This window comes from Cyprinus carpio, unplaced genomic scaffold (assembly GCF_018340385.1).
Source record: "Cyprinus carpio isolate SPL01 unplaced genomic scaffold, ASM1834038v1 S000006759, whole genome shotgun sequence".
Taxonomy (NCBI): Eukaryota; Metazoa; Chordata; class Actinopteri; order Cypriniformes; family Cyprinidae; genus Cyprinus; species Cyprinus carpio.
Window position 1 is genome coordinate 1,061,785 of NW_024879356.1, and position 125,010 is coordinate 1,186,794.

The window sequence follows — 125,010 nt, forward strand, 5'->3', positions numbered from 1 at the left end:
ACAAACTTAATTACTTATACCTGCACATCTCTCTCTCTCTCTTTCTCTCTCTCAGATATTTGTTTGGAAGTAAAGTTATGTCAGGATATATAAGTGTGCAAAATATTGACAGGCTAAATATGTACATAAAAGCACATAGACTTGCACCTAAATGTTCAAAAAAGGAGCAGTAAATATTGTTAAGTTTCTAATCTGCCATGTTTCTTTTTCTTTTTTTCATAAAGTTTTTTTTTTTTTTTTTTTTTAAGCATCTCGAATATTACCACCCGATCGGTACACTTTGAAAAGTAATCTTCAAATGTCCTCCTCTAGTGATGATTTGCTTCTGTGAAGTGAGTCCCAGCAGTCCTGATGAATAAATGAACAGATCCCAGAAATCTATGGAGATGCTTTGAAAACTGTCGCCTTTGTAATGTCACATCTGCATGGCAGCATAAAATGAGCAAAGATGATAGAAAATCAGTGTGGGGATGATGATGATGATGATTTCTGATGTGTTACAGTGTTGACTTCCATTCTCATAGATGTGATGATGTTTATGTAGAACAGTGGTTTTCAACCTTCATAAAATGTTGATAAAATAATTTAAAAATCTAGATTTTCATTGTAACACTTTATAATGTTTATTAAAAACATGAATGCTTATCGGTTCATTAGATAATGTTCATTCAAATAGAGACCAATTTCATGAAGGTTTAAGATCATTTTGTTTTATATGCTATGTATCTTCACAGAACCCTGGTTGAAAACCCTGGATGTGGGCCATTTACGTTTTTATGGGACCTTTTATGTTAATTTGGTCTCATTTATGAAGCACAAGCAGAAAGGCTTTCAGTGTAAAATCATTCACTAAACCATTGTCACAAATTGCAGCATTGAATTTAATGTGATTTACACAGAAAATCTGCTTCGGCTTGTGTTTTCTGAATGAGGTTCATTTAACTTTACGCTCTTCCCATGAGCAACTAAGATGTCTGTCTATTGAGGGAAATTATTTGTGTAAAGGCCCTATTGTTATAGATTTGATAGACATTATGCATTGCAACTGCTTCAAATGTGATTGATTTTATTTACCTATAAAAGAAGAACTAAAAGACGATACACTACTCTTCAAAAGTTTCAGAATTGCATAACAGTGTGAGTGAAATTTCAGAAGCAATAACATCAGACATTTACTTACTCGACTGGTGACAGAGAAGTAGTGCAGAATCTTAAAAACTAAAAATTCCCCACACACACATTTCAAAGTATCAAGTTTTAAATTAGATTTTGTATCCCAGATTTTCAGTACGGTCTCAGACTTTTGGACCCTGTAGAATTGTATGTAATAAAGTTTAGATCAAGTATTTCTTTCAAAAGATTTATTCAGAATTTCTCTTTTATTCTTGCAGTCAAAGTCTGGCTTTTCGTCTGAAACACAGAGGACCAGAGCTGCTACAAGGGATGTCTGTGGAACAAGAAAATGAAGAGCTGCAGTGGCCAAGCACCAGGGAAATTAGCATGGAAGCTGTGAGAGTAATAAATCATGAAATCCTGCAGTGGACCGATGAGATGAGGATATTCTGTATGAGTGGAGAACAGTAGAGTGACACATATCAGTTCTGGAGAAGCCAGAGGGACTGAGCTGCTAGAATGGTGAGGTGACACAGATTTTCCTCTCTAATGGTTTCTAATGATGTGATTCAAAGCAGCTGAGTGGAGTGGGGAGAGAGACACTCCACTGCACAGCTGTAATCTCAAAAGTGACTGTCTAAAGAGTGCATATAAGATATCCTCGTACTTTCAGATTATGTGATGTACTGTATTCAGTGAAGTTATTTAGGTGTGCAAGTGTGGATTATAAATACATTACCAGACAGCTACAGTATAGCTGATTGTGTTGCAGAGAAGTATGCATACTTGGACACAGAAATAGAGACACTTTAAATTAACAGTTCACCCAAAAATTTGATGAAAACTGACTCACCCTCAAGCCATCCAAGATGCAGATGAGTTAGTTTGTATTTGTTCACTGGAATAGATTTGTAGAAATTTTGCATTACATCATTTGCTGAACAATGGATCCCCTGCAGGTGAGTGGGTGCCGTCAGAATGAGAGTCCAAACAGCTCATAAAACATCACAATAATTCACAAGCAATGTAAAATGCTGTTGTTGGATAGAAACAAAGCGCATTCTCCAGTGAAAAACTAATTTTGTCTGAATCAGGAGAGAAATACGCACAGACCATGAAAGCACAGTTTACTACAAACAGCTAAAACAGCTAAAAATGTAGATTGATTTTGATGTGAGAGGACGACAGGGGATTGACTTTTTCACTGGATAAAGCATTATTATAAATGGACTCGTATTTTGCCAAATGTTAAAGTTAAAAGTTAAAATGATGTTTTTTACAAATACCGAGATTCGGTATTGCTTAATGTACTGAGATTGCTTCACAGTACATTAACTGATGGACTGTAATGGTGTGGATTACAAATGTATTATTGTGATGTTTTTATCAGCTGTTTGGGTTCTCATTCTCACGGCACCCATTCACTGCATTGGATCCATTGATGAGAAAGTGATGTAATACAAAATCTCTCCAAATCTGTTTTAACTCATCTACATATTAGATGGCCTGAGGATTAGTACATTTACAGCAAATTTACGTTTTTGTAGGTGCAGAATCCTTTTAATGTTGCCATTTTAATCTATGTAATTAAAAGCAGAGTGTATGCGTATGCATGTGTCAAATAACTCACTTGAGAAAATGCTTCTAAATAATTCAAAAATATTCAGTTTTATCTTCCAGAGCTGAACAGATTCTAGGACCACAAGACTATAAAATAATTGTATATACCATACTGAAGTCTCTTAAAAAAGGAGGCCTGAAGAATTTCAATTATTTAAAAAAAAAAAAGAAAGAAAAAAAAAGGAGTCATTAAACACTACGAATCTTACACAATCTCATTTTCCACTTCCAACATTACAGGAACCTGTGAGAAAATTATTTGACAAGGTTTTAATCTTCCATAACTCTCTCTTGACAGTGAGGAGTTGATGAATATATTAATTGAATATAGTGCTCCTTTTAAGCAAAAATGATTATGAGATTTGAACTAATTTGGCAGGATTTGTATTTGTATGTAATATTGAGCTGTGGGACTTATGTAGCCAGTCAGACAGGGAACTCATATTAAGGTATTAAATTGTACCCCACACTAAGATGCAGTTTGCTATAGGTGACAAAACAGCACACTTTATCAGCAAAAGCAGCCAGCACATTATGTGAAGTGACCTTCACACTACTGGTGAGCTATATCAGCTCAGCGATGAGTAATGGGGCTTGAGTGCATCCAATCACAACATTGCATTATTAATACAGAATCTCTCCACACTGGCAAAATAGCCTTGGATTCACATCCTCCCACTAACCATGCCAACATACACACACACACACTGATACACATGCTGTGCTTGTTCTATTTCAATCACCTTTTGACTCGCTCATATATACAGGTATTTGTTTAATAATTTGTTGACAAATATTTACTGGACATATATATACAAATATACACTGTGATTCACAGATTTGGGCTCAGAAAGATTTTCTAGTGTTTTTGCAAGAAGTCTGTTATGCTCACCATTTATTTGATGAAAAATACAGTAAAAGCAGTAATATTGTGAAATATTATTGCAATTTACAATAACTATTTAAATATACATTTTCTTTTTTTCTATTTTAATATATTGTTTTCTAAAAAAAAAAAAAAAAAAAAAAAAAAAAAATCCTGTGATGCAGGTTTAAAAGAATAGCATTAATCTGAAATAGAATCTTTTTTTGTAATATCATAACTGTGACATTTGATAAGTTTAAAGCATCCTTGCTAAATTAAAGTATCAATTTCATTTTAAAAATCTTGTAAAATCTTAGACAGAACTATTTATTATTGTCTCTAAAAATAATGCAATATTTTCAAACGACACATAAAGTAACAGATTTCAACCCTTTACATGTCATCTCCTCTGCAATAATATGCTAAAACTATTTTAAACTGCATTTTCTTTTTTATAATAATTATTATCCATGCTGATTTTATGACCCAATACTAATGAAAAAGCAGCATGGAATACTTGTGCTAAAAATTACACTATACCATTTAAAATGATTAGTGCAGGCAAAAACTTGATGATTTTTTGATAAAATCATTTTTTATTTTATTGAAGAGACACAGAGGTGACTGTTGACAAAGGAATTGTTGAATAAAGTCGTTGTTTTTGTTTTCTTCACTTATAAAAAGTTTTCCTGTCGCTTCATATAACCCAGATTGCACGTCTGATGGCAGATGGAGTATTCTGACGACGACTTTCATACCTTTTATGGACTTTGACACTGTTATTTACTTGGAAGTCTATGGGACAGTCACAGGCCTCCAGGTTTTCATCCAAAATATCTTAAATTGTGTTCCAAAGATGAACAAAGCTTTTACGGGTTTGGAATGACATGGGGGTAAGTGATTAATGACAACATTTTTATTTTGGGGTGGAGTATCCCTTTAAAATCTTAGATAGAAAATAGTCCATGTACCATAATAGACACTGAGTGATTACCATTTTCATATGGTACTTACATATTCCAGGGTATTTCAAGGAATACCATGGCACAGAAATATATGGCATTTCCATAGTACAATGTCCCCAAAAAGTTTTGGTGCTTTTTTGTGTAAGGAGAAGTTTTGCAGAAGTTCAATATTTTGAAGTCTCTATGATTGTATTCCTATCGGTATTCCAGGGAGCTGGGTGGACTAGCATTCTTTTTCATGGCTTATATGCAGGGTGAGAGTGATCCATCAGATTCCCTGTGAGGCAGAACCAGCGTCCTGCAACTGAGATTTACTGCTGCTGAGGGCCTGTGGTTGGAACTGAACCGAAACATGAAGGGAAATGGTTAGGAGGCTGAGCATGAGCTGTATTCTGGACATCAAACATGATTTAAGTATGCTTAGATATAATAGTCTTCCACAATGTGTAGATTTTGCCACGCTTTGTAAATATTACGATAAATTATATTAATATAAGTTTATCATATATCAATTGAAATGTACCACTTTACAAAAAGGTTTCATTTGTTAAAGGAATAGTTCACCACAAATTAAAAATGTTTAAAATATTAAAAATATTTATTCTCAGGCAATTAAACATAGGAAAATTTAACATTACGTCACTTGATCCCCAATGGATCCTTTGCAGTGAATGGGTGCCGTCAGAATGAGAGTCTAAACAGCTGATAAAAATATCCACATGACTCCAGTCCATCAATTAACATCTTGTGAAATGAAGAGCTGTGTATTTGTAATAAACAAATCTATTATCAAGACGTTTTTAACTTTGAGCAGTTGCTTCTGGTTAAAATCTGAGTATTCTATCCATAATATTGCTTTTCCCAGTGAAAAAGTCCTCTCGTTTGAATCAGGAGAGAAATATGCACAGATGAAGCACTGAAAATTATTCAAAACTATTCTAAACAAATATGTAACTGGATTTTGATGTGAGGAAGTTTGAAAATTGGATTATGGACTCATATTTTAGCCAGAAGAGATGGTCTAAAGTTAAAACGGCACCCATTCACTGCAGAGATCCATTCGTGAGTAAGTCAATATTTTTAATTTCTCCAAATCTTTTCAGGCAAAGAAAGAAAGTCATCTAGTGTACATCTTGAAAGGCCTGAGTGTGAGTGAATTTAAGTTCATTTTCAGTTGAACTATTCCTTTAACTACAATAGTTAACATGAACTAACAAACAGTGAACACCTCTACTGCATTTATTAATCTGAGTTCATGTTAATTTCAACATTTAGTTAATGCACTGTAAACTAACGTGAACTTTTTTAGTAAGTAGCATTAACAAATGTTAATAAATGCTGTAAAAATATATTGCTCATGTTAGTTAATGCATTAACTAATGTTAACAAATGAGACTGTTGTAAAGTGTTATCAATGTAAAGCATCATAGTAGAATAGTGGTGTATGAACTCTTTGTCCTCGCTCAGCAGTAGATAATGTAGGCAAAGAAAATGAGAAGTTCTAAACAATAACTGTAAGAAGCTATAATGTTGAGATTAGGGAAAATAGATGCCCACTTTCAATCCCAGGACTGTCTGAAGTCTTTTATATCCTGGTATTAACCTGTCTGGCTCAAGTTCCAGATAATTGTAACACGAAGAGCACAAAAAGCTCAATCAATCTCCCATTGATTGGTAAAGCAGCGAATAAATGGAGCAAAAGGCTAATCAGATGGTAAGCCTTTTAAAGAAGCCTCTGTCACTTTTTTGTGCTCTTCTTTTGCATATACTGGCAGAGCAGAGAATAAGACTGACATGACAAACATTTAGGATGGCATGTTGTGTAAGTGCTGCTTTGCACCAAAGACTGGAGAAAATTAGCTACCCAAACTTCATAGACAGCAGTTGGTTTGTGGTGATTGTGTGTCCCCCTGATGGTCACAGCTGGAACTGTTCACATAGTTCACCTAAAAATATAGATTTGCTGAAAATGTTCTCAACCTCAGGCCATCAGAATTGTAGATGAGTTTGTTTCTTCACTGAGACAGATTCAGAGAAATTTGGCATTATATCACTTGCTCAGCAATGGGTGCTCTGCAGTGAATGGGTTCCGTCAGAATGAGAGTTCAAACAAATCCTTCATTGAGGCATTTTAACTTTAAAGTCCATAATTCATAATAATGCTTCCTCCAGTGAAAATGTCTGATTCTTTCGTCCTCTCATATCATATTCAACTGTTATTTTTTTTTAAATGTTTTTACTTTATCTGTTCATTTGTTTTTGCTTGTTTAGTTGACACACTATATTCCTTAATTTTTTTAACGGTATTGGAACTGACACATTTTTGACCCTGTCCACTGACCTTAGACTCGATCGGCCCTGAGGTGATGTTGAATCAGCAGTTCTCCATTAACTGCTTTGTCATGAAATGCCTTTGTGGAGTAACTGCACTAGTGATATACCTCCTTCCAGTTCATGTTATAAATATATATATATATATATATATATATATATATATATATATATATATATATATATATATATATATATATATATATATATATATATATATATATATATATATATATATATAAAGCATGAAATATTTATACTTTACTCCTGGTACTTGAAGACTTTAAATTCAGAACTGGATTTATACCTTTAAATAAATGATGCATAGGCATACCATATTTTTTGAATGAGAATTTGGAGGAGAATTTGCTTAATCATGATACAGAATCATATGAACAAATAACACAGAGTTTTTTATTCTATTTTCTTTATTGTTATTATTTAATTTTTAAACTCCAAAAATAGCACCAAATAATTAAAATGTAATAAATTTTAATAAAATTTAGTAGCACCAAATATAAAAAATAAAAAACTAATGGAACTAAATAAACTAATGATACAAATGGATGTTTTGATTACAATAGCTGATTTCTCAGTATTTCTTACTGTACTGTCTCAGATGATGTAGCAAAACAAAACTGCACAGAAGCAAATGTATAACCATAATTGCTCTTCCTAATGCTTTGCAATGGATGATTTGCATTTGCAAATAAAAAGCAGAACGTCAATAAAACTAGCCCCAGGCATTTTTCTCACAAATCAGATGGGAACATTGCACTATACAAGCTTTGATGATTACTTAGAAATAATTTATTTGATCAAAGTTAGATCATTGTTGAAACCCTTGGGCAAGTCAAGTGTGAGGAACAGCATTGCAGTATATTGCTTATTACTTGCATTCATCTGCTTATTTAAACAAAAGTGGGCTATTTTCATGCAGACTTTGAATTCTTAAGCTCTTTGGTAACTACAATGTTAGGTACTCAATATAAAGTTATTTCATTAGGCATTCAGAATCATTTTAGTCTTAATTAGTGTTAATGACTAATTATTGAACACACAGCATGTACAGTAGTTGGACATCTCTTTTGTGCTACATCTTTATTTTGTATTTCACTGACAAGAAAATACAAAGTTATTTCACTAGATGGCAGCAAACTTCCACAAAATGGCAAGGCAACTTTTGGCATTATGAAATAATTCCAGTTTTGAAATTATCTTGGAGGAATACAGTCCAGATTGTTCCTGTGAATTTAAAATATTTATTTAATCATTTATCACAATATGATTGTGATTTATCTGTCAATCTAATTCATGCCCACAATGATAGAAATTGGTGCAGAAACAATTATGACTCAGAAATAACTAAACTTCACAATTAATGACAAAGAAACTGCAAGTATCATGCTGAATTAAACATGGAACTTTGAAGTATAAAGATTGATTAGTATTTATTTATTTATTTATTACTAATTATAGATTTAAAGATTTAAAGATCTAGGGAATAAAATTACATTTACTGAATGCATTACACATGCTTATCGAACATCTATAAATAATTTCCCATTTTGTGGTTGTTATATTGAATTATATATTACTTGTGTTTTGAAATCCAAAATATATATATATATATATATATATATATATATATATATATATATATATATATATATATATATATATATATATATATATATATATATATATAAATAGTATTTTCTTGTAAAATGGCTTTTATATGACTTTGGCTTTTATAAGTATGCTCTGGTTATTATTTTTACAGTCTCTGTTCTAGTATAGTTAAATAGTGAATTATTGTTTAGATTATCAGTGATTATTGCAGAACTCCAACCAGAAAACATGCAAACAGCTGCTGCAATGGTTGCATTGATTGCTTGGGAATTAAAATGGATTTACAGTCATGATTCGGGATTGTGGTAGAGCTGTCATCTACATGTCATCTGGTTAATCAGCTAACTTGAGAGTAATTTTCTGGGCAGGAGAGGGAGAGAAACCATGTAATATACCTACTCAGGCTTTAATCCAAAGCTCATCTTTGAATTAAGCGTCTTCTACTGTATGTCACATTAGCAGAACAGCTGCACAGATTGCTATAAATAGAGAACTATAGGTGCAATAGAGCCGTGGTTGTATTTGCATTTATATGCAGGATGTTTGTTGTAATTTGCCCTTGTGTTGCAGCCTTTTGAATGGGTTTGCCTGATAATATTTTATATGCAATAGCAGTTTATTCCTGGCTTTGTTCTCATGAAGGCTTTGTTCATTGTGTTGATCATTTGAAAGCTGTGAAAGCTTTTCAGGCACATTTGTTAAAATTCAGTGCTTGATTAGCTCAACTATAGAGAATCATTAATTATTTGTCCATTATAAAAAGAGAAATTGATGTTACTTTTGAATCATTAATATAGTTTGCTAAGGCGATAATTATTATTGTGGCTCAAGTGATTTGAACAAATCCCTAACCCTGAATATTAAAATTTGGTGTATAATTTGTTGTTTGACTTGATACACCAAATTGTACTATTAATTTTCTAAGTGATCAAACTTATAATATTCACCTGGAAGATGATATTATTAAGTTTATTATTATTTTGAAAGATTTTTATTTATTTATTTAGTTTTCATTTTCGCAATTTTGTTATGGGCTTTTTTAACACTTTACAATAAAGTTCTATTTGTTAATATTTTTCAACTACATTAGTCAAGGTGAACTAACAAAGACAAATATTTCTAAAGAATTTATTATTTTTTTATTATTAAACTGTAAATATATATATATTGTTATATAAATATTATTATTATTATTATTATTATTATTATTATTTTTATTATTATTTAAAAATAAATAATACATAATAAATACTGTATCAAACATATTATTAATTGTTAGATAAGGTTATGTAATGCAATTAATGCAACTAAGCATTTATTTTATTTTAGCTTATTGTAATGTATAGCTTTAATTTTGTTTGAGCTTTAGTAATTTTAGTACTACTGAAATAAGCTGTTCACCATATATCAGAATCAGAAAGAGTTTTATTGCCAAGTATGCTTGCGCATACAAGGAATTTGTTTTAGTGACATAAGCTTCCAGTACACAGAGACAACAACATACAGACAATTTTTTTTAAAAAATAAGATGAGAATAAAATAAAAAATAACAAAAAAGTACACATGTAAATATAAACAGACAAATATTGAAAAATATATCGAAAAATAAATTAATAAATTGTATGTACAGTTACAGTGCTATAGATTAAAGAATGGAATAGAATAGCATGTACTAGGTGTACTAGGATGTAGGTGGTAACAAATAAATATAAGGTTATTGCACATTTTTATTGCATAATGTGGGGAACATTTAACTGTTCATGAGGTAGATAGCCTGGGGGAAGAAACTGTTCTTGTACCTGACTGTTCTGGTATTTGTGTCTGTGATGCGCCAGCCAGATGGCAAAAGTTCAAAAAGGGGATAACTTGGATGAGAGGGATCCAGAGTGATTTTCTGAGCCCTTTTCCTCACTATGGATGTATACAGTTCTTGAAGGGTTGGCAGGGGAGCATCAGTAATCCTTTCAGCAGTCCGAACCGTTCTCTGTAGTCTTCTGATGTCTGATTTTGTAGCTGAACCAAACTAGACAGTTATTAAAGTGCACAGGACAGACTCAATGATGGCTGAGTAGAACTGTTTCAGCAGCTCCTGTGGCAGGTTAAACTTCCTCAGCTGGCGAAGAAAGTACAACCTTTGTTGGGTCTTTTTAACAATGGAGTCAATGTGATTGTCCCACTTCAGGTCCTGAGAGATGGTGGTTCCAAGGAATCTGAATGATTCCACTGCAGCCACAGTGCTGTTCATGATGGTGAGTGGGGGGAGTGCAGGGGGGTTTCTCCTGAAGTCCATTATCATCTCCACTGTTTTGAGTGTGTTCAGCTCCAGGTTGTTAAGACTGCACCAGAGCTTGACAGAGGGGTCTTTAGAGGTGCAGTCATTGGTGTACAGGGAGAAGATCAGTGGAGGGAGAACACATCCCTGAGGGGCACCGGTGTTGTTGGTGGAGCGGCTGTTTGACATGAATTTCCCCAGTCTCACTAGCTGTTGCCTATCTGTCAGAAAGCTGGTGATCTACTGACAGATAGAGATAGGGACAGAGAGCTGGGTTAGGTTGATCTGGAGGGCTGTTGGAATGATGGTGTTGAAGGCCGAACTAAAGTCCACAAACAGGATCCTGTTTTGTCCATATGTTGCAGGATGAAGTGCAGTCCCATGTTGACTGCATCATCCACTGATCTGTTTCCTCGGTAAGCAAACTGCAGTGGGTCCAGTAAGGGTCCAGCGATGTCCTTCAGATAAGCGAACGACTTCATGATGACAGACGTTAGAGCCACAGGTCTGTAGTCATTAAATCCTTTTATCTTGGGTTTCTTTGGAACAGTGATGATGGTGGAGCGTTTGAAGCAGGAAGGGACTTCACACAACTCCAGAGATCTGTTAAAGATCTGTGAAAAGATGGGGGCCAGCTGGTCAGCACAGGTTTTCAGACAGGCTGGTTTCACACCATCTGGGCCTGGTGCCTTTCTTCTTTTGTTCTTCCTGAAGACCTGGCGCACATCATCCTCACTGATCTGAAGTGCAGGAGGGGGGAGAGGGGGATTGCAGGAGGTGTTAACGGTTGTGTAGAGAGATGGTCATAACGGGTGTGGGGGATTTCGAATCTACAATAAAACTCATTCAGGTCTTCAGCAAAGTTGTTGATTCGCCTCAGTGCAGGGGGATGGTGTCTTGTAGTTTGTGATGGCTTTCAGACCCTTCCACACTGAAGCTGAGTCATTGGAAGTGAACTGATCTTCGGATTTTTTAGCGTAGCTCCTTTTAGCCACTCAAATCTCCTTATTCAGTGAGTCCCTGGCCTGATTGTACAAGACTCTGTCCCCATTTCTGTAGGCATCCTCTTTGGTCTGACGAAAATGTCTGAGTTTTGCTGTAAACCATGGCTTATCATTGTTGAATGTTAATTAAGTCCTGGTAGGAATGCATATATCCCTCACAGAAATAGAATGTTACAGTCTCTGTGAGTTCATCCAGATCGGTGGTAGCAGCTTCAAAAACACTTCAAATGGTGGAATCAAAGCAGGCTTCTAAATCCCGCTCTGTTTCGTTGGTCCATCTCTTTACAGACTTTACAACAGGTTTAGCAGTTGTAAGTTTTTGCCTGTACGTTGGTACAAGATGAACCAGGTAGTGATCAGAGAGCCCCAAAGCTGCCCATGGGACAGAGTGATATGCATCCTTTATTGCTGTCTAACAGTGATCCAGTATATTACTGTCTCTGGTGGGACATGTAACCTGCTGTCTGTAGTTTGGCAGTTCACAGGAAAGATTTGCTTCATTAATGTCCCAGAGAATGATTAAAACCGAGTCAGGGGGTTGTTGCTCTGTCTCTGTGATCTGATCAGCAAGTTTTTGCAAAGCCAGGCTCACGTGCTCTTGCTGAGGAATGTAAACACTCACGAGAATGAGTGAGTGAAACTCGATATATATATATAGTGGTTTAAGTGATTTTCCATGTGATTGTTAGGGTGTTACAGATGGTTGCTAAGTGTATATTTATTGTTAACTAAACTATTTAAAAAAAAATCCAATAACTGAAATATAGATTAAATTAAAAATACAACACACACACACATATAGATACATACATACAATGTTATATTTTTCATTTCAGCTATATTTTAGTTATTCAAAACAGTTTTTAACAGTTTTTAGTTAACAATAACTATACGTGTAGCAACTATCTGTAACACCCTAACAATCACATAGAAAAGAATTTAAACCAGACAGTACCTAAAGCACTTAAATAGGTTCCTTATTTTCCAGCCTTTACAAAGTGAGAGCGCCCTTAACAATCCACAGCTTGCTAAATTTGTCCTGTGCCTCTGATAAAACATTCCTCAAACCACATTAATCACTTCCTGGTCCCAGAATCCCAATTATGATCGGTCGGTGCCTCTCACTCTCCATTAACCTTTCTGTTATTACTCAGCACCTTACATCCAATAGAGCCCTGCTAAAGGCCACACGGTTCATCCTGCAAAGCATGCTGGGTAGAACAAGACCCAACTGATTTTTTCCTCCTGTGATGATTTTTCTGTGTATTCATGACTCCTTACTTGAGATGTTGTTTTATGTCAATAAGGAGTTTCTTTAATCATTTTCTTATTTCCTTTTAGAGACAGTGTTCATGGCCATCTTGAGGGCTGTTCAGTCTGAGTCTGTTAGGAAGGTGGCATTTTAACTGCTGGGCTTAGCAGAGTGCAGTTCACAAGGACCTTACACAGCACTTTATCACTGACACCGTTAACACCTGCTATAAACATGAGTTTGGGGTTATCTGGCCTTGGGTGATGAATTGTACATCACTAAATAGAAAAAAAGAAGCAAAATGTTGCATGCTCATGTCTAAGGTGGTGTAGTGTAAATACTAATCACTACTAATGTGTCCTGGACAACAGCAAATGACTTGCCTGTCTACCGATTATTATGCTAAAAAAGAGGATTTTAAAGTTTGCGCTTTGCATTATGTGCTGTAAAAATAAAATGATCATCACAGTTCTTAAGTAACTATGAACTTCCCACTCAGAATGTTATGCTTGTTTGTTATTTATTTATTTATTTATTTATTTATTTATTTTGTTCATTCATTCATTTATTTAATCTTTTTTTCACATCTACTGCAACTCAAAAGCGTTGAGATTTTTTTTAATGTTTTTGAAAGAAGCTTATTGTGCTGCTTCGGAAGGTATTTTACTGTATTTGATAAAAAAGCAGCAAAAACAGAAATATTGTGAAAATATTATTTAAATGTAAAATAACTGTTTTAACATATATTCAAATGTAATTTATTACTTCAAAGCTGAATTTTCAGCATCATTACTCCAGTCTTCAGTGTCACACGATCCTTCAGATATTATTCTAATAAATCAGTTTAAAAACACACACATTATCAAAACAGTTGTGCTGCTTTATTTTTTTTAGAAACCATAACACACAATTTTTTTCAAGATTGTTTGTTGAATAGAAAGTTCCAAAGAAGAGCATTTGGTTCAAATAATCGTAACATTGTAACATTATAACTGTCTTTACTGTCACTTGATCGATTTAATGCATCCTTGATAAATAAAAGTATCAATTTCTTGTATATAATCATAGATAAAAATACAGATATACAGATATATTTATAATATTGTGCACAAATAATGCACTATTTTGTTACATACAGCGCATAAAGAACCAAAAGTATTAATTCCTTAAAAAAAAACTTAATGATTTCTTAATGACTTCTCATCATTCCTCAATTGAAGTACACAGTCATGAAATCAAAGAACCTGCTTCTCAGATTGGATCACTGGTCATAAGAGATGCATGTTAATACTGAGCTTTGTCTTCAATATTTCAGCCCTCTTTTCTTTTACACTATAACTGGTGATTATTCATTCACTCTTCTACTGCAAATTTCCTACGGTGGTCCAGGATGAGCACGTGTCCAAATCATCCAAACGCTTTTGTACACAGTCCTGTCAACAAGTGCAGCACCTGAGGGGAGTTATTTTTCTAATCTTTTCAGGTCATGCTCAGCCAGTCATAGCCTTAAACCTTCAGAGGGAACACTTTAATGTTCCCGCTATTCCTAGACAGAAAGAGCCTATTTATGGTTTATTATTCAAGTCATTCGTTGTTTTCAAAATGTGAACTGCTTTGTACAAAAGGAATGACCAATACTGTAAATAGACATTTTTGAAAATGTAACTTTTTACTCAAAATATAAATATTATATAGATAATATCATTTACATTACTATATTGTATATATAAATGTAACTAATTAAACTCTATCCCAAAAGTTCACATTTGCATTTGTAAAGGCCTCCAATCAGCTGTAAAAACAGCAAAATTGAAGATGGAAGCTTCTGCCAGAGGGAGGTCATGTCTCTTTGAGGACAGGACTAATTGAATAGACTAATGTCAGCCCAATGTGAGATCTCAGCAGAGACTGAAATGAATAGTGCAATTTCTCCTGTGCCTCAGGGAGAGGTGCTCAATGAGGGTCATTTTCTAGCATTCAGCTGATGTGGGTTAAAATCATTGTTATTGCTCAGATGCCCAGATCAGCTTTTTGGATAATTTTACCATTTTTAACAAACTAGAGGAACATCCGGTGGATTAATTACAATGCAATGGACCCCTAGGTACATTTAGTAAAGAATGAATAACACTATATATATATATATATATATATATATATATATATATATATATATATATATATATATATATATATATATATATATATATATATATATATATATATATAGCTTATACCTTAATATATATATATATAGCTTATACCTTAATAACCTATATCCTCAAGTTATTTTTTATATTTTGATTCTGAGTGTAATATTTTATTCAATATATAAAGCTTAATATTAGATGTTTTATCCAACATATTAAGACATATGTCATTAAAACATGAGCATGTACTGTATTTCATGAGGAACATCTCATTATTCCATTCAGAAATGGTCAACATAAACAGATTTCTCTAACAGCACAACCTTCCTTTGAACTTCCTTTGAGTCAACTTAAGACTCTTGCAAAACACTTTCTTTGAAAATAAAGTTTGTAAATACATTGCCTTTAAACAGAAGAGAGCCTGTCACCCCACCAGCCCACTGTTTGATGCAGTGCCAAGAGAAATCACGTGTACAGAACACCAAGCACGACTGAAACATGAATATGTATGACTTAATCCAACCACTGCATGTCTGTGCATCTGTGTGAAGCGATTTAATGTTTTTAACCCTTGTAGCAGATTACTTTTTGCATACTTTATTATTAAATTTGCATATTATTGTGTAACTAAGTAAAAAATGGTAAATAAGCAGTTATTCATCTGTCTGATACATCCAAATTCTACAAGTATTTGCAGAATGGCAAGATTCCAGCTGAAATCGGACTTGATATTGGATTTCTTTTTCCACATTTGGCCTCATTAAGGTACGCTAAACCTCACAGAGATTGCAATACTCAAGTATAAAGAGCAATGCTGCGGCCCGCTGTGCACGGACAGCACTGACATCACACGGGATGTGTACTTTAAATCAGCATTATAAAGTATGCAGCTTAAGCCTCTCATGAGACTAACCCCTCTCTCTTCCCCTGCTGTTTCACTTTTATAAATCCTAAAGCTCAACAAAACATATCATGTGATTCAAAACATATTCAAATATCACTTTACAATGAACACTAATACTTCCAATTGCAAATAAACCCTATGCATGTGTAGTGGTGCAGAAATGTAATCCATGTGTTGAAAGAAATGGAAAAATAATCATTTCAAGTCATCGGGGAGTGTTTTTCAAGTAAGCAGAAGGTTAGCAAGTGAAAGCAATTTTACTGTGAAACTAATTATACTCAATCAAGTCAATAGTCAGTCAAGTTTTTTTATGGAAAAGTTTATCTAACCTTTAGACAAAATATTAAATATATACAGTATATATATATATATATATATATATATAGCATATGTGTTTTTGTTGAGTATCATATTTGATACATCATCAGGCTTTTATGGCTTATATGTTTTAATGATAATATAGAGCTCATATTCTTTCATTTTATTCAGAGGTCCAAACTGGGCAAAAATATGCAATTTGTTGCAGTTGCTGATATTTATATGGCCAAAAATAAGTTGAAATTCTGATACTTTATAATGTAAATCATCTTTATAACAGCATAGCAGATTACTTGCATAAAATGCATATAAATATCAGTTGTTACTCTATATCTCCTAATAATGCGTCTTGTAAGTTGTTATTTAAATGCTTTATGATTAAAAAACTCTAAAAACTCTAGTTTTTATTGTGGAGGGCAAAACATATAAAACAATGATGATTGAGAGATGAACAAATAAACATTCCTCAAAAGTCTGATGAATCATATTTGATACATTATAGTATGATTTTTCTCAAATTGATGTATGCATAAACAAATAAAGTTGCTTCAGTCCAGTAGGTGTTTATCTTAAAATATTACTAACAATATTAAAGTTATTCTTATGTTTGTATACTTGATAAAAATCTGTAAAGATGACCTGAAGTAAATGTTTTTAAAAATATACTAAAAGCACTTTTACTTGATACAATAATGATAATAAAAGTATAAACTATCAATTAGATGACAGAAGGCATTTAGTAGACTCTGTACAACAGGATGTTTAGAAAAGTAATGTTCATATTGATAAATAAAATGCCTTTTAGAAGATATTCATACAGTATGTGATACAGTAGACTTTAAATGGTTAAAGTAAACTTCTTAAAGGAACAGTACAGCACATTGACATTGGGTTTCATTCCTTATAGTCCATTTTCTGTAATCTATATCCTATAGTCTACTTCTTAACTTGGCTTAGTGAATTTAATAAGAAGGCCATAAAATTTTAAACAATGTTTTCATTATTAATACATTTCAGTCCTTCACTAAACCTTGATGAGCACTGGGCTGAGCTTGTGCCTGCATCTACAAGCAGAAATCCCCTTCACAGACCACCTGTGTGAGAAATACATGCCGCACTGAGTGGAAACTGAAGGGCAACCTGCCCTGACAGGACTCCAGGAATCCTGCTTATCTGCTACTTGAATGTATAATTTTCTTCTGGTGCAGCTTTGCAGATGACATGGAAATAGCCACTCTGCATGATGACAGGAGTGTGGAGCCTGATGAGCCTCGCGGTGCTCAGCATGAGAACATGAGTAGCATAGCAGCAGGTGGAGAAGATGACGGTAGATGAGGTTAATGCATCCAGAAGCTTCTCAGCCTTTCTAACTATGAAAAATAGAGCCTAATCAACTTTCTTAAAGGTACTGTAGTAGGAACACATAGAGCTGAAAGGTTACAGATAGGGCTGAAAAAGGTTGTGTAAATAATGTAAATCTATACATTTTTTGTTCAAGAACACTTAGAAGTGGACTTCAGGCAATGAAAATGATAAAACAGTTCCTTTAAGGGTTCAGAAGGTCACAGTGATGTCTATTCCAGAAACCTATTAAGAAAAGCGGCAAGAAAATTGTTATAGGCTACTCTTACTTATCTCTTGCTGCTTGCATTTCAACCTTTCATGGCCTAGCTAAGAGCTTTAGCAAACCATTGCCTAGCAACTCAGCTCAGCTGAATGCAATGTCCTCGCTACCAAGGACTGCACTTTAAAACTCATTTGAATTATAAAATAGACATTTTAAAAGGAAGAATCATGCCATTATATGTGAACAGACCAGGTATTTAGTCACATCATTACAAAATAAAATAAATAGGCTACTATATATTTTATTAAAGCCCTTGTTAAGAAGAAAAAGTCCATTACAATGTACTTGAAATAAACATTAACTGATATAACGTATTTAAAAAAGCTAAACTTATTTTATTTTTTTATTTTCAGGTAGTTTAACATTTTAGTTTAGTTTTAACTTTAACATTAAGTTTATTTTTAATTGTGCACAATTATTTGGTTTTACATAATAAAAATAAAAAAGTACTAAAATAATTAAACTGAAATAAAAAAAAATCCTAACATAAACCAATAAAAAAATCAAATAAAAGAAATCATATGATTTTTTTTTTAAATAATAATAATAAAAATTACTAAAAAAAAATGAGTAAAACTTTTGAAAAAAAAAAAATGTAATGGACAGAGAAAATATAAAAACAAATTAAAAATATAAATAAAAACAATAATAGCATCCAAGTGAACAAACATACAATACATATAGTGCAAAAATATCACAGTATTTTAATTGATGAAAGATAGACCCAGTTGCATTTTATATGAAGCATAAGACTCTTTTTCTGAGAGTCTTTGTTACCCTGAAAACCGTATTGCTACAGGTAATGGCAAATATAGGAAATACCGTATCAGACCACCGGTTGCCATGATTGCCCAATAAGAATAAACTATTTAGAGAGTTGTGATGTTTTATTGTGAACTGGTAGATTCTGAACATTTGATCATGTATCCATTGAAAATATTTTGGTTAGTTTTTAGGTTACCATTCCTATGGCACTATAATTTACGTCAATTCAGCATTTCTTTTGAAAGATATGAATGTTCATATGTTGATATAAACTGGCTAAACATGGCTAGTCTTACTGTGAATGATTCATTGTTGAATGGTATTCCAAAATAAATAAATAAAAATAGACTTTCTGTGTAAGCAATGTATTAGTGATTTATGTGAACCCTTCAATGATTATTTATTCATATTTGCATCCAACACTCTGCAGTCAAATAATCTTTGTGTTTCATGAACTGTAGCATTTTTTTTCTTTGTGTACTGTACTTGTTCTAATTTGCAGTGTATTATTTATTTTGCATTTCTCATTTTCTTTTAGATTATGCATTTCTCAGTGTGGTTCCTAACTCATTGTAAAAGAGGAACTAAAGTGTGGCAAGGCAATGTTTTTGCCAGCAATGTGCAGTCAGTCATATTTAATTGAGCCCTGGAGGAAGTTGGACTATAAGAGCATTTCCATTTGCTTTTTTTGACAAACATTTGCATAGATTAAGTTTAAAAAAAAAAAACTGAGTATCAAATTAAGTTTTTTTTTTTTTTTTTTTTTTTTGGTTTAAACCTTATTTCTAGAGAGGTTTTGCACATGAAAGTTGCCTATCTACAAATGCAACACTTTTGTTGTGCCTCTGAGGTGGGTTAATTTAGCATTTTAAATAATAATCTTGGCTCCTCTGAGATTAGCTAACTCCAATATGAGCATAATCATCACCAACAAAACAACCAAAGCAACTCAGGGGTATTATGTGTCTTGAAACGGAGTCCAGTCCATGGGCTGTACCATGCAGGGCTAGTTGGAGAATAACAATAGCAGGCCGTTTGTCACTTGTCTTTTGACAGTACCTGCCCTCCCAGGTGATTCATTCCTTGGACCATATTTTTCAGCCATCTCAGGCGAAAGTGGCAGAGAATGATGAAAATGGTTGTGAGGCCTTCATATTTCTACAAACTTAGCAGTTCCTGCACAATATTGGTTGCACAGAGTATCTAAAAATGTCTTAAAGGAATAGTTCATCCAAAAATGAAAATTTGCTGAAAATCTAATTGAAAACCCTCAGGCCAGTTTGTTTCTTCATTGGAACAGATTTGGAGAAATTCAGCATTAAATCACCACCAACATATTTGTTCAGAACTGTTTTGGCTTGTAAATGGTGCTTGATCTATGCATAGTTCTCTCCTGATTCAAACCAGACATTTTATTCCATCTTGATGTATTTATTTCAAAAACACATTTTGCTGTCATGTGGATTACTAGTGGAGCATTGTGATGCTTTTGGACTCTCATTCTGATGGCACCCATTCACTGATGAGCAAGTGATATAATGCTTAATTTCTCCAAATCTGTTCTGATGAAAAAACAAAGTCCTCTACATCTTAGATGGCCTGAGGGTGAGTTAATGTTCAGCAAATTTTCATTTTTGGGTGAACTATTCCTTTAAATAAAACAGCAGTCATGCCACTGTTTGCATGTTGAGAAATGCTTGTAATATTAGTTTCTGTGTGCGACAAAATATCCTTATAGAAAATCAAATTATTATGCACTACTACAGCATAGAGTGCTCATACACAGTTATTCTAGGCCCACATGTATTTTAATTTTCAAAGCGTGATCATTGGCTCATGAATTTCAGATGCCTCAAGGCCGCATACGGACTTTTTTAATATCCAGCACGTTATACTAGGAGAGATTTTTAATAGATGTTGTCCACATAGGATTGTAACGAAATACATGAGCAGACTGTAAACATGGCACACGTGCTAAGCTGTGAATCTCAACTATTATGAAAATAGCAAAGTGCTTTTTTCAGACAACCTTTGCTTATTTAATTTCTGTGGAGAGTCTGTTTTCTGTACATTATTATTATTATTATTAACAACCTTTATTTCTTAGTCGATTAATATTTATGTGGTTGAACTCAGTATTTTTTAATATAATTTCTTGTGGTGCTTAATTTTTTTTACTGTTTACATTTTGCTGAAAAGCTTATAAAGTTTCTCAAACTTTCCATATGCATTTGGGGCATGTTGTCACAAAAGGTGTGCTGTATTTTTATTTATTTGTTTGTTTATGTATTTATACTGTATATATAGCAAATATTGTCTGTAAATAAAATTACTTTTTTAAAAAACTATTTTTTATTTAATAGTACAAATACTAACAATTGTAATATATATATATATATATATATATTATATATATATATATATATATATATATATATATATATATATATATATTTTTTTTTTTATCCTCAGTACCCTTTACACCAACTACATACGCTTAAAGTAAAATACTTTCAAGCACGAACACAATCAGTGATAACTACAAAAATAGAATAATATCTTATTTTAGGTCCTGTCCACCCACCTACTGGGACATTTGCAAAACGACTCGCATTACATCACATTCAAAAGAAAAGAACAGAACGGAGAAGAGTCAGGAGGCGGAGATGAAAGCCACCGTGACCGACGGAACTGACGTCACTGACATAATGAAAACTGTTGAGATGATCCATGGTAACAGACTCAGTGCAGCAACAGCGCTCGCACAGACGCACGCACGGCATCCGACAGACATGCCTCGAACCTGGATCGCACCTGCACCGGCTCTCGCTTCTCACAAACGTGTTAGACGCGCGGTAGGCGTTTTCAACGCGACGCACCTGCCGGCAATCCAAAACGTTTGATGTATTCCTTTTTCAAATGTACTGTCAGTGACTCAGTTCACAAGAAGCAAGGAAAGCAGCGAAATGTGCGGCTGAACTGCTGCTCATCTCAGCGCTTTCGCTTACTATTTCTAACAGACTACAATACGAGCAGATGATTTGAATCCGGATGAAATAATGACTTTTGTGGATTAACGCCTTCATTGTCACTCTAGATTTCGATTTTTCGGGATCATCTGCCTTTACCATTTGCCATTACAGTCTGTATATAACAGCCATAGTAATATAATATCGTGAAGATGGCGACTGGAGCGGGCTGGCAGCATTACTACAACCCCGCTGGCAGCGCTTCGACGGGGAAATATAACAGCACCTCCACTTCTACATCCACCAGCACGTCCTTCCCGTCGGGGTTAACCCTCGAATACACGCAGGACCTCCATCTGAAGATGAGCAAGAAGATTGCACAGCTGACCAAGGTAATTTTGTGCGCGTTTTGGGGATGCGTAATGCCATGTGTGCCGTTTGAGTGATGCGCATTGGATGTGCCACCGGAGACCCCTATCCAAATGACAACAGGCTGGCCTGCTATCCGGATTAACCCTAGAATACATAATGGAGTCAAAATTAGCAGATGGGGTGGAAAATTTTTGTTAATAAAATCATTTAATTTCGTGATGTGCCATGTGTATTTCATAAAGGATTGCATTAAAGTCTCACCAAAATAGTCATATTTCTTGGTTATCAAAATGAATAAGAAACGATATAATTTTTTTTTATATATTTTTTTTTACTAAAATTCTTATTTGAATTAAAATGTAAACAGAAAATGTAAACATAAAAACTAATGCAAAATAATAATAAAAACTGTTCTAGTATCTCAGTGATACTAAAATAACACTTTTGGTTGTAGGTTCAGAAAAATATTGTCAAAAAATTTTCAGTATTATTTCATATAAATTAACTATCATAAAATAGTTTTGTTTGTACTGGCTTAATCTTCAAAAAAATATTGATAGGCCCCTTTAATACAGCACAGTACCAGTCATATCTGACTGATTGATATCCAAATTACATAAAAAAAAAGAAAAATGCTGACAAATATATATTGTTTGTATGGGCCGGGCCAGACCATGCAAAAAAGCACAAGTGTGCAGCAAGCAAGTGTACTCCTTAAATACTGTTTAAAAAGCATCCCTCTGTGCATCTCATGAGGTTGAGGGAAGCCCAGGGTTTGCAGAGTGACTTGAAAAGTTATTTTAATTTATTAACATTTTTGGACACTACATGATTCCCGAAATGAGAATTGAACGTAATAATAATGAATGAGTGGGTGTGTCCAAATTTCCGACTGGTGCTGTTCCCTCAAAAGGAAGCAGTGCAAAATACTGTCCTGTCTACAAGGATCATAGCTACATAATCTGGAAAGCCTGCTAGGCAAATTTGTATTTCTCACATAAACACATTAGTTAAGGCTGAATTTTATCTATGAACCCAGTGCGGGTTGTTTAGAACCCCTTTATGTGCTCCTGTGGTTTCTAGGACATGTGTTCTTTGGTTAAAACTTGCTTAAATTAAATTTGTATATGCTTAATGCTATCATAGCATTTTATTGTTATTATTATTTTTATTTATTTATTTATTTTTTGGTTATTTTTAATAATAATTTGTCTTCCTGAAAATATCTACATTGGTAATACTTCATCCTCAGGTTGGACATTCTCTTGCGTAAAATTCTGTATGTTATATTTGTGGTTTAATCTGTGAATATTATCGACACCTGCTGTTTAGTATGATCCTCTTAGCCTGACTGAGATATGGAAATGGCATGTTTCCAAAGCCTGCTTCAGCTATTCATTTTCAGGTATTAGAGCCAGGGTTCCCACAGTCATGGACAACCTGGAAATATCAGAGTTGAGTTTGCAGACCTGGACATTTCTATAGTGAATATAATTTTTTTTTTTTTTTTTTTATAAAATAGTTAATGAGCTAGATATGAATGGTGTGTAGAGCTAAACTTGTTTTAGAGCCATAGCGATGTTCAGTTTGTGAGACAATCATTGTTCTGAGTTGGATCTTTTGTAATGAATTGGTGAAACCGGTTTACAGAATGGTGCGATTCATTGGTTGATATAATGATTGAATCTCTATAGTGTCTGATTTGAAGATTACTATTATAGAGATAATACATACACATACACAAAGCCTCTATTGTGTGGAAGGTCATCAGTTTTTATTGTGCGCCAATTGCTTTTTTGAGTTGGTTCTTTTGTAATGAATTGGTCAAATTAGGTCTCAGAATGATTCATTAGCGAATCTGTCTTATTGTTTGTTAATATAATTACTGGATCTGTACAAGTGCCTGCATTTAAGGTTAGTATTATAGAAAAAAATCAAATATACCTTCTTCAAATACCCAAAACCTTACGTGGGAGAAAAAAGTTATGAGTTGCTTGCTTCTCTTGTAAAGAATTGATTAAACTGGTTCACAAAATTGTCAGAATGATTTATTAGCAAATTTGTCTTGAATCGTTTATTGATATAATAACTGGACTGGACCTCTATAAGTGTCTGCTTTTGAAGATTAGTATTAGGGCTGGACAATATATCGAACGATATGACCATGCGCATCTCGTCAGTAAAGCCGGTTCCATGATTAGCGGTAAATCCCCATCACCTGCTTTCAAATGGAGCTGCAGTTAATACACAGAGCCGTAGTTCACTGAGAAGCTACGCTATATCGAGTTCATTATTGAATATGAATCGCTTTCGATAATGAACTCGATATAGCGTAGCTTCTCAGTGAACTACGGGTCTGTGTATTAACTGCAGCTCCATTTGAAAGCAGGTGATGGGGATTTACCGCTAATCATGGAACCGGCTTTACTGACGAGATGCGCATGATCATATCGTTCGATATATTGTCCAGCCCTATGAGCCAACTGTTCTTATGAAATGTTTATTTCGTAAAGAATTGATCCAACTGGTTCATAAAATGGTCAGAATGATTCATTAGCAGATTCATCTTGAATTGTTTATCAATGTAATTATAGGACCTCTGTAAGTGTCTACTTTTAAAGAGATTAGTATTATAGCGAAATCAAATATAATATCTTCACCCAAAGCCTCTATTCTGTGTAAGATTTTTGATTTTTATTGTGAGCCAATTGTTCTTATGAACTGATTCTTTCATAATGAATTGACTAAACTGGTTCGCAAAATAGTCAAAATGATTTATTAGCAAATATGTCTTAAGTTATTTGTTGATATAATCACCATAAGTGGCTGCTTGGAAGATTAGTATTACAGAGATATCAAATATAATATCTTCACATACCCACAGCCTCTATCCTGTGGAAGGTTGACAGTTTTATTGTGTCTTCTGGCAAGCCTTGATCTGTGTTTGTTGTCTAACCATAAGTAAAGAAACTGGATCAGGAATACAAAGTGAACAACAAAATACATATTTTATTGAACCTGATTCTTAACATTCAGGTGTGTGACTTCATTTTCCTTGCATCATAAATTATCATACAATTATTTAGTTCATTCATGACCTCCAGAAGATCTGCTGGTTTATGACTGCTGTTCTTGCACATGCACAGTGACGCTGACTGAAGTTCATTTCGTCCTTAGGGAGCTCGGGCTGCGCCTCATAAATGATATTCCAATGCTTTGGCTGAGTATTGATGTACCTGTCAGACTCTCATTAAACATGGACACCTGGGTCATTGCTTTTAAAGGATAGAGTTGATGTGTCATCAAAACAGTGCACAGAGGATTTTAGGATTTATGATGTTTGCATCACATTACAATTCTTTGTGCTTTGTACTGGATATTTAGCCCATCCATAGGTGTCATCTGTTTGTTGGTTGAGAATTTTTTTACTCAAAAATCATTAACTCTCCCTCATGTCGTTCCAAACTTGTATGGCTTTTTCTTCCTTTTAATTCATTTATTTATTTATTTATTTTTCCCCATACAAAGAAAGTCAAAGTGGTCCTATAATACCGTATGTGTGGTCTACTTGGCTTTCAAAGTATACTTATGTTTTCAAAGTATATTTTTATGTGTTCAGAGGAAGAAATTAAATCAAATGATGACCATAAATAAAATAAATGTTAAATAAAAGTTAAATCAATCAGTCAGTTTGGATTTCAAACTTTGCATAGTTTTCATACTGTGCTATTGGATTAACCTTTTGCATTTTTGTGTGAAATGCACAAGGAAATTGAAATGACACTGAAAATAACAGCAGAATGTAAATTTAAAAGAATGCTTCACTCAGAAATGAAAATGGTCATCATTTACTCACCATGTCACCATGTTACTTTATTTTCTGGTTTGCCCATACATTGAAAGTCAAAGGGATCCAATATCATTTGGTTTTGCTATATAAGCTTTTTTTTTTCATTTTTGTGTGATATGCAGCAGACATAACAGCAAGTGTCTTGCTGAAGTTTTATGCAGCTGGTTTGAGTAAAAATGTAATGAGACACCAAGATCCTGACTGCTAAGTGTTTTAAGAGAAACTTTTTTTATATATATCATTTTTATGTTTTCAACGTTTTCTGCCTTTCACAGTTAAGTCCATTGTTAGTGCATTAGGACTTTGTCAGCCTCTTCCTCATGTGGTGCTCAACGTAATTCGATAGACTCATAAAGCTGAAACCAGTCTCCCTGACTGGCCTTTTTCTCTCTGGTTATGGGGTACCTTGGCATCCACACTTCCCAGTCTCCAGATGGGGCCAGTCTGGAGGATCTCACAGCCTCCTGATGGGTATTAATAAACTCCAGCAGCATCATATCGCAATTCAATTACCCCCAACAGATTGTTTGTGCGAAAACATTTTATGCTTCTCACACAAATGCTCTTTCAGTAGCTGGCCTTCTGAGCTTTTTATATCTAATTATCATCTTTACTGAGCCGTTGAAACCATCTCTGTCAGTCTTTACTGTCTTTCTTTATGGTTGTTTAGTCTTTTTGTATCAGTATGCTTTGGGAGATTGAAGTCTTTTTATGATGTTAACAAAAAATGGTTGGTTTTGTCATTCTATGAATTAGATTTTAATGGCCCATATATACAGTTGAGAGAATCTGCAAGATAAGACATAAAATTGCATTGCATTTTGCTTTTCCTTTTGCGCCCTGATTTAAGCTATTGCACAAAACAAAATAACTTTATTTTTTATATTATAAATTCTGCAAGGGGGTTTATAAACTTAGGGGTTAACAAACTCACTTAACTGTATAAATATTACATTTTAATGACCCATACTTTGCATATTGGCCATACATATAAAAATATAAGGCTACTCTGTACAATTGTCAAACCAGTATAATTTTCTTGAAAAATGTTGCCCTAAGTGAGGATTTTTAATCAAGCTGCTATGCAGACTCTTAGAGAATAGTTTGTGTAATTAGAGAATAATGTAGCCATTGAAAATCAATAAATCTAATAAGAAATAAATAACACCGTTATGATTCGCCAGTTGAGACAAAAGTAGTTTAAGCTTGGCTTTATCCCTTGGATATATATATATATTGCGTCAAACCATTACTGAGAAGTATTCTTGTATGTTATGTAACATAATTACATTATATTCACACTAAAGCTTATGCAAGATTGAAGGCCACGTTATAAAGTCTAAAGTATGACTGAGTTGCCATAGGAGCGCTTAAATGGGAAATATCTTTTATTAAATTCTCTTTTAATTTGCCATATTTTAATTAAGTTTTCTATCCTGTAATGTTGTCTTAAAAGAAAACGTTTCTCATAAAAGCCAGTTCCTTCAAATGACCAAATTAGCATGTGATTGTTGTGGGTTATAGCAGCAGGTGCTTCTGTTCCATGTGGCCTGGCATGTGAAGTCAGTTGTAACCTCTGTGTTTGAATCACGGCATGAGAGGAGGATGTGTGTGTGTCATAATCCAGGGGTTAATATGATTCTTGCGTTATCTAGGGAGGTGCAGGCCGCCTGCCGCGCGGCAGATGGTGGAAGCCCAGGGCACATGGGGCTTAGGTGCAATAGTGAATGTGAGGACATGACTATAACAATATTTCCTTTCGGGAACAGCTTGCTTACTCTGATAGCACAGAGAAATGGTGCTGCACGCTTATAGTAGCTTCTAAAAACACTAAGCAGCTTTGTTGGGAAATTGTAACTTTATTACTATGTTAATTTCTATGCCACCCAGGTAGAAAATCAAGACCAGAGAATTTCTTTAATGTATATTTTCTATAGTTAATAAGCATGCAGTATACACAATTACTACCTCCACTGCAAAAGATAGACATTCACTTCTTAATGTGGAAATTTTTTACATGGAATGACACACCAATAGGTTTATTCTGCCTGAGAATTTTTTTTTGTTGTTGTTGTTGTTTGCTCAGAATCCCATTTCCTGAATGTTTCACCTTTGGATGTAAAATATCTTTCTTGTTATATCCAATTTAAGGAGAAAATGGAGTAAAAAAGAGCCAACTGTCAAGACCAAACCTTAATTAGCAAATGTAACCAGTCATATTAACCTTCACAGAACAGTTTTTGGATTTGTGATTTTGCTGGTCTGACCTCATTAAGTTAAGCATGCACCTTATGTACAACATTAATTGAAAACATTTATATTTATATTATATTATAAATGTGAATTTTGTAAATTTAGGGGCTACTTGACAATATAATCAAGCATTCATCATAATCATGTGCAGATGGCTTATCTGTAATGTAATTTGTCTGTGTAATTATAATTTATGAAAATATTCAATTATATTTCTATTACATTATTTTTTTTTAGTTGTAATTGTATTTCTTTTGCTGACATTGTATTAAAATATTTGACTGTAGAATGCCATTACTGATCATAATCAATTATTTATGTTTTTAAACATGTAGAACTAACACAATTAGCCTCGATTTTTCTCATTCTAGTGACATGACAGATGTTTTAGTTGGATATGTTTACTAGTATTTATTTATATAAAGCATATTTTGTGCTGTTAGAATATCTAGATGATTTGTGACTATTAGGCACAGTTAAATGTGGAGGTACAGTTTGGAAATGGGTTTCACACTCCTTTGATGAGAACTCTGATCCATCATGGGTTCACAGTGCAGGTCAGAAAACACAGAGAACATTAAAGCGATGTTCATTCATGTGTGTTCAGACAATTCTCTCCCTCACACACTTCCATTCATGCCAGGCGATATAATCATTGGAGATAATCCACTGAAAGCATGTATCTTTAACCTGCATCTACATCATTGAGCAACCTTCAATATTAAAATGCTTGTGTTTTCATGCCAGCGGACGGTTGTTTCATGTGGTCATATAACAGCTGTGATCCACTTCAAAGGATATGAAATGGGTGTCTGATTCTGAAGTGTATCTCTGGTCCTGCCTTTGAGTCTCATGGTAATTTATACCCTTCTGAGCATCCAGAATACTCCGTGATCTGCTGTATATTTTAACCCTTATGTGTATTAGCTTGAAAACTATTTAACATTTTAACATGTAAGGAAATAATTCAACCGAATGCTGAAAATTTACTCACCCCTTGGCCATCCAAGATCTAGATTGGTTTATTCCTTCATCAGAACAGATTTGCAGAAATTTAGTATTGCATCACTTGCTCACCAGTGGATCCTCAGCAGTGAATGGGTGCTGTCAGAATGAGTCCAAACTGCTGATAAAAACATCACAATAAAGTAATCCACAGGACCATCAGTTAATGTCTTGTGAAACAAAACCTGTCTTTCTAAAAAAAAAAAAAAAAAAAAAAAAAAAAAAACCTGATCTTTAAGACGTTTTTACCTTTAAACCATTGCTTCCAACTAAAACATGAGTCCTCTATCCATAATATTGCTTTCTTTAGTAAAAAAAAGTGGTCTTATCTGAATCAGGAGAGAAATATGCACAGATCAAACACAGTTTACAAGCTGAAACTGTTCTAAATAAATATGTCGGTGGATTTTGATGTAAAAGGCCAAAAGGGGAGGAGCTTTTTCTCATGTTTTTATCAGCAGTTTGGACTCTTATTCTGACGGCACCCATTCACTGCAGAGGATTAAGTGGTGAGCAAGTGATGCTAAATTTCTCGAAATCTGTTTTGATTATTAGACTGGATTCTAATTACATTTCTAAATAACTATTATTATATTATACTTTTAGTGTCATAACATAACAGTAAATCCAAACTTTACAGAACTCTGCTTTTTTGGTGTTCAGTGATTTGACTTTTTTCCATATCCAGATAAAATAATTTGCATTCTCCATGGTTGCTTGTTAAATTCATTGTTTGTCAAATGCGTGCACACAGTGCATGCACATACACACAGATACACTGCTCACTTTTTATTCAAATAGGTATTCAGAGCACTTAGATGTGTACCACACCAACAACATTGTCCCACTTGTACAACACAATGAAAAAATGCATTAGTGTGGGCAGCAAGATAATATCAGAAAAATCTATATTTCTGCCAGAGCAATAGACACTTTAGGTTGTATTTCTGTGCTGGGAAAGGCCTGGGGGATAAAGACGCTGTGTATGCATTATTGTAGCAGGTCAGTGCTGACAAGAGAGGGAGGCTATGCTCCCTAAAGCCCTGCACTTCTGGGGCCCTGCTGTGTTCTCTGCCCAGCCCCTTCTGTCATCACCCTCATCGGGAAAAACAGTCACTGAAAACAGCCATGGAGGGTGGGGGAAAACTGAAGATAAAAGAATGTTTTCATCTTTTTTTCCACTCCTGGCAGCACAAATTTGTTTCAAGTTCTTTTTACAGTGGAAATAAAAAAAACTGTGTGTTGTTACGCAGAGTTTTGTTGAGGGTTCTCTCACCTCAGTCAGCCCTCCGACTGATTGGCAAGGCCCAGTGGACCGCAGACTTCATATTTCATTCATCTGAGCCATCTGACAGATTTCCTGCCTTTCTTTTTATATGCAGACTTTTCTTCCCCTGTGCTTGTAGAAAGTGTTGGCAGTGGTAGAAAATGTCCAGTTAGGATTGAGGGACCCAATGTGTCTTGTCCTTTCAAATCAGAAGGTGCTAAAAATTGTTGACTTTGAGACCTCACACTTTCAGATCATCAACCGCCTCCATCTTTCTCTCTTGTTCTGTCACTCCATTTTTTCCTGTTTTTTTTATTATCATCAATATCCACATACAGTACCTTACCTTTCATTTTTTTTGAAAGAAGTCTCTTATGCTCACCAAGGCTACATTTACTGTATTTATTCAAAATACTATAAAAATGGTACTATTGTAAAATATTAGTGCAATTACAAATGACTGTTTTCTATCTGAATATACTTTAAAATGTCATTTATTCCTGCTATGCAAAGCTGAATTTTCTTCAGCCATCACTCCAGTCTTCTGTGTCACATGACCCCTCAGAAATCATTCTAATTTGCTCATTTTACTCAAGAAGAACATTTATTTTTATCAATGTTGAAAACAGTTAAATAACTATTATTATATTATACTTCTAGTGTCATAACATAACAGTAAATCCAAACTTTACAGAACTCTGCTTTTTTGTTTTTCACTGATTTGACTTTTTTTCATATCCAGATAAAATAATTTGCATTCTCCATGGTTGCTTGTTAAATTCATTGTTTGTCAAATGCGTGCACACAGTGCATGCACATACACGCAGATACACTGCTCACTTTTTATTCAAATAGGTATTCAGAGCACTTAGATGTGTACCACACCAACAACATTGTCCCAACAACATTGTTGTGCTGCTTAATATTTTTGTGGAAATATAAATAGAAATATATATTTTTGTATAATTATAAATGTATTTACTGTCACTTTTGATCAATTTAAAGCATCAAAAGTATAAAGAATTTGTAAAAATATATTTAATATATATAATATATAGATAATTGCAACTTTTTATCACATGGTTCAGAATTTATTTCTTGCCGTTGCAAATCTCTCAATTGTGTGCTTATATTTTGCAATTCATATTTTATATCTCACAATCCTGCTTTTTTTTTTTTTAGAATTATGAAGAAAAAGTATGAAATATGAGATATGAACTCAGAATTGAAAAAAAAAAAAATCAGATTTTTGGGATGAATTTCTTTTTCATCCTGTGCGGCTTCCATAAACATTCCTTTGACTTGAAAGTATGTTTCAGTACTGTTTTAATACAGTACCAAAAGTATGCATTTTCCCATGACTGACAGTAAATCTTTTTAATGCATACAGTAGAAGTAATGCAAATTGCAATTCAGCCCACGATTTCCTGCAGAGTTCATATCCTGAACTCATTATTGTATGTGAGTTTCTGCCTAGGGCAGGTTGTTAAGTCTACCTCTGCACTGCCACTATAGAAGACACACAGTTGCAACCTTTCATACATACTGCGGGTCAGCCGAGTACATGTCTGACCTAGACCTTGACTGCCTTTACTTTCTCCTGTGGCCAGCTGACCAAAGGTCACACCTGTGTGAATAGAGGCAAAAAATCTTAGCAAACTCTGGCTCTGCTCTGTGTAGATAAAGCTCTCCCACTCGCTATTATTTCATTTGGCCTCTGAGATGACTTCTTTCCATTCACTCGAATCAGCTTCTAGCAGGCAATCAGCGTCCCAGTGCTATCGTGTTTCTGAATCGGCTATGCCTTCAAGGTAAACGCGCAATCAATGATAAGAAGCTCATTCAGCTTTCTCCAGTGAAGCCCCCTCACACATTTTAACTGATAAGCTCTGAGCGCTGATGAATTGAGGCTAGAATAAGAGCTATTTTTAACCTGACGTTAAGTTGATGTCTGTTAAATCACATTTTGTTGTCAATGGTAAGGAAATTGCAAAGAATTTTACAATTGCAGTTTTGCTACGTATTACCGTTTCTGTTTCCTTAATGGTTCCACTACTGATTCTTTCACTGTTGAGGAAGAGATATTTAAAAGAAAGAAATACAGTAACACTGTGACATGATGAGATTGATTCAGATAATAAATGCATAGTTTAAAAGAATGGTTTTCACTTACACACTTTTTCAATGACTTTTCACTGTTCTTTTTAAAGATGACATAAATGCAATCCAATAACAAACAAAAAAAATTGATGACATTTCATTCATTCATTATATTTTATAAAATATTTCTGAGATGTTGTTATATGAACAACCATTTTTTATATTTCATTAACCTTAAGAACATTGTAACTTAACAGTATTATGCAAGCCGGATGTGTTTGGATCAATAAAAGATACTGTTTAGAAAAGTAATTCGTAAGGTAATTGGTCACCAATCACGTAGGAAGAGATCCGAATCATAAGATTCATTTGCACGGGAATCAGACTAAACTGATTGCGCTGTAATGTTTTGGTGACAAAAAAGAACCGCCATGCTTTTGGGAATCGGACCAAGAATAACAGACTCATAAGAGTCAGACATTCGGGAATTTGAATCATGAATCAGTTTTAATTTACTAAAATGTACTGCCTCATAGGAGACATTTGCCTTATTTAGAACTGCGTACTAGCATACTACTCTTCCTATTTTTACTGTATCGGTATATAGCAGAAATAGTAATAGTATGTAGGTACGGTTCAGAATTTTGAGATTTGCTTGGCAATTGGACTAAACTGATCATGCTGTATGAATTTGAATCATTAAAAATAACATGTCATGCTTTTGGGAATACAACTGCACTAGTCATATTGTTAAGGTATGATTCACTAAAATGAACCGACTCATATGAGTCATTCTTTCAAGAATCAGACAAAAGAAAGAAACAACTAATTTAAATCATTAAGTAAGGAATCAGACAGCAGTGTTCGGTCTGTGCAGTTTTGATTTACTAAAATTAACCGACTCACAAGAGTCATTCATTTGGGAATCGGACTGCACTGGTTGTATTGTGTTTTGTTTTCATTCACTAAAATGAACTGGCTCATATAAGTAATTTGTTAGGGATTTGACTACACTGGTTAAGATGTATGTATTGATGGATTAAAAAGAACTGGCTCATACGTGTCTGACTGGATGTGCACATGAGCCAATCTGTATATTGAATAGCAGTGTTGTGGTGCCAGGTCACAGTTATTTCGCCAATCTGTTAGCACTGACAGAAAAATGCATGTGTTTGAACCATTAACTGATGGTAAATCTGTAATTTCTAAAAAAAATAAATAAATAAATAAAATGGAACCCGATCTGAATAAGAGAAGTTCTCCATTCCCAACCCAAGATCTCACTGAGAATACCTGTTGTTGTACTGGTTAGATGCGTCTAATAAGTGTACTTGCCATTTGCATGCACACCTACATTGCACTGAAGTTCTTAATTTGAGACCTTACCCTGTTTAACTGACCTTTGTCTTGAACTCATTTTGTCTGCTAATGTTTCAGCTGAAAAATGGTGGAAAACTCTAGAAGTAGCCTGTCGGAGTTACACAGAGACATGGTTATGAATACTAATGAAGTGATTAGTCCCTAATATGTGATTGGAAGAGGCGTCCAGCGGTTCCACACTGCAGGAGACCCCATTAATTTTAGGAGACAGTTGATTAGTCTGCATATTTTTTTTTTTTTTTTTTTTTTACGGACAAAACATCGCTGTTGATTTAATCCCAAGCTAATCGCTCAGTCTAATCATAAAACATCCTTTTTATACCAGGGAAATTTTAGCACATAATGAACAAGGGCATTGGCATAATCATCACTTGGTTTAGAAACTTTGGAAAATTACATTTATTGCTTATGACCATTTAATTTTAGCTGATGTCATTTTATAAGCAGAAGTCCACGGCGTAATGGCCTGCAAAGACATTGTGATCCTTTCTGCAAGACTAAGTCCCTTTTTTAAATAAATAGCATCTTATCAGTGGACCGTTAAAGCTTATTTCTGCTTTCCTCAGGTGTTTTGAGGCAGAGCGTAATGAGGGTGACCAGAGAAGAGCAGCAGGTGAATGTTTCAGTGCTCTGCTCAAATGAAGATCCATTGCTTCCACAAGTGAATATGAGGTTCCCTTTCAGTCGGTCACTCTCGACGCCACGTCGGTGACCGACGAAAATGGGATATCGCTTCGATAGACCAATCTACTTCGAGTGTAAACTAAACGAGCCAATGCACATTGGCATGCAATTATTGCATCCAGCTGCCGCTGATCACAGCGTGAGTATAAAAAGGCAGCAGGTGCAATGCATACCAGCTTTTCGCTTAGGAGCCGAGCGTTAGTATCGTTCTGCTCAACTGTGTCTGCTGTGAACTACGAGTTCAGCATGCTCTCGGAAGCTTCGTGTGTTGGTGAGACGGCGCTTCAGCAGTGGTCGTTCCAGCGTCGAGTGGATTGCACACTTCAGGCTGCACTACCCCCTGTGTTGTTGAAGGTGTCGGATTCTCCTGTGCGCCTCAGCACTAAAAGAGCATTTCCTAAAGAGCAAATTTCTCTAAAAGAGCTTCAAGGGTGCGTCTTTGTAAAGACGACGGATCGTCCTTATAAGGATGCCGTCTCACCCGTGCGTTTCTGGGTGCGGTCGTTAGCTGGCAACGGGTGATGGTCACGATTGCTGCCTCACGTGTCTGGGCAAACACGCTGAGGTAGCTTTCGTGGATGAGTCATCTTCTCTCTGCGGGAAGATGACCATCTCGGAGCTGCGAACCAGGCTCTGCTTCTTTCAAAAAAGGGGGCGGAGTCCCGTTGCCGCTGCCGCGATTTGGGGCTCGTTCTGGCGGCCGACAGACGAAAACCATTTCCAGCAGTAGCACGGGCGGTTTGAGGATTATAGTGGTGGCAAACCCCGCAGGGAACCAACCCTCTGGGGACCATCACTCCTCTTGCATCTCCGATCCAGAGGAGTAACCCACGGAACGCGCTGGGCCCTCTTCAAAGAGCGTACCAGTGGTATCCAGTGGGCCTCCCCCCTGACCAGATGTCGATCTCAGCATCGGAGGGAGAGCTGTCAGATGAAGATTCAGCTGTGCTGCTGCCCTCTGGGACGGTGGCGGAGCCTGAATTGGATCTGAAGATGACAGCTATGCTTTCCCGGGCCGCCGAGAGGGTAGGGCTCGAGTGGAAATCTCCACCGCGTCCCGAGCCCTCGGGGCAGGATGATTGGTTTCTCAAGGTGGCGTGCGCTGGTTTTCAGTGCCCCACCCTGGTGCCTTTCTTCCCGGAAGTGCATGACGAGCTCACCAGGTCGTGGATGGCACCTTTTACTTCCAGAAACTGGCTGGTGGGCTCCTCCTCCCTCACCACCCTCGATGGCAGTGCAGCGAAGGGGTATTCGGTGATTCCCCTCCAGTGGAGCGGGCGGTAGCGATGCAAGTGTGTCCTAAGTCTGCCTCCTGCTGGTGGGGAGACCCGGTGCTTCCTTCCCGGGCCTATAGGCATTCGTCTGGTCTAACCGGCGGTGCCTATATGGTTTTGCGGGGAAGCTGCTTCTGCCTTACATGCTGTGGCGTTACTGCAGGTGCACCAGGCCAAGGCACTGAAGGACCTGCACGAGGGTGGTTACGATCCAGAAGTTCTGAAAACTCAGAACCGCCACTGGCCTCGCGCTCCGAGCGACGAAGGTCACCGTGCATTCTCTCTGGGTCGTGCGATGTCCACGCTTGTGGTCCAGGAGCGCCATCTCTGGCTGAGTCTGGTTGAAATGAGGGACGCCGACAAAGATCAGTTCCTTAATGCCTGTGTCCCAGACCGGCCTCTTCGGTGACGTGGTCGAGAACCTGGCCCAGCAGTTCTTGGCTGCACGGGAGCAGACTGAGGCGGTCCAACTTTCTGCCTGGCGGGCAGCTGCTGCCTCCACCCGTCCGCCGGTTGCAACGCCCCAGCCTGCTCGTCACCGAGGGCGGCCCCCTGCGTCCACCCGCTCCCCGCTCCGCATCCGCAGCAGCATCCAGCAAGTGGTGCCGTAGAGCTGGGCATAGGCAGGCCGCCCCACCCGTCCTGGCCCCCGTCAAACCTGGCGGTGAGCAGAAGAGCAAGAGGCCCCGGGACGGGTGGCCCAGAGAGAGGTAGCCGCTTTCTGGGGGATGGTGAAAGCACCTCTCCCTCCCCTGGAGGAGGGCCAGGGGAGAATCTGGAAATCTCGACGAGAGAGCGGTTTTTCTCTGTCTCTGGGTCCCAGGAGGGCACGGAGAGTTGCGGACGGCCAGACACCGGACCTCACTCATCCTCCTCCTTCGCCAGATGGCAGCAGCGGGCGGTTCGAGAGCGTCAACAAAGGCCCTACTCACGCACCCTCTGCCAACCCGTGGAACCAGGTGAGCCCTGCACCCCACACACTTGCACCACACTCAGGCCTGCTCACAAGCCGCCCGAGATGGGTCCCTGTGTTCCACCTCGCTGCCCCACTGCGGGTACGGCTGTGGTTCCGCTGGTCCCGCTTGTACGGTTTCTAAGCGCCTGGTCAGCGCTACCCAGCCCGTCTCGCTGGCTCCTGCGGACCATCAGCCTCGGCTATGCGATTCAGTTCGCCCGGCATCCCCCCAAGTTCAGCGGTATCCGCTTCACTACAGTGAAAGCGTCCGATGCCCCTGTTCTGCGGGAAGAGATCGCAGTCTTACTGGCGAAAGACGCGATAGAGCCGGTCCCTCCAGCCGATATGAGGACGGGGTTTTACAGCCCCTACTTCATTGTACCCAAGAAAGGCGGTGGGTTACGACCGATCTTGGATCTGCGAGTTTTTGAACCGGGCCCTTCATCGGCTACCGTTCAAGATGTTGACGCAGAAACGCATCTTCGGGTGCGTCCGTCCCCGAGATTGGTTTGCAGCGATCGACCTGAAGGACGCGTACTTTCATGTGTCGATCCTTCCGCGCCACAGACCTTTTCTGCGGTTTGCGTTCGAAGGACGGGCATATCAGTACAAGGTCCTGCCCTTCGGGCTGTCCCTGTCTCCCCGTGTCTTCACGTAAGTCACGGAGGCGGCTCTTGTTCCCCTCAGAGAGCAGGGTGTTTGTATTCTCAACTATCTAGACGATTGGCTGATACTAGCACAATCTCGGGATCAGTTGTGCGAACACAGGGACCTGGTGCTCCGGCACCTCAGCCTGTTGGGCCTTCGGGTCAACTGGGAAAAGAGCAAACTCTTGCCAACGCAGAGGATCTCTTTTCTCTGTATGGAGTTGGATTCGGTCGAACAGACAGCACGCCTCACAGAGGAACGTGCGCGGTCGGTGCTAGCCTGCTTGAATACATTCAAGAGCAGGACAGCGGTCCCACTGAAACTCTTTCAGAGGCTCCTGGGGCATAGGGCGGCCGCAGCGGCACTTACACCGCTCGGCCTGTTACATATGAGACCGCTCCAGCACTGGCTTTATGGCCGAGTCCCGAGGTGGGCGTGGAAGCGCGGCACTCACCGGGTCCAAGTTACACCGGCCTGTCGCCAAACCCTCACCCCGTGGTCAGATCTTGTGTTTCTCAGGACAGGGGTGCCCCTAGAGCAGATCTCCAGGCATGCTGTGGTTTACACGGATGCCTCCACCACCTTGGCGGGGCCACGTACAACGGGCATGCAGTCTCAGGGGTTTGGACGGGCCCGCAGCTGCAGTGGCACGTCAATTGCCTAGAGTTGTTAGCAGTGCACCTTGCCTTGAACCGTCTCAAAGGTCACTTACGAGGCAAGCATGTGCTGGTCCGAACGGACAACACAGCGACCGTTGCGTACATCAACCAACAAGGTGGTCTGCGCTCCCGTCGGATGTCACAACTCACCCGCCACCTCCTCCTTTGGAGTCAGAAGGTTCTGAGGTCTCTTCGTGCCGTTCACATTCCAGGCCTGCTCAACCGTACAGCCGACGAGCTGTCTCGAGCAATGCTCCCAGGAGAATGGCAACTCCATCCCCTGACGGTCCAGCTGATTTATAGATGGTTCGGAGCCGCTCAGGTAGACCTGTTTGCCTCTCCAGAGACCTCTCACTGCCAGTTGTTCTACTCCCTGACTGAGGGAACACTCGGCAGGGATGCACTGGCACACAGCTGGCCGCGGGGCCTACGCAAGTATGCGTTTTTCCCCCAGTGAGCCTTCTTGCACAGACACTGTGCAAAGTCCGGGAGGATGAGGAGCAAGTCTTGCTAGTGGTGCCGTATTGGCCCACTCGGACCTGGTTCCCCAAACTAATGCTCCTTGCGACAGCCCCTCCCTGGCAGATTCCTCTGAGAAAGGATCTACTGACTCAGAGACGGGGCACCATTTGGCACCCGCGTCCAGACCTTTGGAAACTCCATGTCTGGTCCCTGGACGGGACGCGGAGGTTCTAGGTGACCTGCCCCAGGAGGTAGTGAACACCATCACTTCGGCAAGAGCACCGTCTACGAGACACGCTTACGCCTTGAAGTGGAACCTGTTCGTCGAGTGGTGTTCTTCTCGCCGAGAAGACCCCCGAAGATGCCTGATTGCGGTTGTGCTTTCCTTTCTGCAGCAAGGGCTGGAGCGAAGGCTGTCTCCCTCCACCCTCAAAGTCCAGGTTGCTATTGCTGCGTACCATGACCCCGTGAATGGGAAGTCTTTAGGTAAGCATGACCTCGTCATCAGGTTCCTTAGAGGGGCTGGGAGGTTAAATCCTTCCCGGCCCCCCTCCATACCCTCTTGGGACCTGACTCTGGTGCTGAAATCACTACAGCAGGGCCCATTCGAGCCTTTGCATTCAGTCGAGCCAAAGTTTCTTTCATTGAAAACTCTGCTCCTGCTTGCACTGGCACTCCATCAAGAGGGTAGGGGACCTGCATGCATTTTCGGTCGACGATTCGTGCCTAGAGTTTGGGCCGGCTGACTCCCAGGTAATCCTGAGGCCCCGGCCCGGCTACGTGCCCAAGGTTCCCACTACACCCTTCAAAGACCAAGTGGTGAACCTGCAAGCGCTGCCCCTGGAGGAGGCAGACCCAGCCCTAGCTTTGCTCTGTCCCGTCCGAGCATTGAGATGCTACGTAGACCGGACACAAAGCTTCAGGACCTCAGACCAGCTCTTTGTCTGTTACGGAGGCCGGCAGAAGGGGAATGCCGTCTCTAAGCTGAGGATGGCCCACTGGATTGTGGATGCCATAGCCCTGGCTTATCAGGCACAGGGTGTGCCCTGCCTGTTCAGGTTGTGAGCTCACTCAACAAGAAGTGTTGCATCCTCCTGGGCGCTGGCTCGTGGCACCTCGCTGACAGATATTTGTAGAGCTGCGGGCTGGGCGACCCCTAACACGTTCGCTAGGTTCTATAGCCTTCGTGTAGAGCCGGTATCCTCCTGTGTTCTCACCTCAAACGGGTAGTGGCACCGAGAGGCCCCGGTTAGTGTCGGCTTGCTAAAACTGCTCCAGAGTGTCCGTACTGTAGACCCTGTTGAGATCCTCCATCACCATATGCAGCTGGACGTGGCGGCACGTTCGGCGCCAGGCCTTCATGATGAATCCGTGAGAACCATGGAAGGCTGAGTTCCATATTGAGACTTAAGTGGTACTCGTATGCGTACAGTCCACGGTATAGCCTTAGAGCCCGTGTTTCCCCGGCAGACTTCTGCTTTTCCAGGAGGGTTTGAATCACCTCAAATTTCTCCATATACACCTAAACGGATGCTATATGTGTATTTGCTCCCGAGACCTCCTTCGGGAAGGATGGAGCCTCCGCAGCGTCCCTGTTCCAAGTGGAACGGGTACGTTTTCCCAGTGTTATCCAGTCTCACCCAGTGAGGTAGTGCTTTGACAATGGTGAGTGGAGCTACTTGTTCCGAGCCCCGGCCTACACCTAATAGGGGCGCAGGCGGCTCGCACAGGGCACTGGAAGGGGCAGCACCCATGGCGCTTTGGTAGGGATCCCATTTTCGTCGGTCACCGACGTGGCGTCGAGAGTGACCGACTGAAAGGGAACGTCTCGGTTACGTATGGTAACCCTCGTTCCCTGAAGGAGGGAACGGAGACGCCACGTCCCGTCGCCATGGTTGCTGTACCACCGCTGAGCCGCCGGGTCTCCGGCTCGGCTCCTCAGCGAAAACCTGGTATGCATTGCACCTGCTGCCTTATTATACTGACGCTGTGATCAGCGGTAGCTGGATGAAATAATTGCATGCCAATGTGCATTGGCTCGTTTAGTTTAAACTCGAAGTAGATTGGTCTATCGAAGCGATATCCCATTTTCGTCGGTCACCGACGTGGCGTCTCCGTTCCCTCCTTCAGGGAACGAGTGTTACCATACGTAACCGAGACGTTAATGATTTGTGGAACTGTTGTTTATTTTCGTTGCCGATGTGTTAATTCTATAATATAATGTGGATGATTGTTTGTTCGTCCCTCAGGGTTTTGAATCATGCTATTATTAACTCTTTTTTTCTATAATGAATTTTCACCTTTCCTCTCAGCATCCAGCTAGTCACAGTAGAGGAGCATCACCCCGTGTCTGAGTTGCCCAGGATTCCATTTGCAGGTGACACCCAATTCAGTTGTTGGCTGAAGGGTTTTGTATCAACTGGCATTGCAGTGAAAAGCAAGGTAATTTTGTTTTGTATCATCTGTGTGGAGGTGATTCTCTGTTTGAGAAGTGTATCTGGGAAGGGTTGTGGGTTACCAGGGCTTGTAACCAAAAGGTTGTTGGTTCAAACTACGTACTCTACTGTTTAACAGTTTGCGGACAGTATGATTTATTAAAAAAATTATATATATATATATATATATATATATATATATATATATATATATATATATATATATATATATATATAAATATGGCTGACATCCAGCTGTGCCCTTTAAGCCAAGCACACACTACAAGAGAGATGCTTGTTGTCGCTTCGTACACTTTTGTTGTTTTCATCTGTTGTGTTGTTGCGCAGAAGTAATCGCAGACTAGTTGCAACACTTACAAGATCATTCTCCTCCCCAATTGTAGTTACAGTCCTCACACAAATTGCAACGAGTGAGTTTAGTCTTGACAACATGTCAACACATATCATAGTGGCACTGGAAGGCTAAGGGCTGTTTTTACACTGATTTGAACAGAACAGGAAAATAAATAGTAGGGTTTCAAAGGGTTGGAAAATTTCCGGAAACTTTCCAAAAATTCCTAATATGTTTAAAAAATCCTGAAATGTTTCCAAAATTTCTGGAATTTTCCACCTTTTTGCAACTCTAATAAACAGTGAGTAGAGTCAGTACTCAATGGCTGGTACATTCTTAGACTCATGTTGGAGCTGTTAAGAGTGTATACTGAATACTGCTGCTGTCATTACCATCTAATGTTCAGGTTAGAGCTGAATCACAGCAAAGACAGCACATTTATAAAAGGCCTGCAGTTGGTCTCGCCGCTTTCCACAGGTGTCCTGTGGTGTGAACATGCCCCTGGTCATCTAGCTCATTTTGACCCATTCAAATAGTCAAGTGCCTGAGCTAGTCAGCTTTAATCGTGCATGGTGATTTTTATTATTATTATTATTATTTTTTTAATCATAGACCAGTTGCAGTATTGAGAAGAGCAGTAGTCTGCATACATGTAAAGACTTTCCCATTAAAAAAGCAAAATACAGTGCACGTATTACTCTTGTAGCAAGGTGGGATTTAGTTTCACAAAATTTACACAAAAGTTTCATGCAATTTAGTCAAATCAGAATTTGTGTCAAGAAGAACAGTGATATTGATCCAGGAATGTGTCCTGCTTGGTTAAATCTTAAAAAGGTTAACAGCAGTTTTGCTTGGTCATGGTCATTTAGCCAAGGAGTTTTTTTGTGCTATTTAGAAATAAACTGAGAATGGGTTTGAACAGAGGTACTTGAACTTGCCTTTGAACTTTATTGATTTTTAAAGTCCCCATGAAATTAAAATGGACGTTTTGTTAGCTTTTAGTATGAATATGTTAGCATCTATAAGCTAGTGTGCTCCAAAACAATGACAAAATTCACATTTAGAAGAAGCATTTAAAACTCACATTCTTTCCCTTCAGGCAATATGGATCAACGATTTTGATGACATCACACTGCACTTTAGCTTCTCATCAAATTTTCTGTCCAGTCGAATGCTCTCTAGAATCTGATGCCCCCTACAATATAAATACACGCTGAAGCTGCAGCTGAAATTGGTCACTTGTTCACAGAATTAGTGTTATCTGTATGGCTAGGCTAACTGAGACTTGTCATAACACTTGCATATTATTGCCCTTTTGTTGGTTTTGATTGCTTTTGGTTTTGTCCAGAGACACGATAGCACAGAGCAGGTCATATGCATGCACACACCATAAAATGTATCCCACCCATTTGCATTCTACACAGAATGATGAGTAGAAGAAATAACAACTGTGCCATTCACCAATATATTACATAATTTTGAAACTACACATCCTCAGCATGATTATCACGGTTTTGCTTTGCATAGATTCATATTGAATCTAAAGCAGTAATCTATTGGACTCATAATCTCGGCTTTACCAAGCTCAATGGCTCTGGCCCAAGCTGTAATGTAAACGAAGCACTATTGGCTATTAAGAAAGGAAGCGGAGCTGTAAGATATGTCCCGCCCTCTCATTTCAGATTTTTTTGCCCTAGTAAACATGTTCCTAGATCAACACCTTTCTGATCAGACAATCTGATGTTGTTGGTAACCAAAGGTAAAAATAGTATATTTGGAATAGTTTTTATTATTTAAAATAAAGCTGAGATAAAGTAAAATAAAAATATTAAATGATCACTTTAAGAATTTACGGTAATTACGAATGTTGCTTTGGCAGTTAACTAAAATGAAATGCAATGAAGATGACGTACTAAAATTACTAACAATTGAAATAAAAACAAAGCTATATATGTATGATAAAATTACAAAATTCATATAGCAAAATTACTAAAAATGCAATATACAATGTATAATGAAATATATGATAATTGATACTATAAAATTTGAAATATTCATAAATACTATCATAGTAAAAATAATATTAAAATTACACTGATCTTTTCCTGGAACAACATTCCTATCAAAGAAAGAAAGTTTCCTCTAAACCTATAAAAATCTTGTTAGCCGATATCCTTACTCGAAAATCTGATTACTGAAAAAAAAATCTTGCCCCAAGATCACCAAAAATATTGATCCAGGAACATTTCCTATGTACATAAATCATGTTAAACTGGTTTGAGTTTTGCTTAAAGCCACAATGGGGAAAAATTCTAGGACAGTTTGCTAGATTAAAACTACATCATCCTCAGCTCAGATTGTTAACCACTTTTAACTACTCCACGTCCTGTTGAATTACTCCTGGGCACTTCTCTCGACTTCTCATTGTCTGCCTGCAGGATTCTTTGTACTTTGTGCTGAATTAGGAACTAAAGTTAGAAACAGGATTCACTGGATGGAGGTTTTTGCATTTGATGGAGGATTCACTTTGAGATGCTGAATAATGCTTCTGTCTGACGGAGCCTAAAGCGAGAGGGTGTAGAGATGAGGAAATATTGAAAACACTCCACTGTGGCCTACATAAATCTCAGGAGATGATTTGATCAAGCGACTTCCCTCCTGTTCGTTCATTTCGCAGGCTGTATATTACTTGTTTGTGCTCTCTGTTTGATATGTCTTTGTTGGCATATGATCGTTGGATTTATGTGAATCCTTGGGACGAAATCCTCTCCACCATCTTTACGCATGCTTCTATCCTCTAGTGATTATTCGTACTAGATTATACAGTGCTGATTAATGCTATCCGAACAGCTGCCCCTCGTGCCTGGAGCAGGATCTCGTCTTGCGCACAATTTCACAAGCTGTCGGCCAGAGAGGAGTGATGAAAGGGGCCATCCATCACCTCGCCTCTCATTGAGACCAAAATATTGCGTGTTTGATTGTGTTGCGGACACAACCCTGAGCTTCAGCCAGTAGTATTATGCCTTGCTTTGTGATGAATGAATGACATCACAAACCTGCCAGACAGAAACGACAGTGTCATATCACATCAGATAATGATGTTTACACCTCAGAAGACACAAAAGATGGAGAGATGTGGCCATATTGCACCAGGTTATTAGAAAACAGTGTGTTTTGATGCATTTTAATGGAATGTTTTGGGTTCAAAACAAGTTGAGGTATATGTAATAATTACATGTATAAATACAAATAATTATGAATCAACCCTCAGTTTGTAAAAATGAACACAATCATTTTTATAGTAACATGCACTTTTAAAAACAAAGGTTTCAAAAGGGAGTTTTCACAGCAAAGCCATAGAAGAAACATTTATTGGCATCAATGGTTCCATGAAGAACCTCTAACATCCATGGAACCTTTCCATCAGATAAACCTTTCCATTCCAAGGTTCTATCATTGTTAAAGGTTCTTCATGGTAACATTTATTCTTAAGAGTTAGTTTCTTTTTGAACGTTAGTTAGTGTGTAATGTTGCTGTTGGAGCATAAACAATATCTGCAAAGTTATGAAGCTGAAAGTTCAATACTAACGGCGAACAGAGTTTAATGACTACAAAAACGGCTGGTAGGGACTACAAGAAGTTACTTCTTGGGTTTGTTATAAACCCAGATAAACCCCCTACCTCGGGAAAAGGCAGCAAAGGGGGCAAGGCCATGCTGTGCTGCTTTAGAGAAGAGGAAGAGAAAACTAGAGGTGCACGTAAAAATCTATTCATATATGAATCGCAATTCTGTCTTTTAATAATTCTAATGGATTCAAACATTTCAAAATCAATCGCAATTCTGTCTTCTAATAATTCTAATGGATTCACAAGTTTCAAAATCAATGTTCTAAAGCAGGGGTTGTTAATACTGTTCCTTGCATCCCCCTGCTCTGCATCTCCCTCTCTCTCTCTCTCTCTCTCTCTCTCTCTCTCTCATTCAGCTCAGCTCCAACAATGAACTGTTCCAATTTTCACATAGCTATGAGAAGCGTTAAACATGGACACGTGTGCAGTTGCCATACTGTATTAAAGCTTTAATCAGGATAAAACCATACATAAAAGTTAACATAAGCAGTAGCATTTACAAATAACAACGTTAAAGAATGCACATGTCTCGCGGAAATCCCAAATGATGCCCAAAGCGCAACAATGCCATATGTCGATGTGCTGCGCATGAGGCTATCGGTGACGACCGATTTCTCGATTTTAATAGATTCTCATTTTTATGAACCAATATCGATTCTTAAATGCCAAACGATTCTGTTTTTCATTTGATGAATGAACCGTACATATTGTGCTTCTCCTACCTAATAATTCGCAATAGGCTAAGTTTGTGTATTGTTACTTCAGATATGAAACAAATCCTCAGATTTCAAATTATGTCCATTTTATTAAGAAATTCTAACAATAAAATACTGTTTTGGTGCTTTTTTATTTTTACAGTAACACACTAAGAATTAAAGGTTCTAAAAAAAAATTTTGTGGAACCTGTGAAAGCCTTCTGAAGCAAAGCAATGCATTTGTGAATGAAAAATATCCATATTTAAAACTTTATCAACTGTAATCTCTAGCTCCTGCTAACTGTCGTACTCATGTTCACAAGAGAGTGGTGTTCCAGCGGATGATGTCGGATGTAAAGGTAGCGAAAGCTCCGGTGAGAATGTGCTAGTCCCACAAGAACCAAGTTTTGTTTACAGCAAAGGAAAACTAGTCTCTTTTTGGTTTATATTGAAATCCTTCAACATTTTTCTTTACAAATCCTCATTTTGTACTTTGTATTATTCATGACCGGTGTTTTGTTTTGCTCTCTCCTCTGCACTTCCGCGTTCATCACTTCTCACCTGAGCTCGCTCTACACCTACATCCTACGTCATCCACTGGAACGCCACTCTCTCGTGAATACACTTACGACAGTTAGTGGAAGCTAGAGATTACAGTTTATGAAATTTTAAATATGGATATTATTCCTACAAAAATGCATCGATTCACTTCAGGAGGCCTTTATTTACCCCCTGGAGCCATATGGGACACTTTTTATGATGGATCGATGCACTTTATTTTGCTTCAAAATCTTGACCACCATTCAATGCCATTATAAAGCTTGGAAGAGCCCAAACATTTTTAATATAACTCATCTGAAAGAAGAAAGTCATATAGACCTAGGATGGCTTGAGGGTGAGTTAATCTTGGGGTAATTTTCATTTTTGGATGAACCGTCCCTTAAATTTGAAGAATATTTTAATAATCTGAAGAACATTTTGTGCTGTGGAGAGGTCCATGGATGTGAAAGGTTCTTTGTGGAAAAATAAATTCGAATAAAACATTTCTTTTTAAATGTGTAGTTTATGGGGCGAGACTTGTAAAAGGGTTAAAAGCCCAAATATGAAGCTAATTTTTAAAGGGATAGAGTACTCCTTGTCATTCCAAACATGTATGACTTTTTATGCTGATATCTCGCATACAGTATTACTGAGAGGTCAGTCTATTCTTTGTCCCAAAACCCTGCTATGAGATGGTGAGTCATGCGATCTCATTCTCTACACACACACATATTCCCTCACTCTGTGATTTCTCTGCGATGGACACGTTCTTACACCACATACACTTCTGGTCTTTCATTTTTTTCTCTCTCACACATCCTGCCATTTATAAATTCAGCTCAACATTCTGTTTGAATATGGATTGAATGTTCTGTGTGCTCTCTATATTTACTGACTTCATAAGCAAGTTTTTAATGCAGTTTTCTACTTTTTTGCATGACAAGCCAGATTCGTGACAAGCATTTTGATTCAGTGATCCAAACTGAAAAATAAAAATAATATAGAAGAAATGTTCCGTGAACATAATTACATTGAAAAAGGGACTTTTGCATTTAATTCATTTCAGGCCATGTGTACTGTCTCACTGAACCACTCTACTTAAAAACAATATTGAAACTATTATGCGTCTCATTAATTTATGTAAAACCATTACACAATTCCAATACTGTTTTGCTATTTTTGGCTTTTTACCAAGAATTAGCTATTGATATTTCTTGTTGCATGCCAGAAAAATAGCCATAAAAAAGGAAAATGACCAAATAGTAATTTAGTAGTAGAGTACTAATTTAAATTACAGAAGGTGTTAGATTATAAAAATAATGCAAACATCAATTACCAACATATCTATGTCAGTTTGGATCTCTGCTCTTTTGGTTATGGCCAACAAAATAATTCAAATGATACAAATTTCAATTAAATCAATGAAATAGAATGGTGACAAAATATTTGAGATTTGTGTTGCATTGGCTCATTTTAATTAATCAAACTGAACCAACAGCAAAAAAAAAAAAAAAATTTCATGCATATTATTCACATAGATATACCATCTCTCGTTCCCTCTCTCATAAGTAGTTATAGATTAAAAGGTTGCATCTGTGAGTTATAAAATATAGGCCATGTTTGAATGTGACAGTGAATTATAAAGTTTTTGCTTTATTTTATAAAGCAGATAAAGGACCTCTGCTTAAACACGTGAGAACTCCATTTATGATCATTGCTATAACTATAATAACAGTTTTCCTGTTTTATGTTTTGCAGCGTAATGCAGGAGAGCTCTCAGGGATATATTTAATCATTGCATTAAGTAACATACACACTTCAGCTAATACACATCCAGTCAGTGGATTTTGCGTAAATGCGTAATTATCGACTGAAAATTACATTAATGTAATCAGAGCTCTATAGCCTATGTGTGAGGGAAAAGTAAGTGAGGTAAATTACAGTTTGGGAGCAAGACTAGTGGCTCTGTTTAATACACAACTTTTTCTATCGCAGAAGCAGCTGTCTAGTTTCCACGGTAACTCTTTTTTTATTTTCAAGTTAGCACTGCCAATCAGAAAGGAAACAAAGTGCGCAAATTTCCTGATTTCACATGCTGTGCCGTGCAATTACAGTCCACCCTGTGCTGCGCTAAATATAACAGGAATATTGAATATGACCTGAACTTTCACAGCAAATTTACTTGGTGTTTTTTTCCCCTCTTTACAGTTATTTATCCATCAGTGGAATGGAAATGGGTCGTGGAGTTCACTGAGATTTTACACTCAGCTCTGTTCTCTTCTTTTCTCTTCTCTTTGACAGGCGAAACGCATTTAACTGGGCACTGAGCATTGAATCAGCACATCAGAAACATCTATTCCTCTTCTTTTTTCACTAATGACACTCTTATTAGAAACCCCATGAAAAGACAAATAATTTGCTTGGCCTTTTTGTAATAGCAGTGGCTTTTAGCTGGCATCTGACTGATTTTTCTTGACATCAAAGCCTGGCAAAATTATGATGTACTACTTGCTATAGGATTTTTTGTTGATTGCAGGTGAAACCACCTCATTCTAGTGGACTCTTGTTTAGAGCGTTTTATTTGACACATTTGCATGCATTCCTGTTAATAAATTTTGAATTATTAATATTTTGGTCTCTATTCTCAGAGCATAAAGAATCTACTGGGGTTGGTGAGATTTTTTTATGTTTTTAAAGATTTTTTTATGTTCTTGTTACTCATCAAGGCTACATTTATTTTGCCCTGTTTGCTCTCCATATTTATTGAAATTATGAGGACACTTTTATACTGTTTTCTGACAAAACAGATTTGTGACAAACATTTTAATGCAGTGATCTACACTAAAAAAAACATAACATTTGGTCTGTACTCCCTGAACATAAAGAACCTACTGTATAAAAGTTTTGGGGATGGTAAGATTTTTTTATTTTATTTTTTGAAAGAAATCTCTTATGCTCAACAATATTAAGAATATTGTGTTATATTGTTTTTAATTTGAAAATGTAATTCATGTAATGGCAAAAGGTTCGGCATCATTACTCCAGTCTTCAGTGTCACATGATCCTTCAGAAATCATTCTAATATGCTGATTTGCAGCTCAAGAATCATTTAGTATTATTATGTTGAAATAATGTTGAAAACAGTAGTGCCATAATTTTTTTTACTATTTTTTAATGAATAGAAAGTTCAAATAAACCACATTTATTTAATATAATGTAACCATGAGTTTGTTTTTTGTTACAAAATAAGAATCTGTCTTTTATTTGAATTTTGAAAAAAAGAAAGATTTTCATATTGTGTCATAATATGCAATTCTAACGGGCTAATCTGTAAAGTTAAATTTAAAGGGAAGGTTCAACCAAGAATAAAAAAATTCTGTCATCATATATATATATATATATATATATATATATATATATATAGATAGATAGATATAGATAGATATTTTTTTATTATGTTTGGAACCATAAATATATTGTATTGTGACTGACAGGAGAAAGAAAGTCTTACAGTTTTGGAACAACATGAGTCTAAGTAACTATAACATAAATTATTTTTTTTATTTTATTATTTCCCTTTTATTTTTATGGTGAACCTTCCATTTATCTACAGGGCTGAACTCTTTACATTGCATGGCATAGATGAAAACATAGTTTTTTTGAATAAAGATAAAGAGATAAACGATTTATATAGACATTACTTTTATTAAATCATTGGAAGCATGACCCACAGAGGTTTTAACCCTCCTATCTGAGCAAAGAGGTTCACTTCAAAGACAGCCGCTGCTGCTCTGAAGCTGGATCATTAGCTCTGGGCCTCATAAATAACAGGCCCCAGCAAACCACCGGGAGATGATGTCTCTCAGTTCAGTCAAAAGATCCCCAGCAGTCTCGACGGCTGCTTTAGAACTGCTTTCTCAATTGCACCCTTTATAAGAAAGCAGATCTGCCCTGCTTGCAGCCCACTATATCGGGAATCTTTTGAAAGACTATGATCATGTACTGTAGTTGCCATGGTGATGAAGGACAGTCATACTGCTTCTACATGTGATGTTGCTGCTGAGTGACTCCTGAAGGGATAGATTCTGCTTGACTCATTGCACATGGTTGGGGAGAAGTTTGAGTTCGAGTAGGCTGGTTCTCTGCTCTGAGGGATAATTAGTGTTGGTCAGGGAACGGATCGGTTCATATATATGAATTTTCAGAGGATTTGGAAGTCTATTCCTAGTGTTAACATGGGAGTTAAACTCAGATCTGTAACTGCAAGGCGGTGCATTGCGAGATGAAAGTATGAACTAGTTACTAGTTAAATAAATTAATAAATAGGAGTTGTATTTTTAAAAAGCACATATAAGCTTGTTTTATTCCTGGTGTTCCAGTGTATGAATTATAAAGCATTAAGTATTTTAACAACTTTTTAAACAAAAAGTGTTTACAGATGTGATATCTAAATTGATGATAATGATCTGATGCTGACTGCAACAGAAAGTCCTTGAGCAGCAAACTGTTACTATGTTACCTTTTTAAAAAAAAGCATTATTTCTGAATTTCCAATTGACCTTTGGGGGGGGGGGGGGGGGAGGGGGGGGGGGGGTGCTAAGTTTTTTCTTTTCTTCAGTAAAATGTTTTGATAAAGTGGTAAAACTTTGATGCATATTATTTTATTTTATTTTTTATGTGGGCTTGAATTTATTTTGACATTGCAAAGCATTTTTATGTGCCATTTTTATTTTAAATTGTTTAAATTATGCAATAATGTGATAAAAAAAAGAATTATGTAAAACATAAAACATTAAGATAGTAATGTTAATGTAGCTAATATATGCACTTCTGTTTAAAGTTTAGGGTCAGTAAGTTTATTTATGTAATTTTTAATAACAGACACAACAAGGATGCACTTAAATTGATCAAAAGTGACAGTAAAGACATAAAGTTGCTTACAGCTATATCAAGATTTTTTTGTTGTTGAGTGGTTGTTAGTTGTTTATTCATCATGAGCTTCTCAAAACTTATGTTTAGATTTGGAAAAGGCTAGAATATTGCTTGCATTCTTTGCAGCAACTTTTTTTTCTTTTTTCTTTTTTCTTTTGCATCATCTCCATGGTTTAAAAACTCTCCAAACATAAAGATCCTCCATATATTTGTCTGAGAAAATGGTAGACAACAAAATTTGCTAAGGTAGGATTTGAATGTTTTTAAGATGAGGCTTTACAAAGTGTCAATTTGGCGTGAAAATATGAAAATATTGTGTCTGAGAAAACTTTTGTGGCTAAAGAAACACTGTCTGAAAATGCAGTAGATATTTGTTATATTATCTACAATTAAGACAGCTCTTTTAAAATCCATTGTGTTGTGCAAGCTTTAATTAGGAGAGTCAAATCTCCCCAAAATCCCTGTAACTTGATTTTGGTGAGTGAATGCAAATGTTAATGATGTCAGAAACACATTGCAACTCCATTTTTCCACTGAATGCGTAGCACATTTGATTCTCTTCAGAAACACTCAGAGACACAGTGACTATGAGACCATGTCCTCTAATGTAGCTCATAAATAATGAGAGATTGAATCTATTTTAAACATCACTGCTCCAATCAAAGGCCCAAATATGTTGTGAAATAACCATATAACTTTGTGACGCTTGTTCATGAAATTTATAGTCCAGTTTACTCACAAAAAGATGATTCTGTGTCTCTTCCATTCAGTGTTTGCAGGGTTTTTCTTCTAATGAGATTCATTTCGTTTGCGAGTCCTAGGGGTTTAGAGAGAGACATGGCAGGCAAGCAGATGCACAGGCCTAGAGATGCACCTGTTGCTGTACTTTGGGACCTGGCCTTCATACCTTCTGCATTTCAGATTGTTCTGGGCTTTGGAAGGCACCAGAGCAAATATGTATCATCATTTTCTGCTTGGTTTGTCAGGCTGTCATTGCCACATACATCTTTGGATACAAAGTTTTTTTCCTCTTAAAAGAAAAAGGAGCAAGGATCCCTACAATGACAAGACATATATCAAATGATCGGCTTGTTTTTGTAAAACTATAGGTGGGAATGGGTATTAATTCCCAATTCCCAATTAATTTGCTATTCACAAGTTCTCATTTCATTTGGTTGCCTGCATATTTTCTCTGATACATTGTATATAATCCTTTCATCTATTTATAAAATATCCCATCACTGTAAGTAATGATAACTTGATGTTATTGTGTAAACACTCATAGAATGGATGGATTCATAGAAGGATTATTCAGATGATAATTTGTGTAGATAGAGTTTGTGACTCTTTTTGATTCATTAAAAAAACAGATTGAAATAACTGAGCTACACCCGTTGCACTGTATGTTTTTGATTCACTAAAAAGAATGGTCAATATGAATAATTTACTTATGAATCAGACCACACTGGTTGTGTTGTATGCATTTGATTCCATGAAAAGAACCAGTTCATCAGAAGTATTTGTTCATGAACTGGACAACATTGGTTGTGATGTATGTTTCTGATTTACTAAAAAGAACTGTTTATAAGAATCATTTGTATAAGAATTGGACCACATTGTTCGCACTATGTGCATTGGATAGACTAAAAAAGAAGAGGTTCATAAGAATCCTTTGTTTATAAATTACACCACACTGGTTGCACTGTTTTTGATTCACTAAAAGCTTGTTCATAACAATAATATCTTTATGAATTGGACCATACTGGTTTAGCTGTATGTTTTTGATTTATTAAAAATAAATGTTTGTTCATCAGTCTGACTATACAGTTGTAGTCCTGTTCAAGAACAAATTACTCTGTCATTGCTTGAATCCCACAAGGACAACTTAATGGAGTTATTAAGTTGCCAATATTTTGCGGTGCATGACCTTTTTATCTCATTTTGTTCAATTCCAAATGCAAAATCAGGTAAAATATGATTGGATTCAGTGGTGCATGAAATACCAGCATAGAGCACAAGATCGATCTTGGGTTTTCAAGATCATTCAAATTAAGAATTGGAAAAATCTATATTTTTACCCAGCTCAAACTCTAGATTGGTAGACATACAGTACTTGTTCCTAAATTCTCACTATACCGTACATGCACACATCGCCCTCAGCCAATAAGTGCTTTGGAAAAAGTATGAAATCATTATTGGGTCAGTGAATGGAGGAAAGTAACCTTGTCCAATGTCATTCCTCCTCGCTGCCAGGGGGACTCTGCAGGTGGACAGATGGCACTATATAGCCTGTTGGCACCGGGCAAGAAGAATCCCCAGTTGTGCTTCTTAGAGCACCATGCTGGAATAAGCCCTGGCTAAAGGTCCTCTAAGATGCCACACTGTTCATTATGGACGCCAATTTGGCCACCATCCTGTTCCATGCTTTGTCTCCAGTGAGTTCAAAGTGAGTACGGTATCAGAGGTGGCCTTCCTGATTGGTTTGTTCGGGTCTTTGGAATCGTCTGAATTGCTTTTGTTCCCTTAGCAGATGACAGCATTGAAAAACAAGCCATTACGCTTGCACATCGCTAACAGCTTGCTCCACACAGTGAGAGAGCTGAGCCACGTCAGATAGTCTGCTCTGGCCTTTTTTTCACAGCACGGCTATGTTGTGAACAGTTCCCTGGTGTTCCTTAGGGCTGCTCAACGCCTTCTTCTGACACATAGTCTTGTACCTTAGTTAACTGCTATGTATGTAGCAGTCAGGTTAGCGGGATGGTTTGTAGTCACTGGAGAATTTAAAGAACATCTGATCCCTCAAGTCAGTCTTGTCCAGGTGGTACCGGTCTGCTTTGGGCCTAATTTAGATATAAAGAATTGGCTCCCATTCATGAGTGTCAGTGTGAATAAGAATTTTAACCAAACAGGAAGCTGAATTGTATTTTGAATTAGAATAACAGGAAAGGGAATTATATTCTATCTATCTATCTATCTATCTGGCTGGCTGTCTGTCTGTCTGGCTGTCTGTCGCTCTATCACTTTTTCGATCGCTGTATCTGTCTGATACAGCCTGTCTGATGCCTGCCTGCCTGCCTGCATGGCCAACATTCAAAACAATTCATTTTGCATAATTATCCAAAACATCCAAATTCAAATAGCAATTTCGCATTCTGTTTGCTAATAAAAAAAATAAAAAAAAGTGTTCAGTTCAATTCAAATTTAGCAACTGAATTGGAATTTTAAAAGTATTTTCAGTTCAAATCTGAATGACGCACAACCATGCTAGGCATTCATACATTTAAAGGTGCTGTATGTAGGATTGACACCGAGTGGTTGAACTAGGTATTGCAGTCCAAATTCAAAATAATGGAGAGGGTTTTTTCACCCGGCCCCTCCTTAGACTTGATGAACATGCAGGTTGCCAGATAGACAGCACCAACAGGAACGAGCGCACTTGACGATGAATGAAATGAAATGCGCTGTGTTTTCCGCCAATTGGCAACCCAGGGTGCCAAAATACAATTAGGTAAACTGGCAGTGACTGACATTTTCAAAGGAGAATAACTGACTGTAGCATTGTTTTTCAGATAAACAGAGTTTTTTTTGTTAACATAGCATGTTTTTTAAAGGGTTACTCCCACAGCAAAATGAAAATTTTGTCATTAATCACTTACCCCCCAGTGTTGTTTTTCAAACCTGTAACCTGTATGCAGGCTTCTAACGCTCTTCAGTATCAGCCGCGCCATAAAGGATACGTTTTTTTACGTATATTTATGCTTTGGTTTGAAAGCAAACAGTGCATCGGCGCAGCGCTGCTGGCACAGAAGAGCGTAAGCCACCTGCGCACTGCAAAGAATTGCAAAAATGGCGCTACGCTGATTTGGAGAGACACAGAGGAGAGGAATTGTTGAATAAAGCCGTTATGTTTTTTATTTATTTTTTTGGTTGTTATGTTTGTGTACAAAAAGGTATTCTCGTTGCTTCATAATGTTACGGTTGAACCACTGATGGCAGATGGAGTATTCTGATGATGCTTTTCATACTTTCCTGGACCTTGACACTGTTATTTATTTGGCAGTCTATGTGACAGACTCAAGCCTACCGGTTTTCATCCAAAATATCTTAAATTGTGTTCCGAAGACGAACAAAGCTTTTACGGGCTTGGAATTTTTGCGATGGAGTATCCTTTTAAATATCTGCAAACATTTTATGGTATTTTTATGCTTTAGTTGAGTCAAAATCTTACATACAGCACCTTTAACACTAAACACTTTTCTCAACTCCATTTGTTTTTCACAGTCATATGTGAATATCAAGTTAAATTCCACTGGGTGTAAATCTCACCCTGCAAATAGTTCTCCTCGCCTTGATTTTTCTGTCGTTACTGCCCATCAAACCTCTGACCCCACTCGTCAGCTGTCACAGTTGGTTTGCTCCAACTTCTCTTATGCCCTTATTTGGTACTTTTTCTTCCTTATAGAAGAAAACTTTCTATAGACCTTTTCCTCACACTGTGCTTGCTTTTTCCTTTTCTGTTTTCACCAGGTGGTGTTTTTTCTTCAGATTCTGGAACTTAGACTAATTAGTAGCTGTAATCTTTACTCTCTAGAGGAATAGTGCCAATTGTATTGCATAATACCCTCTGGTATCTGTAGTTTGATTGCTAGTGAAGAAGTGAAGAAGATATATAAGAAGGTTATGAGAAAACTGTGAAAAATTACAGCTCATGTAGGAGGCACGGTTTTCAAGCCTCATACTCTGCATGGTATTGAAGCCTGTTTCGCTTTAAAGTAAAAATAAAAATAAAAATCAGATACTTAGATACATTTTTAAATTAAAAAAGTTAAACAGCCACAAATCCAAGATACAAAGTCACATTGCAAGATGTAAAAATCACATTGTGATATATAAACAGGAAATTACAAGATATGAAGTCAAACTGGAAGATGTAATGCTTTTATGAAAAATAAAGTCGCATTTACTTTAAGGTGGAAATGCTTCCATAACCTGGCCACAGGGAAGCTGATTAATGAATCTAACACCTTTGTCTCACATATCCCTGACTTGCTTTCAAATAGCAGTGTCTTTATGATTTATGGCACTATTTTGCTCAAAAGTGCCATTGATATTTACAGTAGGCTCTGCCAATATCTGTAACTTTGGTGCCTGTGTTAGCTTAACCCAAAGCTGCTTGGTGCAGCAAACTTTCCAGGGCATTGAATAAGCACTGCCACCCTTTCTAAACACACTTAATGTCCTTCTGTCCTCAGGAGTAACATGAACCAAATTGGCTGTGCAGAAAGAATTTGTTTTTGCAGATAACAGCTTGAGAACTGAAGGAGCGATCTACCTATTTTCCTTACAAGTCAGAGAAATCCATATTTTGTTATTGCAAAGCTGCAGATTGAACTTTTTTCCCCCTCCTCCAAAGACAAAATGAACAGAAAAAGCAAGTTTTATCTTAAAAGTGGATTACTGGCTTTGTGTTTTGATGGTTTTTTAGTGTGCAGATCAGATTTAAACATAAGCTAATGAACCTCCTGTAGCTCTTGTTCCATTTATCTTCTTTTATGTCGTGGTAGAGGGCAACTTTTGAAGTTAGTTGGGCTTTTATTAGATTCAACAGCGCCTGACTTTGGCTCTCTGAGGAGACTTTAAAAGTTTTGAGGAGTTTTATTTTGGCTGTTAAGTTTATTGCCCTAGAAAGCAGCCATGAAGGGCAGTTAAACTGAAGTGTGAATATTCATGTCGAACTGAGATTCGGAGGAAGTCTAGGATAAAACAAACACTTGAAATGGAGAGCCATGCTTCACAGAATTGGCACTGATCCATCTAGCACATTCTGAAATCCTCTGTTCAAACACTTTCTGTCTGGGTTTAACACGCACCAGACGTGAGAAGAAACTTCTTGTTTAGTTAACAAGTAAATAGTTGATGATACCCGTAGGCATCAGGGATCATGCAATGTTTATTATATATTTGAATTAAATTTATTTGGGGTCGGTAAGTTTTTTTTTTATTTTTTATAAGAAATTAATACGTAATACGTATTTATTCAGCATGAATGCATTAAACCTGATTAAAGAGTATAAAGACATTTAAAATGTTACAAAAGATTTCTACTTCAAATAAATGCTGTTCTTTTGAACTTTATATAGGCTACATGAAATATTAAGCAGCAGAACTTTTTAATATTGACAAAAATATTGTTTTATAAGCAAATCAGCATATTATAATGATTTCTGAAGGATCATGTAACACTGAAGACTGGAGTAATGATGCTGAAAATCCAGCTTTCCCATCACAGGAATAAATGGCATATTAAAATACTAGATTTTTTGGGGGCCCTTTTGGATGTTTCAGGAACAGACCCTTTTCTGAAGACTTTCTTTAACCTTAGATTTCTTTCGAGGTTCCACAAATGTTGTAGAGACATGCTCACATCATTTCACACCCTGTAGATTTGATTTCGGACTGGCTTTGTAAACAGGCCTGACAGCTTTAGCTATTGACTGTAGCACCCGAGGCAAAGGCAGCACGTAGAATTTAAAGTAAGCTTATTTTTCAATGCCGTGGGCAAAGGAAGTGTAGCTTGAGACCCTGTTATACGACCCCTTCATTGAATAGTGTGTAAAAACAAAAAACACTTTAAATGTCAAAGATATTCTACGAGCCCTCATGCAGAATTTCAGAAGTATTTTCATGAACTGACCTCATCCATGCAGGAGTATTTCATCAAAGCCATACATATCTCCTGTTTCTGCAAGTCTTACAATTGTTGTAGTCATGCCTTCACTATTATTCAATAATTAATTTATTTTATTTCAATTGTCATACACTTGAGACTAGAAAAAAAGGAAGGACTGTACCCTGCTTTATCTTTTTTGTTTTTTAATCTTTTTAGTGGAGGTGCTCTCATGCATGACCGTGATGCACATATGCACCCCAATGTGTCAGAATTTCTCCATAATGCTCGTATGCAAATGGTAGAGAGATACTGAGATATGTTATTTACTTTATATTAGGATTATGAGAAGATATAGCCTAATGATTATTTTTGAGCTGTGATAGTCCAAATTTGTGTAATATACTGTAGTATTTCAAAGCATATATTTGTCCACAGTAAGATTTCTTTGCAAATTCTCTGAATTTATGTTGAGACGAATGCAATTTTTCACCATAATAGTTTTTCCTTGATACAAGACAATCCCACACAATCGCAAAGTTTCACGCCTTGTCATTGCAGCATGTAGTAGTGCATGTGACAGAATACCCTGTGTATTCTTGCATTCACAGTTTTTTTTTCTTTACTTTTTTACCGTTGTCTTTCCAAGAAGTTGCTGTGTGAGATATTTTCATTTATGTGTTGTGTTTATTTGCATGTATTCAGGTTTTCCCATATGAATCTACTGCAGTATGTTTGAAATTTAGGTGACATTACACATTGTTGTTTTTAGATAATTTAGCATACTAGATAGATCTTATGCGTATGATGTTTAGCTTTTAAATTAGCTGCAGTCTTAGTTTTTACAGCTTTTTCCAATACGTTTCCAATTACTTTTTTTTATAAGTAAAGCTAGGATTTTTCTGCTTATCAAGTTCAGTTAAAGCATATCCTAGAGTAGCACCTGCGATTATATTTCAGGGCTGCTAATATTGCTGACTCCATAAGATTTATCACTTGTGTTTGAATTTTTCAATTCAAACACGTCACCTCGAAAAGCGTCTGCTAAATGAATAAATGTAAATGTATTGGAAACATTCTGCATTTTTTTCTAGTCAAATGAAGATATATATTTTTCACACATTGCTGAGTGAAGAAGACAATTTATGCATAATGATTATTTTTTTTAGAATTGTGTTTACACTGCTATCTATATCATATCATAATATAGGTCTAGTCATTGGGCTGGTCATTTATCAAACATTTCTGTTCATGTTTTCAGTCTGTGTACAATACAAAGCACAATAAATGCAATGGATTATATCAGTAGCTGTGTGAAAAACACCTAAACAGTTTTTCTAGACAGTAACCAACCACAGTGTAATTAGAAACTCTGAGGAGCCGAAACTAGGTGTTTTTTCAACAATAGAACTTCTAAAAATTAAACTTCCCCACACCCTTTGTGTAATGAAAAGGAAATTAAAATTTGGAAAGTTGAAGAAACAGTCTGCTATAAAAACAAAGGGAACAAACATAACTATATTTCACACCCTCCAGGTTCACTGCAGCCATTGGCATCTTATGTAGCAGGAAATTAGAGCTACAGAGCCTTTTTAATCATGATTAATGTACTGGTATAGCAAAGTTTCCTTTCGTTTCCAAGTTTTCGTTCCATACTGAACAGTTCTTTTTCAGCTGCTTTAATTACCTCTTCGTTGGAGGTGTGCCTAGTGGATACCATGCATATAATTACACTAATTAGCACTATCTATCAACTTCATTATAACCCATTCTCCTCACTTAATGCATATTCATAAGCCTGCCAGTTAAGAACTGATCGCATGTGCTTGAGAATGCGATCCATGGATATTATATATTATATATATATTCTTATTACATATTATTATATATATATATTATATATAAACAGGTAAAGCTTGAAGCCAAGTCAATAGCTGTAAGGAAAACTCTTATTGCACATTACAAGACCCATTTTAATCTTCACCTGCGGCACAATCTTGTGAAACAGGCTGTGATTTTGAAGCTGCACAATAACCCCCTACGTCGCCCTAAAAGTGATCTGGACCAATTTACAGACAGCCTTTATACACTGAACAATGCTGTTCTACTCTGCACCATGCAAATGACTGTAATTATCATTATCATGGTCTTGGGTCTTATTGACTGATGTTTGGAACAGTTGTAATGCCTCTCAGATTCAAGTACAACGTGATTAAGACTTTGCAGAGTTGTGGGGAGTTAATGGGTTTTCCTCATATTCCAGTTTCGGAGTGGGCCGCCGAATTAAAAATCTCACAGACTGCCAAGATGTTGGACATATTGAGGACTAAAGATTGAGCCTTGTGTGGCACAATCAAAAAAGACCATGCAGTTTTGTGTGGTAACCCCGCCTTACAAAGTCCTCTGTTCTAAGCCCTCGAGAGCGGCCCTTGATGGATGGTTTTCTACATAGGCAAGGTGTTAATCAAATCATTGGCATATTTTATGTCAGTGCAAACAATTCATACATAACTCAAATATTTTTAAGTACGTTGTCCTTTAGGATTGTCTACTGAGCTTTAAAAGGTTGTACTATAAATCAAAAGATTATTTTGAGTGTTTTACAGGAAAAATGCCATTTTAGACCTTCAACTTAAATAGTTATGGGTTTTTTTATCTGGAAATTTGCTAGCAGTTTCTTTTAAAGTAAATCTTGCACCATTTTTTTCATGACAGAGAGCACATTTTGATCTTATAACATTAACTATTCATTATTCTATAGTAAAATTAGATGAATAACAATAAATCCTTTGTGTCAGTGTTATTGTTAGCATATTTTGTACAGTTATTTGTGTGTTTTGGGGTATTTATTTATTTATTTATTTATTTCACTGCATTGCTGCCATGTTATGTCATTTTAATGTTAAATGCTAATGTTTTTCCTAATAATGAGATACTGTGTGTTCAAGTGTGTATGTATTATAATGACATATTTTGTCAATAAAAATTTATCCCATTTTAAACATAGACATAACATAAAGGTATTATAGTTTTTATGTTGTATCCGATTTTTTTATATTTTTTATGTGTCATGTGACATTGTAGGGCTGTAAGACTTTATCACGTTCTAATTTTTATATTTTCAGTTTTTTAATTTAAATTAAGTTGAAGTTTTAGTCATTTTTGATATGTGCTTTTGTTGGTTCCTTTTATTATTTTAGTATAGCTTATAGATTTTTTATTTTCCTTTTAGTATTAGTAATTTTAGTATTTCATTTTACACGTATTTCAGTTAGTATTTTGTGTTTAAGTTTCAAGTTTTCATTTTATATTTTACTTCAGCTTTCAGTTACCGAAAACCCCTTTTTAATAATTTTAGTTTTATGTTAATATAATAACGCTGCTGTATATATCACACGTAAACTCCGTCACCCCACTCAAGGTTTATTTTCATTGCAGAAAACAGAAATTCAAAAAAAGTAAAGTTGACAGCCCTACTGGAACGTCCACTGGAAATTTTACTGTTATTTCATAAATGTTTGGGAACAATGATTGCAGTTGATGGGGGGGGGGGGGGGGGGGGGGGGGGGGGGGGAATACTGTAAGTCTTCGTAAGTACTTTGTCAATTGTAGTATGTACTCTGGCCCAAATATATGTTTAGTGGATGAATTCAGTGCACAGCTGATTCCATCAAGTGTATTACTAACAACAAAACAACAAACTCAGTGCACACACATTAAAATAGTCAAGTTTTAAAATGATAAACCCAGTCAAACATGTTTAAAAGAGACATCACACCAAAGTGTACTTTTGATGGCATAAAATCTTGTCTAAATGGTGAAGTTAAGATTTTTTGTTTATGTGCATAATGTATTGATTGTTTTATTTTGAGCGTGGGATTTTTTTTAGCAGCATTGCTGTTTTTTAGCACAGTACTGGAATGCACCAATTGAGAATATTCTTCTAAACATAATAGCTTAAAAAGTGTTTTAGTCAAATTGACTTTCTTTGCAAGTAAAATTGCTAGACCGTTCCAGGAGTATTTTTCTCAGCATCAGTCAGTGCATATCAGGGTGAGTGCGTAACTTCCAGGGTGTTCTGAAATTTAAATTAGACGTTGGATGTATGCTGTGCATTCTGAATGTTTATTTAGTTTTATTATGGTTGTATGCAGGTTTGATTTCACTTGTAATTTTATAGGGACTGTGTTTTGCCTCTTACTGTAGACTATTGCTCAGGTAGATGGCTAGTGGTATTCTCTGCACGTCCTTCCACGAAAGGGTCTTCAGGATTCACGATGCATACAGGGGCTAAAAGTATGCATTGTCCTTTCTAGTCATTCATTCCCATACATTAACCAACAATTAATAAAGTGAAAATATCATGCATTTAAAAAATATTGAATATTAATTGTCATTCATAGTTCATATCTAAGCATAATAATTTTAAAAAAAAAGTTTAGCTTATCATAAGTGAAATTAAAAGAACAAAAAGGGCAAAAGGGTTTTTTACGCTTATTGGAAAACAGCCCAAATTACCCGGTTTTGGTTCCCGAAAAGGGGTTAAAAACCCATGACGGATTTTTTTTAAACATTTGTGAGGATTTTCCCACTTTCAGGCAGTAAAGGAGAGATGCCCCAACAATATGGCTATTTTTTTTGCCCCCCGCTCTGGATCGGCTCCGGGGATCAAAACCAGTGACTGGGGAAGGGGAAAACTAGTCAAAAAACTAAAACCGCTGATTCTTCTGTATCCACTGATGCCCTTATCACCCTCATTTTGTCTGGTAGAATAAACTGTTTGAAAAAAACCCGGAGTATAATGGAATCCTCTGTGGCCCTCCTCGGGGAGAGAGAAAGCTATAGAGTGATGAGAGTAGCCCCCTACGTCTTCCCCGGGAAAAGCCCCTTTTTTCTCCCCAAGAGCGGATTTGTAAGGAGATAATCTTTGTGCAGCTCTCAGGGGGCCAAACAGCTTCAACCAACAATGTCTGAAAATTTAGGGAAAATTTTGGAAGGGGGAGCCGGCCCAAAAAGGGAAAAATTTGGCGTCGAGGAAATTTTTGTTTTCAAAAAATAAAGCGGGGGGAATAGTTTGGCTGGGGAAAAAAATAAGACTATTTATGTTTTTACGAAGAAGGGTTTTTTTATGTGTCATTTTTGGGTTTAAACACCGACATTTTTTGTGAACATGTTTTTTTGTGAATATTTGTGTTTTTTAAAAACTGGGGGGTTTAAATTTTTGATCTCTGTGTAAAACTTATCAAAAATTCAAAAAAATTTTGTTAATTATTTTCTAACCTTTTATTCTGAGCTCCTTTATGAGTCTGTAATTTATTTGGTTTTCAAAAATTTAACCCAAAAATTTCATGAGCAGACCAAAGCTTAATTTTTTGAAGGCAATTTTGTCCCCTTTTGGGACTTTCAAACTCTCCCCCCTAAAACTGAAAAGGGGGAAATTAAAAAAGAAAAAAAGGGGCTGAAAATGTCTCTCCGTTTTTTTGCAATTGTTTCATATACTTTTTTTTAAAAAAAATGTGCATTTGCCCAAATCATTTCATTCTATAAAAAAAATAAATAATGTATCCTTTAATAATTAAACACCCCGGACAAGGAATTTTTCCCGCTGGTGGGTTGCAACCTTAAAAAAGGGTTAAAATTTTGTAATAAAAAGGGGGACGAAACGGGGGAAAAGTTTAAAAAATTGCCCTAACCATGCCCAAATTTTCCCTGCTATTGCAAGGAAGCAAAAAGAATATTTTTATTGTTAAAGAAGAGAAACAATAATTATAATTATTATTTGTTTTTAATAATTATAAAATTTGTTGCTGAATGGGCAAAGGTTTAAAAAAAATCCAAATTTCGGAACTTTATAATTTAAAAAAAATTGGGAGAGGGGCTAAAAGGGAACAGTTTAACTGACATTTTTTCCCCATCTTCAAAAAGCATGAATAAAATAGCAAAGGGGAAAGAAAATTTTTTTCAAAGAAAACTGTTTTTTTTGTATTGTTTTGTTTTAAAACAGCTTTTTTTAATGTTAAAAAAAAATTTTCGGGGCCATTATTTTTTTTTGACGTGCATTTTTTGGGACTTTTTGGTCACTTGATGTCAAAAGTTTAAATTTACAACCAAATTTCAGAATAAGTAAGGGGCCACGAGAAAAAGAAGGGGGTTTTTGTAAAATAAGGTGTTTTCCCCAAAAATAATAATTAAAAAATTTTAAAAAAAAAGCTTTACCCCCTTTTTAAACTGGGCATAAATCTTCTGGATTTAAAGGGCAAATCAGTGAAAACTTCGGGAATGAAAGTGCATCAGTTTTGGGTTTTTTGGGTTTCATTTTTAATGCATTTAAACACCCCATTCAGCAAAAAAAGGGGTTCACTTAAAAACCCTTTAAAATTTTGTTCTGTTCTTTGGGATTTTTATCTTTTTATGGGCTGAGCGAACACCGGGTTTTTGTTTTCCGGGAAGGGTTTTAGAAAAGGGTGCAACTATTTTTTGATTTAAAATTATGGGGGCTCTTTGGGAAAGGGGGTTTTTTCATCCTTTTTCCTCTCCAGGGGAAACTACGCCCTCAACACCAAGAATGACGGGGCAGAAGCGGCCCAAACCCCCCTGAAGGGAAACCCCCCGGGGGAGGTGGGAGCAGATCCCCTCGGAAACGCGGGGGGAAAATCATGGGAGTACAAAAAGCAAAATCACGCCGAGATGGGCTGAAGCGGCGCCCTTTAGTCTCTGGAGGAATTCCTGGGGCGGCACGAAAAGGGATTAGCGGCAGGCCCTGCCGGAATTTTGAGGGCCTTTTCCCCCAGGGGTGGAGGGAAAGCGCTGTGACGGGGAAAGGGGCAACCCCCCCCAGCGCGTGGGCAAACCCGTTTCCCCCCGGGGGAGGAAAAGCGCCGCTCATTCAGGCGAACTCCCCTCCTTTGGACAGTTGCAGGGGCCCCGGGTTTGGCAGGGAAACACAGGGGCCCCTTTAGGCGCCCGGGCCCCCCCCGGGGAAAAGGGGGTCTACCAGTTTTTTTTAAGGGTTACAAAGTAAAAATTTTTGGGGCTATCCTAGGGCTGCCCCCAAATTTTGGGGAAAACCCCAATTTTTCCCTTTTTTTGGATTAAAAAAAAAAAATGATTTAAATGTGATTTAAAAAAAAAACCAGGTTGAGGGCTTTCCGATTTGGCCCCGACTTTTGGATTTTTTTTCCGATGACTACAAAATAGTACTAAAACAATTTATTTTGTTATTAAATGATTATTTTTAAAAATTTACTACTGGGAATATTTAATGTAAAAAAAAAAATAAAAATTTAAAAAGGGTAAGTAAAAAGTAGTAAAAAGAAATATGTTCAGAATTTTTTTAAAAAAAATATTTATTTATTTATTTATTTCCAAATTTAAATTTTTAAGATGGATTTATTTATATATGGGTAAATTAGCTTAATAATTACTCATTTGCTTATCTGTTTTTGTTGATTAACATTACAGTTTTTACATGGATAGTACCTCTGGAGCAACCTTGGGTTAAGTGCCATGGTCAAGGTCACAGAGCCAAAGTTCATATACTGACCCTTGTGTGGTTTGAACCTTTAGTTTGCTAGCTTAGATCTTAAATCAAAGGCTACTGTACATTAAACATCAAATAACTACCAACTGGCTGTAAATGTGTCATTCTCTGTAGCATTTTCATATTCAGTAACAGACGAATTGTTTGTGACTGGTTAGGAAGCAGCACTAGGAAGTGTTTTGCATCCATTTAAAAAAACTCAAATGAATCTTGTATTCACAGGTCCAAGAACTGCTTCGCTCACACCAAAGCCAGATGCAAACTACAGCAAAGACCAAGAGAAACTGGGACAGCTTCACAAGCGGAGGTGGATTCCATGACCGAAAGAGTTGAGGAACTGAAACAGGACAAGAAGCGTCTGGTGGAGGAGTACGAGGCCAAGCTAAATAAAGCCCAGGCTTTCTATGAACGGGAACTGGAGGCCATGAAGCGCACGCAGCAGATGACTGCAGAGAACCTGCTGGCCTGGAAGAAGACTGAAGCCGAGCTGAGGAAGGAGTTCCAGGTGCAGGAAGCAGCGCTGCAGAAGACTCGGGGGAAGCTGCGCAGTGAACTGCAGCGGGTGCAGGAGGGGCCAGGGAGGCAGGAGAAATCCCACAAACTGCAGGCTTCCCTCATTGCTGCAGAGAACAACATCAAGGTAAAGGCCACCAGATGCCTCACGTGTCCTTGTTTTTATTTATTTTTTTTATTTTTTATTATTTTATTTTTATTTTATTTTATTTTATTTTATTTTATTTTATTTTATTTTATTTTATTTTATTTATTTTATTTTATTTTATTTTATTTTTTTTATTTTGCAAATTAAATTTAAAATTATTCATTTAAATAAATAAATATTTAATTAAAAATTTACTTTAATTCAATGATATGTTCACCCAAAATGGAAATTCTGTCATCATTTACTCACCCTGGTATGACATTCTGGTCATACTTTAGTTTGGGGACCGATTTTCACTATAACTAGCTATTAACTATGACTTTTGCCTCAATAAACTCCTAATTTGCTAATTATTAATTGTTAAAAAATAATTCCTAATAATTCCTTACATTTATATAGTGCTTTGTGGGCACTCTAAGTGCTTTACATAGAAGGGGGGAATCTCCTCATCCACCACCGTCACCACTAGTCCACAAAGTACTTGTTACATTTAGGTATGGGGTAGGATTAAGCGTCTAAAATATGTTAATGCAGAATAAGCCATTAATTTATGCTTTATAAGTTAATAAACAGCCAATATGATAGTAATAAGTATGCAGATAAGCAACTCTTAATAGTGAGAACTGAATTGAATTCCATTCAATTGATTCAATTTAATTTATTTAATTTAATTTAATTTAATTTTTAATTTAATTAATTTAATTTAATTTAATTTAATTTAATTTTTAAGACAACACTTTACAAAAAAGTTCTATTGTTAAAGGTTAAAAATGCAAACAACATTAACTAACTGAGCATTACATTTGTTCAGTATTTATTTATCTTTTTTAATTTAGTTAAAAAAAATGTTTATTTTTTCCGGTTACTCAGGTTTATTAAACTTAAAGATCCCTTTTTCTTTTAATAATTTATAAACCTGGAATAAACTTAAATAATTCTTAAGAATTTTTTCCATTTTTGGGGTTTTTTAAACTCATTATTAAACAAATTTTAAAACTAATGTGATTTTTGATAGTTTTTACCTTACGAATTTTTTTTTTTTTAACTCTGTTGGTTTTGTGCAAATTCACTTTAAAGAAAAGTACATTTGTTGTGTTTAAAAACTTATGTTATATTTTAATCTCATTTTCTAATTCGTAAGAAAACATCTTATCTTAATAGTTAAATGACGCAAACAAAACTCTTCCTACGTTCCGGGCCGCGGTCTCTTTTTTTAAAATTCTGCTCTACATGTTTTTTTTTTTTCATGTTAAATATCTTTTTTAAATGTATCACATTAGGGTACAAAAGGGTTAAAAAGCGTTGTGTTTTTTTTTTTTTTTAATTTTAAATTTCCCCAGTCTTTACAAAAAAACGAAGAAAAAATTCAAATTTTTTTAAACCCCTTTAACATGTATTTTAAATCTTTAAAGGCGACACAGAAAACTCGGTGAAAGTCAAACACTGTAGTCTTGGTTCTCTGAACAATCAATATTTCAGACATTTACAGAAAGACTTCAAAAGCGTGGGACAACCTGAAACCCGAAAGTCTTTCAAAAACTTTAAAGAAAAAAACCGTCCCACATGGCCCTCCCAAGGGATTTCTTGGACTTTTTTCTGAAGGAAGAACTGACAAAAATTAAATTTTTGGGGGTCTCAAAATCCATGCTTGCCTTGATTTATAAAATTGTTCAAAAAAACAATGGGCCACTTTAAATTTTTTTTGCTTACATAATTCTTGCTTTTAGCAATTATAATGGCTATTTAATGGCAATGTGCCGAGCCTCTTTAGCTCCACCCACACACACACACACACACACACACACAGAGCAGATCTTTAATGGAATCGATCTTTAGTCACTGTGGCATTTTCAGACTGGCGCTCATAATGATCTGCCTCCTGGGGTCTGTGCTGGTTTTTGTTAATCTTTGCTGATCAAATGCTGAATTACTCAGGTGAGAGATCTACATCACATACTTGGAGCCTTTAGTATAAACAAAAGGTAAAATCATTGAAGTCTAACCCAAATATCCAAGGTCAAATAGCCTGCAGTCACAATTTGGCAAATCAGACCGCTTCAATCAAAGAACATTTAGATTCCCCAGGTGCTGATTTTCACCCAATTACAAGCTGCTGTTTTCCAGATGAGACTCCTGTCACCTTATTTAAAGATTTCACAGGTCATTTTAAAAGGGCATTTTTAGTATTGCACCAGGTATTGCTTCAATAAATACAATAAAGAAAACAGTGAAAGCAATGCTATTATATTATAATAATGAATACAAGATAATTATAACAATTTAAAGCAATAATCTTTAAAGCGTGGTTGACTGTGTATGTTCCTGTGGCTCAGTGGTAGAGCATTGCGTTAGCAGCACAAAAGGTCATGGGTTTGATTCCTGGGAACACATGGCTAAAAAACTGTATAGCCTGAATTCATGTTATCGCATTGGATAAAGCATCTGCCAAATGCATAAATAACTGTATGTATTTAATTTTTGTCTGGCTTGATTGTGTTTATGGTTATCTAATGTGTTAATGCTTCCATAAAAAAAAAAAAAAAAAAAAAACTTATTTTTCACATAATTAACTTTTTTTTTTTTACCGCCTGTCCCTTCTCCTATAAACGCGCTGATCATTTCCTTGTTTTTAGAAGCCCCTCCTCAAAAATATGCGATGGGCTCTGATTGGTTAGCTGGCCCAGTGTGTTGTGATTGGCTAAACCGCCTCTGGAGCGCGTCTAAACATGTGCTCTGGTTGTATTGTAAACAATGGTGTCGTCTATATTGCTTATCAATAAAGTGGTGGAACTATGATGTCACTTTGTAGGCAAAAACCCAGAAGGCAAGTTAGCATTTTAGCACATCGTACCAGAGTCAATGGGTTTTTGAATGGGAGTTTGATTAAATCCCCTAGAAAATGGTCTTTGGTTCCACAGCTCAATATATTTTCACGTTTTATTCTATGACATAAAACACACCAGTTACACCCACTCGTGATTTTTTTAAATGTTACGTTTCTTAAAAAAGTACATTTTATCATTTTTATTAAAAAATAATTGGATGGATGCCACCTTATTGGGACAGTAAAGCCCTCCACCACCTACCCCTAATCCTAAGCAATTAACACCACTGATGAACTTTTTATTTTCCACTTTTCAATTATTTCCTTCATTTTATTGAAAATACATTACCTTCTGATATGATATGTGATGTGAGAAGTTGGGCAGAAGAAATGAGTTGTGACAGTGAGTGATTCGAACTTCGGTCGACACTATGCTTCAAAGTCACAAAATGTAAAGAGCCTCTGCCAATAAGACAGAATTGTTGCACTTAGTTTTAAATAGAAACTTAATTATTATATAATTATTAAATATTATTATTTAATTATTATTATAAATGTTAGAAGAAAATTTCTGTTTTGTAGAAAAGTTTTCCAGTTTGTGATACATTGCTGAATAGAAAGTCCAAAAGAACAGGATTTATTTGAGAGCAGAAATCTTTGCCTTAACATTACTCGTCTTTTACTATAATTAGATTTCTACCAAATGAATGCTTATTAATTTAAAAAGCATGCTTAAGTAACAACAAGGCAGGTAATAATTTCTGCAAAACAAACAAACCAAAAAACTACTGGCCTCAAACTTTAAAAATGTTTTTATATGGATGGATAGACGAACAAAATGACTCCCAATGAGATTTTCAATTGTAATAAAACTCTGGATACTTCTCTTTTCTTTTATAGATGTTTATTTCTAATTCATTTTTACTTGAAATAAAATGTGAATTCAATAGGAATTTGATTCAAAAAAAATAAAGAATTGAAGTTAATGGCACTAAATAAGGTGCTTATTATTACACCCAAAATGAAAAAATTGTCATCATTTACTCAACATCATATTCCAAACCTGTATGAATTTCTTTCTTCTGTGGAACATAATTTGAGAAATTTAAGAATTTTTTGTCCATAAAATAGAAATCATGGGTAACCAAAATGGTTTGGTAACATTCTAGAAAATCTTCTTTTGTGTTCAACAGAAGAAAGTCATTTGGAAAGTCATTGAGGAAATGATGACAATTTATTAGCAGTAACTTTCCAGCATTCTAGCTCAAAATCAATGCTTTTCTATTTGACAAAAATGCATTATTAAGTTTGTTGCATTTGTGTGAATTCAGTAATATCTATCGTTTCTGTCCTGTTTTATATATTCACTTATTTACTTCAATTGAAGGCCCTATAACACATCAAAACATTCAAGGGGAGACTTGTGGGAACGTTATTTTACATTCTGATCGCAACTCATACCACCCCAGCAACCCTCCCCACCCCCCACGGGATTTGGGGGGCCTCATAGCAAATTCAGTGCACGATTGGAATTTATCGCTGCGGTGGCCTACCAAACGGCAATGCTGATCAGCGTGGTAGTAAAATTCCATCTTTTCCTGGTCTGCACTAAAATAATGTAATTTTTTTTTCATATTTGTGCATAATTAAAGTTTACTAAAAAAAGTCTCTACTCTTCTTAGCAATTTATAATGCGGTACTCCTGTATGACCTAGATTGGAGTGCGTTTCTTTCTCTTTTTGCTGTCTTTGCTATAAGAAGAACAAAATACATTAAATGAATTCATTCAGTGGAAAAGTCGATGATTTGAAAAAATTTAACGTAAGGCTCCCACAATGGTAGAGTGAAGGAAAAAGTTAGTCAGACAATGAAGCGATAAGGAAGCCGAGAGAAGTTCTTTTTAGAGAGGCGACGGAAATCGACAGAGAGCAGGTAGGGGAAAAGAGCTAATGTGTACGTGCACAATTAATGAGGATGAATTTGAGAATAGAGGAGACAGTGTGAAAGGAGCAAAAATGGAAAAAATGACATGAGTGAAAGAGAGAGCGAGCCAAGAGAGAAAACCTCGTGATGGTTATATAGAGAGGCAGCTCTGAGTAATGAACAGAGAGATAGAGAGGTTTGTGTGAAGTGTTTGATTTTGTTGATTGATTTGTGTGTGTGTCTGCAGGAGCTGCATAAACAGTTGGAGGAGGTGACTAAGGACAAGGAGATCGTGGAAATCAGGCAGAGGGGCAGTGTGAGCTGGAGGGTCCAGAGACCGAGTGCAGCAGCAGGCCACAGAGATCCTGCTCAAAGCCAGTGAGATCGCACATGCTCTCCCATCACCTCTGTTCACAGTCAACTGTTCAATCCCCTCCGCTCACTTTCATTGATTCATCCTTCTACACTGCTTTAGGCTACTAATCCATTACCAGCATGCACAGCAGGATTGTGTGAGATTCAGAATTAAATGCCAAGTGCCTTCAGGTTCCAACTGATCTTCTCCTTTGAATTGAATTTAAACAGGATACAGAACTGTAATTTAAATAAAACATTTGTAAATAATTTGAAGTAAAATGAAATGAATTTCAGAGAGGTTAACAGTTTGTATTGTTTCTTAGAATACATGCATCTTTATGAGTCATGTTTTTAAATGTTTATTATTGTCATTTTTTATATTGAAATAATAATTATTATTAATATTTACACATAAATGTTAGAAGCGTATGCACTAAAATAATTGTAACTATTTTTGATGTTAACATCTATCATCAACATCATCCTCATCATCATCATCAATATTGCAAATAAATTTTTGAAATGCATGAGTTAAAGTCTTTATTATTATTATCATCATCATCATCATCATCATCATAATCATCAACATTGCAATTCTGTTTTTGAAATGCAGGGTTTTTAAAATAATGGCAACGGTTTTTTGAGGTTAAAATATGTTGTTGCTTTACAGACCTGATTCAGTTTTTTTTTTATTCATTTAAAGGTACAGGAATTTAAGATCTAGGTTGGAGATCCTTATTTTATTGATAAATTTGTCATGTTATATCAAAACCTAAACAATTGATGTACTGGCTAGTGGTATTTAAAGGGGAAGGAAAAAAAACTAAACTATTATTGCCATATAATTGGTTAAAATTAAAGAAATTCACATACTTAACTGTTGTTTGTATAATTTTTTAATAATACATGCTTTTTATTAGCTAGTGTGTATATTTTTAAATTTATGTGCTTTTTCTGCAATGTTATATTTTTATTGTACTATGAAATATTCTTAATATTATTACAAATAATATTTTACGTCCATAGCGGGAAAAGATAATGGACTAATTTTTTATTATAATAAAGTACTTTTTGAGGTTTTAAATTCCCATTGTCCGCACCTCATAGATGAAACTCTGAGTCAGCAAATAAAAGACTTTAATGGAATAAAAATAGTGATATTTGTATAAATAAAAACTAAATAAATAAAACTATGCCACTTATTGGCATATGTATTGGGGTAAAGGTTAACTGGATTTAGTCAGCGGTGTATCAGATCAGAGATTATTGCAGCTCCCAGGTGCAAGGCACCCATTGCTGTTGACAGAAAAGTTTGGGGTTGATGGATCAGCTCCCTGGTATCCTGGCAACAGCAGCTAGTGTGTCCTAACAACAGTGTTCATCACCCACATTCTGGAATGTTCCCCTGAGGGAGGCAGAGCCCAGCTGGGTCTGTCACACCTAGTACCGCCAAAACACACTTCTTGATTCTTTTATCTGGGGAGAAACAATATAGGTGTTAAAGGATCTCGATTCACACTCCGTGATTGTGTTTATGTGTTTTCTGCACTGCATTAATGAATTTTAAGACGAAGCAGAAGCCGCTATTCGAGACTCCTTATCCAGGCTTCAACTCCAGATAGACCACACATTGACCAAGTGCATTTCTTTTAAAAGTTTGTAGTGAGGAAAACGTGCAGATCAGGTCAACGCTGTAATTGTAATTAACTTGAATAAGCACTGCACTTATTATTAGTATAATAGACAAGAAATTGCAGAAAACATTAACTAGTACCAGAACAATCAAGGAAACTTTAAAAAACTATTCAAATTCCCACAATTTAATGCACCCGCCCTGACCATCCATTTCCAGTGTAACAAAAATTAAAACATATAAAACCACAATAATCAATTTACAACCTTTAACTCTTTTTTCTTTTCTGTCATTTTAGTATTATATAATAATTTATTACCATTTTAGAGTTTTATTTTATTTTTAGTTTTAGTTTTTCTGTTTCATTTTAAGTGTAGGTTTTTTGAGTTTTGCACTAATTGTTCATATGCTTTGTGTCATTTTTAGTTTTGTTTTTTTCTATTCTCTTCTACATATTTTTATTTAAGCTCTAATTTATTTTTTATTTCAGTTTTAGTCGTTTTTAGTGCTTGTAAATTAATTGTACAAAACTCAGAAATGTTGCCTTAATCTTTTAATGTAAGTGATTATGTATATCAGTAATTTTTTTTTATCTTTGATTTTTTAATTTTACTTTTTATGGTAGTAATTTTATGCACTTTTCTATTTTTTGTTTAGTTTTCATGTGGTTTTGTATCAAAACAGGTAAAATATGTTGTTGGCAACTACCTGAATAAGCAGTAATAATATTTTTTTTTTTTTTTTTTTTTTTTTTTTTTTACACCTTTTAAAGCTTTCTTTGAAATTTATAATTTTATTGTATGGTATTTCAGATGTATATCTATATATATATATATATATATTAATTGGAATTAGTAATGTGTAATAACATTTTTATTTATGAGGGAGGACAACTGAAATTCCTGAATTAACATGCAGAATAATTTGCTCTGCTTACTGTTCAAACATACTACTTTTTTATAAATCATGCAGTCTACAGCATGTCTGTGGCAGTATGCTGTTAGCATGCTATTTGTAATTATAACACAGCCTAGACGATGTTTATCTGGTGAAGAGGAGGCAAACTTGAGGTTTATTTGCAGCATTCAGGTTCACAGTATTGGCAGGTGGAAGGATCTTTGACTCTGTCTGCTCTCTGTGTTAGATGACATTCAAAGCATTGCACCCCTCCTCTCTACAGTTTCTGTCTCCCGCTTTCTCTGGGCCGGGCCCAGGTCAGATCGGAAGCCTGCAGGCCACCCAGATGACCTCACGAGGCGGTCCATTCGGGATCTGGAATTCGGAGAAGTTCCCGTCTTAAGGGACAAGGTGTTTGCGCCTGGAGGAGGAACGAGGGGCATTGCAGAAGAAAAAGTCAGACGCTGGATGACAGGTAGAGACAGCAGATCCCTCTCTCTATAGAAGGGACGGATCAATCCCATTCAGTTTACTGGAATATAGATCACTCTTAGGCCCGCTGGGAATGTTTTTTGGATACTTTGTATCACAAACCAACTTTTCTTGTGATGCTTTGGGCACTTTCTGGCTGTCAAAAAATCATGACACTAGTTGGTTTTATACAGAATAAATGACTCTGGTAATTAAAGTTAAGAAAGGCTTTAGCAGTTTTTTTTTTCAGATGCCGCTTGGTTTGATATTTTTTATCTAATCAGTGCCGTTTTTAGTGTCCAGATATTTTTGAGCTGCCTGATTTGTATTGTACCATATAAAGAACAAGTTTTTCTATTCCCAGTGTATTTTAAAAATACAGTTATTTTTATTATTTTTTTTTAATGGCAAACCTGAATTTTCAGCATTAATACTCCAGTATTTGGTGGCACATGAATCCTTCAGAAAACATTCTAATATGCTGATTTGGTGCTGATAAATATTTTCTTATTGTTAATTGTCAGGAAACCTTATATTTTTTTCCTGATGCTTTGGGAACCTTTTTCTGGGTGCCTCTAGCAGCAGTTTGGCAAATGCCACTTGGATTAATAATTTTATGTCTAATGCATTGCCATTTTAAGGGTCCAAATATTTCTTGGGCACATTTTGTACTGCCACCAAAGATCTTGAAGCCTGGTTAGTGTCTCTAAGAGATGGAGTGGAGGAAAAACAGCTCAATTGCAGAATCTGTCTGTATGACGCTTAAACATCACTTCTTGCGAAACATTATTTCACGAGTTCCTTTCCAGACACTCATGAGCTTAAGCTTTAAGCATATACTGTACAAGGCCATCTCTCACGTTAAACACTGGGTGCTTTATCACAGCCAAATCCAGACCTCTATGTTTAATTCAGAATGCTCCATCCTCACTGCAGAGGGCTCAAGACCTCAGAAAATGTCTCTTTGTGGTGGCCGGTTGATTGAACGGGAACTCTATTTCTCAGTGGTTTCACCAGCTGGTACAAAAAAATTTCCTTTGCGGAGACGCATGGCTTTTATTTACTCGCTAAAGTTGGCATCTCGTGCTCTTTGTCACGCAACAATCCTGCTCAAGCAGTTTGGCTGTTTTCTGTCCCTGTCGCATTTAGGTTTCTTCCTATTATACACTGAGAGCCCAATAAACAGATTGGGGAATGTGGGCTTGTTTCTGCGTCAGAATACCCTCTCAGCAGTTTTTACTAGTAGACTTTGGGAAACTTTGTAAAAGCTGTGTGCGTCCGTCATGTGACACATTGCGAAGGCATTTCCCTCTCTCTTCCTATAGCTTCTCGTCAATCGTCCTCCAGTGTTTTGACTAATGAAAAGGAAAAAGCTTCACGAGATTGAAGCTGATTTATTATTACATCTTCAGAAAAGGTCATGATCCAAGGGTCCATTAAATCCACTAATTATTTATTTTTACTTTGTTTTTGTTTTGTTTGTTTGTTATTTTTACAGTTTAATTTTATGTTAGTTTTTGGTCAATGGTAAAATAAGTCAAAACATCTCTCACCAATCAAAAAATATGTCGTTTTTAGATTTATGTATTTGATTGCATTGAATTTTTATTGAATTTCATCTATTTGGCTTGCAATTTAACATAAACTAATATTTCAAACTAACTTCATATGATGCATATTGTCAGTCATAAATAATTAATGTACAATTTCTGCACTTAAAAGTTTTTAATTTTTTTGTTTTTAACACTTTATATTTATTTTATTTGTTTTGTCAAGTAAAATCAACGTCAAAACGCTCGGCGCTCAAAGTTATTTTTCTTATTTTAGGATTTAGGGATGGGAATTGCATTGATTTTGAATTTCACTCCATTGGATTACAAGTTTTAACATAAACTAATGTTTTCAAACAACGTCATAGGATAATTTTGTCATTCATAAACAAATAAATGAAAAGAGTGTCGGCACTCAAAAAATTGATTAATCAAATTAACATGGAATTTAATTATTTTTTAAAATATTTTCAATCTATGTTTTATATACTAATTCATATTGTGAATGGAAATTTATTCATATAAAAAGTTTGAAACATGATTATAAAATGTGGCTAACAAATTCAGTAATATGTAAGATGTAAAACTCCATTGCATTTAAATACTAAAGCCTAAATGTAGGCCTAAATTTATTTATTTATTTATTTTATTTTTTTCAGAAGACTCCTGTCATCTATTTCCCTTACGTTCCATTTAGCTGTTTTAGAAACACAAGACTGTGTTCTCTGTGAACATTAGCCTAATAAACACATCAGAAGGGGCTCAGCTGAAACCAGCCTAAGTTCAGTAATTCCCTAAAACCAACTTTTCAAAAAGGTAGTGTGTATATTTACAAGTCATGGACTTCTTGTGTTTCGCCTCCTTGTGCGTGATTTCAGGATAATTCCTCATTTGACATTAAAGGTCTCATCAAGCTTTCTCTCCTGGTTCGTTCTGGTCGCCCACATCACTAAGTTTGTTAGCAGCACCCCCTTGAGTTGCTGTTACTATGACAACACTCACCAAATAGAGCGGGAAAGCATGTGGAGTGCATTCACTCTGCTGGACAACTTCTGCTGGTCCTATAAGGCGAAGTTTGTATTTAGGCATTGGTCATGTGGGCTTTCAGCTATTCACTGTTATACTTTTAGATTGATTCATACTTTTCTGAACAGAAGAGACGTGTTCCCTTATTTGATTGCCTGTTTGGGCTTCTTGTCACAAACCCATACTTTATAACATGAATTAAAGTTTTATCTAAAGGATTTTTAATTGATATACATTGCGCCCTGCAAATTTCCAAAACTCTTATTTCTCAGTCCCAAATCTCTTTATTGAAAACAAAATGCCAAAGTCACTTAACAAAAAAAAAATCCTTACCTTTGTTGAATAAATTAGCACTGGCCTTTTTTTTTTTTCTTTTTTTTTCACAAGTATTAGTCATTAGGGCAGAAAATTGATTAACACTACTGTTCAAAGGTTTGGGGTCAGTATTATTTATTTGTTTATTTAATGTATTGAAAGAAATTACTACTTTCAGCAAAGACACATTAATTGATCAAAGTAACAGTAAATGCATTATATTCGGATCAAATAATGATGTTCTTCTTTGTTCAAAGAAAGAAATCAAATTCCTGAAAAATGTTAGCTGGTTTTCCACAAAAATATTAAGCAGCACACTGTTTTCAACATTAAGATATATCAGCAAATCAGCATATTAAAGGCTTCGAAGGATCATGTGACACTGAACTGAAGTAATGATGCTGAAAATTCAGCTTTGCATCACAGGAATAAATTACTTTTTAAAATATATTGAAACTGAAAACAGGTAAGTTTAAATTGTAATTATATTTCATAATATTACTGTTTTTTTGTGTGTGTGTGTTTTTTTTTTGAGCGATTGTGTAAATAGTCATGTGTATAGTAAATAGCATATTTACTATGTAAATAATAAATAATCAAAAACTGTATCTAGATTTAAGGAATAATAAATGAATATAAATGCATCAGATGGGTAATAATAAAATTTACGTGTTTAGAGTTTTTTTATATATACAATATAAGATGGGTAATAATAAAACAGTTTATATAAGCATCAAACCATCTTTTAAATATATTTGTCTTTGATTTTTTTCCCCTCAACAGTCACTTCGAGAGGAAAAGCAGATCTATGAGAAGGAGCTCATGAACTTGCGTGCCAAATATGAAGAGGACACTGCTCCCTTTAAGGATGCCCACAGCCGGCGTTGGACGAGATCTCCAGAAAGCACCGGGTCGCTCTAGAAACACCCGAGCGTCCTCCGAGAAAGAGAGGAACCGACTCCTGTCTGTGAGTGAACTCTGTCACAGCACCCACTGCTGTCAGCCTGGGCCCACATATAACTTTCTAAAGACTCCCAGAGCTGTCCTGTTGAGATATCAGCATGACTGCGCCTCACTCGTTAGCTTCAGACTGAAGAGTAACTCGCTGTCTGGCATCAGTCAGGAGCTGTCACCTGAGAAAGAACAAGAAGTACCTTTGAGCGCAAGGGAAAGATCAGAGAGAGCAATTGTTTCAGGTTCAGGGTTGGAGGACATAATTATTTGACAACCAGATTTATAGTTTTGAAAAAAAAAAAAACACATGTATTAGTATTTATTTACAAGCACAAGAATCTGTCTTTTGAGATGATAATTAGATACTGACATAATGAAAGTAGAAACAAATATTGTTGCTGTAGATGCTGTGATGCAAAGGTGTTTTTAACTATTCTTTTTTCCTCATACCTCTTTCAGTGTTGTTAATTGTTGACAAAAACTTTTAAAATTGTTTTAAAAATTGAAAAAAGGGAAAATTTAAAATAAAAAAAAATAGAATTTTTAAAAAAAACCCCAAACTTTTTTTTTTTTTTGTTTTGGTGGAAAATTAAAAATTTTTCCCTGGAATGACTGAAAAAATAAATTAAAAAAAGTTGAAATACAAAATTTAACAATTAAAAATAATTAAATATAAATATAACAAAAAAAAAATTTATATAAATGAAATTAAAAATAATAACATAATATAATTAAGCAAAATAGAAATATTTTAAAAATGACAAAAAGCACATGACAAATTACTTAAATTTTAAAATGAAATTGAAAACGAAAATATAGTAATTTAATAAAGCAAATTTTAAAATTTTAAATAAATATTTAAATATTATATGAAATTCAAATTACACGGCTAGAGTAGGTTAAACTTTTTGTTTTCTTCTTTTAATTTCATGTTGTTGTTAATTAAAACCAAAAAAAAAATTTTAATTAAATGGGAATTAAAAAAAAATAAATATTAGATGCAAATAAAAAAAATGTTGACTGAAATAAGTTAACGTTAAAAAAATTACTAAAGCTAAATTTAAAAATTAAAAACCACCAATAAATTTATTAAAAATTTATAAATGTAGAAATAATAAAAAAAAAAAAATAAAAAAATTGGGTTTAAACTTTTTTACATTTTCAGTTTATTTATTTATTTAATCCTTTTTTTTCTACAATTTTAAAAACACCTTTCAACATTTGCAGCAAAAAACTTGATATTAAAAATTAAATGCTATTTAAATTTGGGACATCTTCCCCCTGCGGGCCCTCTTTGCTGTCTTAAATGTCAATGCACCAAGCCTAAAAATTCTTACCCCTTAAATAAATAACTACTTTTTAAAAAAATTTATTCCCCCCTTTTGTCATGTTTATCTTCCCTGGTGCACCAAGTAAACCAAACTGCCATTCAAAAAAAAAAAAAAAAAGGGGTGCTGATCCCAAAGCCCACGATTTAAGCAAAAGAATAGAGATTGAAATCAATGTGAAAGATTCTCCAAGCAATCAGGCAAAAACACTTTTGGGGTTTTAATCATAACCATGGTTTAAGAGAGAAAAAACTCCCCCAGCGTGAAAAAAAAAAATCGCAGGGCCCCCCTCCGGAGGGTTGTTAGAAAAAGATGTGGTACCGGGTTGCCATCCTTGCTTCATGTCCAAAAGTGCAAATTCACCCCCTCCGCCCCCCGATCCCCACTCCACTCCTTTTTATTAAAAAAGAAAGTAATTTTTTATTTTACAGTGGGGGGGTGGGAATGGCAAACGTCTGTAAACCCCTGTTTGATTTTAGTTAATAGAAATTTAAAAAAACCCAACTGCCAATTGCTGTTTAGCCCCCGGGGGCCTTCCCCCAAAAAGGGTTACACCCCCTAATAAAAATTTTCCCCTTTTTTGTAACTAAAAACCCCGCCCTTGCTGAAAAGGAGGTGGGTTATTTTTGCCCCAGAGTGGTTTCAATTTTGGTCCTGAAAACCCGGTTTTTCAAGGAGACTCGTCTTTTAATTACCCGGAAGGGAATTTGGGGGGGGTTTCCAATTTTTGAAGTGGACCCAAAACGGGGTTGTATTATCCCCCCAATTTTGGTGGGGATGGAAATTTTTCTAATTAAAAAGATTTGGGGTTTCAAATAAAACCCCCCCTTTTCCCCGGGGCCCCCGATAAAAAGGGACCTTTTGGGGTTTAAGTTGGGGTTTTCCCCCTTTTTTTTATTTATGGGTTTTTAAGGCGCATAATTTGATTTCAAAACTTTGTAATTATCATTTATTTATTTAATCAAAAATTTTTAAATTTAATAAAAATCCTAATATAAATGAGGTTATTTCCAAATTCAATTGAGCTTTTTAGGCAGCATCATACTGGTTAGATTTGTAAAGTTTAATCCCATTCTTATGTTTTGCCATAGAAAAAATTAGATAATTTTTCAGTGTTTAAGTATTTATGACTTAGGCAGTTTTGGGGTTTTCATTTATAATTAAAATAACTAATTTTTCCATATTATTTCCGTTGTACAGAAAGTATTTATGGAAAAAAAAACAATAACCCGTAATGTTCAAAGCCGGGGTCAGTGAGAACTTTTCGTTTTTTTATTTTGTTAAGTCGTCTGGGCTTTACCAAGCTGCATTTATTGATAAAAAATACAGTAAAACTATAGTAGTAAATATTACAGTTTAAAGTAATTATTTGATATATAGTAAAAGGTTTTTAACTTTCCGAATGTATTCCTCTTAATCTCAGTCGATTTTACGTAGTGGAAAGGAACAACGATGCTTTGCATTCACGGCGCCATGTTCTCTCAGAGACGGGAAAGAAGACAAATCTACTTCTTATCTGATAACGGTATATAGCTAAAGGTTTTAATTTACTCCCCTTAATATATCTCTTGTGGCCCGACCATAGGCTATGGAAAAAAAGTTGAGTGAGTTAATAATTATAAAAAAAAAATAGATAAGAGAGAAGCGAAGAAACTTTAGTTCAAAGTACAAGTTTTTTTTATCTTTGTAAAAATTCAGAGCTTGAAATAAAGCATGTTCATTGTTGATTGCAGTGTTAATAATTTCAAATTTATATATGGTAATTTTGTAATAAAACTGTTTTTTGAAAGACCTTTTTTACAACATTTTGTCAGTGAGGGAGTAAGCTAGCCTACTCTTTATTGTCTCGCGGCATGTCGGTTATGCAGTCATGCACTAGGCAGTGAGGTGGTGTAATATTAATTTACTAATGAAATTATTGCGGGGCAAATTACTTGTAAATTATTACTTTATAATAAATAACTAATAATAATTAATAATAGGCCTCATACTCAAGACAGACTTAACAGCCTACAAATTAAGAAATTACAGTCCAACTGAATGAGTGAACACACAGATAACAATTGCCTAACACTGCTGTCAATCAAACTCATCAGGAATTATGCAAAAAAATATTTGATTTATTTTAGTTATTTTAGATTTTATAATAGTTATCTAAGTGTTCAAATAGATTAAATAATAATTATATTAAAAAAAATTATTTGTATAGTAAACTTTCATCAGAGTGGGCGGGCCTGTGCCCGGCAGGTCGCTGCCTCGCCCCTGGTAACTATTTACAAAGTCGGCAAGTGTATAATGCCTTGTTTAAAATCTTTCAGATTTTAAAAGTCATTTTTTCCATCCTTAACAAGCTGAGCAGTGAGTTTCCACTTCCCTCTCCACACTTACAAAAGATTAAAAAATCCAAGCCGGCCTGCTCCACCTTTATCACCAGCTGTCAAACCCGTATGACCCTTCAGCAAACCTGTGCCAGTGGACATGCCGGTGAGCGGCGGGCGGCGGTTAATCACATTGCATAGCAGTTTGGACTTATCGCACCCCGCCGTAAGCGCCCCGGCCACCGCTATCAGAAATGGAAATGCATTTTAAAAATTGAGGTGTGGATGAATAATCAATGAGTGGGCCCCTGTTAGAGTTTGCAGCTGACTCACTGCCTTATACAGAAAGGGGTGGGACTCACTGGCGTCCCATTTTAGATGAAACCTAGGGCCCTTCCCTTCGCTCTTTCTTTATCTTTCTTTTCCAGAGCATTCGGTTTCTCTGTGTGTCCAAAGTGGGTTTGGTGACTCACTCCTCTGATGACAGATCCTCAGAGCATTAAAGAACCATTATTTTGGGAACCTCCACAAAGTAGAGCCGCTGTAGGCTGCATGTACAGTATTTTATATTTTCTGGGAGGAATTTTATTTTATTTGACATGGATCACTGCATGGATCCATTTCACCATCATACGCCCTCTTTGTGTCACGGGCACAAATGAGAAATCAAAGTGCCATTTGCATATTTGTGTGGCTTCAATTAGGGATGGAGTGAATTATGCACACATGCTGGCATACTGGATACGGCCCCTTTGTTCATCCGTGCTAACCATTCATTTTTTAAACAGGCTTACTTAAGGCCTCTTTCTCCTCAAGTCCCACGTGCCCACACGTGGGACTTGAGAGGCCTCTTTCTCCTCAAGTCCCACTTGTGTGGCCCTCACTTTAATCAAAATGGGAAAGGAGCCCCCCCCTGCTCTTATGATAAAGGAAGAGATGACTCATCTTTTTCATTTTTAAATTCACAAACTATTGCTCTTCATTTTTATTTACCATTGGGGGTTCATGCTTGCTGTTGTTTTAAGATGTATCTTACATGCCGTGAAAACAGTAATCTATCTATCTGTTTTCACCATTATAATGTTATAAATATTTAAATTTTTTTTTGAATTTCATTCATCCTCTTTTTTTAGAAAGAAGAAAAAAAATCCCCTATATTTTGAGATATTCTAAATTTATCGAAGTTGTTTTTGAAAAACCAACGACTAAATTAAAATTTAAAATTTTTTAAAAAGAACTTAAGCATATCTTACAGAATCTTAAATTTTGGTTACAAGATAATAAAATATTGAGAATCGAAAAATTACTACCTTCGATGCTATAATAAACAATTTTATCCCGTTGGGAGGACAGGGCACAAGAAAACTGCTTTTATTCTGAAATGTCACGGTGGCTATGGTTTGTTTTTTTTATTATAAAATTCCGGGGAGCTCAGTAATCAAGAACTTGATGAATAATATATAGCATTATTTCTTCCTGCCTTTTTTTTTGCAAATCTTGTCATCTTATTTTTTTTTCCCCTTCCTGAGACAGATATTAAGTGGTTTTTCCCAAGGGACTACGCTGCATGTTTGAAATTAAGTCCCAGACGTGATGCCTTTAAAATGCACAGCCTAAAAAAACTTTCTATCATGATTTAAAGGGAAAAGTTCACCGTAATAAACTTTTTTTTTTTTCAAACCCATGGGTTTCTTTCCTCTATGGATTTCGGTCAACATGAGGATTAGTAGTAAATAAGATTTTCACTTTTTGGTAACGCTAAAATCAGCATGCCTACACACGGTTGCTTATTTCCCTATACATAATTGTTTTCTCATTTTTCGAGCGTCGTCATTTGATCAGCACTTCTGTTGGATTTATAGGAATGTAGAACAGTTCGAGAAGGAACGTAGCTCTCTAGAGGAACAGAAGAGGTCTTTTTACGATAGGACTGGACGTCTGCGAGAGGAGCTCAAGCCAAACTCAACAGGGGCCACATGAGGTACAACCTTTTTATTGTCTCTGTGGAAAGTGATTTAGCAGGTAGAAAGGAAGGCACGGAAGCAAAGGAGGAGAGTATGAATTTCACGTGGCATTGTTTTTATCATCTCATTAGTCCTCAATGATTTTTAAGGTGGCTTTCTGGAACCACAAACCTGGCTGAGGGCCCATGTATTGTCACACACTTCGCCACAACATCTCAAATGGGCCAAGGAGACCCCTGAAGAGAACGCTAGCATCACTTGTTATTACCCTAGTCATTCTATTTAGCAAGGTTTTTTAAAAGCAGGATGCTTAATGTGCACATCACAATTTTGGTTAGCATAAAATGGAAATGAAGCTCTGAAATTGCTTGGAAAAATAGTCCTGGTAAGGAGGGTATCTGTTTTGGAATATGGTTTAGATGAGTGGTTTCTTAGCTCGTCTAAAAACTGGTCATGGCCTGATTGATCATCATGCCATGTTCCAAAACCAGGTCCAACTGGTAGCTGGTTTGTTGCGGGCAAAAGATGAACCATCAACTATGGACCATCTAGAAACCAACTATATACCTAGGGTAACATATTATAGCCATATGTTCCTCACTTAAAAAGGCTGTCCCACAATAGCTGAGTGTCATTGTGTTGCAGCCAATTTGTGAACATTCTTTATTGGAATGAACGTTTGAGGCATTAGGACGAGACGAAGGTGAAATCTCAGTCACGTGAGAGGTTCTATTAGGTTAGGATGTCTGCTGATAGCCTTGGTTTCCCAAGGCTGGCCTAGGCTGGTCTTTGGCTGTTTTAGCTTTGGCAATGCAGCTAAAACGTAATCCCAAACTCCTTTAAAACCAGCTAACAGGCGCCCCCAACTAAGACCTGAAAAATACTTGGTTTAATGTTTTTTTTTTTTCAGTTGAGTAGCTGTTTACGTAGCTCACTAGGGTATGAAATTGACTGTTTATTTTTTTTATTTATTGTGCTGCAATAATTTTGTTTGAATTGGGTAGTAATACGGAGCACAAGGTTAATAATAAAAAAAATAAATGATGATAATCAATTATATAATTTTCAAAGAATTTAAGAATTTTATTCGAAATATTTATTATGATGTTTTTTGAATAAATCTTTTTAAACTCATTTTGTTTTTTATGTGCAGTATTTCTTTTTTATTTTATTTATCATGTAACATAAAGGCGCCACTATAGGTTTTTGAGTAGAGTTATTGTTGTTAGTAAGTAATATATATAATACTATATTAATGATGACAAGCAATTAATACTTTGTGTTTCTTTGTTACGTTGTATAGTTTTCATACATACTGAAATATTTATTTTATTTTATTTTATTTTATTTATTTTAATTTTATTTTATTTTATTTCATTTACATTATTTTAATTTTTATTTTATTTATTTTGTAATAAAGTTTGAGTGCCTCAGGTCTTACAGTGTCCTTTAACTCAACACAGAGAACAAGCTGTCTGCTCGAAGTGGAGTAACTTCTTCTATTCCCTAGGGGAATCGACCTCCAGGACTGGTGGAAGCAGGGGGGAGAGCAGGGGACTCATTTCTGCTGAGGGACACATCTTCAATCTGAAGGCGCCCAAAGAAGCTTCTAGAAGAGCTGGACGCCACGCGAGCAAGACCTCAGAGAAGAGCCTAGCCATCTCCTAACAGCCCTCAGGTCTATTAGCAAAGCAATTACTCCAAAAAATAATGAAGAATGAGACTTCATACTTTACAAGTCACATAACTCAGCTGCTCCTGCCAATATTGTATCATTAAAGTTGTTATTTTTTTTTTAATATACTGCATTTGCCCTCAGTTTTCCATGAATAGCTCCTAAACACACCTGCCATGAGTTTCATCAGTATGAAAACGAGTACATAGGTGCCTGTTGAAATCACCCACCTGCAGTTTTTGGTCCCTATGTGACAAAGACACTTCATTAGAGAGGCCTCTTCACCGTTCCTCTTCCTGTGTCCTTGACCTGAAGCACAGTTTCTCCGAGAGTGACCATGCATAATGAATCAGACCTGTGTGTGCGTGAGAGAAGAAATGAAAGTGAGTAGATATGAAAATGGGATTTCCATCTCCTGACCCTGTTTTGATTTATAGCTGTGAAGAAGAGCCTCCCTCTCATTCCTGAGTGCCGCGTATTAGACCCCCATTACGGTCATGTTCTTAATGGCTCATCAGAGTTAATGTTCGCTCTCGTTGTTGTCCTCAGGGAAGAGATGGAGTCTCAGAAACAACAGCACGATGCCAAACTCATTGCTACCAAAGAGGAAGATGAATCTCAAAATGGATAAGATGCGCCCTGGAGCTCGAGCTGAATTGGAACAGAGTACGCTCATTTAATAGCACATGCTTTTGTGTTTACACACGGGTAAGATCCTGGAAATGTGCTTTCCAGAGAGTTTTTACTCACGTCACGTTAGATTAAGGTGTCCTCACCGAAATGATAGCGTAGTCAAACCCTTTCCCTTGGAATTTTCAGGTAATATGAAAAAAAAAGTCATGCAAACTCCATATTAAATGGGCATTTTTCTCTGACCTATTTATTTACTACCTAATATCTATCCATCTATTCTCTCTGTGGTCTCTTTAGCCGTAGCCATGAAGGATGGCTAAAATTATTTTAAATTTTAAATTATTAAAAACCCATTGGTCCCATCTGATTTTTTTTTTTTTTGGTTTTTTTTTTGTACTTGCCTTGTATAGTTTTAAAGCATTTATAACTCCTTTCTAAAAAGTTTATAATGTAACATAAAACTTACATAAGTAATAAATTATTCCAATCAACACTTTAATATATATTAAGGATAGGGATAGTGGTTTAATTTAGAATGGAACGATTGCCTTTGGTGGTGCATGCCGTCGTTCAGAGTAAGAATCTAATTAAGTAGGCTGGTGTAATGAATCATATGTTTTAAGCATTGAATCCGATGAGGGTTGACCAACAATTGTGTGCAAAAGTTTTAATTGAAGAGGTGTTAAGAGACCTTGGTGAAGGAAGTGAGGTGGTGGTTGGAGGAGTTAGTAGGTGTTGTTGTTATGGGTTTTAGTATTGATTGAAGGGGATAAAAAAGGTACAGAAAAGCAAATGTCCATGTAATTTTGGTACAGTGCTGTGTTGCAAGTGTGAAAAACTTGGAAACAAAAAAGGGGGTAGAAAAAGAAGTTCCAAAAGGAAGAAGAGAAAGATCAAACGTCCGTAAAGCAAAGATCGTCTGGCCCATACTTTTCCAATGCGACAGAGGGAGCGTAAACACAATGAGAGTTTTTGTTTGCATTGAAGTGGTGTGGGACTAGAAAGGCAAGGCAATGAGAGTTCGTTGCTCAATGTTCGACTCCTTCTTTGGCCAAAGCGATGAGAATGACTTATAAACCTCTGTAAATGGCCAAACACGACTGGACAGTGGTGTGGCCAGTGGACCTCAGTAAACACGTCCCATGACGAAAGGCAATTAGGCAATGCCTGATAACCAGGTTGTTGAATAGCGATGCACAGGCAAATATAGACAAATAAGGGCAGGTAGTACAAAGACTGCACATGGATTTTAAGGAAAAACAAAGGACATGATGGGAATAGTGTGCACAGGACAATTAAAATGCTGTCATCGGTTGCCACCCTGAAGGGTGTGTCAGACATGATTGTGTTCGCTCTGGTTGCGGTAAACCCAGAAGGAGGGGATTTGGTAGAATGGGGCGGAAGCCCAAAACAGGGCATGTGGGCACCAGAGTATGTGTGGGCCGTGTGATGGAAATCATTACAGGGCGATTAGCAACTGGTTGGATACCGGGGATCTTCAAAAATATGTTATTTTATGCTTCGAGAGCAGGAAGAAAAGAAAGAAAGAAACGCATCAGGTTGGAACAACGTGAGAGTCCAGTAAATTGTTATTTTTTGTTCTTTGCTTTGTTTTTCGTTGGTGTTAGGGTGAACTATCACGTTAAGGGCATTGTAGGTCGGCTTTGTTTTGCCCATAGGTTGGCAAAGTACCAATTCGTCCAATAAAACGTACCCCGCCGAAAAGAAATTAAAAATTAGCAACGCGGAAAGTATGAAGGTGAATTAGAGCCTGAGCAGACACGCGACATGCTTGTAAATGAGAAATCAACAAGACAAGTTATTGGATTTCATCCTTGGGTCACTCCATTTCCCACAACATTTGTGCAGGGGATGGTTTCCCGGTGCCGCTGTTGACGTATATGTGGGCGTTTAACTTTGTTATTTGGCGGGAAAGCGTGGGAGCAGTCCGAGAGCTGGTTATTGCTTCAAAAATAGAGTGCTTGTAATGATTTGCGAATGTCGGTCGAGCGACCCGTATGTCAAGAGACCTACTTGTTGTTAGAAGTTCTAGAGAGCTTCAGGGGCCTAATGGTTACAGGTTTTTAAGGTCCACAGTTCGCAAGGTTTCTCAACTTAAATTCATTTATGGTGCTGTGAGGAGTTATTTAATATAAAGTTTTAATGGGGTCTAGTCCATGGAAACAGCGATTGATTGGGTTTACAATAGAAATTTTTTTCTGTTAAGAATGCCACGTGGCAAGGAATGCAATGCTTACGAAGGTTGCTAAAGCTGCGACTAGACTTTTTTTTCTGCTGGTAGGTATAGTCTTCATTGGTGTTATTTTAGTATTATTTGCTATTACAGTATTTTTTTAATAGAAAGAATGAAGAATTTATTTTTGTATTTTTGTTTGTGTGTAGTTGTTTCATTTAATTAAATTTTATTTTCAATTTTTATGTATTTATTTTTAGTAGTTTTGGTTTATGTGTTTTTGTGATTTATTTATTTAGTTTGTAGTTCGCTTTAGTAATTGTTAGTGCTCCAGTTTCAACATTGTTGACAACACCTGTATTTAACTTCCAGTAGTTGCCAAAGCAGCAGCATACTTCTATATTTATATCTATATACGCTTTACTAGTTTTATTTAAAAAAAATTTATCGCATAACAACACTTTTATTTGCGAGGAAACGATGTAAAGGTGTAAAAATGTGAAAAACAACAATATTTTAAAAGACATATGTTTTAGGCATGGTAGGCGAATGATGTAAGCCTATAGGCAAAGTCTTCCTTAATGCTGCTCCTTTCCATTAAACGCAGAAAAATACTGTTCAGGCATCATCAGAGAAACTAAATGTTTGCAGACTTTGTTTGCAAGTGTTACAACGGATTGGTTTTGTTTCATCGTTGTGCCAATCCTGTTCAGACACAGTACACTTGCATTCGCAGAGTTCTTTAAACAATCACTGACCTTCTTTATTCACACTTGAATTTAGCGTCGATTACCAAGTTACACTCACAGCTGCCCAGCACAATGAAGTTCATAAAAACTCTCAGATGGATACTCCCCCTTTCGAGGCAGGCCCGTCTAGATACATCGTGTGCTAAAATGCAACAAATCAAACTGACTCCCTGTAAGAAGTTTATAAAGGTGATAATGCCACATACAGCATTCTGCTCAGCAGAAGTGTTGGTTTAATTCACCAGCTTCTATGTAATGTGCACACCATGAGTGGAAGGAGGCAGTTGCTGTGTTTTGTGATTGTTTCTGACTTACCTATAATTTTAGAGACAAAACTGCATTAACAATTCCCAAGATGTCTGAAGAAGAAGAAGAAAAAAAAACTATTTTCAATTGTTCTGAATTGTTTGGAAGAAAGAGGAATAATGGGTATGAGACCGGGCTGGATTTGAACATGCAGCTCATCAACTTGGCCATGATTCCAACCTGTTTGCCTTGTAATTTAGCTTTTTGTCTGTTCATTTGACATATAATCCATACCTGGGGTGGCATATTTTTTATATTTTTACATAATTATGAATAATATGCTTTGTTGAACTCTATTTATGTGTGTTTGTGTGTTTGTGTGTGTGTGTGTGTGTGTGTGTGTGTGTGTGTGTGTGTGTGTGTGTGTGTGTGTGTGTGTGTGTACATATATAGCTATTGAAATATTTCTATTATAAAAAATGCATGTCCTGCACTGAAGTAGTGCACACAAAAATTTGATTTAAAATACATTTTTAAATATATGAATTTTCACTTTTAAATTCATATGAATTTGTCATTTATATTTATATCGTTCATCCTGACTGCTATATTTCATTTATAACTATTTTATACTGAATTTCATTAAATAATTTTCACAATATTATATTAGATTATATTAGATTATAATGTCATGTCATGTCATTTTTCTCATTAGAGGACCATTTACAATGAACTAATGAAGGTAAAAATGTGATGAAAATTTTGTTAAATTTAAAGAAAATTTATTGCATTTATATAAATTTGTAATTTATATTTACATTGTTAATGTTTACTGCATCATCTCTCCCTCTATGTGTGTGTGTGTGTGTGTGTGTGTGTGTGTGTGTGAGAGAGAGAGAGAGAGAGAGAGAAGATAGTATAGTTTGTATTGTAATATTTATACAGTAAATAAATTAGTAAATAAATGCTGTTCTACATTGTATTATCAATTAGAGATTTTTTTCCACCATAAACAAACAGATACATCAGCATGTGTTTTTTTAAAATATCCAATTACAACCTCAGTGCTTATTGCTGTGGTCTCAGGCGGCTTTCAAGGTGCCCGAACTCTCATTACAGCTTCCATTTCCTCTTAAGCAGCAATTAAGACAAATTTCACACTTTAAAAGGTTTCGCAGTGTCTCTGTGTGTGTGAGGTACTCCGCACTGACAGCTATTTGGGCACTTTTAGAACAGTCTGCAGCACAGACTTAATAATCATGAATTCAAGCCCAGTGCCGCACTCATGACGTCCTGCAATTACACCATATAATGTTGTCAGTTAACCTCTTCTGTGACCACTACTGCTGTGGAGCAGAGAAATGCAGGTGCATTAAAAGATCTGCGGCTCATTTAGCAGCCATTAATGATCAACGGACCACTGAGCCAGTATTCATGTATTTTAATATTTAGATGTGTGCAACCGCAGAAACCAATTGTGTCTTGTTTTTATCGGATTTGTGTCAAAAGGTCTCAGCAAAAATGTAGTCCTATGTATAAGCACAAAGCAGTACGATCATTAGTGCGTGTCTTTGTGTGTGTGTTGTGTTTTTTTTTTTTTTTTAACTGCGTGAGGAGCTGCGTGAAGAGCATGAGGAGAATAAAAGGTCAGCGCTCACTCAGCTGGCACAGAATAAAGATCAGGAGATGTGCTCCGCCAGAGAGAGCTGGCAGAGGAAGGTGGAGGACCTTCTGGAGCAGGTCAGAAACACATTCATGCATCTACTATACTAATACTGTAAACCGTTCTCATGTTGAGACCACTGTGGTCATCCTATGGGGGTCCATTGGTGCTGTGCAAGAAATGTATAAATCAGCTGAGAAATCGGTTGGTTAGTTGAGCAATTTTTTTATTAATGTGAATAAATAAATACAGCTCTACAAAAAACACAAAGCAAAAATGTCAAAATTAGATCAAATTGAATTTGTATTTTAATGTGATTATGAAGTGCTTAATTAATTGCATTTTTAGTTTTAGTACTTTTTTATTGTCAATTGATTGAATCCAGAGACAACACTTTGCTTTCAATATGATTTTTTCTCTATCTATCTATCTATCTATCTATATATCTATCTATATATATATATATATATATATATATATATATATATAATCAATATTAGTTTTTATTATTTAATTATGTTGTAATATGTTAATATGTTAATTTATCATCACAATTCAATTATGTCATTGTTCATTCATTTTATACATCCACATTTAGGCATTTGCTTGTTGATTTCTCTCAACTTGTTTATTAGTATTACAAATTATTATTGAGTGGCACAGTTGGGCCCCACAGAATCACAATTTGCATACATTACTTCTACAAAATACAGAAAATAAATACACTACCATTCAAAACATTTGGGGTTAGTAAATTCATTAAATTTTTAAAATATAATCTATTCATTAAATTTTTAAAATATAATCTATTGTTTTTTTTTTTTTTTTTTTTTTTTTTTACTATTTAGCAAAAGAAAAAAAACCTTTCTATTTCACAAAAACACTGATAATAATTCAAAATGTTTCTTGAGCATCAAATCAGCATATTAGAACGATTTCTAAATGAGGTTTCTAAATGAGCTTCTGAAAATTCAGCTTTATTATTATATGTAGTTATAAATGACAAAATTACATTTTAAAATATATCAAATTATAAACAAGTTGTTTTAAAATGTGTAATGTTATTTCAGTCTAATGCAGCCTTGGTGAGTGTAAGAGACTTCAAAAACTATACAAAATCTTACCGAGCCCAAACTTTTAAACGGTAGTGTACTTTTAAGCAAGGATAACAAGCAAGCCTCCAATTGGTTGAGCATCCTGTCCTGACCAACACAGCAACACTGATTATTTAAACCAGTTATTTAAATCTGTGTCGGCACTATGTGTTTATGTGACCAATGGCAGATGGGAGGATTGTTCAGAAAACCTCACATTGTTTTTTGCATTTCTGTTTGTTGTAGCCTGTGGCAGAGAAATTGCACAGTTCATCTTAACCATAGCAAAAGACTACATGTATTGTTGAAGCCTGTGGCACAAACAAGTCAATATGGGTAATACATGCTTTAATAAACTGCAAACCTCAAAAACACATTTTAAACGGATGAAAGCATCAGTCAAATACAACAGTAGTTGAAAACCCACCGCTCATCCTCACTTTAATATTACCAGATATTGCAGATGTATCCTTGGGTTGCCCTCTGTGCATTTCTCATATGCTGAACCCTCATATCTGCTGACTTAGTTACAGACCGCAACCACACACAGTTTTCTGTAATCAAATCAGGCACAAAAACAATACAAAATCCATATACAAGCTTTTTCAGATAACTATTTACAGCAGTGTATGATTATTCTAAATAAAAGTATGACCCTGAAACCAAAAAATTATGTAAGAAAGTCATATTACCAAACAGCTTTTTTCAACCATGAAGCTCTCAGTTATTTTATATGGAGGTAGAGGTTTCGGTTTTGTACATGATATGGCCATGGTATGCGAATTGTGCAAGTTATTTTCAAAAATGTTCAGTGCATTAATTGAACATCCACTTTTTTGAAAATGCACTGGAGTTAGTATACCGGGCACGTACTTCTGACTATTGTCATTGGACTTTCAATGGGATGCAGTAAACCTAATCTTGCATATAATATTGGATGAATAATATGCAATTTGGGATTTATCCTAGTCAGTAATCATTTCTACGACTAGAACAATGTGTACCACTGCAGTTTGTATTGCTGATATTACATTATTTCATCTGTCTCATATGATTTCAGGTTTGTGGCGGCTATACAATAATCAGACACATTGTAACTTACAATTCAGTTGATTTGCTTTTAAACTGTGGGTCATGTGATACACTCACCAATCAGAAATTCTCTAGATGCCTATAATGATCATTTTCAGCTTTAATCACAAGATTATGACAAAAGCCAGCAGTTCAGCCTTGCTTCAGTATAGTCATTAGCTCCATTCAGTGACCTCCTGGTGTCTGGACTTTGTTTTTATAGCTAATTATTTTTCCATGGTCTACTTGTCCTCGTCTAGAGTATGGAAACAGAATATTACTGATGGAAAAAAGAAAACGGGCTGAAAAAAATGACACAGTGGCGGAAGTATTTCAGATTCTCTGTTTGAGACTGTATGCAAGTTCCTATTTAAAATCCACTTAAAACCTCAAGGGACCGCAGGCATTTTTTTCTCATGACAGAGCATAAATCTTCCAGCACCGTTTCAGAAATGCATGTTATTAATGCATCAAATCATAAGGTGTATTGAGAAGGAGTATGCTATTACATTGCTAAGCATTCGATCTTGTGGTTTTTTTGCATCACTAGAGATGAGAATATCAGAGAGCCAAGAACAGAACAACCTAGCAACCACATAGAAACATCACAACAGCAACTAAGCAGTATGGTAGTAAGTTTAATGTAGACAAGCACCATTTCTTTTGAAATTAATGATTCATGTTAGTCCATGTCTTTTATTATGACACATAACTTTCCTGTTCACAATTATTTTTATTTATTTTAAATGTATCATTATATTTATATTATTAATTATATTTTTATTTATTTAAAAAAAATCTTTATTTTAATTACATTTTGAATCTGTCATTGCTGATCACTTTTGGGGAAATGTAACGAGTTTACAATATTGTGTATTTCAATTATTTATATGGAAACTAACTTACTTTTTTTCTCTCTCATGTCAACTGGCTCTCTTCTCCAGAGTGGGAGTGTGATACTTGGCTTGCTGTCAGTTTTTATATTAGAAATGCTATTTTTTGCTGTGAACAAGTGATTTGTGCCAAATTAGTTTGCATACTTTTTTTTAATGCAGATTGCAGGAGACATTGTTTCACACACCTCAGGTGTGTGTGTGTGTGTGTGTGTGTGTGTGTGTGTGTGTTGTGTGTGTGTGTGTGTGTGTGTGTGTGTGTTTTATGCACCCAAATGTTACAAACATGTCTTTTTTTGTGGTTTTAATTTGAATTTTAATTTGAAAAATTAATTTGTGGCATCTGTACCTGTGGGGTCAAGGTTGCAAAAACGGCTACTTTGAGTCTCAAAATTAAGTTATTTTTTCCACTAAAAATAATTAGAACAAATGGATTCAACTCACTCGGATTTAGTTTATTTTACCAGCTGTATTTTGACAATTTAAAAACACGCTTATTGGGTTAGGTGAAAATAAAATATTACTTGCAACACATTACCCCCTTTTTCATTTTCAGCGTCATTAGATTATTTGTTTGTTTTCTTTATTATTAATGTTGTTTTTTTTTTTTATTTACTTGTATGTGTTTGTTGTTTGTTTGGCACCGGAGGCCTCTTTCTTTCTCAGAGCTCTAAATGTGTCAGAGCAAGTCTTACTGCAGTGGCAGGATCTGTAGAGCTTATTGGAGAAGCGATTACAGCCACTGCAGAGACGTCTTCAGCTTCACCCATCAGCACTCTCTAGTGCACTACAGTACATGCATCAGAGTGGAGCACGAAACCTCCACGCACTGCTGGTGTCTGTTCACATTATATTTAGTGGTGCTTGCTGAGAATCTTAAAGACACGATGAAATGGAAGTAGCGACAAATCTATTCTTACATATCGTGACTTACAATCCAAGGAAATTGAGTAATATAAACTGGGAATTGTTTTTTTAATCAGTACTTGATTATCTGGAGGAAGATCTGAGTAAAAGCTTGAGGTTGATTGTAAGAAAGGGACGGAGTTTAAGTGAATAAAAAAACACTAAAAAAAAAGTTTTGAGTGAAAGATTATTAGGTTTTTTTTTTTTTTTAATATTTTTTCAGTCTTTGTACTTCAAAATTTCACATTTATTCAATGTGTATTTTTTTCTTTGTAAAAATTTCTGAGTGAAAATTTTTGAGTGAAAGGTGTAGTTTCAGTTCAGTTTTGTTTCTATCAGGTCTAAATGTGAGTTTATGGCCAATTTTGTTTAGCAATTTTGTTGTGCGCTTTTGTCGTTTTTTTATACTTTATAAGTTTTATTTTATATTGTTTATGCCACCAGAGAGAAGTCTGTCGTTTCATTGGAAGATTGTGCTATGAAATTTTGACATAAATATGTGGCCAAGAGAAATGTTAAACAATGAGATTAAAAAAAAGGAATGCACAATAAGAAATCATTTAGAAAATAGGGTAAATTTTCATTTCATGCTGTGTTTTTCACCTGTTAGACCAGATGTGCGCAAAATTTAAGACAAAGAGGCTGAATCAAACTTACTGTACTTGAGGGGCGTGGGCCAAAAATAAATACAGCATTATATCCAACTATATTATATTAAATGTTTTACATTTTAAAACATTTTTATATAATGTTTAAATAATTTTAATAAATGCAAAAATAAAACTAAAAATATTAAAACAAAAATATAAATTAGAAATTATATGCTTTAATGCCATGTTTTCTCTTATTTTTGTCCCCTGTGTGGTTTGCCTGGTTGGGCCAAAACAAATAAAATAAATAAAGTCTCAGATCTTGAGACCAGACCTTCTAAAAGCTTTTTTAATTTGAGGCAATGTAGAAATGTGCTGTGTTGGGGGCCCCTGGGGCACTAAAATATCATAGCGGCCTGTTGTAGGTTTTTATGACGACTAAAGTTATGGCTTCAAGTTTTGCAATAGCAAGCTCTTTTCCCGATTTCTTCAAATGTAAAAATCTACTTTTAACATGACGACTTGCGTTCATCTTTTTGTTAGTGTCAGCAGTGCAGCGGCTGGGATATGAGCAGTGATATCCTAGGCATATTGGAACCACTTCCAGTCGGCTTGAAAATGAAATTATTTGTTGATGCGCCGACAAGTGCAGCATCGTTTCATTGCCTTCACAAGTCTCAAGTTGTTGGCGGGTACGACACAGAAAAACTCTCTCCCTGTCACCCTCCAGTCATGAGCGACTCCTCTAATGAGGCTAGGAGGCCAACGAGTGGGCCGAAGCCACTGAAACCTCCAGTTTCTAACATATCGATTGGTGTGAGGAGAGCGTATCTGGCGCTGACCGTCTGACTTCTCTCACCTCGTCCCAGACTGAGTCCTCATTCAGTCCTTGGCTGACATGGCTGCTAGACACAAATTCGCACCCCACATACTCAGCTCACGGCTCTATTCACAGAGGAAGACTAGAGCCAATGTGTGTTTGCACACACAAGCCTGCTAACAGTTTGTGGAAATAGAAATGCTGTGACCTTGAAAATGAATGAAGATTTTCCATCATTACCATTTTCCTGTATCTTATCTTGTAGTCTCTATAAGGAGCATGTTTTACACAGTTTAGCTAATTAGTGGTGCTTGCTAAGGGAAGCGTCACTATAACTATTGGTCATACTTAAAGGAATATTCAGGGTACAATATACGCTACGCTTAATCGACCAAATATGTAGCATAATGTTGATTACCACAAAAATAATTAAGAAGTGTTTGGAGGATTATGTGTAAATGTAAAGCTTACAATTTTCTAAAAGCCCTTTATTTACATAAATTTTTCTGTTAAAACATTATTTTAACAGTAAATCTGTTTAAATCATTGTTACTGTAAATCATTTTTATTGTTGTTTTAGCTTTTGGAATTAGCTTTTGATTTTATATTTCAAGGTTTTTTTATTTCTTGTAATTTTTTGTGCTTTAGTCCATTTTATTTTTTATTTATTTTTAATTTTTTCTAAGTTTAGTTTTAGGTTTATTTATTTACAGATAGTAAACTTCTCAAATTTTTCATCTCTAATTTTTGTTTAGTTTTTTGTCTCATTTTATATGTTAATATATAATATTTCATTTAAGCTTTTATTTCAATAATTTAGTTTCCTTTTTTTAGGTTTTTAGTTAATGATAATAAACTTGCTTTTCATGGTGGCAAAGTTGCAAAATTGGATATTACACAGAAAATATTTGTAAGAAATTTTTTCAGTTTTTTTTTTTTCAATTATATTTTAACATTTACAGTTTTACCCAATTCACTTGCCATTGTAAGTACCTGATTTTAATTACTTTACTTTACTTTATTGAAGGACAAGTGGAATACCAATATTATTCCACAGATTTGGTTGAGCTTAACTTGCATTAAACCCTGAATAAGGTTTGTTTAAAGTTAATGGTTCATTGTTGGTGTTGTACAGTGTTGCCGTTTTTTGCCATTTTTTAAAAGATCATTCCATTTGCTTTCTGTACTTTTTTTTTCTTGATATGCTTGTACCCAGTGTCTCCTACTTCCTTTGTGCAGATTTCCTTGCTGAAACAGAGCCTGGAGATGCAGCTTTCCCAATCCCAGCATTCCCTGCAGCAGCTGCAGGCACAGTTCAGTCAGGAGCGAGAGCACCTGGGACAGCAGCTGCAGGAAATGGAGCTGGAGCATCAGCGCAGGGAGCAGCGGCTGCAGGAAGCCCATTGCTGCGCTATGCAGGACATGGAGGAAGTGCAGGAAGCCCACTGTTGAGGTATACAGGACATGGAGTAATCTCCCACCTGTCTCACGCAGAGAGATCGCTCTGACCCGTATGCACGCTCTTATCTTTTCCTTTCACCTCCTAGCTCTCTGTTATTTGAGTTTTTATGACTCTGTGTTCCACATCCAGCTGACACAGAACAGCTTACGCCATTTACGTTCAGTGGATACTCTCCAAAATGGCACTAGGTTAACACGGAGGTGACGAATAGTTGAACAAAGTCTTTTTTTTTTCTTTTGTGCACAAAAAGTATTCTCGTAGCTTCATAAAATTACGGTTCAACCCCTGATGTCACATGGATTATTTTACTGACCTCCTTGCTATGTCTCTGGACCTTGATCGTGTAAGGATCGTCTATGGGAGGGTCAGAGAACTCTCAGAATGCATCAAAATATGTTACATTGTGTTCCAAAGATCAACGGAGTTCTTTCTGGTTTGGATCAACATGAGTAATTAATGACAGAATTTTCCTTTTTAAACTATTAACTATGACTTTTGTCTCAATAAACCTCCAAATTGGCTGCTTATTAATAGTCAGTAAGGTAGTTGTTATATGGGTAGGATTAGGGATGTAGAATATGGTTTAATTTTTTATTTTATTTTGCATATGTACAGTATACACACACATCGATATATATTATAAATTATCATTATATATGTTATACTATATATATATATATATATATATTAATATATATGAGTATATATACTTTATTTACATATTTGTCTGTTTTATTTATGTAAACAGATATTGACAGTAGGATTATTCAGTTTTCTATATAATATATATTAACTTGGGTTATTAAAATCTGTTGATGCTGGTCTGATCGCTGTTTTTTTTTCAGTGGACTGTTTGTATGGCTTTGAAATGAATGACTTGTGTTGCTTACATCAGCAAGGGTTAGATTATATTGATGTTTTTTTTTTGTACAGTAACTGGTCACTGGTGTGTAACATGTTTTATTTGCTCACCAAAGCCATTTTTATTTGTATCTGCTGCTTGGCGACTATCCATTTTCAGTCTTTGTGGATTGTGGATGAGACTTTATAGCGATTGTCAAGTCTGACTACATGAGATCACATCCACTCCAACTTCTGTTTGCTGCTGAAGCTCTTGCCTTGTACAGAGCCAGCCAAGCAATTGCGGACCGTAATCCTGTCAGCCTATATGTCAGCTTGTTTGTTTGATGGTTAGATTGTCTTTGTTTGACGTAAGGCAATATTTTTTTTCTGTAATAGATTTGATTTGGTGTGGTGGGTCTGATATGGATCAGGCCCTGCCCACAGCACATCTCTCAGGTCCTTCTCTTCCCCCTATCCTGGAATAACCTGCTCGCTTTTGGCTCTCCTGTCTGTGGGTTAGTAATGGCTGAGCGCTTGCTGTCAAAGGCTTTAATGTCTGCTTTATCCAGTACCTGGCCCCTGACGACTCCAGGGGAGAGAAACTCTCACTCTGACTGGAAATGATTACCTTGAGCTGGGCTGAAGTGGCTCCACACCGCAGGCGCGGGGATGAAGGCTGCGAGCTGGGATGGCGGGAGGAGACCGCTTGAATAAATGCTGATAAGTTGAGATTGACTCACCAAATGCAGCGTCAGTCAGAATCACAGGCTTCACTTCACTGTTTTAAGAGGTAGTGGAAGCAGTCGGGCTGCACAGGCCTGTTGTGATGACACTAAATGGAAAAGGCTTAGCTCATGAATATTAATTAGGCCACGGACACATCATTTTATATGACCTGTTACTGGTTTTCGATTATAATTAGTGAAGAGTAACTAAAATTATATATAATCATGAGTTTTCCGCCTTTACAGACCCAGGAACCTATTCATGGATGGATGGATAGATAGAAGAAAAAACTGAACTAAACTAAAATTAAAATTAACCTAATAATTAATATTTGCTTTAAAAAATGACAAAAGCATATAGCAAAATGACTGGAAATTATCTTAAAAGAGAAAAAGAAAAATAATAATCTGAAAATATAAAAATAAAAGCTAATTCAAATATTACTAAACACTAATAATAAATAAATTATAGTATGTAAACAATACTAAAATAACACTGATGACAACCGATGGCAGTAAGCAGGGGACCCTAAAATAGCTGTGTGTGTGTGTGTGTGTGTGTGTTGTGTGTGTGTGTGTGTGTGTGTGTGTGTGTGTGTGTGTGTGTGTGTGTGTGTGTGTGTGTGTGTGTGTGTGTGTGTGTGTATATATAAATACATTGTGTGTGTAATGAATAAAAATTGTGGAAGTAAATTCTTAAAAATATTAACTATAATAAAATATATGATTACATATAATAGTAACATATAATAATATTATATTATAATATAAAATTTTATAACAAATAAAAATAATAGTATTACATAAGTTATATACAGTATGTATAACAGATGTATGATAGTACAGAAGTATTTATTTGTTTGTTTGTTTGTTAAAAAGAAATTATTTTATTATATTATTATCATACTATAAATTACCAAAATGTGAGATCTCAATGCATCCACCATGACTGACGGCTGTGGTCAGAATTCTTGAGCATTTATTTGCTGGTTGAAATGGGCTCTAAATCGTAATTTATTAAGCCAGTGGCTTGATTTGCTGTTTATTTCAGGAAAACTGCTGTGTAATGGATTTCATTGCTCCATGTCACAGCTGGTTCCTGGACACATTATGTGTGACCTCTATTACTGATATGCCCCACCGTCCAGGACAGGACCACACCTGGCAGTATGAGTCTCGGCCACCAGCTGTCAATGGATGGAGAACGGAGGGGATTGGTTTATCTGCCAGTGATGGCATTAGGAAACATTAGGCACAGAGGTTAACTGTGTTTTGTTAACTCAGTTTGCCACAGAGACCTGCTGTTTTGTTCTCTAATCTAATATTAAACTGCTAACCAGAAGCCTAAATCAAAAAGCCTAACCTGATGTTACAGTTATTCATATTGGCTTTGTGTTTGTAATTGATTTTGTATCTTTTGCTATTTACTAATTTTTGTGTTTAAGCTGATAATTGTTTACCAGCACACTTATTACATGAACCCCCTTGAGCAACCTGATGTTAGTATAGTGAACCTTGTGATGCTTCATCCTACAGCCTTTTGTTATCTTACAAGATCTTTTACCATTGGGCCTATTTAGGGATTAGAATATTAATAAATATTTCATACTTTGCGGTTTTACCCACTTTAATTATGAACAGATTATTTCCAAAATTATTTCAAACTAAATAACTAAATAAATATTTAAAGAAACTGTTAACTATACAATTAAATAGTTAATGAAAACATAAAAAAGCATTAAATTAAATAACTGATTCATTATTAAAACACCTAACTGATTTATTAAATGAATTATTATAAAAATTAATAAATTGTATTTAATTTCAGCATTAGTTTAACTTTATGAGTCATTCTTATCATTACATTTAAAAATTAAAATGTAAAAATTAATGCTAAAATTAAATGCAATGGACATATAATAATTTGTTTGTATTTCATTTTAGCATGAGTTTAATTTTATTAGTCATTTTTTGTGATCGTAGAAAATGTAAAAAATGTAATGCTACAAATATAATTTTTACTGTTTTTTGTTTTAAATGTTTTTTGTTAACAGTTTTGTATTTCACAATTTATTTAATTATTTAACTTGAGTCATTTGGCGTATTTAATTAGATCAGTGAGCTAATTGGTTAAAAATCACTCATTTGACACAACATGGGTGATCCACGATTTATCAGGTAAAATTAATGCTTGTGATTTCATATTTGGTTTTCATAATAATAATTATTTAATTTTCCCAGTTATCAGCAAATAATAAATCTGTATGTTTATCTCTTATTAATCTATTCTATCTATTTTTCCATCTATATCTATTGATCTATTGTCAATTCATTGTCAGAGAGTCATCATGGTGTGTTGGCTGTGGTTATAGACATATGAATAATTACCATATAATTGGTGCATAGTGGATATAAAAAATCTGACACAGTAGTAATTTGCGCATGTTGATGAGTTTCCCTGCAGCACAGGCAGATGTGATAATTGCAGTATATGAGTTTTACCCAGTTGCCATGCCATTAAAATAAGCCTCTTCATGACCTTGCTTCATTCATGTAATGAGTGGAGATCCAGCAGAAGGCTTTTGAAATCTCATTTAATAGCTTTCTGCTCCAGAGCACCATGTCTGAGGTAGACGTGCCAACACCAGGAGCCGATTTATTGACTTGTGTTTAATTATCATCAGCGGTTCAGTGTGGTAATATCTCACACCAGCCACACCACCATCTCTCTCTCTCTACTCACAAACGTCTCAATATTGAGCATCGCTTTTTTGAAGTCAGGCGAAGGAACGCTCCTCTGCTGCTAATGGGCTCAGCAGCACTGCGGAGGAGAAAGACGGCATCAGTCTTACCCCTCGCCACTCTGTCCTCAGAGACGAAAAATGAGCGTGCGTTCCTTCTTCTGATATCCCACTCCAACAGGCAAAAGATCCAGCTCAGCTCCCTCCTGTAGCTTTTGGCTGATATCAAGCACTGCTTTTTACCCGGCCGGAAAGAACAGGCCAAAATCCTGCAGCTACCACAGTAGGTAAAAACGCTTGTGTGTGCCCATCCTCGACCGCATGCCGGCCGAGAGCATATGGACCTGATGAGTCACTGTGGCTAAAGGAGAAGAAATCTGAAGATACTTGGACATTTCAGAGCTGCCTTTTACTACCCTCTGTTTGCTTTTTTCAGATGTGGCTCGTCTATAGAAGCCCATCTCTGAGACGGAATAAAACAAATTAAAAGGTGACTGTGATGTTTTTATTTCACAAATTTGGGCTTTTTTCTTGCAATATTAATTTATATCTTACAATTCAGACTTTTATCTCACAATTCTGAGAGAAGATGTAAGAATTGTAAGATATGAACTCAGATTTGTGACAAATACATTCTGAATTGCGAAAAAGTCACAGTATAAACTTGCAGAAAAAAAGCCAAAAAATCACAATTGAGAAAAATGTCAGCATTGTGAGATACAAATTTGCAATTACCTTTTTATTTTATTCCGTTGCAGAAAAAAACTTGAATTGCAAGATGTAACCTCAGAATTCTAGAAGAAAGATTTCTCGATATTCCGAGTTTATATCTTGCAAATCTGAGTTTGTATCTCACAATTCTAACTTTTTCCTCAGAACTGCGATATACAGTATACACTCAAATTTGCGAGATATGAACTCTGAATTGCGATAAAGTCACAATATAAACTTGCAGAAAAAAAACCTGAAAATCGCAGTTGAAAAAAAAACATTTGCAATTACATCTTTATTTAGAGATATATAATTCACAGTTGCAAGAAAGAAGTCTGAATTGTGAGATTAAAAGCTGCAATTAACTTTTCATTTTGTATCCCGTGGTGGAAATAGGCTTCAATATACTCATCCAAACGTATAGCATTTACAATCTATTCCTATTTTGAATCATTTGTTATTAATTTATTTTGAAGCAGCTGCACCTGATTTAAGTCTCGTCATACATAGTGTACTATTATAAGAATTACTGTGAATGTTTGGCAAGTCTAAAAAGAAACCTGTTTTGAGCTTTTCCAAAGTTGAGTAGTCCTGACTCAAAGCATCATAAAAACTGTTGAAATGGAAACAGAAAGCCGGTTTCCAGATCTTTTATGAGGGGATAAACTACATTAAGTGCCTACCAAAGCTAAATAAATCTAGTTTGAGAAGACAGGAAAGAGATGTTTTATATCCTGCCTCACCTGGCCATAGGGCAGTGGTGAAGCATTGCAGAGCTCTTATATTTCGGTATAGCCACCTTTCACTGGTATTGATCACACAGTTTCCCCCCTACAGCCTCTAGTATATTCTTTTGGATATATTCTAAGGGTTTTTCAAACCTACTTTTATTTTTCATCCTTTAGGTGTTTGAGATTCATTTTTATAATAGAGCATACTGTACATCGAAATTCTAGAATTTCGTATTTCGAATCAGTATTAACTGCTATACTTATTTAACACTTTAAGCTATCAATATAAAGTGCTATCAATATAACTGTTTCAATATAAACCTTCACATTTATAGTGGGTTGTTTTCTGTGCTTCAGTGTTTGAGGGGGATTCTCTCATTTATCTGAAAACCGTGTGAGTGTTGAATCCTAAAATAACTCACTAATTAATGCACAAGCTTTATTGGCAGGGAAAGAAGCGAAGTGTAATTTTTCCCACTCCAGATTCATTTCCACATAAGGAATGTGACATCATCCTCGTAGCACTTGAGGAGGTGAAAATGGCACTATGACATTAGAGTGGGAAGAAATGTGTGGAATAAACATCACAACTCTGCATTTGTTTGTGTGTGTGTCTGTGTGTGTTTGTGACTGCTGTAGTCATTCAGATTAAAGCATCCTTCTGTAGATTCTGTAGTTTTTCTCAAGTGTGTGTGTGTGTGTGTGTGTGTGTGTGTGTGTGTTTGTGTGTTATGCAGCTCAGGCCGCTGTTGTCCCTGATAGTTGTCTGAATGACGGAAATGACCTGACCTTTTCAGTTTTACTGAGCCATCGGGCTGCAGGGGGGGTCAGCTTACTCTGGAGAAAACAGAAACTCACAGAACTGACACCACAGCCGTTTGATGCATGATGTTTCTTTAGCTAGCAAAAGATGTGTCAGCAACACACTCCACACAATATGGACCTTGAATGATTCATTACGAGTATAAGCAAAATTGTCACTGAATATTTTTGGTATCATCAGCCAACATTATTTCTCTGTTTCAAAAATATGTGAGCTGCCTTTCTGGCTGATAGATGATACTAGCACATATAAATATTGGGTGAAATGAATGATGTACTGTTAGTAACCATCTCACGATTTGGAACAGAGCTTGGGAAAGATACTTTGAACCTGTGGCATAGCATAGATCACATGCTTTCACAAATCTAGCTCGCAACATTTCTTCCTTGCAGTCCCACTTATTTACTAATTTCTTGTCATTTCTCTTTTCTATATATTTTCACGTTTTCACCTGCAGAGTAGCATCCAAAAAGTAAAGTGTGCTGGTAGCAGCCTCATGCTGTGGGGCTGTTTTTTTTTAGCGTCAGGAACTGAGGGACTCGTCAGACTAGAAGAAAAGCTCAATGCACCAAAATATTGAGGTAGCCTTAATGAAAACCCAGACCAGGGAATTCAGAAACTCAGACTGAGCAAAAGATTCACATTCCAACAGGACAATGAACCTAAACACACAGCAAGAGTGGCTTATAGGCAACTCTGTGAGTGTCCTTGAGTGGCCCAGCCACAGCCTGGGATTGAACCCAATCATATATTTCTGGAGAAACCTGGAAATGTGCGTCTGCCCCCATCCAACCTGACAGAGCTGTATATGTATTTCTTGTTTATAATCCTCTCAGGACTGTATTGTTTTAAATGAGTCATATTGAACAAATCTCTTCAAGACCATGTGGTATGTTTTTGTGTCTCAGTTCATCTGTGTTGATCTTCCTCATCAGTTGTTTTATTTTGATCTCTGCATTAAAGCGGCTCAGTTCCCAGCATTCTTCTGCCAACTGGCTTGGTGCAGTCCGTGTTTACTGAAGCGGTTGGTCTAATTTTCTGTTCCCTGTCATTCCCTAACCCACTTCCTCTCGCATCCGCACCCCACTCTGCTGGATATCACTGACTCCAAAGTGACTTTCAGTGGAGGCAGGTGCCCTGCATTACCCCTCATTATGTCAGTGTATCTCCAGCGCTCAAACAGCTCCATTCTCTTAATCTAATTCAGGGTGCTGTAATTTGCATTCCTCTTGCTGGGCGCTAGACGGCAACCATCCAAGATCCTTAACAAGCTTGCGGAGATGCTTAAGTGCCTTCTGATAGAGTAATAATTCCTGTGATTGCCAGTTGTTTGAGAAATACGCTACACTTACACCTGTGTTCCTGGCTAAGTGTTTTGCATATTTTTGGCAAGTGCACCTGTTGCAATTCTTATTCACCTGCTTAGACCTGCAAAAAGACCTGCTTGGACTAGTGTGAATTTCATGCTGGTCTTTATTTCTGGTTATTTTTTTGGTTTGGTTCTGGTTTAGCCATCCAGTTCACCAGAAGAGTGCAGGTTAGGTGAATATTGTAAATTTGATGAAATTTGGCATTGGTTGAGCAAGTTGGTCATACTGTTTAATGAACAGGTTTTTGTTGATTAAACTGGTCAGTTTTTATGGTTTAAGTTTGAGCAAGCCTGTTCTTTCTTGGTTAAGCAACCAGATTTTATTTTATTTTATTTTATTTATTTATTTATTTATTTTTAAATTTGTTGTAGTGTTTTTAGGGTTTTTAGTATTAATATGTTTTAAGTATTACAACTTATTTATACTAAAAGCATATAGCTTTAGATTATAAAGAATTATATTTTATTTATAATAACTACAAGCCCTTGCTGTTGTTGAGCAAATGGATGTAGGTAATTTAGGTATTATTATTATTTTATTTTATTTTTTATTGTAATATTAATAAGTTTAAAGAGTTAAATACATATATGAACCATTCTACAGAATCCAAATATATATATAGATATCCAATATATATATATATATATATATATATATATATATATATATATATATATATATATATATATATAAATGTGTATGAAAATTGTATAATATCAAAGGTATACACATTTCTAGTAATTGTGCAGTTAATTCTCATATTCAAATATATACAGTATATAGAAAGAAAATATAAAATAAAGTTTGTTTTTTTAACATCACCTTTTAAAAGAATCAAAAAGATACTTTGACAATGAAAAAAAAACAACAATGGAGAAAAAAATACAAAAATCATTTCAATATAATTTTCAAGTTGAAATTGAATTAAAAAAAAAAGAAATATCTCCCTTTGGAGTGGACTTTGAGATTTGTAACTTTGTAGATCTTTTTTTATGCCCAAACATACACACTACACACTGACAAAAATTCAAAAACTGGTTTTGTTGTTTTTCCAAGTGATGTTTTTGTCTTTTGACTTTTGGGCATGTAGTCCTCAATCCAGGTTTATGCTTACCATATATATTTAAATGTGTTTTTTTTTTTTTTTTTTTTTTTTTTTTACTGTTTTGTACAAAGGCCCTGAAGGGCAAAGTAAAACATTTCTGAAGTTTCTCCTTGAGTCATGTTCTTACATTATTTTGTGTTGTGTGTAGCAGGAAAAATAGGCAAGAAAAACATTTCAATGATTTTTCATTTTCTTTGCTTTGATTTTTCATTCCCCCCCACATACGCAAAATGTCCAGGAAGGGCAATGCATTATTTTTTTTTTATATTCTAACTGGAGTGAGTGCTATGAGAGACATGAAAGAAGCATCAGTATATTTTCATAAGTCAAATATACTGTTAATGTAGATTGTACATTTGTCTACTCTAATGAACTGGTGTGTGTGTATGTGTGTGCAGGAGCTTGAGGAGCGTCTACGGCAGCAGCACCACATGGAGCTTCAGACTCTGCGAGAGGCTCACAGGCAGAACATTGAGACTTTGAAACAGCAGTCAGAGCAAGAGCTGCAGACCCTCCGCTTCGAACTGGAGGATGAGGGCAAGGCCATGTTGGGTAAAACAGACACACATTCATTCACAGACCTGCTGTATAAAGCCTTCAGAACCTGTTATTATTTACTCATGGTCAAATGCAGTCTTTAGGACTGAATGTCTGCACTGTCATCTGTCATTTTGTGAGTGGTGAATTCAGATCCATTTGCTGAGACAATAGAGTCAATATCTGTAATATCTATATTGGTTTCCATGGTAATGGCTTATGCTGCAGCGAAGGAGTATCTGTTATGATGAAAAAAGGACAAAAAGCTTGAGCCCAACCGATATATCTTTTTGCCGATTTTATAGGCCGATATGAGCATGTCGCAGATATATCATTATCGGCGAATATGCCGCTGATATGAACAGTTTTTACAGAACATAAAACACAGATAAAATGCTTGTAAATGGTATAATTACATAGTTTGTCCAGCAGAGCATGCTCCATTGTTTGCTACTGGTGACCTGGATGAAACTCTTTAAAGTTGAAGTTTATGGAACACCACTGAAACTTTGAACGGCCATATCTCCGTAACGGCGCGGCGGATCCGCACCAAATTCGGGGGATCCCTTCAGCTCGAGTAACCTTCTCGAATGGCGAGTCTCGAGGCCCCCTTTCAAATGAGACCACCCCCGCGTCGATAGCCCCGTTGTCCAGGAGTTACAGGCGGTTAAATTCGCAGTCGGGCACCGACCAATCTGGCCACCACTTTCACTTCAGTAAGGAGGTCTCCTGTTCAGGCAGCAGCATTGAAGCTTTGTCCACAGGTTATTCAGTGATATTCCGCCATGATTCCAGTTCCAAGGGAACTGACACGTTACATTCAAAGGGCATTAAAGTGCACAAGACGTGCATTTAAATTGTATTTATTTACAGCGGTATATTATGTCACACTTCACACTTCTCTAGTAAGTTTCATCTGTGTGTGAAGACAGTAGTGCAAATCAGTGAATGAATGTTGCGAAGTGAAATAAACTTCAGTGGAATAAACTTCAAATTTACTGTGCAGTGTGCTGATGTCAGACTCATTTTGCATTATAAAGTTTATTGTAAAATTGTTAAATGCCCTGCCTCCATTACATATCTTTGTCACAAGTGTTCGTTGTTTTACTCCCTAATATCAGTATCGGTATCGGCCCCCAAAAAACCCATATCGGTTGGGCTCTGCAAAAAGCTATCCATTTTGCCACTGCCTATAGAAACTCAAATTGAAATGTCTGTTTAGACTGAAATGTATTTGCAAAAAAATATTTCAGGAAATTAAAAATCTTTTGTGTGTGTGTGTCAGTCTCAACTGGAAAATCTGGAAATATGATGTGGTCCAACACTGCATGATTTACAAAGTTCAAATTAAAATTTAATTTATTCAGCTTTATTAAAATTTGATTAAAGTTGCTCGGTTATGCTCCAATTTATGCCCATCATAGCTTGCAAAATGCTCAAAAAATGTGCTATATATCTGGATATATCTCATGAGTTGGTTTCATGGAGCTGGGGAAAATAAAGCTAAAACAAGAAATAATATGGTAAATAATTTACTTGTCAAGAGACAATTGAAAATAAAATGGTTTCCTTATTCGTCCTGTGCAATGATAATAATTTAGCATTTTGTTGGTAATATTAATAAATGTTAATAAATTTACTTATACACCAAGCAGTGTTGGAACTAGATGTTGAATGTAAAACCTCAGAGTTCTACAGCTCTAATTATAGCTCAATCTCATTGAAATAAGGTATAATTGGAAGAAACTGGAAAGGAGCATAATGAGGGAGCACTGACAGGAAATTGCAGGTGGAGGAACGAGTGTCACTTCCATTTCCACCCTTTAACGTTTATGCTTTAGGGAGAGTTGGAGATGGATGATTTTTAATTCAGCTCCAGACAGCAGATCATCTCCCTGGAATAGTCCTGTTTTTCATTCCCTATGTCTCTCTCTTTCTCTTGTTCTCCTCTCAGCATCCCTGCGTTCAGAGCTGAACCATCTTCACGCATCAGCCATCGAACATATGCGTCAAACCCATCAACAGGAAGCAGCGGCTGCCAAACAGGAACTGGAGAACGCTCTGGAGCAGAGCAGAGTAAAGGTAAACTTCTTCCACAGCAGGGTTATTATATTTCACAAGAAGTGTATTATTGTGGTGTCATCGATTTTAGATTTGCTCATACATGTCACATACAAAAAGCAGTAATTGGTTGTTTTGCATTTCAATCAAATGCCGTCCTTCTCTCTAATTTGACGTTTTTGTTTTTACTTAATACACACTACCGTTCAAAAGTTTGGGGTTCGGAAATCTCTTACGTTCGCAAAGGCTGCATTTATACAGTAATAATACTGTAATGTTGTGAAATATTATTACAATTTAAAATTGCTATTTTCTATTTTAATATATTTTAAAATTCAATTTATTTCTGTGATGTAATGCTGAATTTTCAACATCTTTACTCCAGTCTTCAGTGTCACATGATCCTTCAGAAATCATTTAAATATGCTGATTTGCTACTCAAGGATCATTTTTTTAAATTATTATCAATGTTGAAAAAAGTTGTGCTGCTTAATACTTTTCTGGAAACTGTGAAACATTTTTGTTTCAGGATTCTTTAATGAACAGAAAGTTCAAAAGAACAGCATTTATTTGAAATATGAATGTTTTGTAATATTATAAATGCCTTTGCTGTCACTTTTTAATCAGCTTTTTAAAATCAAATGTAATGCATTCTTTTGAATAAAAGTATATACATTTTTTTAAACTTACTTTTGAATGGTAGTTGGTTATTCAATACACAGAAACATAAAATTAAATGTTCATTCATGTGTATTCAGTTTTAAGTATTCATTCACATTAGAGTAGACATTATATTTTATGTCTTTTTAAATAATTATTTAAACTAATTATCTGCGAGTATTTTTGCTGTAGCTTCAGTGTATTCCCATCATTCCCCGACTGTCTTCTATACAGTCCCATTGTCTCTTAATGGAGACAGAGACAAACAGTAAGTTTAGTTAGTGAATGCTTTTCCAAGAAAGGACGAATCAATAACGTTCTGCCAACAGATGGCTGCTATGAAAGAAAAGGACCTTAATAAATCCTCTTGTCATCTGGCTCATGTATAAGACAACAGTTAAACAAAAGAAACACTGAGAGGATTGTTGGCCAAGCAACTGAAAGGTTGTACAGTTTGAGTCTTAAACACAGACCTTAAGGGAAAAATATGTCTATGTAACACACATACACACAGAATTAAGGGATTGAAGTAAAATAGCTTTTTCTGTGTAATTGCACTCCGTTTTCATCTTTTTATCTAGATAGTTGTCATACTTTGGTCTTCAGTTAATTAGGTTAGCTGTGTCTTATGTAATACTATATTTTGTGGACGTTGTGTGGCTTTTAAAGAATAGGATACAGGAATACAGTGTTTCCATTAATATTGGAAAACCTGGATTTTTAAAAAAGTAGTTTTTGGCAAACCGGCGCCCCCAGGTGACAATGATCTTCTATACTTTATTAGCGCCATATCAATACGAATTAATTCTCAAGCTCCTGGGGCTCAATTCTGTCTTGTGAGAGCTTGTCTAATGTCCCACAGGTCAAAGAGCAAATTCAGTGTGATCTTTGCTAAAGAGAGGCTGCGAAATCTCTAAGGAGTTCAACAAACCCTGCACTGCTGGCGTCGGGAAGAAATCTATTTTTGCTAAGCATTTACTAAGCGTTTCCAGCCTTGGTGCATCATTCATCACCCAGGAATAACAAATAAGCATACTCAGAAAGCGCAGATGCATGTTTTTCGGGTCAAACTGTGAATATTTGTGTCTTGTGAGATTAGAATTGTTTCATGTGCGTCTACAATCAAACTGCGCGTCTGTCTCGAGGACACGGTTGACTTTGTTGTGTTCAGTTTTCTGTAATGCCCTCACGTACTCTCAGTAACATCCCTTACATCATAAGGCTGGAAAAAAGTGTTTAACCTTCCCCCAAGACTCTTGCCGATCCCACTGGTTATGACAGCAAAGACAGATGTGTCATGAAAGAGCCGTGAGAAACATGGCTTTGTGTTTTCTAGTTTAAGTCACAGTAGCAAAAGGTGAATGAATTCACCAATGAATGCGCTCTCTCATTATGCAGATAGATAGATAGATAGATAGATAGATAGATAGAAAGAAAGAAAGAATAGATAGATAGATAGATAGATAGAAAGAAAGAAAGAATTACATTACATTAAGGTGTGCCTATAAGATTTCATCCACATGCTCAATAAGTGATCCAACGGCTCCCAGGGGTCTGGTTCCTCAAACGAGTGCCTGCGTTCACAAGACGCACAGTATTTATTAAAGCCCGTGCTGCTGTGCTGTGCTCCTACACCATGAATCATTAGCGCTATTTTACACGGTTCTGACACCGCTGATTTGCAGTCAGTAATAAACGTGCTTCTCTCCGGCTGGTGAGATGACTGTATGAAGACTGAGAGAAAGAGGAACAGAGAAATCAAACACTCCCCAGAAAGGCTCCTGGGTACATAACTCTAACTATTCAGTGCTTTTCTCTGCCACAATAATGGAATGGATTTGAATTTTCTCACTTTGTGGATGATTTCAGCAAATATTATTGTATTTGATTCTTTGTAGTTTGTGTAATCAATCAGAATTCCATGTAATTCATTTGATTACAGCTTTAAATCTTTTAAAAGTGCTCTTGAGCAAGACAATTACCAGCATTTGATCTGTGAGAACTGGCTAAAAGAGCACTAAAAAATCTTTGAGTAAAAGCCTGTATACATGTAAGAGTAATAATTATATAAATGTAAAAAAAAAAGTTATTAAGGTATCATAATTATCACGTGTAAATTTGAATTTATATTGCATGTTTTAATATCTCCGTTTTACTGTATATCTCCAAATATGACTTGTTTCACAACAATTTTTAAGTCGTTATCTCTCAGTGTGAGTTAATATCTCATGACCTTTTATCTAATGAAGTGATAATATTTTACAATATGACCTCTCACAAGGATACAAAAGATTTCACAGTTATGTTCTCATATTGTGACCTTTTATCTTATTAAGTGATGATCATATGTTACAGTAGGGCTTTTTCTCACACAATATGACTTAATATTACACAATTTGTAATTTTTATCTCTCCAAGTCACTTCAGTATCTCACTGTTTTGTCTCTTCTCTTCATTAAGTGATTTAATATCTCACAACATAACCACATTTCTCACAATATTACACATCATCTCAATTATCAAACTTTACTTCCCATAATTACGTCTTTTTTATTCTCCCAAAGAGGCTTAATATCTTATTATTTTGTCTTTTTCTGATAATAGTGGCTTTTTATATTATGAAGTGATCATAATATTTTACAGCTTGAGCATATTTGTCATAATATGACTTAATGTTTCACATTTATAACTTTATTTCTTAAAATTGTCTTTTATCTCCCAATGGGACTTAATATCATACTATTTTGTCTCTTTTTCCTCATAATTCATTCAACTTTTTATCTCATAAAGTGATTTTAATATCTCACACAGCAAGATGTAATATTTTACAATATGACATTATTTCCCACAAATGCAACCTAATATTTTACCATTTTGACTTATTTTTATTTATTTATTTATTGCATAATTGAGACTTTGGTAACACTTTATTTTAAGGACCATTTCTCAATAATAAGTAGCTTGAATAATATTGCATGTTGGCTGTTTATTAGTACTTATAATACAGCACATATTAATGCCTAATTCTGCATGTTTTTTAGATCCCTTAATCGTACCCCATACCTAAACTTAACAGCTCCTTACTATTAATAAGCAGCAAATTAGGAGTTAATTGAGGGAAACGTCATAGATAATAGTTAGAGTAGTAATTGGACCCTAAAATATTTTTTTTAACACTCCAAGTGATTTAATATCTTACAGTGTGATTTAAAATCTCCCATTTTAGACTTTATTTCTCATAATTGTGGTTATTATTTTATAATTGCATTATATATATCTTAATTTGTGACTTCATTTCTTATGCTAAACTTATGTTTTATTTTAGTTTGAGGTGGAAACAGGTTTCTACATTAGATAAAAATGTGTGTTGGATAACATAAATAACTTTAATCATGTATACGGTTGAATAACTCTTATCCCGCTAGTGCCACCATGAGCTCTCATTCCCCCGTCTCTCTTCTATGACCTCTGCGGCTCTCCCTCAATCGACAAGCTTTTGATCAGCAGCACACTGAAATTCAGCCCCTCTCAGGGCTTTCTGGGTACAATGCCCAGGAGAGCAGAGCTCCACACATGCTCCCAGACACCTGCTATTCAGCCTCCTCTCATCTGTCTGCATGTCTCCATTAATGATGCTTACTGTATATTATCCTACGCAGTGAAGTACTCCTCCAGGGAGACATTTATAGGTGTCTCGGTCCTTGATGGAAAAGGTCAGAGATGTTAATTTCAGCCTTCGCAAATTATACCCTTTCTACTTCAGGCATAAGAGCTGAAAGATTTGAGCACGCTAGAACAAGCACTGGACTTTTAAAGCCGCGTCTCTTCAGGAAAGGGCCACCTGCTGATTTCAGAAGACAGTTCCTGTAGGTTTAGCTCTGTCGTTACAGGTGGACGGCTGATGTGACATTCGCTGAAGATCTCTTTGTGGAGAGCGGTTTCCATGACCAGGGCTTCAAGAATTATTTTGACCTGATGCTCCGGCTGCTGTTGAACATACAAACTATGTGTGATTGTGTGTGTGCGTTCTAAGTCTTCAATCAATTATTCAGCTGAAGCTGGTTTCATATGCAGTCAGATTATGCAACAATACCCTGCCATTATCCAGGTGTTTCGACCTCACTCCAGGCAAAAGTAGCCGTTCATGAATAAAAGATACAAATCTAAATTTGAGCATTACAGAAGAAGCTTGTTGTTCCCATAGTGAAAAAGCCTATATGTGACCCTGGCCATAACTTTTTAAATTCAGTTGCATAAAAAATATATTGGTCAAATTTAAAAATGAAAAGACTGATTACCACTTGGTTAACTACTAGTTAATCAAACTAGTTCCTAAGACACAATCTTAACATAGTGACTATATTTACCCCTTGATGGTTGCTAGTTAGTTACTTGCTTATCCAATTGAAAAGAGTCCACCCTCAAGTCTAGATATTGTTTGGATCCCATGAAGTCTGTATTTATTTGATTCTTTCTTATGTTTTATCGTCGAGCACACTGTAAAAACCATTCTGTGAAACTTACAGTAAACAACCGGCAGTTGTGGTTGGCAGGTCTTCACTGCAAAAATGTGGTTGCAACATTTTAGGGTTCACAGAATCAACTTAAATTTACAGTAAAAACCTGTATTCCATTAACTGATGTTAATGTGAATATACCAACATATTTAAGTACTAAAATCTGTTTTTATAATGACACAGGTGGTGATGAGAAAAGCCACAAAATGAATCCACATTCATCAAAAGCAGCTTTTCCACTAATAGATACCTTCTATCTATTAGTATTTTGAGATAAATACTAATAGATAGAAAATACTAATAGATAGAAGGTAAAAAAAAGTAGTATGAAAACACTATCATGGTAACATACGAGACATGGAAATAATGCAATAAACATTCATTTAGCAACAACAACAACAACAAAAACTATGTGTGCATAACTGATTAAAAAAAACAAGGTTATTTAAATTTAAAAGATTTTAAATGTCTCGCAAGAAATTCGGAGAATGTCAATTTACAGTTTTTTAATGTAAATTATAAGATGACGTTCTTTTTCACTTTCAAAATTTGTACATTAACAGTATTTTACTGTAAAATTACATGAAATGTCTTGTTAGGTCTATTAAAGATTTTCACTGTATATAGTAAGGGGCTTTACTGTTAACCATTTAACCAAAGCATTGTTACAGTCTTTTACCTATAAAATGACACTAAAATTACAGTGCAGCTTAAAAAATATCTCTGTCTGACTGCAAATATATAGTCTGACAACAAATACTGTATATAGTCAGTGTGGAAGTGAGAAGCAGGCCGCTGTGCTTCAGGCGCTGCTCCGGTGGTCTGCTGGAGGCACAGTCTTGAGTTGTGTAAATGAAAATGTCACAGGCAGACCCCTGACAGCTCTGCTCCAGCACATTAATATCACACATACATCCAGTGAACGGTCAGGGAATAAAGACCATTTTGTTGTTCCTCAACACACACCTGAGTCCGAGCACATGAGTGTTACAGTTAAGAGAGTCTTGTCATTCATGAGCTTACTGAGATAATGCAACAGCAGGAAGAGCAGATGTTTTCTTGACATACTGTTGATATACAGAAGGCTCAGCTACTTTCTTTTAGGGGCCAGATTGCCCATATCTTAGCACACATAACATGTTCAAACATATTTTTAAAATATACCAAAAAAAGGGCCAATTTCATGATCGTGCACTTTTCAGCCAGTCTTTTAGCCCATACAGAAATGATAATTATCTTGGTAATTATATATGGAAATGTATGGCTACTTTATTGCATTTGATTCTATAACTATGCTGTTTTAATACTCTTAACTAATGGACTGCTCTAAAGAATGACATCATGCAGAGTAGGCAGACATGGGCAAAGTAGAAGAAACAGACTGGCATCGATTCAAAGTTTTACTATTTGGACAGTTTTTCTTAGAAGTGAATGTGCTGTTTTTGTGCTTCGTTCTCAAGATGAACCATCTGTTGTGATTTGGAGATATTAACAAATGCGCTTTCAGGGTAATTCACAGTTGTCTACAATGGCTGTGATATTTTTGTAATTATGTGAGCGTGTATACATTAGAAATCATTTTCACACCGGGGGTACGCACAAGTTTGTTTACAAAATACAAATGTTTGCTATTTATTACTTTTTTTGCTGACATTGGCGTCCTTTATCACGTAATATGTCCCGGAGGAAGCCCCTCTGGGCCGCAGGTTTTCTTTGCCACACACACTGAAACAGTTATTGAGCTAATTGTTGTGTGAAATGATATTTACAGACATTTAGAGTTGGATGAGCAGATTGTAATTTGATTAAGCAAGAGCCATTAACTGCATAAAACTGGAAATGGGCTCGGCTGTATTTTCCAGGAGGATTTCTACTTCTTCCTGTGCATGAGGCATTTAAAAGTCAAAGTGTCAGTGGAGTGGAAAATTGCCCATGAGACAAGTGTTGTCTAATTAATCTAACCCAGGCTGTACTGGAGTCTGACATATACAGTTGTGGATATAATCGTTACAGTAGAGAACAGCCTATGTGGCAGTTTCTATGAATACAGTAAACTTTGGTGTCCCGTTACTTTTTTTTAGTGGCATGAATGTGATGTTTGGAGTGAGAACTATTAGATATGTTTGATAAACTGTTATTTAACAGAATATTAACATATCCTGAAATCTTAAATGCATCAGATGTGGTGAAGCATTAAAATGTATTTAATACTGGTGGTATTTTTTGTTATTTAGTGTTTTATTCAATGGCATACATTTGCTCAGTGTTCTGAGATGTATTTCTGCAAGAGAAGTTTCAATTTATTTCTAGTACATAGCCAGAAACATTGTATTTTCTTGCCATTTTTTTAAATAAGTAACTGAACACTTAAGTAAGTTGCTGAAAGTTGTTTTCCCCAGTAATTTCAGACATGGACTCAAGGCCCATTAGCTCCTAACGTCACTCAAGAGATGAAACTCTAGTGCTCAAACCTCCATGCTAAAAATAATGCTGTAGATCTGCTGACTGCTCCCGACCTTTATGTATTCATAACTAAACTATTCATATATTTGAAGATGTAGTGTATAAGCAAGGCAAACCAGATGGATGTGCCATCAATATTAGATCCCAACATAGTCTCAAAGTGCAGTGTGAAAATAGCATCTGCGGTAACTCCATGTGTCTGAATCCAGACGTTTCAGGAAAAGCCTTCACATCACACAATCCACGCTCTTATGTAACACACGGCATTCTCAAGTAAGGTCAGTCTGGCATTTGTTGTGACCTCGGTTTACCTTGCGTTCTCGTGTGTTGCAGGAACGTGAGCTTCTGAGTCGCATCTCAGATCTGCAGGAGGAGGTCAGTCGCAGGAAGAAGCAGATTGCCGATCTGGACCACGAGATTCACACCCTGAACGAGAACATCAGCACTTTGACCAAGGAGCTGGAACTCAAGGGCAAAGAGGTTTTGAAGATCCGTAGCGAGGCCAATCAGCAGATCAGGTGAGTCTTGGATTGGAGATAGTGAAGTTTTCTTGCATTTAGGCAGTGTAGCAAAATATTTTTTCTTCATTACCCCAGCTCAAAAAAAAAAAGTTATGAAAACGTTTTTTTCTGAGTGTTCAAAACAGCCTTTTTTTTAAATGATGTGAAAATATTTTTTTCTTGTTTACACAAACATTAAGAGAAAATTTAATTTTTCTTTGAACGTTCTTAAACAAGTAGTAACATTTGACAAATGTTCAATTTAGCCAACTAAATCTGAGTATTTTTTTTTTTTTTTTTTTGGGAAACTTTTACTTCGGTACATCCAAAGCAAAATATTGTACTTTTTACTTCACCGCTTTTAAAAAATAACATATCGTTCCTCTTTATATTGAACTTTTTTTAAATAAAAAGTGTTCATCCTAATAGCATAGTATTCGTCTAAATAAGTGTTTCTCATAGCATTCCTCTTAAAATGTCAACACATTTTGCCCCTTGTGATGTCAGTGTTGTTTTTTTTATACTACTCGTCACTTCATGGTTACACTTTTTTTTTAATTTTACCGATATGTTATATTATTTCACTTATTTGCACACTTTAATTATCAGTAACTGCATTAGTAATGAATATTCTAGTAACAATTTTGTTAATAAATGTTGAAAAAGGGTGAATAGAGTTAAGTAAAACTAAATATGAAAGTAAAATTAAAACCATAAAAAATTAAATAAAAAAGTACATGAAATAAAATAAATGCTAACTGAAATAAGATGAAAGAAAAATATTTTTTACTGTATTTCAACTAGTTGCCGGTGCAGCATTTCTCTTTTTAATTTAGTTAACTAAAACTAAAATAAAAACTAATAAAAAATCTACTAAAATGACAAAACTATAATGACTAAAACTATAACTAAAATTAAAATGAAAAATATAAAAATAAAATATAATAAAACTATAATAGTATCTCAATGATACTAAAATAACACTGCTTATTTGCAGATCAATACATTAATTGTCTATAATAATAATCTTTCTTTTAAGTGCTGATTAATGACTCCTCTGATTAGTGCTGGCTAGAATAAATAATAAACATGATTGACAAATACGTTTTACTTTATACAAAATCAAGTTTTACTCAAGTGAAATTAAAAAGGGGAACTTGCACTTTTACTGGAGTATTTTTTTTTTGTACTCGATTTGTGTATGTCATCCATCACTGCATTTAGGAAACAGTGAGTAAACTCATTGCAAACTGAGAAAATTTCACCTCACATCTGCTTGCATGGGGTTGCATGAGGTCATCCTTGTTCAGTAGAGAACATCTGCAATCCTTAAACAACCTCTAATGTGACATTCTCCTCTGGTGTTATGCGACGGGAGTCATTGCTGATGATGAAAGAGATGGAAATTAAATTATTTTCAAGCAGAATGGGGTTTCAAGTGGGAAAAAAAAATAAAGAATAAAGAAAACAGGGCACCATGTTCTTGCCTAGAAAGTCCTATCAGGATTTTGTCTGTCATTTTGCCCACAGTCATCTTGGTGCTGTCTGGCATTTTTGGACGGTGCTGTGTATCTTTTGTAGTACTTTAAAGAAAAAAAAACAGACTTTTAAAAAGGGAAATCAATCGGATTAGAAAACCTGAACTCATAACAGCCATTATATTTTTTATTCAGGGGGTGATATTAATATTTCACCTTTGTATTTATAAGTAAAAAAGCAATTTCATTATACATAGTGGCTTTTTTGAGATAATGTGATTGTTTAGCAACACACATCATAATGCAAGACAGGTGCTGATCTCATTTCACTTTCAATTATGTAACACATATCCAGGTCCTGAGATAAAAGCAGCAAATAAATAGCATCGCCGTTCCCCAGGGGTGTATCATTTACCAAGAGGAGATCCTGCTTTAATGCTCTTTATGTGAAGCCATCACAGCATGTGGCTTAATTGTGTTTCAGATAAAAGCCCATATAGCATAGATATTGCAGTATGGAAAATGAGCGTCTCCTAAATAAAAATCTATAGTATGTAACAGGAAGTGTGTTGTCTTTTGAAAACAGTGCAGCTCTTTGTGAATGTTATTTACTCAGACAGAACATTTGTATCAGAGCAAAGAAGCAAACCCTGAGCTGGATGAAAGTTTCATGTAACAGAGGAATCAAAGGAAGTGCTCACTGCGCTAATAGATCACAACAGTGACCGCACACTTCTGTAGCAGCCCTGCTTACATTTTTCTTATTCATTTTCTCCATATAGACTTCAAAACATTCTTTAATAAAGAGCTCTAAGCCATGAATCAAACTAACCAGCTCTGAGCTGAATGAAAATATTACAACTTTTGAAAAATATAAAATGTTTGAAAATATGAAAAAATACAGTGTAGTTTATTTATTTATTATTTTGTATTTTTTTGAGGGAATGGGTTATACTGCAAAATCAAATTTCTCAAACTAGTCCTCCAAACAGTTGTAAACCTTGTTTAAAAATACATTTGTCTAAGCTTTGTTTTCATACAACATATCTTAAGTATATTTTTCTTACCCCAGTGGAAAATAGTTTTTTTCTGTTTGTTTTTTTGTTTTGTTTTCTCTTCTGGCATAAATATTACACAGTTGAGTGAGATTTTTATTTTTTTTATCATAAAACAAGAAGAAAGAATATGTGTATATGTATAGGTTAAGAAAAAAAATGTATTTTCATTTTTACATTTTACAATACTTTTATTCAACAATGACACATTAAATTGAACAAAAGTGACAGTTGTTTGGAACTTTCTGTTCATCAAAGCATCCTAAAAAATGCATCATGCTTTCCACAAAAATATGTTTTTTAACATTTACACTGTAATTTACAATAAGGAAATGTTTGAGCATCAGCATATTAGAATGATTTCTGAAGGACCATGTGACACTGAAGACTGAAAATTCAGCTGTGCATCACAGGAATAAATTACATTTTATATTGAAATTGGAAACAGTAATTTTTAAATTATATTATTTTCAAAATATTACTGTATTTTCAATCAAATAAATGCAGCCTTGGTGAGCAAGCAAGACTTCTTTCAAAAACAATAATATGAAAACCTTTTGAATGGTGGTGCAGATAAATAATAATATTTATTTATTTGTGCATGCATATTTGTGCATGTATTTTGTTGTTCATGCATGTTGTCATCTAGTGAACCAGTAAGAATCTGAATCTAAACGATTTAATGAACGGATTTCCCGTTTTTAGAAGTATAGAAGAACCATACAATAGATTTAATACTACTACATAATATATGCAAATATAATTATGTATCACGTAGGTTTCATTTATTTCCATCTCAAAAATCTATTTATCTGTGAACGAAATGTCCTTCAAGCCTACAGCTGTAGTGCTGTGGGGTTACAGAGAGCTTTGTAGAGTCATTGAGAGTGACGTGTGTGTGTGTGTGTGTGTGTTGTATTCACAGAGCTCATGAGCAGGACCTGTGTGAAGAAACACGAGCGTGAGATGGCCGAGCTGAACGCTCTCCACCACAGAGAAACACAGAACATGCTGTCAGACTTCAACAAGGCCCAGGAACTGCTGAAGGGACAAGATCTCCGCCCTGCAGATCCTGTGAGTCCGTATGCAATATACAGTATGCGTATTTTGGAGGATGAAGGTTCAGTAACTTCTGTTTTGGCTGGTTGTTTACATGCATTTGGTGACAGAGGCTATGAGACATCTTGAATTCTAACAAACAGGACACCAGACTGTGCTGTAGACTCAGAAGGGTTGGTGGAGAGAGAGGCAAAAGATGAGGAGGGTATTTTTTATGAAGAGATGCTGGGAGGGAGACAGAGAAGATATCTAGATATATATCTTGAGAGAACACACGACCCTGTCAGAGCAGCTCAGATAAGAGTAGCAGATGCCTTTAGCTAAGAAACATGCTGTTTATGTGTACTTTTCATGTTTGGATTAGGGTTAGTTTTTGTGCTCTGACAAGGGACATTGTTCATATGGAGAAGCAAGCGTATAAATAATGCTCTTCTCCATCTTGTAATGAATTATTGCTGCTATGATTACTGTAAAATGTGTGTTTTAAAACACATTTTTGTTTGTGCCGTTATTGTGCAATGTTAGTTTGAACTAAAAAATGACAATGATTTGATTTCAATATTTATGTGACAGTTTTACACTGAAAAAAATTAGGTATAGAAACTATTTTCACTGAGAAATTTCTAGTAAATTCAGAAATAATTACAAAGAAATGGCAAGTACATACATTGATTTAAATTACATTTTTTAATTAAAAAGACTGAAATAGTAGTGTTTTTTAAAAAAACATACAAGTATGTGTAGATTACATAATTGTAATCTATTGAAAAAATCTACTGTAAAATAGATTACAAGTAATCTACTGTATTTACAACTTGGAAAAATCTCTTTTTACAGTGTATAAGAGCATTGTAAAAAGTCTCTAGTTAAATGGGATTATGGGTGGTTCATGAAAAAAAATATGTTTTTTATGAATATTATTGCACTAGATGTGTGACTAATTATTTAAGTTGAATAAATGTAAATTGGGACACTTTTTGTCATAGAGATGAATGGGGGGAAAATGTCCCAGTTTATTTGTATTCACCCTAATTTTTCCTTAAAATGGTCAATTTTATATATCTGCTGCAGGGACTTTGAATGATAAACATGTTTAGATGAATTTGAGTCAGAAAGACAGCCGTACACGAACAGGAGGTGTTTGTAGGTGTATATGTGTGCGTGTGTATATAAATATAGAAAGCTGGCAGTGTTGTTTAGAAGAGCTCTTTGACTGTAGATATTGCTGTCAGAGGTGACCTAAATTAGGTTTCCTTGAACGAGAACACCAACACATCCAGCTATTGAACAGCTTGTCATATAAAAATAGTTCATCTGACTGCCTGAATCCATTCAGTATTCACAAACTGAGAATGATAATGAATAATTTAGATTCTGGAAGTGTGTGTCATGACATGGAAAGGCCCCACGGCCCACAAAATACCAGGGAAATATAGAGCTGTGTTTAACAAAGTGCAAAATATCTGAGGTTCATTTAAATCCTAGTGTTTTTAATTAATCATTTATCAAATCCATCTGTGGAAACGATTCTTTTTTTGTGTTCATGAGACAAAGGGTGCGAAGGACTGATCTTAAAGGAATTGTTCACCCAAAAATGAAGATTCTATCATTTATTCATTCCCTTTGTAGTTTCAGATTTGTATGACTTACTTTCTTCACTAAAATAAAAGGGTAAATATTCATGCAACTCTTTTTTAAGATCCAAAAACATACAGTACCATAAAAGTAGTTCATGGTCTGTATTCCAGGTATTCTGAAATCATATGATAATTTGGTGTGTGATAATTAATCCAAATTTAAAGCATTATCCTATGAAAAATTGTGACTGGCAGCTGATCTTGATGTAACGAGTGTTTGTTCATACTGAATGAGTAAATATCGGGTTTTCAGAATCAAACCCCTTAAATGCTTTATAATTCTCATTCCTAGTGGTTTTGAATTCCTCTTATTGATTATTTCAGTCTCTTAAGAGTTCCATTAACAATTCTTTTGGTACTTTTTAAGGAAAACAAAATTCATTGTTCACTGCCAAAATGAGATAATTTGATAATAAGTGAGTTCAATTTTATTAGGCTTAATTTACTTAAAAAAAAAAAAAAACAGCCATTTGTTCAGGAATCGTACAACAATGTACATTCGTTCTCAAGTCTTATGACTTCAAAAAAAAACTTGGTTATGTGGTGCACAAGTTATTAGGCCTATATGCTATTTTCATTGTGTATTTTTGTCTTTTTCGTCATTTTTGGATCTTGACAGCTCCATTCACTTACATTGTGTGTGAAAGATAACCTATTGTGTTCCACAAAAGAATTACTCATACAGGTTTTTGAATGACATGAGAGTGCGTAAATGATTTCATGGTGAGCTATTTTGAACATTTGCCTCGTGTGAGTATTTTGAGTGTGAGAAGCAGTCAGTTTGTGACTGAACAGAATGGGGTCTCGTGTGAAGCAGTCACAACTTGTATCCCTCAGCTTTTCTTAAGCGTGTCATCTCCAGGTGTCCCTGAGGAGTAGGAGATACACAGCCAGCTAATTAAACATAACACAAAGCTACTGAAATGACAGTCCTGTCCTCTGTGCAATTAATTATTATGACAGCTGAGCTTCCCTAAACCGAGTCCTCCAACCAGTTTTAAAATTTCAAACCTATTTAAGTCTCATGAATATTTCATGTGTGCGGTGATCCTCGTGTGCGGAGAATGGGCTGCTCTACTGTAAACCGCTCGAGTGCACTCTGCAGGCTGTATGCGCTGTTTTGCTGCTGTCACTTTAATGGATAAATAGGCTTAATGAGAATGGTGGTGTTTATTTGCTCAGAAAGGCCCATTCAGTGAACCGAACTGAATTTCTTATTTATAGTTTTAGCTTTTACATGAGGTCAACTAATAATGATTTATTTTTTTCCATAAGAAGTCGTAATTTTTTTTTTCCCATGACTTTTCCAGATTGATGGATGGACACAGACAGAGAGAAATAGATTGATTGATGGGGTGGATGGATGAATGGATGGATGGGATGGATGGAAAGAAGTATAAATAGATGGATAAATGGATGGATGAATAAAAACAGAGTGGATGGATGGGAGGATGGATGGATGGATGGATGGATACACTTGTTTAGACGTGAAGTTGTCTGATATGGACACATTCAAATTTTGTTCTTGAGGCGGAAAGTGTAAATCTGAGAGGGCAGTGGCCATCCGGGCCCCAGGTAATGACCTATTTAGTCTGAATAGACAAACATGCCCTTAGTAGTTAAAACTGCATTATTGTCCTCTGTTAGCAGCAGTTTAAAACTATGCTTGAAACAGCCTCTGTTTCATTATTACCAAGCAGTTGTGAAGTTTTAACCTTAGGGAAGGTTTTTCATATGAAAACAGCCCATCAATCTTAACATGTATACCTCTGGGGAAGCGTCTCATTGCTCATTAAAGGTTCATCACACATTTTTGAAACCATCCTTCAAAGATGCAGAAACGGTGGAGATATTGATCCTTGATGACCCGATCATCAAAGAATTCCTGTAGATGAAAGAACGACTTTGAGCGACGGCTATTCAAAGGTGCTGATGATTTCCACATTAATCCAATGTGAAGTAGAGAAAATAAAAGGCAGATGCCAATATCATCACAATGATATTACCAGTGGTGTTTAATTCATTCTGATGTTCAAAAGCACAAAGCCGTCAGCTTTGCATTCTAACTAAGCTGAAGTGTCAGAATAGTCGAATTTCACTCTCAGTATTGAGTCACAAGCCCAAAACAGATGACAGACTGATTGTAAACAGAGTGGCGAGAGGGTTGATAGCTCAGTTTCTAAACATGTGACATTTATCTTGCTGCCTAGATAGCACCCTAATCATGGAACTCTTATAATGAACAATTTGAAGTGTTCACATAGTTAGCAACTCCAATGCTTACACAAATAGT

The 125,010-nt window shown here is 35.8% G+C and overlaps 1 protein-coding gene across 1 annotated transcript; it reads left to right on the forward strand.

Moving 5' to 3' along the window:
- The first annotated feature begins 21,999 nt into the window (after positions 1 to 21,999).
- Positions 22,000 to 121,063, forward strand: LOC122144783 (protein FAM184A-like). Its single transcript, XM_042755941.1, is given in 15 exon segments — positions 22,000 to 22,179; positions 41,016 to 41,073; positions 65,707 to 65,784; positions 65,787 to 66,124; positions 71,140 to 71,266; positions 74,063 to 74,235; positions 77,925 to 78,024; positions 85,930 to 86,046; positions 90,809 to 90,942; positions 97,479 to 97,686; positions 98,597 to 98,601; positions 107,149 to 107,302; positions 109,242 to 109,369; positions 117,322 to 117,506; positions 120,947 to 121,063. Coding segments are annotated over 15 exon segments (2,025 nt in total). The 3' UTR covers positions 120,987 to 121,063.
- Positions 121,064 to 125,010: the final 3,947 nt, after the last annotated feature.